The following is a 144,179-nucleotide window of genomic DNA, read 5'->3' as shown; positions in this document are numbered from 1 at the left end:
GCCGAATGTACTTTACTTCGACAGAATTCAGCTGAAAAAAACTCATTGAATTATAGGGGTAGGGTAAGGGGTTAAAATGGTTGGGGAGGGACCTGGCCTAGGGAAATGAGTGAAGGGAAAGGTGGAGGCTTGGGGCAAACCCCCAATTAAAAAAAAAATACTTTTTCCAGCAAAATTCAGGCGAAGTAAAGTACTTCAGCAGAATTCCTGTTGAAAAAAATAACATAGAAGCTCCTACCCCACAATCTGGGACAAAAAAAGGCTGTTTTAATCTTGATATTCAATTTGATTTAAAATAATAAATCAAGGAAATGCAGGTGGTCTCCAAACTTCCTATGCTGAGGAAGACACTGTTTAAACAAAAAAATATCTTCGACTACAGTGAAAATGAATACACTTCAGCCTGTCTACTTATGTCTCACTAACAGAAGTTAATAACTCTCATTTAACATAAAATATCCAGTCGACTTGGAATCTTTGAAACAAACATCCATACATAGATAACCAAATATGAGTGACTGTTCTAGACACTGTGCTCAGACATTTTACTATATGTAGGCACACCACTAGACATTGACGGTTTCACAAAAAATATATCAGAGAGTCTACAGTGGAGAATGATATCCATCTTAAACCTACCTTCCTCCTGAAATCAAAAGACGTAGCAGTTCTCAGAATAAAGTTTAAAACAAACAATTTACTTAGTTGACTCTGAAAACATGAACATGTATTGGTATCAGAGAACTATGCTTACTTGAAAATATGGGTCTCCAGTTCTCGGGATGTTTTAATCTAATATGTTGGACACTATCTATGACTATTGGTTACTCACTTGGGCATAGACACTGTTTGAAATCATCTTCTATGATGTTGTATTTGTTGCAACTAATGATGAAAGCTTGGGTTTCAGAGTATGTCTGTTGTTTTGGAATGCTGGGACAGCAGAAACATTCTCACTATTTTCAAGGAATCGGGTTCACCCTAAAAACACCCCAGTTCCACGTGTTCTTTCAGGAACAGATTTCAATTGTTATTGACTATGGCAGACACTGATCAAATTATTTGTTATTTCACATTTCAATGTGAGATTTCTAATGCTTAAAGATATCACAACGTGCAGCAGAGTATACACCTTGCACTATATTCCTTCCTTTTACAGTAGCATATTTTTAAACAGGGTTCCTACAATAGTTTTACATGTTATCTGCCCTGCCACACTGTTAGGAGTAAAACTTGATGATAAAGTAATATATTTCAAATAATTCTCTATCTAAACATGCCATATTGGTGAAAATAGCATATTCATAGTCATACAAATATTCTGAATCCGTAGATATCCTTCATGTTTCTACCAATCCATTCATGGAGTTATTAAAATATGCAAATTATGCATATGACTTTCATTTTCATTTATGCATGCACATGGTGTGTCTTTTTCTGATGAAACCATATCTGCATTTGTTTTTCAGTGAGGCAGTTTAAAAATGTCAACTGTTAAAGTATTTCCAATTATCATCGGTCGAGTTGTACAATTTAAAGCCGACTTTGTGCTGTACATTTAGCTAAGTTGTATCTTTGTGTAGTTAATCATTGTAGTAGAAATCATCTGTTGCTTTTGAACATGTAATTTAGCTTAACAAAAATATGTAATGGTAATCTATTCTTCAGTACCAAGGTGTAATGTATCCCAAGGTCAATGATTCATGGACCTCCTCACACCATCTGTTTCTTTGAAAATGCACTTCATGTTCCACTAGACACCCACTATTAAATTAAATGCCAGAATGGTCTTTCAGATTATTTTAGTAAAACAAGACCTTTGTTTTTTTACTTTCTGAGGCCTATTGTCTTATGTAAACACAGCTGCTCTATTTATTTTGATGTAGGTGATATGTCAATGGAGCCTGTAGATTCTTCTTTTACAATGAGCATGACTAATGGTGGTTTTGCATGAACACATAGTTTTGTTTAAATTAGAGATTACAGCTTAAAAGTTTACAGAATGTCAATGCAGCATGATAGGTATATTCTACCCCATGTAACAGAAAACTGTGCAATTTAAACTATTTTTACTTAATAGTAGTCTGAAAACATGAATGTTTGGATAATATCAGTACTTACATTACCCTGTGGTGCACACACTCCTGTTGCCTTTCAGCAAGGAATATAGTGCTATATGCTAACCTGAAGCCCATACTATAATGAATGTGTCTTTGGGCTATTGCTGGACCTTATGCAAACAAGAGCTACTTCCAGGGAGTGAACCCAAAAGAAGAAACTGTTAGGCTGCTCTGGCTGCACTGTGAAATGCACTTGCAAGAACAATGAGACATGTTAAAGTCAATGGAACTCCCACAGCTGGTCTGTGAAGGGGCATAGAAATGGTGAAGGTACTGTACTTATATCTAGAAGAAACATGGCCGCTGTGCCTGCCTTGTCAAAACCCTGGAATGACCCAGTATTTTTTTTTTAATGTATCTGTGGGATAGAATGATATTAGGAAATTATCACAGGCATGAAAAGGCTACCCTTATATCTCAAATTCCCTTTGGGAATTCTCCATGAAAGGTCTGTGACCACTAATTGGCAGAAGGCAGGGTCTTGGAAATAGTTTAGCTATGACACTCTAACCTAGGATACTGCCATATACTGTCTATAGCTGCATCCGCTTTACATGTCCCCGGGATACCAGTGTCATAACTAGCTTTGTTTTCTTCACAGTTACCTTAAAAGAAAAGCAACTTTTTAACAATGTTAAAGCAAACAGTCATAATCTACAACCTGCTCAAATTGAGGACAGTGCCCTCCCCAAACATCTCTATGTTTGGTTATGGTAGGTTATTTATAACGTGCTTAATAACCAGAGGTTTCTAAGTGCAGACCCAGGGATCGAACCTGTGCAGCTCCGTGTCGTCTTGCTTCCCAGGCGAGCATGTTGCCACTGAGCTATTTTACCGAGACAATTACTGGTTACAGCATTTAATCTGTTTAAGATTTATCTGGACCCATTATCAGCACACTAACCTATATAAAATATATGCATTACGTTCATGTGACACATTGTACATTCCTCACAATATCACTGTAGATGCAACCTCTTCCTCTTAGGCATACAACATAGCAACTCCACATGTTTAGTTTGCTTTAATGTCTGGTTTTGGTGGTTTAGATATAGCCTTACACACATATCCTTGTTTTACCTACAGGTATGGGTCACGGCAGACAAGGAGAGATGGCCTGAAGGGTGAGTTTGCCATATGTCTGCACTTATGTTGCAGAGGAAGGTCATTTTACATGTCTAAGGGAGGGATGACTATGCATTGCCATCTTCATTGTTTGGCTCTACTATGCCAAACTCATACTTCCCAGGTATCACTGTGCATAGTATTAATTATCTCCTGGGATATCACAAAGTATCCACCTTCCTGTTTTTGGCCAACTTCCACTGGGAGAAATTCCCCCAATACCCTATGGGAATGAAACCTGTCAGGCTGACACACTAGGACCCTTTTCTCAGGATTGTTGCAAGACAAACCCTTTAGTCTACCATCATGAGAGAACAATGGAGGGAACGCTGCCACCACCCTTAGGAATATTATTTGTACTTGGCGACCAAATGGTGGTTTAGAATGTAAATAGGCAGAAACCTGTGGGTTGTGTAATAGGCTGGGAGGGCAACGTATCTGTCATGGAAGCAAGACAACTTACAGCAACACAGGCTTGAATCCCGGTCTGGCACTTAGAGGCTGGTCTCTTTTATTAAGCATGTTATAAAAGTTGAATTAACTAATAGGTGACATGCCAAATGTGGAATAGGGGCTAGCATACATCAGTCTATTAACCTTCAAGGGCAATTGTCTACAGTTCAGAACTCTGCTGTAATTTACACAGAGAACACATGCACAATGAATAATTTGCAATTATATGAATAGTACATGCTCATTTGTCAAATATGTCAGGAATATTCAATGAATGTCCTCTTGTGAGGCTGTATTTGAGATTTACTTGACAGTCAAAGGCCAGATAACTGGTGTTAGCTATATCTGCATACAGTGAAATATATTTATTCATTATTGACCTTTCTTAATATGCTGATTCACTGCTGTAGTGGTCCTAAAGCACCTATCCTTGTAAGAGCTTTAGGGTGTATTGTGTCCCCTCCCCGGTTCACCCCACCTTAGTCTGAAGGAGAAAATAAAAATAAGAGAAGGAAGATAGGAGAGAAAGGATCGAAGACAAAAGCGGAAAAGCAGGGTCGGACAGGGACCAGAAATAGGCCCGGACACCCAAAAAAAAGTGGCCCACGCCTCGCCTCAAAAAAGTGGGCCTCAAACCATCATCTATGAATCGCGTCAATTCACGACTTTACAGAAAATGCTACTTATGGAGGGTTCAAGTTTATTGTATATTCATTCTATTGTGTCGCTCAGTGCCGCGTATGCAGTATTTGCACATTCCAAGCCCGTGCCAGTGGTGTTGCTGGTGGGGGCTGAGAGGGCTATAGCCCGTGCCAATGTTTGCAGTACAGCGCGTTGGGTGGGAGTGCTCAAGACAAACGCTGTGCTTTGCAAAAATTACACAAGTCAAAAAGGAGCAGAGCAAAGAGCGACAGGTCACACTGCAAAATGAAAAAGTGCCCACAAAGGCCTTTTCAAGTTCTCCCTTTGCAACGACCTCTTCAACCGCCGAGATGAACTCATTCTAATTTATTTTCTCTGTTAAGGACTGCATCTCACCCACTTTAAATAGACTTCATAAATCAATCCCAGAATATTCAAATTTGAAAAGATGTTTTTTTGGTGATGATAGGAAAAATAAATCAACAGAGAATGTCAGATTATCATTTTTTACAGTGTGTCTTCTATCAGATCTGAGGATTCATTGTGCTGTCCGTAAACGTGTGTTACTCATTCCTACTAGACCGCGGATGGCTCAAACATTCAACCAACTAGTGGGATTGGAACCAAGATTGCTGCAACAGGTGCTAAACCCACTGAAGTACCTCACTGGGGTTGGTCTTTGTGACTTCCCCGATGGACAGGTACCTGCAGCTATCGGAATAATATAACTGCTATGAAGAGAAACAGAAGTGTCTTCTGCTGGGTGCCAGGAGAGGAGGTGCATGCTTTAGTCTGCTTCTCTCATTTGCAAGTCTAAATGCTTCCAATGAATGCAGCCCATATTTGCTCAGTGGTGATGAAACTTGCAAGTCTTGATCACAAGCTAGGGCTCTCGTTGCGCGACATCCCTCGGCAGAGGCTGCAACTGAGAAGGCTGCATTCTGGTAGAATTAAGGGTGCACACCTTATTTTATGCGCACACATAATTATTGCACGATTTATGTAAGGGTATGTACGTATGGGAGAGCTTCGTCGACCACATAAAGAGGGGATAGATGGCAAGAAGGCAAGAAAAAAATGCACTTGTTGTATTCACCCTATGGTGAAGTTTCACTGCGCACTTCTTTCCACTGAATTTGCTTTTGATATGATATGATATGACATTTATAACGCGCCTATACACAAGTGTTTCAAGGTGCTTTTTCAAACTGTTATCCCATTTTTTGTTTCTTTTAAGGTATTGGAGACTGCAAATAGCAAATGAAAAGCCGCCATACCAGCTAAGGACTCACTAACTGCACACAAGCGACCATAGCCATGGGGGTAATTTTAGGGAGGGACGGGGGAGTTTGTCCCCCCCCAACTTTCATGGCAAACCATTTTGTCCCAATTCATGTGGCCGGGGCACCTTTTCTTCAGATGTCATGTTCCCCCCAACATTTTCAGCCAAGTTACTCCACTGACCATAGCCCTCTCAATAATGAAACCCCCCAAATAACTTTCATACCTCACCACCATCCACGTCCAGACCAAATCCAAAATGCAGAAGCGACCGACAACCAGGAATGCCACAGAGGACCACAACACGGGAAAACATACACACACAAAACATTTAAAAAAATTAACAATAGAAACGTGATTCGTATTTTGGGCAACTCCGAGAGACCACCAGCAAGCGCTTTGGATAAATAAATACTATGCATGCATTCTTATAAAAGCAGGCTGGTGGCGCTGAAGCCCTCAGCTAACCACAGGCCCCACGCTTGCACAAGTTGTGTGATCCTGGGCTATTCCCCCATAAAGCTTGCAAGTGCTTAATAAATAATGTGCATACAAGCTGCCATTTGAAAGAGACCAACCACGGCATTCTACATAGCTATGAAAGTAGCGGGCCTGATTTACACACACATTTTCCAACGGGAAAACCCACTTGAAACAAGCTTGGTAAATCATGTCTTCATGTGTAGTAGAGGTGTAGCCGGGGAGGCTTTGTAAAATCTATGTTTAATTATCATGCTTCTCTGAGAACAGTGCTGCCTGGTGGATCTGGTTTTAAATGACCCGCCCATGCAGATCCCCGTCAATCTGAATATGAAAACCGAGGGACATCCGCATGTCAATTATAAAAGACCCTGCCCGCGGGGTGATCTGCATGCCAATGGGGCCCTCCCATGCCCAGGGTGGCAGTGAAGCTGGCTGCTTTCTCAGAACTAGTGGCCAAGGGAACACTACAGGTGGAAGAAGGCAGGGCATGGAAACCAAGGGCCTGGGGTTACTGGAGTGAGTGGAGCTGCACTGTGCAGGCAGGGGCTGGGCACAACTCGTCACCCACATAGACAGTCAAACAGTCGGCCTCACCCCAGGACCACCGTGGGCAGCCGATGGCACTATATGGGCTACCCCGCTGACAGATGACTTTCCAAGTGCTCCCCACCCTTTGTAGGAAGATGAATCCTAAATGATGGTGCCACCGCGACGTGCCACAGTAGCGTGAAGGTTGTGTGCCCTGATAATGCCAGACATCACAGCAGGTGACTGGGCATGCCCCTTCCCCACCCTCCTAATATTTCACTCTGGCTTGACTGTACCAACTAGATAGGGCTTTGGGAGGCAGGGGGTGCAGAGGTTACTCATACAAAAAAGACACACTATAACACCCAGGGCCATATGACAACCTTTAGTGAACCAACAGAGTGCTTCCTATAGCTTGATCTTAGTGACTAGCTCACACAGTCCAGGTTTGCTCACTAACATATTGGTGATTTATATAGTGCTTAGTGATATATACCCTATCTTCAAAGCACTATAATAACTGGTCTCGCTGTTATTAACCAGTTGGTATCACCCAATTTGACCAGCAGTTAACCCAATAAGCTGTCTTTACGACTCATGTATTCTTTGCCATCATTCAAAATAAAAAAGAAGGCACAGCAGCAGAGCAAAGTTTGGAGGACAGTGGGGTAGAACGAAGTACTTAGCGACTGGTCAGCTTCTGCTGCTGGCTGGCGGTGTCTGCCACATATTCTGCCCATGCACCGCCTCCAGAATGGGGCATCGCTGGAAATGAGAGGCAAGGGGCAGTGCTAGCAGTGGGGTCGCGTGAGGTCTGTGGCAGGGGATGGGAGCTCTGCTGGCTGTGAGGTAAAGGTGTAGAGCTCGGCTCCTTCACGTGTTGTGGGACGCAGTGAGGAAGCCGCCTGGGGTTGATATTTGTATAACTTCTGATGATGATGAAGTCCTCCTCCTCCCTGGCTCCTTGTGCGTGTGTTTGTGTGCAGAGGGAGAGGGAGCGCACGCACTCGCAGACAGGCCCTCCCTCCTTAGGGCCTCATAGACAGGCAGTTTCTTGCCAACTTGTTGCCCAGGGCCATACACTAAAATGCCCTCTCCCCCTTACTGGCACACGCAGCAGCGGACTGAGCGGAGTCGAGGGGCAGGCACCATGGGCCATGGCACCAACCTTAACTTTGCAAGTGAAGTGGTACTTTTTTACAAAACACTGGGAGCGGGCTACTCGCAGTGTTTCATAAAAAAAAGTAACACTTCACTTCACTTGCAAAGTTCACTTGGTGACTGGCGGCTATGTGTCTTACGCCGGCTCTCTGCCTGCAGGCCCTGCAGCCAGCCCTCAGTCAGCGTGAGACAACATGGCGCACTAACAAACCGGCCCAGGTGTGGGCCTCAAACTGGCCCCTCGCCCGCCTCCATGTGATTCCGGATCGGCCACGGGCCGAAAGGCCGATGGGCCAATCCAACCCTACGGAAAAGTGAAATAGAACGATTCTTGATAGGTGTGAGCATGTGAATGTAACGGATGCAGATATTGACATATGGAAGTATTGCATGGATTTTGAGGGGCCCGAGAGGTGCTCGCGCTTTCCTAAGTAGAATGAAAGGCAGAATTGAGCACGTCACCACTCGCATAGTTCATGTCCTTTAAAGGTCTAGAGAAGCAGGCTGCCAAGGCCAAGGATAAAATAGGCCAAACTATATATGTTGCTTATTTATACAAGCTTTGGAGAAAGGACAAACCAGATGTACTGGAGGAAGCGGATTTCAGGAATGAAACTGTGCCTTGTAATTAATATTTTAAATTACTGGGTATGCAGCAAGAAAGCAGTCATGCATCATGAGCGTTAAAGACAATGTCCTGCTTTTCCAGTGTATGAGATCTGGAGTTAATTTAGTGCAGTGGGCCTCTGATTAATATGGTAAAGTAAAGAGAATGTAAGTCTATTGTAATGTCAAACAAAGTGCACCGAATTCCCACTCTATGCACACTCCACTACACCAAAGATTATACCATCTCAAACGTCTCCTGCAATGACGCGCCTTGAAATACTTTGTATAGGCGCGCTATAAATAAAATATCATATCATATCAATGTAACACCATATAAGGCAGGCATATCCTGCCCCGCGATATAAAACACAGATCTCATCAGCAACCTCCTTCACCCCCGCCATTGCTTAAAGAACAGCAGCCTTTGTGAAGGCAAGGCTTGATGCAAATATAAGCAAAGGTGCAGCTGGAGTCATATTGTCCCCTGCTTCAGACCATGGTCCCTTCTGCAAAGGACATTCTCATATGCAAAACAATGCAATAAAACCCTGCTTTAGTGAGGTGCTTCATACTTCAAGGTTTCTTGCTTCTAAGCGCTGTGAAGGTTGAGTGTTCAATGTACCAGTTTCGGAAGGAATCACAACTTGCAGTGAGAGTTGTACAAATGGAATTAGTTTAGTGATCATTGGAATGAATGGGCCTCATTCCGAGTTCGGAGGTAACCACGCTGCTATTTGCGGCATGGCTGCCTCCGAACTCGTCCAAACTCCAGCCTGGTGAATGGAGTAATTACCGGTCCATTCCGAGGTCGGAGGGACCGGTAATTCCCCATTCACCAGGGCCATTCCCCATTCCCATTTGAGCCCCCATAAGGCTCAATGGGAAGGCGGCAATAACGGTGCCGTAAATTACGGTACCGTTATTGACCCCGGAGTCCCTTTGCGGGCCCCATCCTTAACGCCTGCTACAAGCAGGCGTTAAGGACGGGACCCGCAAAGGGAACTCAAAGTAGGGCGATAAGGGTTTAACGGCACCGGTCTCGTTACCGGTGACCGTTAACCCTTAGCGCCCTACTCGGAATAGTTTCCAGTATTTTGACCAGAAGAAAATGTAATCAAAAGAAGGGACAAGAGCTTCCCTTATTGGAGGACAGAACATTTGCGATGTGTTAAAATAATTTTTTGAAGTAAAATCTTATACACAAACACCCCCTCTTTTTCACTCGTTTCACATTTTTTACATCAGCAACCTTGTGCATTATTAACACTTTTGTTAATCTAATGTGTAAAGAAAGGTGAATTTGATCAATTAGTAGGCACTGCAGAAGCAGAGGCCAGACCGATAACACCAAGGGCATATATTGTGTCCCTTATTGCAGGATGATTAAAGGAAGCCACAAGAAGAGATAACAGACACATCCACCTCTAACTGCAGATAAGCTCAAGAGAGGTCCAGCTGTGTGTCATAGTGTTTTATTTTTTTATTTTATGTTTGCATTCATTTCAGCACACAAAGCCCTGAGGCATCTAGGGGCTAGTTACATAAAGTACATGTCTCATAGTATAGTTTGCAAAGTGCAATTTTGCACGTATAGGTAACAGCGTGTATGCATACATAAAGCATGCACGCAGGTATAAGAGTCATAGTAGGTAAGCAAATACATACTGACACAGCCAGGTGCGGGGGACTGTTTCAAGCATGCACACAGGCATAAGAGTCATAATAGGCAAGTGAATAAATATTGGCAATGCCTCGCCTCAGGGTGAGGGGGGTTGTTTCAGGCATGCACACAAGCATTAGTGTCATAATAAGTAGCAAACACATACTGGCGCAGCCTCACCGCATGGTGCGGGGGACTGTTTCAAGCATGCACACAGGCATAAGAGTCATGCTAGGTAAGCAAGTACATTTTGTGATTTGTCATTTGGTTTATTTCCTAGGTTTACACTGTTACATATTACATTACACGAATACATATGTACATAGAGGCAATAGTTACAGATTGCATTTACAACAATGCACAATGCATCTTACATTACAATGTTATGAGTGTTCAAAGACATTAATAATTACATAAGAGACATGTTACAGTAGAGAGCAGGGGTGCCTGGAATGAGAAGGTTAGTGTTCTTGCGCAGAAGCCAGATTTGAACTTTGCTTCTGAATATGTGATACGAAGGTTCAGAGCTGAGTGAGATAGGAAGTGAGTTCCACAGTTTCACTGTGAGCACGGGAAAGCTGCTCCCCCACCTTTTGAAGCTTGAACCTTGGGATTTTGAGGGAATGAGCTTGGGCTGATCTCACGGGGCAGTCTGTTATGTTACGTGAGAATCGGTTGGACAAATAGCTGGGTGCGCGGTTTGTGAGGCAGTTGTGCATGAGCGATAGTGATTTAAAGGCAATTCTTCAATTGACCGAAGGCCAGTTGAGTCTACGTCTCAATACCAAGATGTGTTGGGCTCTTGGCATGTTCAGAGCAGCCCTGATAGCATTATTTTGTAGAACCTGTAACTTGCTGGTGTTTCGTAGGCTGGTCCCTAGTGCATTACAGTAGTGAAGTTTGGTAGGACCAATGTTCTAACTCTGGTGGTACAATTGTTAGAAAAGGTCTGCATGCAATGATTCATTTTCATGTGTGGGCTGTGGATGATGAAATTGTGTTTGTTTGTCTGTCTAGGGAAAGAGTAGAGTCTCGGTAGATGCCGAGGGTTTTAACGTTTTTGAGACCTTGATGGAGTTCCATCTATGATGAACGAGTTGAAACTAGCATCAAGCTTACTGAGTCTCTGTTGAGAATCGAGGAGTAGCGCTGTCTTATCGTCGTTAAGACAGAGGCCATGTTGCGCCATCCAAGCTTGAATGACAAGAGAAATGTCATTGAGTGCTTTGGAGTCCGCTTTGTGGTCGCCGGTGATATGAATGAGTATTTTGGTGTCATCTGTATAGTTAGTGTAGGTGACACCCAAATGGTCGAGGTCATCAAATAGGGGCTTAGTAAACACATTATAGAGAGTTGGGGACATGCAGGAGCCTTTGGGCACTCTGCATGTGACTGGTGCCGGGTCAGCGGCGGCTGACTGGGAGAAGACTCTCATCGATCTGTTACTTAGAAATGATTGGAGCCACATGGTGGCTTTGTGCAGTGGAGATGAGGTGGTTGCATAGGACTTGTTGATTGACCAAGTCGAAGGCAGCTGACAGGTCAAGCAGTAGGAGGAGGGCGAGCTTGCCATTGTCTTTTAAATCTTCAATTTGAGTTTTCAAGTCAATCAGTGCCGCCTCAGTCCCGTGCCTTGGTCTGAATCTGGATTGCCTGAGGCCCAGGAGGTTATTGGATTCTAGGTGCTCCTGAATCTGCAGGTATGCTGCTCTATCCAGGATTTTCAGGAGGAAGGGGACTGTTGTGATGGGCCTGTAATTGGTGGGGACACTAGGGTCTAGTGATGGCTTCTTCAGTAAAGGTAAAATACTGACGCAGCCTCACCTCACAGTGAGGGGGCCTGTTTCAAGCATGCACACAGGCATAAGAGTCATAATAAGTAAGCAAATTCATACTGGCGCTGCCTCTCGTCATGGTACGGGGAATGCTTCATGCATGTACACAGGCATAAGGGTCAGAGTAGGTAAGCAAATACATGCTGGCGCAGCCTCGCCTCATGGTGTGTGTGGCCGTTTCAAGCATACACACAGGTATAAGAGTCATATTAAGTAAGCAAACACATAGTGGCGCTGCCTCACCTCATGGTGCGGGGGACTGCTTCAAGCATGCACACAGGCATACGAGTCATGGTAGGTAAGCAAATACATACTGGTGCAGCCTCGCCTTAGGTGCGGGCAGATGTTTCAAACATACACACAGGGATAAGAGTCATAATAAGTAAGCAAATCCATACTGACGCAGCCTCGCCTCCTGGTGCGGGGGCTGTTTCAAGCATACACACAGGCATGAGTCATAAAAGGTAAGTGAATAAATATTGGCACAGCCTTGCCTCATGGTGAGCAGGGCTGTTTCAAGCATGCACACAGGGATAAGAGCCATATTAAGTAAGCAAATACAAAGTGGCGCTGCCTCACCTCATGGTGCGGGGGACTGCTTCAAGCATGCACACAGGCATACGAGTCATAATAGGTAAGCAAGGGAATCGTACAAAAATGTCGACCTGGGAATTGCGACGGCCGAAAATGCCGATTTTTTTTCTTTTTAACCTCTCCCTTACACCATATATATATGTGGGGGGGTTAAGTGTATAATATTAATAAGGGAGGGTTGCGGGGGGGGTCTCCCCCCGCATATATATGTGGTGTAAAGGGCTAAAAAAAAGTCACCTTTTTTTCGGCCGTCACAGTGATCACATAGATCCGTAAGCAAGTACCTACGTGCGCAGCCTCTCCTCATGGTGAGGGGGGCTGTTTCAAACATACACACAGATATAAGAGTCATAATATGCAAGCAAATACATACTGGCACAGCCTTGCCTCATGGTGCGGGGGGCTGTTTCAAGCATACACACAGGCATAAGAGTCATAATGGGTAAGCATGTACAGACTGGCGCTGCCTCTCGTCATGGTACGGGGACTGCTTCATGCATGCACACAGGCATAAGAGTCATAGTAGGTAAGCAAATACATACTGGCACAGCCTCGCCTCATGGTGTGAGTGGCTGGTTCAAGCATACACACAGGGATAAGAGTCATATTAAGTAAGCAAATACATAGTGGCGCTGCCTCACCTCATGGTGCCGGGGACTGCTTCAAGCATGCACACAGGCATACGAGTCATGGTAGGTAAGCAAGTACATACTGGCGCAGCCTCGTCCCATGGTGTGAGGGGCTGTTTCAAGAATGCACACAGGCATAAGAACCATAATATGCAAGCAAATACATACTGGCGCAGCCTTGCCTCATGGTGCGGGGGGCTGTTTCAAGCATACACAAAGGCATAAGAGCCATAATATGTAAGTAAATACATACTGGCACAGCCTCGCCTCATGGTGCGGGGTGCTGTTTCAAGCATACACACAGGCATAAGAGCCATAATATGTAAGTAAATACAGAAAAATCAAAAGAATCAGGATGAGAGATCCTACAAGCAAAGTGTGTGGTTCTGAAAATATACATCTATTTCAAGAACACATGTTTTAGTTGGTTTACATGACTTTTGATAAGCATGAAAGTGAAATGACAACGGACAGGTATAATTGAATACAGTGGGAATACCAGGTAAGTATCAACCTCTATAATGTTGAGGTAAAAATCCTCCTAAGAGCACAGACATAAATGACAGTCGGAGAGACATACATTTCAACAAAGTGCACCCCAGAAGGAAAATGGTCCAGGGTGTAGTAAACACAGGGTGTACACAACAATATCTAAAGGACATACACAAAAAAGGGTTTTTGCAGTTGTGTCACTGGGGATCTACACAAGTGTGTTTCGGCCATTGGCGGCTGGATTGTAGCCTGTCTTGGTGTGGCCTTCATCAGGATTGACACCAGTAGTGGTGCTTTCGTAATATCTGCTGCTGAGAAAGCAGGGGGGATGCTGTATGTAGATAATCCTTGGATTGTTGCTGGATTGATGGAGCAGAAATGCACTCTGGTTAAGCTGCGGGTTCCTGATGTCTAGATTGGTGTCAGGAATCAGGGGGCTTGATGAGGGCATAAAGAGGTCCCAGATCGAGATCCGAGGAGGTACGTTCGTCACCGGGGGATCCGCAGCATACACACAGGCATAATTCATAATAGGTAAGCAAGTACATACTGGCACAGCCTCTCCTCATGGTGAGGGGGCTGTTTCAAGCATACACACAGGTATTAGAGCCATAATATGTAAGAAATAACATACAGGTGCAGCCTTGCCTTATGGTGAGGGGGGCTGTTTCAAGCATATACACAGGCATAAGAGCCATAATTTGAAAGCAAATACATACTGGCGCAGCCTTGCCTCATGATGCTGGAGGCTGTTTCAAGCATACACACAGGGATAAGAGTCATAATAGATAAGCGAATATATACTGGTGCAGCCTCACCTAATGCCGTGGAGGACTGTTTCAAGCTTGCACACAGGCATAAGAGTTAGAGAGTATACAATACGCTGGAACTGCACCGAGTTACTTTAACCGCTGTCTAAGCCATAAATCAACCACAGAAACACTCAGGTCCAATGCCCACCTACACCTATTTACGCCATGCTTCAAGAACACCAGAACGGGCAAATCCAACTTCCCAACAGGTGCCCCAAGAATCTGGAATACACCCCCCCCCAACATCACGAATGAGCCTACGCCCAACACATTTAAGAAACTACTGAAAACATGGCTCTTTAACAAATTCTAACCTCACAACCGCCCTTTACTTCTCTCCCTCCCATCCCTGCTCTACTCTGTCCTACCTCTCCCCATCCCCATCCTCCCTCGACAACACTCTTGAGACCTTCCCCCGCCCACTAGTCCCACCTCTGCATCTAGATTACTACTACTTAAATGGCCAAAAACCTGTAAGTATTAAGATTATTACTGGTAGCTTGCTAAGAAATGTAACTCCAAAAATATCTGCAAATTGTACTTCACTAAGTATGTAAATACCAAGACTAAGGGCCTCATTACACGGACGGCGGTAAGGGTTAACGGTCACCGTTAAAGGCAACAGTGACCGTTAACCCTTACCGCCGTACTACGAGGTCCCTTTGCGGGTTGGTGCTCTAACGCCTGCTTTTTGCAGGCGTTAAAAACCAACCCGCTAAGGGACCTCGGAGCTAATTACGGCACCGCAAAATTGCGGTGCCGTAATTAGCGCCTTCCCCATTCCCATAGAGCCCTATGCGGCAGAAATGGGAATGGGGAAGGGCAATGGCGGAAGGGGGATTTACCGCCCCACCGACCTTGGAATGGGGCGGTAAATCCCCTTTCCGCCAAGGCGGTGCCGGTAATTCCTTCCGTGTAATGAGGCCCTAAGTTTACTGTAAACTACGCCGTGGTACCTCCGGGTTTTGGCGTAAAATAAATGCAATAAATAAATAAATAAATAAACACCTGGAACCCAATCAGCAGTAGTTGATTGAAGACATGTGGTCACTGTCTCATGCACTTCTGAAGTGGACTGCAAGCCCTAACTATTGAAGAGAAGCAGGGTGTTTGTATATCCCAACTTTTGAGCCTGAAACCATAAAGGCATTGATCCACTGCTGGAAGACCTCCCCTTCCTGTGCACCTTTGTCCTCTTCGCCGAGATTGCATATTGATTGCATCAGCATTGAGTAATGTACCAAATGTTACAAGTGCTGCAGTGCCCCCAAGCCAAGCAGTAAAGGTGACCAGCATGTTCACAACTACCCGGTCAGATAGCACAGCGAGTAAAGCGCTCGCGTCGACATCCGTGCAGAGCCTGCTGACGCAGGTTTGGATCCTAGCAGTGCCAAACTCAGCCTTTCATCCTTCCGATGCTGATAAATGAGCACCACACACCGTGGGTTATAATAAGCGGTACGACGTCCTTTCATCGCCTGCTTTTACATCCCCAGGCTCTTAAACGTGCACATTACATCGAATGTGCTCATTTAATTTTTTAGGGCAGGTGGGAAAGGGCAAATAAGGGTTTGGGCTGGTGGGCAATAGTAAAAAATAAGTGTGGGGGGGGAGGTTTGGGGGGGAACCCGCCCCCCCCCAAAAAAAACAAAAACAATGAGCACATTAGATGGAATGTGCACGTTTAAAAGCCTGGCGATGTAAAAGCAGGCGGTGAAATAACACGGAACCCAATAAGCAGCATTCAGATGCCTAAGGGTTTGTAGCGCTATATAAATGCAAATTATGATTACAAACAACCTCAAGTTGTGTCTTCATGGATTGTTTGGAAAAAGTGTCTTATTGTGACAACCAAGAGCTGTGCATGTGAAAGCATTGTGCCTATTTATCATCACCCATGAGAACAGCGTTTTATGTTTTCTCCCAGTAGGCGCTTATACGATGATGCCCTTTCAAATACAGCGGATATTACTGTGAACAGCTGTGTAATCCACTCTACTGAAAAACTGAAATGTTGCAAAAAGTTCTAGCCGGGATATGAATGCTTTCCAATGGGAATTAGGGTTTACATATAACACCACCCCTTCCCCAACTGGCTGCAGCAGACTGACCGCATTTTACTGCATTAACCACTGTAGGTTTGGGGTAGAGAATCTGGGGTGGCTTTAAATAGGGGTTTGAGGAGGGAGGAACGGATGGGAGAGAGAACCAAGGTATGGGCGGCTGCCCCCCTCCCAATAAAAATACACCATGGGAAAAGGCAGGCAAACATCACATGTGGCCCATGTGACAGATCTGTCCATTTGTGCTCTTAGGGTACTGAACGGCTTACACCAGGCAAGGAAACACTAAGGCCATGTATTTATTTATTTATTTGTTTGTTTATTTATTTATTTTGTCGTTTGTATCACACCAGAGGCATCTAGGCGCTCTTTACTTAAGAGTGTTGGTTGCAGAAGTTTCTTGCAAAGGCAATAGGTTACAGACATTGCATTATTTCCTTGCATGGGCAATAGGTTACAGGCGTTGCATTATTTGCTTGCATGGGTAATAGGTTGCTTGCATGGGTAATAGGTTACAGACATTGCATTATTTCCTTGCATGGGCAATAGGTTACAGGCGTTGCATTATTTGCTTGCATGGGTAATAGGTTGCTTGCATGGGTAATAGGTTACAGACATTGCATTATTTGCTAGCATGGGTAATAGGTTGCTTGCATGGGTAATAGGTTACAGACATTGCATTATTTCCTTGCATGGGCAATAGGTTACAGGCGTTGCATTATTTGCTAGCATGGGTAATAGGTTGCTTGCATGGGTAACAGGTTACAGACATTGCATTATTTCCTTGCATGGGCAATAGGTTACAGGCGTTGCATTATTTGCTTGCATGGGTAATAGGTTGCTTGCATGGGTAACAGGTTACAGACATTGCATTATTTCCTGGCATGGGCAATAGGTTACAGGCGTTGCATTATTTGCTTGCATGGGTAATAGGTTACAGACATTGTATTCTTTCCTTGCATGGGCAATAGGTTGCTTGCATGGGTAATAGGTTACAGACATTGCATTATTTCCTTGCATGGGTAATAGATTACAGACATAGCATTATTTCCTTGCATGGGCAATAGGTTGCTTGCATGGGTAATAGGTTACAGACATAGCATTATTTCCTTGCATGGGTAATAGATTACAGACATAGCATTATTTCCTTGCATGGGCAATAGGTTGCTTGCATGGGTAACAGGTTACAGACATAGCATTCTTTCCTTGCATGGGTAATAGGTTACAGACATTGCATTATTTCCTTGCATGGGCACTAGGTTACAGGCGTTGCATTATTTGCTTGCATGGGCAATAGGTTGCTTGCATGGGTAACAGGTTACAGACATAGCATTATTTCCTTGCATGGGTAATAGGTTACAGACATTGCATTCTTTCCTTGCATGGGCAATAGGTTGCTTGCATGGGTAATAGGTTACAGACATAGCATTCTTTCCTTGCATGGGTAATAGGTTACAGACATTGCATTCTTTCCTTGCATGGGTAATAGGTTACAGACATTGCATTATTTCCTTGCATGGGCAATAGGTTACAGGCGTTGCTTACATAGGTTACAGGCTTTTCTTACATACGCTACAGACGTTAGTTACATTAGCTACATCATACATCAGGCTGATGTCCATATGAAAGTGCACTGAATGTTTAGGGGGCCAAGCATTTGGTTGTCTTGTGAAGATTATAAGGAGCGGCTATGAGTGGGATGCAGACGGGATGGAGGCTGTATGGGTTGAGGATGATAGAGGAAGGTAGCGGCAGGTAGTGGAAGGAACCGCAGACTTACCATATATGTAGACATCACCATTAACCCCCCCCCCCCCCCCGATTGCATTAATATACAACTACTGCATCACAAAGTATATATTGGCAGGCATGAAGCCCGGCGCCATTAAATCGAAAGCGTGCCTCGCGTGCTTTATTAGAAATAAGTTGATTGACTCGCAGTGCGGAAAAGCACAGCTAACAAGGGCTCCAATTAAAGAATAACATTTTTCAAATGGTTTTGGTAATGTCAGCATGTTAAGTAATTTCGAATTAGCAGACATGACAGGCTCAGTGGGAATAAATGGAAATGCTGTGGTACGCAGCTGGGATCCGCGCGCCGCGCCATGCCGCAAGGTGTCTAACAAGGCACAGCGAGGAGGCTGCGGCGGAGCAGTCACTTACGCAGAAGCGTCGCGCGACTCCGGAGCATGGCGCAAAATGAACAGACTGTCTGCAAATATGACATTTCGCCGTCCAAGTATTGCAATTAATCTCACTCCAAGGCATGCTCCAGAGGAGGACAAGTAAACTCGGCTGGGTACAATTTATTGTAATTTAAACAGTTTCATGAAAGATGTTCTGTTTGACGGGTGCAGAGAGAACCTTAAAGTTAATTTTCAAAATGTTAGACTTTCTGCACATGAGCAGAAGGCAGCAGGGCATGCAGATCCTTAAAATATGAGTATTTATAAGAAACCAGTCTAGTTTTGCTAATATTCATGAGAAGAAATATGCATACATTTAAAATCATTGTATGCAAATTCGTCTCATGGCTATTAATGATGGGTATCCTGAAAATCCGACATAGTTCCAGCCCTCGGGCTCCGGAGTTGGACAACCTAGTGCCTAGAGGTTGGAGAGTCTTAAAATGCTTGATTCAAATCTTGGCTCGACTCATCTCAAAACGGTTTGTACACACCGAATCAGTCGAGACTCTATTGAACTGACTCCAAGCCTATATATAAAGAGGCACCAAATGGCCGATTCGACTCATGTGTGGCTCATATCGGCGACAGTGCTGAAAGTAAACACAGACAAGTTATGTTATGTGGTGATTCCGTCTCGAGACGCCTTGCGCCAATAGTTGGGTGGTAGCACAAATGAAGCACATTCTTCTTGGGACAGGACAATTCTGTGCCTCGTGGGTTTAATGCTCAGCCCTTCACCCTGTCGAATCCACAAGGTGTCTACATTGAGTGCCATATTCTGGTTATTAGCGATGGTAAGAAGTAACATTTGTTTCCCAACACCAGAATGTTTATGATCAACCGGCACCAGTTTGCCAGAATTCAGTAATGCCATAGAGCTTTTTAAAGCAATTTGAAACAAGAGCAAGTCGGGTGGAGGCAACAGGTACTCAAGCGATTTCGAGCTTCGGCTCCAAATGGATTAATTTTATTTTATTGGGCATTTGTAAGGCGCTTATACAGCAAGAAAAGTGTGTTTCAAAGTGCCCGCAGTGCAAAGGGAGCGAACAAGGGGGAAAAAAGAGTAAAACAATGGAATATACAAAATATAAAACAAAAGCGGAGTTACTAGGCCTTCTGAACATTGGGAATGTGCAAGTGCCGAGAGAAGAGATAGGACAGGGGAAGGGGGTGTGCTAGAGAATCAACATCAAGGTGAAGTGCCAGGGAGACCGTTGTACTGCAACAGGTATGTGCAATAGCCTGTTGTGGAGGCAACAGGTAAGTGCCGGGGAGTGACCACTAGATGGGGAGGGGTCATCATCCCATATTATAAGTGCAGGCCTGTGAGGCAGCACAGGCCAAGTGATGCCGGAAGGCAAGTGCAGGTGGAGGGCAGATGCAGCGGGCGATCGTCAGAAGGCCAGGACACAGAGGGGCACATAAGGCCCAGGCTACCAAATAGAGCTACTATGGGGTTTAGCACGGGAGGGAGAGAGGGAAGGAGGAGGAGAAGAGGAGGATCTTGAGGAGTTTGCAGAACTTGAAGAGATCCAGCTCAAGACAGAGAGAAAGGAGGAGGCTTTTCCAAAGGAGGGAGCCAGCTGGGGGAAAGACAACGGCTGCCCACTCTCTGCTTAGAGAAGTGCTTGACAAGCAGAGAGTTCGAGCCAAAGGATCAGACGGATCTGGAAGGAGAGTATTTGGTGAGAGCAAGTTGCAGATAGCGTGGTTCCCAGCCCCAGACAACCTCATGGATGGTGTAGAGTGATTTAAATTTGATCCTTGTAGCAACCGGGAGCCAGTGGAGAGATTCTAGGGCTGGAGAGATGCGGTCTCTGGGCTGAAGGCCAAGGATAAGTCTCACAGCCCTATTCTGAATTAGCTGGAGAGGGCGGCTAGAAGGAGGAGGTAGATTAAGGAAGAGGTTGTTGCAGTAGTCAAGCCTAGAGAGTACCAGAGATCTAGAGACATTGAGCTTCTGAGGGAAAGTGAGGAAAGTAAGGAAAGTGAGGATGCCTCTGAGGAGGTAGAGTTGGACATGGGCCTTCTTGGCAAGGTCCAAAATGTGAGGAGTGAAAGAGAGAGAGAAGTCACAGATAACGGCCAGGTTTCTGCACTCAGAGGAAGGAGAGGGGGGAGAGACCATCGAGGGTGGTCAGAGTGAAGGGAGAAAAGAGGAATAGGAGTCCCGATAGGAAGAATCTCAGTCTTGCTGGCATTGAGACAGAGGTTGTTGGAGGCAAACGAGGACTGGATAGCAGATAGGCCATCAGGAATGACAGAGGAGGTGAGAAGAGATGCAGAGGGCAGTCAGAAGAAGAGTTGGGTGTCATCTGCTTAGCACTGGAAGTGTGATGAGAAGGTGGAGATAAGTGAGCAAGAGGAGAGAGATAGATGTTAAAGAACCAGGGCAAAAGGATAGAACCCTGGTGAACACCACAGGTCGAGATAGAAGGGAGTTAGGAGAAAGAGCCCAGGATAACCTGGAAGGGACGGTCAGTGAGGAAGGAGGTCAGCCAGTCCTGTGACTGCTCTGAGATGCCAAGAGTATCATGGAGCCGTTTGATGAGGATGGAGTGGTTAACTGTGTCAAAAGCAGAGGAGTGATCGAGTAAGATGAGGAAAGCAGGTGAGTTGGAGTAAAGAGATTCGAGCAATTCTTCATGGGTGTTGAGGAGAGCTGCCTCTGTGACTCTGGAATCCAGATTGATGTCGTGCAGGCAACCAACAAGCTCATTATGTTGGGTCAGTTGGGGGAAGACCAACTTCTCCATAAGTTTCGCAAAGAAGGGAGTGAGGGAGATGGGGCGGTCGTTGATGGACATGAAGAGTCTGCAGTTGGATTTTTCAGGAGGGGGCACACAAAAGAGTGTTTGAGGGAAGAGGGGAAAGACCCAGTGGTAAGAGAGTGATTGCAGAACTCCACAAGTGTAGGGGCACGGGAGACAATATTGTCGTTAATAGTTCTGGAAGAACAGGGGCAGACCTGTTTGGAAGAGACCTTCATAGAGTGGACAACTCTAGTGACCATGTCTGGTGTGATAGGAGAAAAGGGTGAGGGGGTGGATGAGGGAAGATGAGAGGCCAAGGGTGGCAGGGGGATGGGCGAGAGGAGGAAGAGAGAAAACGCAGGATGTCTTGAGTTCTAGCAGTGAAGTGGGGGCTAGTGCGCTGCAGAGGGACTGTGAAGGACAAATCATCCCGTCCCTAGTGTTGATTTGGGGTTCAATTTAATTTTTGCCAGTTTGCACTTCGGCCACCCCAGTAGAACTGGGATCCTTCAAAGTGAAGAGTTGCAAAACATGAATGGTTTGCAAGCAAAGAACCATTGATAAAATAATGTTTTTAGTTGTTTTTCATACCGAATGTATTACAGCATTGAGCATGATGTTTGTTTGGAAATCAAGTTGCCCGGGCCATCGGGTGTGTTCTGTGGTGAGATGGGGAATGCCAATGAGTGGAGGTGTGAAGAGATGTGTAAGTCTTGGTATCTGTTAACATGCAACTGCAATGTGTCCATGTCTTGGCATCCAGAGAAGCACAGATGACAGGCATCCATGCATTCATGGACATGTAGACAGCACATGTCTGTGCACCCCCAATATACACTGACAGCTCACACCACAGCACTGATGCAATCTGCACATTCCCTGGACTGTACCCTTGCCTAACTTCCTGTGAAATTATTCACACCTGAACTTTAGATCTCATCATGCTGCAAACATGTCAACTATATTTTCTTCAATTCTACTGTTTGACCCTTAGAGATGTCCAGGTTTGAAGGGAGTAATGTCTTCCCATATCCACTATGAGCTCACACAAATGATCTTTTAGTGACAGTGAATAGTACCACACCATTTCTTATTCCTTGTAGGATCCACTTCATGGTGTGATTTCTCATCTGACAAGGGCTGAATCAATTTTAGTGTCTGCCTTATGAGTCCCACATGCAAGAGATTCAATCTGGATCACTTGTGATTGATGTGTTTTTGCGCGGGTAATGCCTTACGCGCACCTTCAGTTTCCACCCTTCTATGAAGAAGACATTTTCTTTGTGCATTTTTGAAAAAATTGAAGATATTGGAATACTGGGATCTAATTTTTAAAACACGGGGCCTCATTACAACATTGAAGGTAGCCATGCCGCTATTTGAGGCATGGCTACCCCCATTCCGGGTACCGGGTCCGGGTTCCCTGAATGGGGAAATACCGGGCCATTCTGACCTTGGAGGGCCTGGTATTGGCACATTCAGGGACCCAGACCCGGTACATCCCCATTCCCATTCGAGCCCCCATAGGGCTCAATGGGAATGCGGAGGATGCAAACAACGCGTTGTTTGCATCCTGGCAGCTCTACCGGCCCCGTTAACCTCCTACCACCTTCCTCGTAATGAGGACCATGGTTTTTCTGCACCTCTCCAATGTCGTGACATTTTAATTGTGTCATCATGTCCAAAACTCAACTCCATAATTTGAGAATGCCTACTGAGTTACGACTATGGGTTGACCACGCCGAATGTGATTTGCATTTTTCAACAATTTTTCTTAAAATTGCTGTCAACATTTTATTTGCAAAGTAGGTATCGAGTCATTTTATTGCAAACAAAATAGAGTGGTAAATGTCAGAGCGGACAATAACACTGAAAAACACTGCAAACATTAATTAAACAAATAAAGGGTAGTGGTGTAAGGGGTTAAAATGAATCGGGACGAGGTTGGGGTGGCATTAAAATGTTAACAAAATGGTGGAGGAAAAAATCAGTGTTTTTCAGTTTTTTGTCCGTGATGAAATTTACCACTCTGTAATAGTTTGCGATAGGACAACATATAACTTGTATTTTGTGTGTTTAAATAAACGTCAGAAAAATTGTTAGGAGGTAGATAGATTTATCAACAGTTCAACCAGACATTAGTTTAGTTAGGAAAATATATCAAATTGTATTCATACATCACAATTAAGAAACAAATAAACTCTACATATACAGTGCATACAGAATTAAAAACTATTCTAAAACAATAGTCTAATCACAGTTTATCCTAATCAATAGGGATCTGAATAACCAGTTGAATCAGTTAGTTGAAAAACAACAACAGAGTTTGGTGGTGACTATCTCAGTTAGATTAATCAAGATCTTATGTGAAGAATACCAAAAGATATGGCTCAACATGTTTCTGTTCTCTAATTGATCAAGGAACATTCTTCAGGAGAAATGAAATAGGTCACAATGACTATGCAGAAGGTAAATCTTTGTCTTTCCTTTTTGATAGCGAACCCCACCCCTCACATCTGAAAGTAGGGCACGAAACCATTAAGTCATTAATGAGCCATCATTAGCGATTTTGTGTGCTATATTCAGATTGGAGGGGCTGGTCTTGGCACCACAAGCAGTCAAGTGCTTTTTTGTTTACAAACAGCACGCCCCTTATGGAACTTAAGACCCTCCTATGCATGCCCTGGCCCCCGTCGCACTGAGCATGAGTGATGGAGGCCATATTTTATTTAATTATTTGTTTTTTCATTTATATAGCGCTCAAAGACCAAAGGCATCTAGGTGCTTTTAACTTAAGAGATTGGTTACATTTGTTTCTTACAGTGAAAAACAGGTTACAGTGCTAGCATCTATGGGGAGCTACATACAAATATGCAGTTTCAATCAGGTAAGATGCTACTTAGTTTCAAAAACACACTTTGGAAAAGCCTCACCTCATGGTACGGGGTGCTACATCAAAATATACATTTTCAATCAGGTAAAATGCAACTTAGTTTCAAAAACACACTTTGGAGAAACCTCACCTCAAGGTACAGGGTGCTACATTAGAATCATAGTGAGCAGTTGCAGGAAGGTGGAGATCCAGTAGGCCGTGAGCTATGGCAAGCTAGTCGACAATAGCATTACAGCATAATATTAATCAAAACATAACAGTAGGCTTGGTGACGACAGGGTTAAGTGGTTTAAAATGTAACTGGCAAGTAGTGCGTACAGAGGCATCTGAGGATGATGCTGAATGTCAGGGTCTATGGGTGTAGTAATTGAACATCAACATGATAAAGGTGAGACAGGGGTTCAGAACAATGTGCAAGAAAAATAATGTTCAGTTAGAAGGAATGCAGTGTTAACGTGCGTTATTCAGCAAACACTTGTGTACGAGTGCGATATAAATAAAATATCTTTTCATTTAATTTGAAGTACACGTGGTGATATGCCTGGGTTGCAGTGTAGCATTGCAGATCAGTGAATGACAGTCACAGTGGGTGAAGTTAATACCTTTTTCTTTCTAAATGACTAGTGAGTGTTAAAGGAGAGGACTGAGTCCAGATCTCAATTAAGTTACTTGAACGGTCGGCTCTTGAAGGTGTCGACTGTGCCAACGATGGGCATGGAATAGTGTGAAACACTGGAGTGAGGGTAGAAGAGGCTATCAGGAAGACACCGCACGGCGCACATACCGGTACAGACAGGGCCTTAGAAAGTGGGTCTCTGTCATGGTGCGTGCTCCAAAACCCCTGTAGCTGTTGGGCCCATCCCAGTCCCCACCAACCAGAAGGACTTGGCAGGCCCCAAGGAAGTGCCCCAGAGCCTCATGAACTCAGTCGTTGGCGCCAGGCTCATGAAATGGGCTGAACTCATGGAGCTACTTAAACTGTCTGTGAGGCTGAGTCTTCTGATTAATCCAGGGTGTGGCAGAGGGACTATGTTTACTAAGAGACAGGGTGTGGTAAAGGGACTACTTTACTTGGGACTACTTACAAGGCTATATAAGCCACACCCTGCAAGCAGAACACGCTTCGTGTTATTCCGCACTCCTGCAGCGTAACACTCACCGTGTCTGCTCTGCTCTCGAGCTTCTTCAGCCACGCCCGTTGGTGCTTTCCATCTTTCGGTGCCTGGAACAAGACAAGGAGAAGAACAGGAGTTACTACAGCGACAAGCCCTTACCTGCAATTCCGGCCATCGGTCTCATCTCCGGCTGGTTCTCTGAGCGCCGCCCCTGTTGGAAAAGGTCTCCCACGCAGATTCCGATACTCACCTGGGATTCTGCATCCTCTGGGTTTCTTTGGAGCGGTTCTTCCATTCTTCATCTTGGGGCCACCGCGCCTGCAAAAGGGGAACAGAAAAACAGCAGGTAAGTCACGCACCATACAAACGAACATTTACTCTGTTATCCGGCGCCACTCATTCGCAGCTATACTCACCTGGAGGCAACCAGCTCAGCATCTGAGGAGGGCCGAATCTTTTTTTGGACGATGCACAAAACTGCATCTGTAAGAAAGACAAACATGTTTAAAGCTTGGGACAATATGAGCATCTATACCAAGCTGTTATTGAGATAGAGACTCACCTGATTATCTAAGCATTCCGAAAAAAGCAGCAACAGCACTCTGGAACAGTGAAGTAACTACGCCCAGAGAAAGACTGAGTCTACCGCGCCCCTGCTGAAGGTCAAGCAGGACAGAGCGCCAACCTCACCAAACTCATAGGTGAGCAGGAGAGAAGTTTGGGCACCAGGAGGTGGCAGGTAGTGGGGCCAATCCAACCCACTCATAGCTAACTTCTTGTTTCAACATTACAGGCTAACGCCTTCTGGGGAGATAACAAGGGAGAGGACACCGCTATACCATCAAAACTACACCAGTGCAGTACCCGGTCATACGACTACGTGCTACGCCCCCGTGAAGACCAGGTGAGCATGACTGAATGCGAAGCCTTCTACAAATTCTCTACCTGGGCGTCATGGAAACCTCAGAGACTGACCAACTGGCCCAACTTTTGGGGGAACTCATGGCTGAGGTACATTCGGCCCGGCAGAAGACCAATGCTTTAAGGAGGGAATTGATTGTGGCTAAAGACCGAACCAATGAGCTTGCTAAACAATTGCTTCAATCCCAGGCGGGGCAAACACCTGGATTGGGGTCAACGGTTCCAACTACACCCAGCAATGCAGATCAAGTGGTCCTTCCAGGGGCCGTACCTTTGGCACCTCCAGAACGCTTTGCAGGAGACCCAAAAAGGTGTGCGGTTTTTATGAACCAGTGCCAACTTCATTTTCTATATAGGCTAGGGGCCTTTCCAAATGACCAATCAAGGGTAACCTCTGTATTGTCTTATCTCAGTGGCAGTGCTGTGGACTGGTCGGTTCCTCTAGTTATTTGGGACAATCCCATCTTGCAAGACTTCCAGGGGTTCCAAAGGAACATGGAGAAGTTGTTTGCCCGCCACTCTCAGGGTCAGGCATTGGATAATGAACTCTTGTCCCTCCGCCAAGGCAACCAGGATATGTTGTCGTACATTGCAACCTTTAATAGACTGATAGTGGAAACCGATTGGCCAGACGATAAGAGAACAACTCTGTTTCACCGGGGCTTAAGAGGGGAGCTGAAGGACGTTTTAGCCCAAGTGGTCAACCCCCCTAGTGATTGTGCAGAATACATAGATCTGGTGGTTCAGCTTGATCATAGACTACAGAACCGTAAGGCGGATCGAGATAGTATGGACACTCGGGTGTTTGTGCGCCCAAAGGAGAATGCATCCAAGACTTCCAACGTGGCCGAACCCATGCAAATTGGGGGGGTGCGAGGGCCATTAACCAAAGCAGAAAGAGACAGAAGAAGACAACAACAGCTATGTTTGTACTGCGGCTCTAATGGCCACTTTCTTCGAGACTGTTCTGTAAAGCCACCCAAGAAGGCAGTCGTAGTTGCCTGCAAAGTGCAAACGGAGCCGGAGTCGGAAAACCTCTTCGCCCGACAAGCATAGAGGTCCGCTTGTCGAGCGAAAAGAAGGACTCTCAGACCTCGCACCTCGTCTTGCCAATGATCTTCATAAATCACCAACAGCCTTCTCAAATGCATGTGGTCAGAGCATATATTGATAGCGGAACCATTGGAAATTATATGGATCATGATTTGGCTACAAGGATGAATCTTCTTCTGTGCGAAAGGCAACTACAGATTTAGTCATAACTATCGATGGAACTGAGATCGCGTCAGGGCCAGTAACGCACTCGACAACAGAAATTACACTTTTGTGCCAAGACAGACATCGGGAAGACATCGTATTCGATCTAATCAAAGCTCCACAATTTCAAATAATTCTGGGAATGCCATGGTTAGGATCTCACAATCCTTGCATCGACTGGCGTGCTAAGAGGCTGGCCTTCTCAGTCGAATGTGCACGTACCTGTTACCAAACAAAGGAACCTTTGGTTAAGAAAGTCGCAACTGTCTCGAATCAGCCTAATCCGCTACCTCCAGAATACCAAGACTATTAGGACGTTTTCCAGAAAGATCAAGCGAATACCCTTCCTCCCCATAGATCGTACGATTGTCAAATCGACCTTATACCTGATGCTCAGATTCCATGTGGCCGAATCTACGCACTTACAGAGCCTGAAAATCTGCATTAAAAAAAGTATTTGGACCAATACCTGGCTAACGGCTTTATCCGCCCATCCAAGTCCCCTGCAGCCTTGCCTTTGTTCTTCATGCCTAAAAAGGAAGGAGACCTTAGGACTTGCATTAATTACTGCGCATTAAACCAAGTCACAGTTAAAAACCGTTACCCCTTGCCGCTAATTCCTGAACTTTTGGACCAAGTTAAAGATGCCCTAATCTATACCAAGCTCGATCTCATAGGGGCATATCATCTGGTACGAATAAAAAAAGGGGACGAATGGAAGACTGCCTTCCGCACCAAATATGTATTGTTCGAATACCAGGTGATGCCCTTTGGTCTTTGGAACGCCCCAGCGGCGTCCCAGTACTTCATGAATGACGTCCTGCATGAATTGATTGATGTGTGTGTCGTAGTATACATAGACGACATCCTAGTATATTCATCGTCTGTACTGGAACTTGTGAAACACGTCCATGCAGTTTGGATAAACTTCGGCAACATAGACTGTTCGCAAAACTGGAAAAATGCTTCTTCCATGTTATGGAGGTCGAATTCCGTGGGTTTGCCCTAACCCCACATGGTGTACGCATGGATCCCCGGAAGGTCGACGCCATACTCAACTGGCCTTCCCCAACCTCGATTAAAGGAGTTCAAAGTATGCTCTGATTTGGGAACTTCTATCACCGCTTCATTCCGGGCTTCTCACAGCTAGTGCATCCCATTACCTCTCTACTACGAAAGAACAAACGTTTCCAATGGTCAGAAGAAGCCGAGAAGGCATTTCAGGACTTGAAGAAAAAATTCATCTCAGCCCCGATCTTGAAACACCCACGTCCAGACCTACTGTACGTGGTTGAGACAGATGCTTCCAGTTCAGCAATGGGAGTGGTCCTCTCACAAAAAGATCCGGAAACAGGCCAACTCCATCCAGTGGCCTTCTGGTCACGAAAATTCACGGCACCTGAATTGAATTACGCCATTACGGACAAGGAACTTCTATCCATTAAGGCGGCCTTCAAGGCTGGGCGGCATTACCTTCTGGGAGCAAGACATACAATTACAGTAATCACTGACCATCGCAATCTACAGTATTTGAAGGTGGCAAAGGCCCAATCATCCCGCCAACTCCGATGGTCAATATTTTTTGCCAAATTTGACTTTGTGATCACTTACCGGCCTGGTTGTAGAAATGGCAAGGCTGACGCCCTATCTCGCCTTGGGGTAGACGAGGAATCCACCAACCCAGGCCCAGTGCCCATCATTTCCGGAGAAAGAATATTAGGAGTGACAACTTCTCTAACCTTAGACGACATCCACAAAGAAATCACACATCTTATGGATACAGACACTCTGAGAGACTGGTCTACTAAAAGTGTTCATCATTCGGTCTCAAACCACTTACCATATTTTCAGGGACGTCTTTACCTACCCAGCAAAGAACTTCAGGAGAGGGTCATCTTGATTTACCACGAATCACTGGTTGAAGGCCATCCTGGGATAGCTAAAACCGAAGCCAAGATCAAGCGATACTATTGGTGGCAACATGGCGTAAAGACATCAAGGAATTTGTATTATCCTGTGGAATTTGCAGACAAAACAAGGCCTTGAAGAAAAGATCACCAGGTCAACTACAATCACTGGATATTCCGCCTACGCCTTGGCATACATTGTCTCTTGATTTTATAACTGACCTTCCCCCTTGTAACGGGTTCAACACAATTCTGGTGGTGGTGGACTTATTTTCGAAAATGGCTCATTTCATTCCACTGAAGGGCCTACCCTCAACCGCAACCTTGGCTAAAGAATTTTTAGTGCAGATAGTCCGAATACATGGATTTCCTTCCATCCTAATTTCGGATTGTGGCAGCCAATTTATCTCGCGCTTTTGGAAAAAGTGTTGCGATTTAGCGCAAATCGATGTAAGACTTTCCACCAGCCACCATCCCCAGACTGATGGTCAGACTGAGAGGACCAATCAGACTCTAGAAAAATACCTCAGATGTATGTTACACCAGTCTGAAAATGGTTGAAAAGACATTTTATGGATAACCGATTATGCCTACAACGACTCTCTGCACTCCAGCATCGGACAGACCTCCTTCTACACCATTTACGGTTTGCATCCACAAACTTACAATCTTGACTCACCTCAACCTTTGGAAATGCCAGCAGTAAAAAGTTTGCACTCTACCATCACCCAAGCTTTCAAACAAGCAACGGATCAGCTGAAACAATCCAAGGAAAAATACAAGAAGTCAGCAGACATCCATAGGAGTGAAGCTCCAAAGTATCAAGTTGGAGATGAAGTCTGGCTGGCATCTAAGCACATACCCATGAAGGGAACCCGAACCTTCAACCCCAGATACATAGGTCCATACACCATTAAGGCTATCATCAATCCGGTAGCAGTGAAGTTGAATTTACCCTCACACATGAAAATTCATCCTGTGTTTTATGTCTCACTTCTAAAACCAGTGCAACCAGGAACCCGAGTTCTGAAACCACCAAAACCGATCATGGTCGACGGAGAACCCGAATTTGAAATCAAGGATATTCTGGACTCGAAAATCATCAAATCAAAACTGTTTTATCTAAGAGATTGGAAAGGATATGGACCACACGAAAGATCATGGGAACCCAGTGAACACATTCATGCACCACGATTGTTGAAAAGGTTTCATCACAGTCACCCGAACAAACCAGGACCAAGGGGAGACCCCGCCTTTAGGGGGTCTTGGGGGGGAGTCCTGTCATGATGCGTGCTCCAAAACCCCTGGAGCTGTTGGGCCCATCCCAGTCCCCGCCAACCAGAATGACTTGGCAGGCCCCAAGGAAGTGCCCCAGAGCCTCATGGACTCAGTCCTGGCGCTGTTGACGCCAGGCTCATGAAATGGGCTGAACTCATGGAACTACTTAAACTGTCTGTGAGGCTGAGTCTTCTGTTTAATCAAGGGTGTGGCAGAGGGACAATTTTTCCTAAGAGACAGGGTGTGGTAAAGGGACTACTTTACTTGTGATTACTTACAAGGCTATATAAGCCACACCCTGCAAGCAGAACACGCTTCGCGTGATTCTGCACTCCTGCAGCGTAACGCTCACCGTGTCTGCTCTGCCCTCGAGCTTCTTCAGCCACGCCCATTGGTGCTTTTCTATCCTTCGGTGCCTGGAACAAGCCAGGAGTTACTACAGTGACAAGCCCTTACCTGCAATTCCGGCCATCGGTCTCATCTCCGGCTCGTTCTCTGAGCGCCGCCCCTGTTGGAAAAGGATTCCCACACAGATTCCGATACTCACCTGAGATTCTGCATCCTCCGGGTTTCTTTGGAGCGGTTCTTCCATTCTTCATCTTGGGGCCGCCGCGCCTGCAAAAGGGGAACAGAAAAAAAAGCAGGTTAGTCGCGCACCATACGAACAAACATTTACTCTGTTATCTGGCGCCACTCATTCGCACCTATACTCACCTGGAGGCAACCAGCTCAGCATCCGAGGAGGGCTGAATCTTCTTCTGGACGACGCACGAAACTGCATCTGTAAGAAAGACAAACATGTTTAAAACCTTGGGACAATATGAGCATCTATACCAAGCTGTTATTGAGATAGAGACTCACCTGATTATCCAAGCATTCCGAAAAAAGCAGCAACAGCACTCTGGAACAGTGAAGTAACTGCGCCCAGAGAAAGACTGAGCCTACCGCGCCCCTGCTGAAGGTCAAGAAGGATGGAGCGCCAACCTCACCAAACTCATAGGTGAGCAGGAGAGAAGTTCGGGCACCAGGAGGTGGCAGGTAGTGGGGGCAATCCAACCCACTCATAGCTAACTTCTTGTTTCAACATTACAGGCTTTCGCCTTCTGGGGAGATAACAAGGGAGAGGATATCACTATACCATCAAAACTACACCAGTGCAGTTCCCGGTCATACGACTACATGCTACGCCCCCGTGGAGACCAGGTGAGCGTGACAGTCTTTGAGGGGTAGGCCAGCTAGCGGCTGCCGGTCCACCATAGGCCCCCCTTTAATTAAATACTGGCCACTGGCAGGTTCAGATGCGTAGTTGCCGGGATGCCACTTGGAGGTAGGGAAAAGTGGCGGCCATGTTGAAGTCCCCTCAAGGCCAGGAGCAAGATGCCACCCACGAGGACTCCCTGGCCATGTGTAGAAATGGAATGTGCAATAAAAGGATAAATGATGTTGCTCCGCTTCTTTCTTTTTGTTTCGTTTTCAGTAAAAGAGTAAACACGGGGCAGCTTTTCAAATTACTGCATGTTTAAAGCAAGGATCATCCTACCTTGTGTGAAAATGTTGCTAGGTTGCCATACATCAGGTGCATGCGATGCACACCGGTCTGGACTGCAGGCAGAGGGGCCACCTCCACGGGCTTGATGCAGGAGGGAAGGGCCAACATAAGGTGCGGACCTAGAAAGTGGGCCTTTGAGGGGTGGGCCGGCTAATGCCTGACAGTCCACTATAGGCCACCTTTGATGAAATACTAGCCAATGGCAGGCTGAGATGCATCGTTGGTTTAGGATAATGCGGCTACTAGTTGCTGAAGCAACAGTCTGATGAATTTTTTATCCTTTTTTTGTCTTCTTTTTAACCATTAAGTCACTAATGATCCATCATTAGCGGTTTTGTGCGCTACATTCTGATTGGAGGGGCTGCTCTTGGCTGCAGGGTGACTTAATAGCTCTTCATTGATGTGCAGCAGCATTGATTGCAGCCCTGTGCGTGTTTGGTGCTGGCGGACACAACACTGCAGACAGTGCAGAGAAAGTAGCCCAGCTGAGGTAGGAGGAGCATAAGGGGTGGCCCAGGATTTCAGAGGGGGAGTCCGAGCCCCCCTATTCCCCCACTAGCGACGCCAATGTTGAATGTACAGATAATTTTGCTAGACCAACTACAAGCTCATCGGCAAGAAATGCACAGCCCGAAAAAAGGAAAGCTGGCCGAAAAATCAGCTCTTTCTTCTAGCCAGACCTTGCTGTTACAGGCAGGGAGGATGCTATTCCAGAAGGGAGCTGTGGCTCCATCACTCATTTAAAGGAGAGGAACTGTAATGATGAGCCTGGTGATACTTTCTTCACAACAACTTAGACAACAACTCCCTTTTAGAACTATGTTACTCTTTACAAAATAACATTGGAAGCAGAATTATTACAACCATACCGGGGGCCACTTGTACTTAGCCAACAAACATGTCTCAAGTTGTGGGGGGTGGGAGCTGTTAGGGGCCCACAAATTAATTCCCAGAGACTGTCATCATCACCTAATCTCTGTGTAGATACCAATGAAAGCAACAACTCCAGTAACAATGATATGTCTGGCACTTCCAACAATGAAATGTAGGCAAGGATGGTGTCTATGCAATTGGCCATGAAAGTCCTGCTTCAGCTATGCGGGAGAATTTTGGAAGCGGTTACGGACGTGACTTCCAATTATCAACAAAAAGGTGACGATGATAGAGAGCTTGACGAACTGATAGCAGTCACTCAACCCAATCTAGTGCCTGTGATAGGTGTACACATAGAGCCTGTTCTGCGATCTAATGAAAGCAGTTGATAATACAGTGGGCGCGGTGAGGATTTGCTTGGATCATCAGTTATCTATCGGTCAATACATGTCAATTGAACTCGAGGCCAGGAACAAGGACCATGCTCCATGCCAGTGGCCTGCCAATAAGCCTTTAAAAAAAAACAGGAAAAAGTGGAACTGCAAAAGAAGAGCAGTCCCTCAACCCCCTGTTGTCCTGGTGACCTGGCTTGTTAAAAATAACATAGCTGAATCGGCGTGTGACCAGCGAACTCTAACAAGTTTTTGAATGCAGACTTGGATAGCAGTGGAACATCTACAGCAAAATTACACTGCGTGATACAGTCAATAGAAAATCAGACATGGCGGTATCCCTACCAATTGGAGTAAAGACCAGTTTTTAGGCAGCCTCAAAAGATATTATATCTGCAATAAACTCACCTGTCGTTACCATAAAATGGATATCCCAATGTGATCCAAAAAAGGGCTAAGCGGCTCTGACTTATTAAATTTGCTATGCCTTGTTCCGCCTCTGCATGTTCTATATTCAGCGGACTTTGATTTCGTAGAGTCATTAGATTGGGCTAATCCAAATATACTGCAAATTCATAGTACAACCATTGCAACGGGTGCCATGATTCATGCTGACGGCGGCAGAATCCTGGGACTGGGATGTGAACCTGACACAGGGGAGGGTACTGGAATTTTAGACGATGATGGTCTAATGGAAAAAGTACAAACATTGAGTGGACCCTGCCGCCCTAAGGGTGCCAGCTATATAATTCAGAGTGACATTAGAGGTCTACTAAAGCTATTGTTGGATTTTGTAACAGTTAAAGGCACTGCTTGAGCTTGACCCTACACGATGGCTTCTTGGGACACTTGTGGTTTTGTGCCCATTCTTAGTGAATTAGACTCATTGTGCGTCCTGCAAAGTAATGATTTTTCTCAATCCAGGAAAGTTGGCTGACTACGCCTATATATGTTGACGGTTACTAAATACATCAAAGGTTTGCAAAAAAAGGGGTTAGGAGACATCCTTTTGGGGGGCTTATTATAGGGGTGAAGAATCACCTCAAGGCAGCCCTTATAGAAACACCTTCTGATGACCCAAAAGTGTTGGCTGTGGTGATCAGCTTCCCTAGAGGTAGAAGATGACTGTTGTTAACATATATAACCCGCTGGGAGGCAGCTTCACTGAACATATTTTTGATACTGTGGCCTGTTCACTTATTGAAGCAATCAAATTAGACGGCAATTAAATGATCGCAATCAGTGGGGATCTGAATACTGGGTGTACTAACTCAAAAAAGTGTTTGGAGACCAACACTGTCAAGTGTAAAAGTGTGATGAATCAGGGCATTGAAAATAGTCAAGGTAGACTGTGGTGTGATTATTTGCATGATTGGGGTCTTACTATGATGAATGGCCAAACACATGGGCATTGCCCTGGGCAGTACACTTTTTTACAGTGACAATAAGGCCGCAACACTTTGACTATGTGTTTGTTAATGAAAATCTATTGCCCCTTGTACAAGGTTTGAAGGTTGCCAAGAGTGAGCACAGTGACCACTCTATCCTTAATTTAATTGTTGAAGGCTAGAGTGAGTCTGGTATACAAGAGACGATTGGCGACCTTGATGTAAACTTCAGTGGAAATAGGATTAGTTGGATGCATAGAAGTCTGGAGAAACTGCCACATCTGGTCTGTAGTTTTTGCCTAGCGGCTCCGGACCAGTTTGGCAGCCTGAGAGTGGATGAGGTGGAAGGTTGGTTACAAGAAAGAGTGGCAGAGATAGCAGTGCAAAAAGGAAGCTATATAATGTCATCCAAAACCACTCCGCAGCATTACTTTGACAAGGAAGTAAGGGGCGCCGAGACGGAATTGCGAGAGACCATTCGGGCATTAAGCGCAACACTCCTATAATGTATTATAAGATCAAGGTCGATTAGATTGATTAAAAACAAGTATAGGAGATGGATAAAATGGTGGTGCACCTGCCATAAAAGCGTTCAAAGGCAATGTCTAATTGCGGTGGTTAACACCAGGGACCACGAGAACATATGGAGATTCTTGGCTAGTCCAAAATCTGCTAAAGAGAGTCTTGTAGTTAATTCTGTCAGCTCTTCACAGTGAACTGACCATATAACCCAGAATTTTGTGAGTCCGAAACTTGACATTACAGCCACAAACAAGGTGTCTGAAGGCTTTAATATTCCTGTAGAGACGGAATACTTAGCAAAACAGCTACGCTCAAATTATTGCATTCTCCTTGTACTAATGGACTGGCAAACGCAGTATTAAAAAAGGATCCTGAAGCTTGGGCTACAATACTGGAGATTATGTTCAGTAAGGTTTGCACTGAGGGTGTAATTCCAGGTCCCAGTTTTAAAAAAAGGCAAGTGCACAGAAATCCTTAAATTACAGGCTATTATCAATACTTGTCATTACAAGCAAAATGTTCTCATCATTTTTACTTGATGAAATACAGAATTGAACAGACTCTATACAGTTGTTGGACACATTTCAAATGGGGTTTAGACCTGGTTCTGGAAGGGTCCATAACTTGAGACTCGTTGACAAGATGACTGCACAAGCAAAAAAGAAAGACAGTCCTTGGCCCTCATTACAACACCGGCGGTAACCAATGGCGCTATTAGCACCATGGTTGCTGCTAGTATTGTAACGAGTCCGCCATGGTGCAATGGGGAATTACCACCCCATTCCAAGGTTGGCGGGGCGGTAATTCCCCATGCACCATTGGCCCTTCCCCATTCCCATTTTTGCCCCATAGGGCTCAATGGGAATGAGGAAGGCGGTAATTACGGTACTACAAATTGCGGTACCGTAATTACCTTCAAGGTCCTTTTGCGGGTCCCTACTTTAATGGCTTGTCCAGACCAGCCATTAAGGTCGGGAGCCACAAAGGGACCTCGTAATTAGGCGCTAAGGGGTTAACGGCGCCGCAGCCTTTCACGGCGCCGTTAACCCCTTAGCGCCAGGGTCGTAATGAGGCCCCTTGTCTTTATATAGTCCTGGTAGACCTTTGAGCTGCATTCGACTCAGTAGATGAAGAGAAACTGTGGAGCAAGGTGGAGTACCTAGGCTGCACCAGGAGTATGTTTTGTGCCATTTGGGGGTTGCAGGAGAAGACTATTGTCCAGGTGAGGTTGGACAGCAGGGGAGCCATCACTGCACCAATTGCCATCAACAAAGGTGTCAAACAGGGATGTGTGTTGGCGCCCCTGCTGTTTAACATATACCCGTAGGATCTGCCCACAGCCCTAACAAGGGCTGACAACTGTTCCCCCAGAATTAACTGCACGCAACTCAGTTGCCTGTCACACATTGGAAGGTATCAAGAGATCGCTGGTTGAGTTATACAAGTACCAGGGCGAGAATGGGCAGATCATCAATTTTGAAAGATGATGCAATTTATCAACAGAAAAGTATGAAAGCCCAAACTGGTCGTCAGCGGAAACCACATGGAATATATCAACAGCTATACATACCTGGAGACTGGAGGCGACTACCCAGAGATCATCTCAGTTAAGCGTGGAAGGCAGTCATGCTGACATCTCTTGTAGCAATATTTGCTGCTGAGACATCAGGATTTAGCCTGGCAGGGATCTTGATGTTGTCCAAACAGTGTTTCTGTGCTATGATGCTCTGTGGCATCAAGGCTTTGGCTATGAGAGACTTAACCTGGCTAACGATGATTGAGGGCACATTTTGGGGAAAGATCTGGGGAATTGCCCCTTGTGTCCCTATCGAATTATTGAGGTTGGAGCTGGAGCTGATATCTCTCCCAGCTATGGAGCTCAAGCGGAGGCGTCTCTTATTCATAAAATCCAGAACAAAGCCCAAATGTCCCTTGCTAGAACTATTGGGGGAGGCATCTGATGTTGGGCACGCCGACAAGCAAACATCATTGGTAAAATCCACTTTTGATCGGATTGCTCCAATTGGTAGAGTGAATATTATGTGCTAAAGAAAGCATTAACTAAAATGGGATTGGGCAGCAAATTATAAAATATGTCTAGCTTGAAGTACTACAATGACATTTCTGGGTTAAGCCATAAATCCAAGTTGCCCCAGAGGTATCTAATGTTGTGTCTGGCACCCACTTTGCACAGATTCCTGTTGCATTTGCGAAATAACAGGCTACCAGTGTTGACTGTAATAGGGTCCGAGCGAGGTATACCAAAATTAGAAAGAACCTGTTGATTATGTAAAATTCCAGCAAAGAAGGAAACTGTCTGACATGTATTGAAAGACTGTAGAGAAAAGGGATCATTGTACATGTGTGCCCTTGGAGGTTTCGTCAGTCATCATGACAGTATAAGCGAGGACGGATTCTAGCAGTATTGAATAAACACTGATAACAAGGAAATGCATATCGCCCCACACCGTATATGGCAACAGATAGAGGGTTTGTAAGCAAATAGAAATAAACTATTAACTCGTCCCGCATTAACTTAAAATAATTAAAGCCCGTTTAAGTCTATTTTGTCATTGTAGGTGTACATGTATGCGTTCTATGAATATTGGGAACAGTTACTTATTTTATTTTATTGCAATTGTTTAATTGTTTTCAGTAATTCATTGTAAACTGTATATATATTTTATGGATCTGTTTTGTGATGAATTGTTTCTATCTGTATTTTGTAATGTATATATATATTTTTAAAAGTCAATATGAACTAATCACATTTATAAATAATAATATACTAATCCTTCTCTTTCCCTTTTAGTCTCTTCTCATCAATACATTCTAACAGGACACCAATGCAAAGGTGAATGGCCTACAAAAAGAAAACAATGGCACTGCTGCACAATATCCAGAGACCACCCAAAAACCTACTGGCCATTTCCACCCTCCGTCACCACACACTTACCACACATGCCCAAATGGCTAGTGAACCACCCAAACCGCAGATCACTCTGAAGCCAACTCACAAACCCCAATTGCCTCTGACACCCAACAACACAAACACTGGAAGCTGCCAATCTCGAAACAATTAGCATCCGGTGTACACCCAGAAAGCACACACAGACAGACGCCAGTTACTGCTTCTACACGCATCAACAGCTGAGCACAACACCTACCTTCCTCCCTAACCACCGCACCCCACTGTACCTTACAAAGCCACAAGAGCATGTGGAGACCATGGAAACAGACGCGGAGCGTGGTATAAATCAATTTAACAGAAAGTAACCTAACATTGTCGGGGCCTTTAAGGACCTGTCTCAGAGTATTGTGTTCCCAGCAACCACATGGTTGATGGGAGCAAGTCATACCTTAGTGTCAGGATCACACTCCCGACACTAATGTATGCAAGGGGCTGGCCAGAGCATCTTTGCACTAATGTCCAGCCCCTCCTGAAATGTGCAGGCGGCCGTTGAGCACAAGGTCGCATGAGCAATTCAGCAATGATATGCTTTTTTCATTTGCTCTCATTTTTCCTAATCTGCCCCACAATGTTCCATTTGCACAGAGTTTGGGATGGGGGTATAATGAGGCTGCGGGTGGCTTTTCCATCTACTTTAACGAGATATGTTGTGGTATGATAAGATAGGTTATTTATAACGAGCTTAATACCCAGAGTTTTCTAAGCACGGACCCCGGAATCGAGCCTGTGTTGGTCCATGTCATCTTGCTTCCAAGGTAAGCGTGTTTCCCCTGAGCTATCCTCCTGGGATTTATCAATTTCAGGAAGATGTGGGATTAACATCCGGATCCAGCCGAATCCCTCCAGTTCAGAGAAACTGGGTGCTTGCAACAACTCTAAAAAATACCTTTGTGTGGGGTTCGAGTCACAATAGTGTCGTGTGTTGGCTCGCTGAGCGTACCTCTTGGAGCACAGGGAGACTCTGTGTATTCGTAATCCTTTTCAAGGTGTTTACGAGCAAATGCACTAATTGCAGGAAATGTTGGTTAGAAAATCAGACTCCTAAAATTCAGTGAGACTTTCTCAAATCTAGGGAGATAGGTACGTACTTTATTTTTTTTCAGTGAGGTTATCTCACACGTGTATTAATCATCCATAAACAGCTTTATTGGGCTCTCAAACCTTCAGTCATGTCCCTGAACAACCGCCGCGCGCCACCTGCTCACCTAACACTAGCACGATATGATCAGCCTTCAATCACCTCCTAGACCAGTAGTCTTCAAACTTTTTTGGCGTGGGCCCCCCCTGAGCAAAGTTTGGGCAGGCCGGGCCCCCCCAAAAGTGCCAGATGGACAATATGTAGAAATCGCTATGAACTTTTGTGTGCCGTCACCGCACCCTACTACCAGTACAGACCCTGGGCTCTCCCCACCCTACTCCTACCACTATCCCAGTGCTGTCGCCCATCCTGCTCCCACCACAGTTCCATAACACAAGCATACACACATCCATACACATTTAAATAAAAAATAAATCGCCATAAACGTACCTCGCGTGGTTGCTAAAATGCCCCGCTCCAGGTTGCTCTGCCCGTATGTGCGAGGAGGTGCAGGAACACCCCCTTGCACATACATACATGCAGTGCCCCAGCCAGCATTTCCAATGAGCTATGTAAGGCTGGCGAAGCAAAACACCCCCAGCGTTGCATGGCTCAGTGATCATGTGCGGCTGGGGAAATGAACTGTCAAAGGCAAACAGTGTTTCCCTTTGACAGTTCAGCCAGCCCAGGAGCACTCCCTCAGCTGGAAAAAGCAACTGAGGGAGTGCTCAGTGTTTCACTGGGCTGGCTCCTTGGCTCCTCCATAATGGGTGAGGTGGCCAGTGGGTGGACACCCCCTCACCCATTATGGTTGAGCCAGCAGGCTTGGACTGGCCTATAGGGCGATGACCGTACCAAAAATGTAAAATGCTAGTGTAGGCCAGAAAAAATGGGCCACTTTTTTGGCCAGTGTGGGCCAGTTTGAGGAGTTACTTCACTATGCAGCTAGTAGTTTTGACCATTGTTGCTGAATAAATATTCTTTATCACCAATTGTTTACATTGGAACAAAAAACAACCCCTTGGGTACTATTCAAACAGTCTGTGAGTAAACACTGAATATCCATTTGCAACTGCTGGCCATTTTTTCATTGGTGCCTAAGACCGTTTTATGGCCAAATTTGACCATGTGAGCTGCCCCTTCCCATTTCTTCCAATCTAAAAAAAAAAAAAAAAAATCTTTTTTTTTTACATTTCAGGCTGGGCTCTGGCGCCCCCCCTGGGATGCGGCCGTGCCCCACAGTTTGAAGACCTCTGTCCTAGACCCTCAACGGTCCCATATTTACAGCATCCAGTCCTATCACAAATGACCTATTAGTGGTCTCCATGAACTCCCATATTGTCCAAAATGAAACCTCTGCACGGTTCACCCCCTATGCCAGCCTCCTTCTCACCTTACCCCTAGTGCATACCACCAGACATTTGAATATCACATTTGAGGACATCATATGTCAGAAAAGTGCTGGTCGGTTACATGTCTTCATACCGAAATATTTTTATAAAGAATGAACATATATCTAATATTTTATAACGAAAAATGTTATAGAGAATGCACATTTTTCTTTTGTTTTTGGGGGGGACCCCACAAAACCTACTTTTCACACCCCTAAAAACCCACCCCAACCGTTTCTCAAAAATATTTAACCCTTTACCCCACCCCTAAATATATTCTCTATGAAAATAAAATGTTTGTTCTAAAATGTTCGATATATGTTCATTCTTTATAAAATATTCGATAAAAAGACTGCATACCGTGCTGGTCGTGAGAGGACCTGATGAAGACCTTCTAGCTGTGGATGATTGGGTTTTTAACGAGGTGGAAGCCTGCAAGTGCTGGTGATAGGACTCCCGGGGATGACAACATGGTCATGGATTACTCTATTCTGTACATGACATTGGGCAAGGCCATTGGGATGAGATATGGGGAGGGGGAGGGCATTGATTCGCTTGTTTTGTATTGTTTGTTGTGGAAACTAATAGAAAAGTGTTTAAAAAGAAAAAAGGAACAGATCTTAAGCCCTCACTGAAATGTTTTTAGAAGGATAGAGTTTTGCTTTGGGGCTTTATTGGAGTCCCCTAGATTGTTCAGAAATATGCTAAAGACAGGCGTAAATGTGTTATGCCAGTTTTAGCATCTAGTTTAGCACTTTAGGGAAGGGTCATTGTTTTTGCAGATGGAGTGGGGTGTTGGGGGTTGGTCCCTGGCCCCCCATGCGTGCCCGTGAGCCCCCAACCCGACAGAGCACACTCACACACGTCTGTCAGCTTCGGGCTCCCCGGTCGCTCTGCCGGCTTCCGGGAACTCCCCGTTTATTAAAGCTGCACGCGGTGACGTGCAACGTCACGCCGCCGCGTGCGCAGCCCTTGTGGGGCAACGCCACACTCCTCCTTTTCCAGGAGGAAACACAATTGCAACATTATTCAAACACGACACATCACACAACAAAACAAAACTGCCCGTCCTGAGCCCATGCCCCTTTAATGTCAGCCACCCGGGTCCCCTCACTCCGGATGACTCTCCAACTGTCCCAACACATACTCGCTGAGGTATGCGGGTTTCCCTCGCCCAGCCCTCTGGGGGTACCTCCCGCTCACCTCTGGCACCGGCAGTCCATCAGCAGCAGCTCCTCAAACCGGAGAGGCCAGGGCACCGAGAGGGGGCCCATCATCCTCCGGTATCTCAGCGACACCAGGGTCCAGAGGTGGTTCAGTTCTCGAGTCCCCCAACTTCTTGAAGAAGCTGACGTTTTCGGTGACAGCCGATCGCCCATCTGAGGCTGTCACCATCGACCCCTTCACGGCGCCCACATCCAGGGGCTCTGGTTCGTAAGGGAGGGACAGCTTCCCGTGAGGATGTCGGTTTCGGATGAGCACCTCATCCCCGGGTTCCAGCCGCTGGGGACGAAGACCCCGGCGCAAGTTCTCTTGGCTGATCCTGGCCAGCCGGTCGGCCTCAACCTGCTGGTCATTGATCACACCGGGTTCTTTCTCCTGTACCTCTGGCAGTAGCCCCCGGGGGCATCGCCGGAATAACGCCTCCGCCGGGGCGACCCCAATGGATGCGTGTGGAGTGGTGCGATACACTCTCAGGAATTGATACAAAGCCCGTTGGAGAGGCTGACCTTGTCCTTGCGCAATCCGAAATGTCTTGTTCAGGGTTCGCATCAGCCTTTCTGCGTCACCGTTGGCTCGAGGCCACAATGGGGATATCTTCCGATGTTTGACTCCACAGCTGGCTAGAAATTCTGAGAACCGCTCGCTTTGAAATGGTGACCCGTTGTCCGAGCATAGCGTCAGGGGAAATCCATGGGTTGCAAATATCTTTTCCACGGCGACTACCACATGCTCGAACGCCACCGACTCCACAAACTCCACCTCGGGGTACCGGGAGTACTCATCAACTATGGCCAGAAAGTGGGTGCCCACGGACGTGGACCCAAAGTCCGCATGAACGACCTCCCAGGGCCGGGTCCCCCGAGGCATGGCTTCGATGGCCGGTTCTCTCTGCACCGGGGAGGCTGCCTGGCACCATACGCAGGCTGCCACAAAGTCGTCAACCCTTTTCTCCAGCTCCGGGAACCAGACCTTCATCTGCAGCCTTGCCTTAGTCTTGGCGGCACCCTGATGCCCGTGATGGGCCAGCGTGATCACATCACCTACTTTGGAGTGGGGGACCACTATGCGATCCCCTCGGAGCAGGAGTCCCGACTCCGATAATGACAGCTCGTCCTTCACTTTCCACAGTTGTTCAAGGGCGGCCTTCGCCTCATGGATCCGCCCCGCGAGAGCTTCCAAGACGAACTTCCAGGATCCGCTCTGCATCGACTGCTTCAGTATTTGGAAGCACCCATCCTCGGCCGCTGCAGCCTCCAGCTCCGACAGGGGCATCGCATTTGGTGTTGCTCCTTCCACTACCATCAGGACATGGTCGTCCGCCTCTTCCGCGCAGGTGTCTCCCGCCACTCCCCCACGCACTCTGGGATGCCGGGAGAGGTAGTCCGCTGCATTGTTAGCTCCTGGCTGGTACACCAGCGTGACCCCGTACTCCAGCAATGCGAGCATCCATCTCTCAATTCTGGCCGGGGGCTTTGAGGACGAGCCCGCCAGGATCGGGAACAGGGGCTTGTGGTCAGTCACCACAGTCACCGGGCGCCCCAGCACATAGAGGCGAAAGTGTCTGCATCCCCACAGGACCGCCAGGGCCTCCCGCTCAATCTGGGAGTACCGCTGCTCCGTTTCCGAGAGCGCTTTGCTGGCATACGCTACGGGACGGAGGCTTCCATCCCGGTCCACCTGCGTCAAAACCGCCCCCAGGCCAAACGGACTGGCATCGACCACGATCTCCGAGGGTAGCGCTGGGTCGAAAAACGCCATGGTGTCCTCCGTTGTTAAGGCGCTCTTGATGTCCTCGAACGCCGACTGCTCCAGTGGACCCCAGTGCCAGGCCGTGTCTTTCTTAGTAAGAGCTCTGAGTGGCTCAGACCTTGAGGCCAGGTTTTGGATGAACCGACCGCAGTAGGTCGCCATGCCCAGAAAGCTTCTCACCTCCGACACCGATTCCAGGGGCTGTGCCCTCTTTATGTACTGGACCTTCCGCGGGTCGGGTGACACTCCTCCCTCCTTAAACACGAACCCAAAGAATTCTATGGAGGGGCGCAGGAATTCACACTTGTCCCTATGGAGGGTGAGGCCCAATGACTGCAGTCTCTCGAAAGTCTTGGCCAGGCGTTTCAGGTGGATCACCTCCGTGGTGGCAAACACCAAAATGTCGTCACTGATGTTGAGCACCCCTTCAAGATCAGCAAGGGCACCTCGGATAATGTTCTGAAACACTTCCGCAGCCGACGGCACCCCGAAACTTAACCTCTTGTATCTGTAGAGTCCCCGGTGGGTGGTGAATGTTGTTATATACCGGGACTCGGGATGGAGGACAACTTGATGATACCCTGCTCTGAGGTCGAGCTTGGAGAAGAATCTGGCCCCTTGCACCTCAGCGATTATGTCGTCAATGGTCGGAGTCAGGTGTCGCTCCCTTTTGATGGCCTTGTTGGGCAGCCTCATGTCCACACAGATGCGAACTGAGTCCGGCTGTTTTGGTTTTCTGGCCACGACAATGGGGGACACCCATGGTGTGGGGCCTTCCACTTTCTCGATGATGTCCAAGGCCACCAGGTTATCCAGCTCCTTGTCGACCTGCTCCCTCAGATGGAAGAGAACTCTCCGGTGTTTCAGGGCAACGGGTTGTACTGAATTATCAATGTGCAGCCTGACTGGATCACCGGTCATTCTCCCAATGCCGTTGAACAGGGCCGCGTACTTGCCAAGTAGATCGTTAATGTCCTCCAGGTATACCGAGCATGCAAAACTGACTATCCTGAGTGCCTCTGCAGCCGCACAGCTTAGCAGGGTGTTGTTGCTTATAGAGGTCACGTAGAATCGAGCCCTGATCATCGAGCCTTCATGTTCCACCTTCGCCACGAACGCCCCGTCCAGCGGTATGGGCTCAAGTCCACCAAAGGCGAATATGCGAGCCCTTGGCACAGCCAGATTGGGTGGCGGGTCAAGAGCTTCATAATGTCCCCTCGCCATTACATTGACAGATGCCCCTGTGTCCACCAACACGGGAACAGGCGAGCGGTTCACCTCCACCACGCACCTTGGCTGCCTCCTGCCTTTGCCTTTCAGGACCCCCATGCTTGAGACGAAAAAGATGTTCTCCTCCTCCTCTTCTTCAGCCCCCTCCATCTAGGTCTCCTCTTCCGCTTTATCTGCCTGGGCCACGTTGGATGGCCTGTTTTGGCGCGGAGTCCAGATCCGGGCAGGGCCTCTCGGTACCATAACAGGGAGAGCCGACTTACACACTCTTGAGAAGTGATCAGGCAGTCCACATCGGCCACATGTTCTTCCTGCGGCTGGGCACTCTGTTGTGTGGGATAGGTCATAGCCACACTTCTGACATGACTCCCCCGATCTTCCGGCTCTGTCGCGGGGGCTTCCACCAGGCCTTCTTATTCCTCGGCCGCCCCGCCAAACAGCGCACACCTCTCCGGCCTTGATCGAGCGTGATCCCGCCTCCATTTTGTTTGCCCGTGCCTCGGCCACTTCGTGACATCGACCCAGTTCTAGTATGCGGGGCAGAGTGATCCCCGGCTCTCTGAAGACCTGTCTCCTCAGTTTGCCGGAGGAGCATGCTTGGATCAGCATTGTTCGTATCATATCATCCGCGTCTCCCCACGAACACCCTTGGGAAAGGCGGCGCAGGCGGCCGTAAAAAGTGTCCAGGGTCTCATCCTCCTTTTGTTTGGCCGACAGCATGACAAACCTCTCGAGTCCACGTTGGCGAGGGGAAGGAAATATGCGAGGAGAGCCGCTTTGGCCTCACCATAGGTCTGGTCAACCGGTGTCAGTGACTCGAAGATCTCCTGAACCGCGGCTCCCGCTGAGTACAGCATTGTGGCCACCATGCTGTCGTCATCCGTCACCCGAGCAGCCCTAAAGTACATATCCAGGCGGGCCACCCACCTCTTCCATCGGGGCCCCAGGCTGGACGGGGGGCCCGTTGGATCAAATTCTGGTATCGGTTGTAGGGCGGCCTGGGCACCCGCTTGAGCCATGATGAGAGCCCCTTGTGGAGCGGCTGGCTGCGCTCCTAATAATGCCTGGGGTGCAGACGCCTGATTCCCCGGTGGCAACGGTTGCAGTGATGCAGGCTGTTGCACTGGACACTGTGGGCCCTGCTGAGGCTGGGCCGCCTGACCTTCGTCCTGAGAGTCTTCTACAAGATCCGCAGCGTCACCGTCCTGGTCGCTGTCGTACATGGGATTGAGCGCACATGCACCTCCAATTCAAGTCCTGGGGCCGCAACTCAGATCCCCAACATCACCATGCAGGTGGATTCACCCCCATGCCCGGCACAGCAATGGTCCACCTTGGAGAGCGGAGACGACGGTGAAGTATGTCCCCTTCCCTGAGCACCACCAAAGAGTCTTGCACACAAAGAAAAACACCAACTGCCACTACCTTGTGATGATGAAGAGGATCAAGAGAGAGTGTCCTGATGATGAAAGGGGCGAGGAAGTGCCTTGTCAACACCTTGCAGCAATGCACCACAATGTAGAGGTCCCAAAAATTAAGCTGTGTGGGTGGACTGGACTAAGCAGGCCCTGCCATAGTAGTCGTTGTCCTAGCTTGCACTCGACGTAACAGTCCCAAAATGTGAGTTAAACACACAAATTAGGCATGGGCGTGCAGGTTATGCAGTCTGCTACCATGAAATCAAAAAATTAGACCCGCATCACCTTCTTGTTCCAAATCGGAGCCCCGAGAAGTTCCGCGGCCTTGTGTCCAAAATGGCCGCCAGCCGCGTGTGCGGTCCGCAGCCACGGCGTGAAACGAAACGTCCGTGAATGTTCCGTTATGAAGAAAAATTCCGGAAGCCTTCCACCGCCGGGCCCGGGCATCCGTCACCACTCGTCGCCACTGTTGGGGGTTGGTCCTTGGCCCCCCATGCGTGCCCGTGAGCCCCCAACCCGACAGAGCACACTAACACACGTCTGTCGGCTTCGGGCTCCCCGGTCGCTCTGCCGGCTTCCGGGAACGCCCCGTTTATTAAAGCTGCACACGGCGACGTGCAACGTCACGCCGCCGCGTGCGCAGCCCTTGCGGGGCAACGCCACATGGGGGAACCGAACGGTCCATCAATTCCTGCCTTGCATTCCCGGCTCCATCTGCAAACATGTTAGCTTTTACCTGAGCATGACATTGTCACGTCGGTGTAAAACCAGTGGATTCCTAATGAATCCACCGGTTTTTAGCACCTGCTAAAAGAAGGCAGATTCCATAGGAAACCATTGTAAATGCTGTGTGCCAGGCGTAAGTGGCAGACAGGATTTATGCTATTTGCAATCCTAGGTGTAAAATAAAGTGCAAAATAAAGTGCTAAGGAGATTTCACCTTTTGTGACACCTTGTATCACACCTTGTAGTGCAAATGACGAAAATTGTCCAAGGCAATGTTTTGCAAGAGAGTGCAAGTGTAGACCATCCCACGTGCAATGTACACATTTCTTTTTGTAAAATGTGGCCCTTAGTGTTTCTGGCCAAAAGCTATTTTGTGATTTGTATAAAATGAAATGTTTGCTTACATTCTTTGCCATCAGAATATGCAATTGATGCGCTGCTTTTAAATAAGGCACTGCTGCGTTTGATAAAGAGGTGCACAGCACCCTGTACAAAGCCTTCTGATAAGGCTGAACTCTGAGTGACATGTGACTAGCACACATCAGGTAAATCTTCAGCAATCGCCGTTAATTGGATATGCTTTTAGAGAAGGGATCTGCAATATGGCTATCCATATATATTGGACTACAACTATATTCCTCGCTATCCAGTATAGTCAGTGGTGAGGGATCATGGGAGACGTAGTCCAACACATCTCGAGAGCCACATGTTGCAGACCCCTGTTTTAGAGGCAGAAAGCAGCACTAGCCAAACATTAGAGGAGGGCCCAGCCTGGAGGATCAGAGCATTGGCTGATGAGGGAACGTGTCACGATATTCTTTTCCTCCAAGTCACGGTTGGACTGCCGACGGCTATGCTTGTCACATTCACTTGTTGGCGTAACATGCATCTCTAGTCAGACTGAGAACAAGCTTCACATTCTGCTGACATGCTTGAAAACAGACTAGTAGCCATGCTGTGGTATGCGGTGGTGGGTATTGATAAGGGTTGCTCGATCCTCTGTGTGCATGCTGCAATGTCAACTATACTTCAATGCTTCGGATTATTCAACGTATGCATTTATTTATTCATTTACATCACCGAGCACACTGGGCCTCATTACGAGTTTGGTGGTATTTCAGGGGTAAATCCTCCACGATAACACCAAACGGATTTACAGTTACCACCACTTGGTCCCACGGAATTACCACAAGAATACAAATCCCCATTTTCTGCAGTCCATAGGAATCCATTGGGGATCTTTGGCAGAATTACCACTGGTGGAATTACCTAGTGGTAATTTTGCCAAATTTTGGAGGAAAGGTAGAGGATTCACCTCCAGCATCATGCTGGAGGTACATCCTCCATTTTTCCTCTGTAAATCAGTGGAATTACCACTTCACCACTGGTAATTTCGCCAAAACTTGTAATATGCCTTTACAGAAAAAATTGAGGTAACTGAATTACCTCCACTTTTTTTCCTCACCACCAAACGCATAATGAGGCCCACTGTGTTGGCAGGCAGTTATGGGCTGGACTGCCTACTATTTTTCTGCTTCCTGTCTGCGTGTTCCTGATCCTACCCCAATGGTCTACAATCTGCGGCTTTCCACATATCTTGGACTACGATGCCCATGATACCGCACCGTTGGCTATGCTAGCTAGGGCTTTTTTGTAGTCCAAAATATCTGGAGAGCGAAAGTTTGCAGACTATCCACTCATCTGGCCACAACTGACTGACAGCATTGGTCAGAAGGACAATTTCCTCCATTCTATTACATTAGTTTTAATTTTTTTTATTCATACTACGCAAAAACATCTTGCCACCTCATCAAGGAGTGGAGTAGAGTAGAGTATACAACTATATACTAAGCCGACCTAGAGCAATTATCTGGTCTAGTTTTCATAAATGTCAAGTGCTCCTCGAATAAACGATAAGGTGGAGGCTGATTATACCACAATTTAGCAGCTTGAACTGAAACAGCCTGTTCGCCCCACTTCAGAAGTTTAAATTTAGGAATTGCCAGAAGCCTGGCAGAGAATGACCTAAGCTGCCGGTTGGGGCAAAGTGACTTAAATACAGCAACAGAAAGTAGGGTCTTTTGTGATAACAGGCCTTGTGGACTGAACAAAGGGCCATGAATTTAATGCGCTTAAGTACCGTCTGCCGCTCTAGTTCACGCAATGCCTGAGAAATACGCTAAGACTGTTTTAGCTGAAAAACAATCCTAGCTGCTGCATTTTGGACAAGCTGCAATTTTGTTAAGAATTTTTTGGGGGTTTGCCAAATAGGCTGAGATTCAATAGAATAGCCGACTCGACACAAACACCGTTCATCAATTGCACCTTTGCAGGAAGGCAGTGTAGTCCAGAAATAATTTCAAGCTTTTCAACTGAAAAATACAGCGACTGCTGATCTGTGTAGACATGGACATGTCTGACTCCAACCAGGTGCCTAGTTTAGAGGCATTGGCGTGGAGGTCAGGCGTTAAAGTGGAGAAAGCTGACTGAGGTAGCGAGATTGAGTGACATGTTGGGTACAGGAGTACTCATTCTGTGCTTCTTCGCTGGAGAGTGTTGGTGGTTTACTCAAGATTACTGATTAAGATTAGCATGGACTACTCTCCTAAGAGCTTTACTTCAAGGAGAATCATCCTGCAGGTGTTCTACTTGCTTTTTTGAGTTAAGGGTAATACTGAAATAATACTCATGTCGCGCCTAGAAACTGTTGTGTAAATGCATATTATAAAAGACATGTCATATATATCATGCCCCACCACTGCCGTTGTTCTCTTGCACTCTCGGAGGACCTCTGCTTATAAAAAGTAATGAAGGAAAGTGTGTGAACAATCATACAGGGCGATCTTCTATTCCTCTGCTTGCTTCCACTATGCGCATACTTGACCCTAAACTGCCATTATACACCTGATTGGTCATGTTCTTTGCATTCATGTTCACAACAACAGCTTTCTATGTTTCTGTTCCTGTTTCTGTCCCTTTACAATCAACACAGTATGGCCCCTTTCATGGTCATGCCTGACTTTCTGCCATAATTTCCACATATTTAATCTTTCTGACCTCTTTCCAACCTGCAACAGAACCAATGTCAGCTTCTATAGACCATATTTTACAGTGGGCCTTAGTTTGTCCCCTTTCCATTCATTTGATTGAATTTATTTAATATACTCTTTCTCCAAAATAAATTAACTTCTTTTGCAAACCTTTCTGGAATTAACTTTTTGGATCTTGGGAAAACACAATAAGCATTCTTTAAATGTCTTTATATCCAAGGGCAATCCAGACATCTATGCACCTACATAATAATGGCATACTCTGCTTCTCCTCACACCCAAGATGTATAATGTATTTTGTAAAATATATTATAAATCATGATATGGTCTGCAGGAAACCACTCACTGATTACAGATCCTCGTGTTAAAATGCATCACTTAATAACCATATTTTTCAAAAACGACAAATCTCCAAAATCAAAGAAACTTGTCCGTCATACATCAATCATCCCCCAAAAACAACAGATTTAATCATTTTAACATTATATACAAAATTATCAAAACAAAAAAATGCGTATTTCATCCAGTTAAATACAGTTGGCAAACAAATGTTACCTCATTTCAAAAGATGAAGAGTTATGATAGGAGCCAGACGTTCATAGACAATGGGCCTCACTATAAGTGTGCCGGTCAGGAAACAAGGGTGCCGGTCAACTCACCAGGACCCTTGTTTCCGGACCAGCAAACGACGAGTCTGCCTGCCGAGGCCGCTGTACCTGACAGGTCCGAACCGGCCGGGCGCAGCAGCCTGAGTAGGCAGACTCTTCACGGAAGCAGCGGCACCGTTGCTAACAGTGCTCCCGTGTCCCTGCTACCTTAGAGTCCTATAGGACTCTGTGGGAATGGGTAATAACAATTATAGCAGCGCCTGACTTCCCGTGCCGCCGGACTCAGAATGAGCCGGTGGCACCTGGAGGTTAGGCACTGGTAAATTATTACAGTCAGGCGGCAACCCGCCGCTAGCACCGGTAGGGTTACCACCGGACCCGTAATGAGGCCCAATGTGTAGTTTTCAGGCTTGAACCTAGTATTTCATGTGTTACTTACAAATTAAATCTAAAGCACATACATTTTAGCCTCCTGTTTGTTGGAAATTTCTGAATATCATTTTATTTCATAGTTTTTTTATAATGCGCTTAATACCGGAGTTCGGTTTTTAAGCGCGGATCTGAGATTCAAACGTCTGTTTCTCTGCAAGGTCTTGCTTCCAAGACCAGTGAGTTGCCCCTGTGCTATCCTCCGTTGGCACCAATTCTTATTTCGGGAGAAGCTTATACATGGCACCAAGAGTTTAAGTTTACAGATATGTTAATAATTCTATCGCTATTCCCATAAGAACATTTTCTTCCCCATCTCCTTTTTAAATAAGGAAGAACAAGCTAAACTAGCCCAAAATTGCATCTCCTGCCCTTTTCAGTACCACATATGGAGTATTCTGCTGTGCATATTTAATTTGTTGCATACAATGTTAATGTTAATGCTAAAGGACATTTGTGCCGTGCACTATCACCACCGGAGTGGTCCCGTGGCGCTCTGGTTGTTCTGAAAGAGGGGTGGGGGTTGGGTTAGTGGGAAAAAGCAGGAAAAGTGCAAGAGAGCAGTGATGAGCTGTTGGCGGCCGCAGCCCGGTGAGTCCGTTGGCTGGCCCTGGGGTGTTTGCAGCCGGTAGACGTCTTGTACTGTTGTGCGAGTCTATGTGTCTTTTTTGTTTTGTTGTTGCAGTGTAGTGAAGTTTGTGCGGTTTGTTGTGCTGTAGGTTTTGGTTGTGTTGGTTTGGAATGTGAGAGGTGTATGGAGAGGGGAAATTGTTAGTGGATTTGGTTAATTGGCATCTTTATCCTCAATTGAGGCGCTGGGCTTGTGTAGTCTCCCCTGATGCGCCTGTCCTGATCTGGGTGCCTCTGACATTCAAGGTTCCTTACTCCTCTTGTTCCCGCCTCCATCAGGCTCTTTCATAGCCCCACCTGTCCTCCCTTCATACTCCTGTGGCCAGTGCACCTGCCAATGTCAACAAGTCAGGTTGTGTCCTAGTTGCCAATATCTCGGCAATTCCACAACACTGTGGTACCTGGTGGTAACTAAGGGGCGGGTGGGGTTATTGATTCGGTCTCCGTGCGTGCCGCCTGGGTTCCAGTCTATCTGGTGTCACCCGTCCAGGTGCCGAGGGAGCTTCCCTGTTATTTCTAGGGCTGTCCATCTAAAATCTAAAATGTGTCATTAAAGGACCGGCCCGGAGAGATTCTTCAAGGTCTGTCCTAATAATTTGCACAGGGAGACCTTAAAGAAGGAGAAAGAGATACCGTAGAGTTCGACTTCCAGTTTTGATAGCCACTCAGAGCATCCGATGACCTTAAATGCCATATAATGCAACTGACATTAATTTAATCGTATATGCCAGTAACAGTAGTTGCCACAAGAATACCCTGTATTCTCCATCCAATTTTTTAAGTCTAGTGATGGCAGGCCACAACTTACTAAATGCTCTATCTTCAAGTCATTTCAAAGGCACACATTACAGGTTTTAAAAACAAGATAAATCCATCAGTGTTCCGGGTATTAGTAAAAGCTAATTTTAACACCATCTAAAGTTAGTAGCTTGATATCCTTTACATCTCAAAACCTGTTTTTTTTCAGGTTACTAACAAGGTTATTTAATTCAGAATGTTCCCAAATGTTGTGTAGACTATGTTGTGGCCCAATTGGTGTCTTATCCAATCAAATAAGATAGTCTGCATTGGCAAGGCACGGGATCAGTGCCAGTACTAACCTAGGGGGGAAATTGCTAATGTTATTTACAGCAATAGTTACATTTGACATATAAAGATTAAAAGGACAGGGATCCATAATGCAACCCCGTGTAAGACCTTATCGTATATAGATTTAGTTCACTAGGGCTCCCTCTGATTTGAACTACCTTACTGATGTGCAATACTTAGGCAACAAGCCCTGAGCCGCTGGGGTATTACTGCGTAAGGTAATGCCCCTGTAGCCCATAGTTACAGGCCTGAGTGTAGGGGGCATTAACAAAGGCCCTGGGAGCATTACCTGATGCAGTAATGCCCCAGCGGCGAGGGACTTATTGCAATTAATACCCCGGCCCGTTAGACCAGGGTACTAATGGTGCTTTTTTCAGTTGCAAGACGCATCCTGTTTCGCAGCCGAAAAGAAAAAAATGCCTGCTGCAGACTGGAAAGCTTAGTCCATTCTCCCTTTCCGTGGTGGCCACAGTAAACAAAGAAAATGGCCTCCATGGAACGGGAGAAGAGACTACATGTAGTCCCTTCTCCTTTTCCATGGCGGCCTTTGCAAGTAGATGGAGAATAGGGTCTGTCCCCTCACCCTAGATAGGCAGCACATTAACGACATCTAGGGTCGGATTCTAGTTGGAGGGAACAGTTAGTCTGGTCAGAGGGCCAAATAGAATGTGTCTTGAAAAACATATGAAAGATAACAGTTGACCATATCTATACACACGTTGTGAGAATACCTGGGAAAGTGGACTGATGCCTTGCAGCAAATACAGAAGCCATCCACCTTGAAGAAATGTGAAGCATGCAGACAGGCTCTCCTTTCACTGGTCCAGTCGTCTGCCATTCACAACTGTACATAACTTCCCATTGGCCACATCCTCCTCCATTGTATTCTCTATCTGCCAAGCACCTGGCACTCACAGAAATACTTACTAAATTTCAGCTCTAAAATCTCCTGCCACACACAAAATCCAATTTACAATATATGGTATGCATATGGATACACCACAAAACAAACACAAATGTACAATCTATTACCGAACTATTAGGAATCCGTCAATCCGGTTTGAGACCCCAACATGGAACGGAAACGGCCCTTGTTGACCTTAAAAGTCAAATTGACGACGTAAAAGATGAAGGTAAAGTTGCCATCCTACTTCTTTTAGACTTATCAGCAGCCTTTGATCTGGTGGACCATAACATTCTTTGTGAACACCTGTCATCAGCAGCACACTTCTCCAACCCTGCTGTCACGTGTATTGAATCCTTCCTCGCAAATAGAACCATGCAAGTTTTCTCACCTAAAGCTGCAGCCGACCCAATCTCCATCACATGCGGAGTCCCTCAAGGCTCCTGTGCATCGCCTACTTTGTGCAATATTTTTACAAAGCCCCTTTTCGACAAACTGGACCATCTGGGTGTCACCTACACCCAGATACTCCTAACAATATCAGGCATCTACGACTCTGATGTTTGCCGGATTAACGAAGTCTACATCATCATTCAGGCATGGATGGCCACACATGACCTCTGCCTGAATGATGATAAGACTGAGCTACTCCTAGTTGGATCACCCAACAACCTGCTCAAACTTAGTCCCAATTACAGCAGCATCCTCATTGATGGCCACAACATCCTGATTGCCAATAACGTTAAAACCTTTGGCTTCTACCTTGATGCCAACACTAATCTCACCAAACAAGTAAATATGACTGCATCAGCCACTGCTTACGCAGGTAAGCTGATCAGAGCTACTGTCCTCTAACAGCTGCCTTATACTGGCGAGAGCACTTATACAGTCCAAACTGGACTATTGCAATTGCCTCTACTTAGGTGCCAACAAATCTATAATCAATAGACTGCAGGTCCTGCAAAATAACACACTTAGAGCGGCATTAAACATTCCTAGAAGAGAACATATTTCCACCACCAGAACGCTATGCAAATAGCTCTCCATGCAAAACAAAATTGATCTAAAAACCCTCTGCCTCACATACAAAGCTCTGAACCACCTAGCCCCGCCATATCTCACTGACAAATTTAGTATGAAATCATCTGCCAGAATCACTAGATCCACCAACACGTCCTGCCTGGTGGTGCCCAGGTACTGCCTAAAAAGAGCTGGCGGAACAAGCTTCCCAGTTCTAGCCTCCCAATTGTGGAACACACTTCCACAGGACATCAAAACTAGCCCAACGCTTCAATATTTCAGAAGCCATGTCATCACCTGGTTACAGAACAAAAACCCGACTACACCCCACAGTCACACTCATATATTTCTACTTGTATATATCCGTCTTCATCTTTCCATGCCCCCTACCTTCCTGACTTTCCCCGCCATTCTAATGTTTCATCTGTAATGCATATGTATACATTGTATAAACTATAAACTTCTTAAACTGTATAACTGACTTTCCCTGCCATTCTAATGCTTCATCTGTAATGTGTATGTATAAATTGTATAAATTGCATAAATTGTATAACTGCATCATGTAAGCATTACCTTAACCTATGCGCCCAGATACCCCTGGGTCAGGCGCGCTCTATAAATAAAATAAACAAACAAAACAAACAAACAAACATCATTCTTCACGATCACAGTCACTTTAGATTTATAGTTCCTATTTTTTGACAGTACAATCACGCCAAACACCACGGCCGAACAGCCCTTCTGAAGATTACCCAGATGAATATGCTACACATATTTTTCCCTCACGTCTTTTTTTTTTTTTTAAACTTTTATTTTTGGCGGCAAAGGTTACGTGGTACATACAACAAGGCAACAAGCACAAGTAAGAAACATTAGGTGGAACAGTGCATGAGCAGTTGTACAAAATCACAATAATGTCAGACAATAATCATACAAGATACATGTGAGTACGAGTTTATGTTGTAGCAGTGGACACTGAAGGGGTGGGGGACGATCCAGAGCTGGGTGTGTCTTCACTACGACTGTTAAGGTACGAATTGAATTCCACCCAGATATTCTTGGGTCGAGAAGTGACGGGGAGCATGGATATAAATTCCTCCTCACAGTTCTGTGTCCAAGTAAGCATATGGAGCCATTTCTGGTGGACCGGGGGGATGGGACTTTTCCAGTTCTGAAGTATGCATTTTTTGGCTATCATGCACCCAATATTAAGAAACTTGACAAATGTCTGGTGTCATCCGTTTTCCAGGCTCCAAAGAGGACGGCTAAAGGATCAGGGTCAATCACTGTGTCAGTGATAGCCGTGAGCGTTTCTAGGATGCTTTCCCAGAACCTCAGCAATTTATCACAAGACGAGAACATGTGTAAGTGGTCAACTGTCGTCGCTCCGCAGCGGGGGCAGGGGTGCGCCGTATCACGGGCGAACCTCGAAGTCCTGTGTGGAGTGTAGTAAAGTCTATTTAGAAGTTTGTACTGCATGGCGCGAAAACGGAAATTGAGGGAGACTTTCCGAGTGTGTAGGCACATATCCCCCCAAACCCTATCTGATATTTATAGATCTAGTTCGCCAGCCCATTCATCACGTGCCTTGAGAGTGGGAGTAGGGGTAGCCTCCTGTAGGATCTTGTATAGTGATGAGACTACTCCATGGGCACCTCCAGAATTGGCAATATATGCAATGGCTGAGTTGTCTGGGGGCTCATCAGGGAATGTGGGCCATTTGGTGCGAAACGCAGCTCGCAGTCTGTAGTATTGGAGGGTCTCCAAGGCGGACTCGGTGTGCCCCGGTTTCCAAGTTTGGGGGTCAATGAACCTGCCCTCGGGGTAGAAGTCCGTCAGTGCTTGGTATTCCAACATCCCCCAGTGTCGGGCCAGTGCCGCATCATGAGTGGGTTCCAAGCCGGGAAAGGTCCATACAGGAAGCCACTTGTAGTATGGAGAGGCTTCAGGTGTCTGAAATAGCAAGCGAGCCCAGGCTTGAAGGGTCCTGCTGATTGGGTCAATGGGAGAGTCTGGTGTGTAGTGCCGATGTAGTATGAGGGACATTAGATTGATACCAGCAGCTGCCATTCGTTCCAGTTTGATATGGGTAAGCACCGGGGTGCCAGGGTACCAGTGGGTGGCATGTTGGCCCTGGGCCACGGACCAATAAAGTGACAGATCTGGAGCCGTGAATCCCCCTTGTTTATATGAGAGTGCCATGTCCGTCCACTTGTTGCGTACTGCGCCAGAGTGCCAGAGAAACTGTGCACATAGTGTGTGTAGTCTAGTAAAATATCGCCTCCCGGGCCATACGGGTACGTTGCAAAACGTATATAACAGTTTGGGGAGTAGGATCATTTTTATAAGGGAGAGCCGTCCAGCAATGGATAGTGGGAGGGCACGCCACCGTAGGAGTTTAGTCTCAGCTATTTGTGATATCGCGGAATAGTTGTCGGCGATGAGGGTGGATTTGTCTAGCGATATTTGCACACCCAGATATCTTATACCATTCGGTGACCAGCAGAGGGGGTATTCGGTGGTGGGTTGTCGGGTGGACTTAGTGAGTGGGAAGATCTCTGATTTGGAGTAGTTAATAGTGAAACCGGAGTGGGTGCCAATGCGGGTGATGTCCCTTAGTATGGGGTCAAGGTGTGTTGCGGGATCTCTGATGTATAGTAAAACATCATCTGCATATAAACATATAATTTCAGGACTGTCTTTCAGTGATATTCCCTTGCGGGCGTGATGAGCACGGACAAAGTCTGCCATCGGTTCTATTGCTAGGGCAAACAGAATATGAGAGAAGGGGCATCCCTGTCGGGTGCCCCTGAAGAGTCTGAAAAGGTCAGATGTCAGTGTATTGGTCCTAACCCGCGCCACAGGAGAAGTGTACAGTAATTTGATGAACCTAATCATGTTTGGGCCTATGCCCATGGTCTCCAGCACTAGCCATGTGTATTTCCAGGAGACCGTATCAAAGGCCTTCTGGGCATTAAGCGTAACCGCCACAGCCTGTACATCTTGATCAATGCGGGACATCACGTTAAACAGTCTCCTGATATTGTGGGAGGTAGACCTACCGGGTACAAAGCCGGCCTGGTCTTCATGGACTAAATACGTCATAATGGGCAGGAATCGGCTGGCTATAATTTTTGCAAAAATCTTTGTGTCGAGATTCATAAGGGAGAGGGGTCTATAGGACCCACATTCATTGTCAGGTTTGCCAGGCTTGAGCAGCACTGTAATGGCTGCTTCGCGCATGGAGAGGGGGAGGATAGAGGCACGGAGCGATTCGTCCCAGACCTCAAGCACTGGGGCGATTATTGTGACGTGCTCCTGGTAGAAATCGGCGGTTAGGCCGTCAGGTCCCGGGGCCTTGCCTTTGGGCAGGTCAGAAATGGCTGTTACAATTTCATCTAGTGTGATTGGGGAGTCCAATTCGTCACGAGTAGCGGAGGAGATTCTGTGGTGGGGATCTGGTCGAGGAGTTCACGCATATGTTGTTCTGTGTGTTCAGCGGGTTGAGAGTAGAGGGACCTGTAGAACTCAGCAAACCTATCTAGGATTTGTTGGTCGGCCCATTGTGCGTTGCCATGTTTATCTTTAATAGAGGTGATCTGCGTCCGGCCAAATTCCCATTTTAATAGCGTCGCTAATGTTCTCCCAGGCCTGTCTTCCTCTCCATATTTCCTGGCTGCCTGCGGGCGGGTAAGGTATTGTGTTTCACTGACGGCGAGCTTGTTGTATGCCTGGAGTTCATCGGCGACCTGAGCAAGTATGGCAGGGTCAGCCCTAGTGGCACATTGTAGTTCCAATTGCTTCAGTTTAGTTTCAGATCGATCCAGTGCGGCTCTGATCGATTTCAACACCCCAGCCTCCCGGGAGATGGACATACCCCTAATATACACTTTGAAGGCGCCCCACCTGACTGCAGCCGAGGTGTCCGAAAGAGAGTTGTGTTCAAAGAAAGACAGAATGTCAGCAAGTATGTCAGCCCTAAATACAACATCCCTAAGGGCCTCGGATTTGAAACGCCAGGTGGTGAACGTCGGGACAGGTATCCCCAGCCTCGCCTAGAGAGTGTAATTGGGGCATGATCAGACAGTGTGCGAGGTAAAATCTGGGCTTCCACCACCCAACCCACGACTCCTTTTGATACAAGAAATAGGTCTATTCTAGAGGAGCTATCGTGCACTGATGAGTAGTAGGTGTAGTCTCTCCGTTGGGGGTGTAGCTTTCTCCAAGCGTCACAGATGTCAAGTGTCATAATGTGGGCTTGCAGTCTGCGTGCAGTACCGGACAAGGAGCGAGGAGCAATTCCAGTTCTCTCCAGGACCGTGTCGAGGATAAGATTGAAGTCCCCACACCACAGGATCGGTATGCCCACAAATCCCGGCAGTATGGTGGTGATATTGTCGAAAATTTGGGGGAATCCACATTAGGGCAGTAGGTATTAACAAGTAAATATTCTTTGTTAGCCAGAGTGCAGTGCAGTATTACATAACGACCTTCGGGGTCGGTGTAGTTTTTGTGCAGTGTAAACTTAATGGATTTGTGAATCATCGCTAGAACACCCCTGGATTGAGTGGAATAGGAGGTGAATCTCGCCGGTCCCCATGCAGGTGCCATGGTTCTTGGTATGAGGCCATTGGAGTGCGTCTCCTGTAGGAGCAGTAACTTGCAGTTGTGTCTGTTAGCATACGCTATGATTTTACAGGCCTTGGTGTGGTTGCTTAGCCCACGGACATTCCAGGACATTATGACGGTAGACATTGCAGTAGTAAATATCCTAACATATTGCACACATTTTTAGTGGACATCCCAGACCCGGCAGTGGTGTGTGCCCCAACGTTTGAAGTCGAACATGCATTCATGGGCCTTTAATGCTCGCACCATGCAACCTTGTGGGCCTTTTTTAGATAACACCCCATTCCCACCCACCTCCCTCACCACTAACCCAAATTTAGTAGTGTAAGTGCCAACCCACCCTCCCTGTGCACCGCCGGATCGACCCCAACCTGAGCCAGCTGGTGCAGGAGCCCAACAGGGGCTAACCCATAACAACAGTATAACAAACAGTGCAATCGCAATGGGGTGCGCTATTGCCGTGCGCTAGCACGCTTGGAGCCCAGTGGGATCCTTGAGAAAACAAGCAGTGTTTGCGGTATAAAAATGCATGTCGCTGCATCTATGCCAGGCCTGCGTCTGGAACAGAGGAACATTACACTAAACAACAATAGGAAGTCAACATGGACAAGATGAGAGGTTCAGTATTATGGTGCGTTTTCAAGAGATTAGGTGCAGTGAGTACAGCCAGGGCTACTTAGGAAATGTAAATAGAACAACCAGATACTTGTATAGCCATAAGGACGCTCGGCCATAGGGCGATCAGAGGGAGCAAGCCTCAGATGGAGTTCAGTCATTCTGCATCATATCCTCAGCGGGTGGATGAGGGGGAATGTGTGCCTCTGAATTTCACCGCCTCCGAAGGCACCGTAAAGAAGTAAAGTTTCTTGTTGAATGTGAATTCCAAACATGCAGGGAATAGTATGGCATAAGGAATGTTCCTTTCCCTGAGCAGTTTCTTAACTCCAAGGAATTGGCGACATTCCTGCTGGACTCCAGTCGAGAAGTCAGGGAAAATTCGGATCACCTGCGAGTCCATTCTGAGCTCACCCTTCTCACGTGCGAGGCGGAGGATCTGGTCGCGATCTTTAAAACTCAGGATCTTCGCAATGATGGGTCTTGGAAAGTCCACAGGCCTGGGACGTGGGGCCAGTGCCCTGTGGGCCCTCTCAATCGTGAAGAAAGGGGACAAAACCGGGTTGCTCAATAGATCCTTCAGGAGGTTCTCGACAGCCAGTTCGAGTCGCCCTTCAGTGCGTTTTCCGGGACCCCAATAATGCGTATATTTTTCCTCCTCGATCTGGATTCGAGGTCATCACACTTAGCCTTCACTGACTTCATGTCCGTGACAAGGGTGGCCACTGTACTCTGCAGTGTGGCTACAGTGTCTTCGCTGGCACCAATTCTATTTTCAGCCTCAGTGAGTCGCGTCCCCTGTTGATCCAACTTGGCCCTAAGAGACGCCACATTCGCATTGATGTCCTCAAGCTTTTCATGAAATGCAGCGAAGTTTCTGGCCATAGTTTCCATCATGACCGTCAGGTCCGCCTGAAGCCCCTCTGTCGGTCTGATCGCATGAAGAATGGGCTGATTCAGATCTTGAGGTGGCTTTTGCAAATTTATCCATAGCCCCAGTCTTGCTGGTATTCCTGGATCTGTTGGATATTATGTGATTTATGACCAGGGGCTATGTAGAGTGAAGGCCAAATGGAGGAACCCACTCTCTTCTAAATGGTGTCGCAGTAACTCACAGAGTCATCCGGAGCTATCAGGGGAGGCCGTGTCAGGGGAAATGCCTCAATAGGTCACAGGAGAGTGGGTTGGCGTCGCGAGGCCCCAGGGGTGTATAACACGGGTGAGGGCGCGAGGGCAGAAGCGGAGCGGAGGGATCATAGGGACGCCCGCGCACGGCAGCCACCCCGGCTCCTCACCTCAAGTCAGCGACCAATCCAGATGACAGGGTCCCCAGCGATTCCACTCTTCACCCACGGGTGTCACACGCATCTGGCGGCACAGCAGTGCACCGCAGAGTTCCCCGGCCGCAGGCCCAGCGGGGGAGATGTCCTCGGAGGTCCCGTGGGAAGGAGGGAGCCAGGCAGCGGTGCCACGAGAGCGCAGAGCGGCAGCGGGCCACGGGAGATCCCAGGCGGTGAAGTTCGACGCGGGATCCACCCACGCGTAGCAGGGTGGTGAAGGCAGCCCTCGCGCTCCAGATCAGCCCCAGCCCCCAGGCGACGGTAGGCCAGCATCCAAGCGAGGGAGGCGGGTAGTAGGATCACGTGAGCCGCAGGGCCGCAGGCAGCGGCGAGCCCGGCCCAGTCGGCCCACTACGGGGGCAGCGCCGACGGACCAACCCAGGCTCAGAAGGACCGGTTTGGGCCGAAATTTCACAGGTAGGTAGCTCCAAGTGTCTGGGAGGCAGGAGCCGGGTTTGAAGATGGGGCAAGATGTTAAACCGCAGATGGAAGCAGATATAAAGCGGCAGCACACGGAGCTGGAAAGCTAGGCAGCCATTTTGTCGGCTGCTCAACAGCGCCCCCCCTCACATCTTTTTTTGGGTGGAAAATCAACAAAAATGCAGAAGGATAAAAAACACTGCAACATGTATTTACATTATAAAAAACAGACTTCTGCCCATAGTAACAACTCTAACAAAGAGTCGCGTATCAATGCTTGGTCATTCCAGTCCTTATAAACATGTATATACAACATAAGGCTCTACAATACTCCTGTTTTACCTGCCACACCAGCTTCTTCTTGCCAAAACCATAACAATCTCTAGAGCTAGGGCCAAAGATCTGCCCGAACCAAACACAAGATGCTGTCTGCAATGCTGATAGCATTAGGACCCTGTTCCATAGGCTATAGCTCGGGCTGGCAGGTCTTTACCATCTTCAAGTCCTTGGAACAGGGTGCTAATGCAATATGTAGGTTTTGCTTGGCTGTCGAATTAGAAGTGGACAGGATAGGCTCACAAATTGCTGGATTTGGAGTGCTTTTGGTGGGTTTAGGGGACTTCTGAAGTGTTTTGGAGGACTTTGTTAGTTGCTTGTGATATTTCTGGTGTTCACTAATCCCTGTTTGAACCCCTTTGTATATGTGTGTGTGTTCTTCTAATCTTCCCTTTTTGCATTTCCTACCTTGTCCCCCTTTTTCTCACACAGTAATGATATTAACAGTTTCCTACCACCATTAATTTCCAGAGTTTGTAGAGAAACGTTCTGTGTGACCTCAAGATGTCTTCCAGTGCTGTGCTCAGTCACCTTCCCAAATGTATGAGTTTTGGAAACCCTTTTCTATCGTGTGAGTCTTGTGAGCATGTCTTTATTTGTCTTTGTCACTTATTTTGTGTTATGCGCAATGACAAATTAGGCACATCAGACACAGATTTGTTTTGGAAATTAATCGCTAAGTCAAGATGTCTTTATATTTAGAGGGAGTGGTCGGGGCGAAGATGAGGAGCTGGACTTCTCCTCCTCAATGTCAGAGGTTGGGGTGGGGGTATCAGCCAGCAGGGGCAGATAGATCCCAAGGTAGAGGGGGCAGACAGAGAATGAGATGGAATGTGAGGTGGGGAGACCGTGGTTGAAGGGGGAAGGAGGTTATGAAGAAAGAGAGATGGTAGTTGAGGAGGGAGAGCGACACCGTGGCTGAGGACAGGGAGATGTAGAATGAGGAGACAAATCATGAGGAGGGGGCCTCAGATCATGAGGAGGGGGCACTAGAGGATGAGGTGGGAGTGACAGAAAACGAGGAGGGGCGACAGAGCATGAAGAGGTAAGAGTGCATAGCTACCAATCTGGAAAATGTGGTAGAGCAGAGTCACTCAAGGAGTACACTCAGAAGGTGATCGAATAACATGAACTTGGACTTGGCGGGCAGAAGAGGTTGTCCAGGAGCAGCAGAGAGAAGTGACTACAGAGGTGCATTGTGAGGAGGGGCATGGGGAAAAGGAAGTGGCAATGTTGCAGCAGCCTGATGAGCACCAGGAAGAAGAGCCAGAGGTGATGGCCCAGCAGATGGCTCAGGAAGAAAAGACTAGGGAGCTGCAGCTTTGCCTGCCCATGTTTGGTGGGAAAGGCAGTGGCAAGCTTCCATGAAGGGAGTGAAGTCAGGACAGAAGAGATCTTCTCCCATGACATCATGTGGCATTCATGGTGGACCGAGGATGTGTAACATGCAACCTGTGCCAGAAGTCAGCTCATCAGGGTAAATCCAGTAAGAGTGACTTGAGCATCTCCTCAGTATGCAAGCACTATAAAATGCATGTCACAGATGCAGTTAGTGCAGCACCCTAGTGTAGGGGTCACAAATGCCGCAGGACATTGACACATGACACTCAAGCTCGCCACTTCCAAGCTTGATTAGCAAGCACCCCTCTCGCCCTGACACTGGACCAGCACTGACAACTCCCTGGCACCCTAATTCCTGGTCCAGCAATGCCTGGCTCAGCGGCATCATCAAAGAGTTATGCCAGATTACTAGCAGCACAACCTCTTGTTGGTGATGATAGAATTCAGGGTGTGGTTTCATTTGGGTAGAAAAGTGATGGCAGAGTGATGAGAAATGCCGGCGCATACTGCATGCATCGTGTGACCTCTGTCAGTCAGTGTAATCTTGATGATCAGGTAGTAGTGGATGCCACGGAAAAGCACATGCTACTGCACCACCCTGCCACACTTTTAAATGGCTGGGCAAGAGGCTATCTAGAGAATGGAGATGGTGCAATGGGAGAATGTTGAAAAAATACATTAGTGGCTATGCTGGCTGATAGAGCCAAATCATTTGATACAGAAACTGAAGTTTGTACCTGGATTCAGAGAGTGGCTCTACTGTTTTTTTAAAGATATATACATTGAGGCAGAACCTCTAGTTTGTGAGTGTGTGAATAGGACTCTATGCTGGTAGAGCCAAACAAATGTAGGATTATGGGAAAAATAACAATCGAATTTTGCACTAAAAACCTTTCCTGAGGCCCCTCCATCTGTGTAACTGTAGCTGTCTTGCACAAACATCATCATCTGAGGAATCTTTTGCGTGGTTTTCCAAGTGATGTGGCTGGTGTTTTCTTCCACCGTAGTCTTCTGAGATAAGATGCTAATTCATTTTTATTAAAGTAGGTCTCCCATGTGTGCGTCATTGAGGCGTATTCTATGGCTTGTCAGCTGATCATCTCTATCCAATTTACATGTGTTGAGAACATAGGCATCAACCAATCGGGTCTATCGAGGGCCTAGTGAAATCTTGTGGGGACCTCAATGTATAAAGCAAGCTTGACTGGGTGAGGAGTCCATCCTGCAGTCTCTTACAGTTTTCCGCTCTCTGAGACCTCACCTTGGTGTGTCCTAAACTATTGTCAGGAGTTGTGGAGAATGAGCGTGCACTGGAAGGTGACCACCTTTTCTGAGGTGGAGTAAAGCACTTCGTTGCTGATCTCTGATCTTTGGCTCTCTCATATTGTTCTGCTGGGGTTTTAAAGATCTCTTTAGTCCTTCCTTACCCAAAAGAAAGCCATCAATCTTCTGCTCACCCTCAAGCCCATGCTTTTTAAAAAATTGCCAACATGGCTTTAAGCCGAGGGTCAAGAAAAGATGCAAGGAGGCCCTCCATATTCCCCTTCAAACCCTCAATGCATGGATCCTGTTGGAAGGCTGGGAGCAGAATCATAGCTGTTACTGTGCTTCTGAGTTGCTAGACCCTTCACATAGTAGTGCATCATTTTAAACTCAACAGCTTCACCACTGGAAGAACCTCAGAGTGATGTAGCGCACAAGCTAATCTGCAGGATGGACTCTTCAAAGGTCTTCAGCAAAGTGCAAACATGGTCCATCATTTGCCATAGTGTTGGTGTTAGGCAGGCATCATCCAGACTTTCAGAAATCAGTCAGTGCCTTGCATTGTTCTCGCAAATGCTCCTGCATATCGAGTGTTGAATTCCACTGAGTTGGCATTGCAGTTTTTAGCTGGTTGCAAGGGGGCTCTTGGCATGACTTCAGCTTTTGTGACGTGTTTCAGACACCATAGGAGTGGCTACAGTGGCTGCTGATTGTGCTTGGAAGGATGTATATTATTATTAATCGTGTTATGTTGGGGGGGGTGAAAATTGGCTTCATTGTTATTAATTACTGGCTTTTAGTCTTTAACTATGTGCCGTGCCATTGACACCATCTTGGAAATCCCTACCTGTCTGCACCGGCCCATGTTCTAGGCAAAGAAGAGCGACCTTTCCACCTGACCATGTGGCCCGTGGCCAACTTGAAATCCTGCCTCCTCTTGCATACATGGGTAAGCTAACTAGTAAGTGTTTACAAATCTGGCTCGACTTCATTCGATGGATGAACTGTCCTGGTAAGGGACACACATTTCTGGGACTTTCTAATAACTTTGTGTTGTTGCAGATTCCAGAATTCCCCAAGGGGATAACGTAGTACCTCACCTCGAGGAGGTTTTGAGCCCAAGTAATCTGGCTCCAATCATCCTCTCTACTGCGTATTGGGTAACAGCAACTACTCTAGTCTTCTTCAGCTCAGCCCTTTCTGACAAAGTATGGGGAGTGCCTCTAACTCACCAGTGTGTGTGGGGGTCAGGGTGTCTGTTTCTGTGTGTGTGTGGGGGGTGTGTGTGTGTGTGTGCACGCACATGCGCGTTACAGCCTGTGGATGTTTTTGCAGTATATATGCCATTCAGTTTTGGCCTCAGCACCTACTGCACATGTATGGAAGTAGTGATATATTTTTGGGGATTTATACAGTGGCCCTCATTACGACCCTGGCGGAAAGTGACTGACCGGACCGCCACAGCGTAAATAGCGTTTCCGCCATTGCACGAAGGAGCAAAGTGCGGCCCATTCCGACCCATCGGGCACGAGCACCACGGCATGGCGGAAGTGCAAAGTCCGCGATGGCGGAAATGACCCCAAAACGGCCCACACCGCCGCCGTACGGCGCCCTAGGTGCAATACCGCCACCCATCACAGCGGACACCGCAGTGTGCGCCTACCGGAAAGTACGGTGACCGTAAATATACGGAAACGGAAGTAAAAACATGGGCCCGGAAGGGGAAACATCCCGCCGTACACCTATAAAACCACAAAAACCACACAACCACTAAAAACACCACCCTGAGACACACCCCAACCCGTCATCCACCCTAGCGAAACCAAGAAAAATGGGAAAAGTAGCGAAGAAAGCGTGCGACCGCAAGCGGCAGGTCCACTTCTCCCGTGAGGAACTCACCGTGCTAACAGAGACCCTCCAGGAGAATGCTGCCGTCGTCTTCTCCACGCAAATGACCAGGACGGCACTTGCGAACAAGAAGGCCATATGGGCTCTGGTGGCACAGCGGGTAAGTGCGGTGGGGACCGCACCCCGCAACCCACAGCAATGCAGAAAGCGATGGGACGACCTGCGGATACGCGTCCGCAGCATACTCTCTGCCAACCGCAACATTGCCACAGCCACCGGGGGAGGACCTGAATCACCCATCAAGTTGACCCCCTGGGAAGAAATCTGTGCCTCCACCATCGGAATGGAGAGCATAGAGGGAGTCGGAGGGGTGGAGAAAGGAGTGCAGACATCCGAAGATTCAGGTAGGTGGGCCAGATAAAACAATGCTAAATCCACAATGTCCAATCATGTGAAGTGCCATGTGTCCACATAGTGCAACAGAAACACATGTCCAGGAGAACGTCCACACACATCGGCCTGATAGCGCACTTTAAAATTCACAATAAATACATAAATAATTAAAAACCCCTAAAAGACCCACTACACGTGCAGCAGGCACACCCTAACTGCAGGCTGCCAAACAACTGCACCCTCACTCCACACACAAATGAAAGCACCTCCAAGGCCCCGACCCAAATCATCCTCAGGAACCACCCCAATGCATGTGATACAATGCCATTCCAATACCCACAGACCCATTAATAACCCTCGCCCTCCTTTACTCCACCACAGGGTCCGATCCAAACGACGAGCATCAGGACACCCCTACCAGCACACCTGCAAAGAGGGCCAAGACCAACGGCCAAAGACCTTCCACCTCAGCTGCACGCATCAAGACACGGCAGCAGCACAAATCAGGTGGCAGCACAGAGGAGGGAACATCAACAGGCACCCCAGCAGCCAGCATGCCCACAACACCACCACCACCGGTCCCCCCAACGGATGCCACAGAAGGCACTGCCTCTGGTGGCAGCAGCACCATAGGTGACACCCCATTGATGGCAGCATGCTCCGACACAGAAGACGGGGATGTCGAAGTCAGATCCATCCATGACCTGTCCCAATCCCCCTGTCTGTCCCATCCCGTACAACATGAGGATACCACGCAGGGGCACCCACAAGACGACGACTGGCCATCCCCCACAAGCCCTGTGGCAAGGCAACATGAGGTCAACAGCCCCTCTGTGACACCCCCGCAAATGGCCATGCCCCAGCAGAGGCAACAGTCCCTCGACCAGTTACTCGTGCAACAGCAGCAACTGGCCACGCTCCTCAAGGACCATGCCGATGAATGTGGGGGCACTAAGGCAGACATAGAAACATCAACTGAGACACTTAGGGCAGAAATGGAGAGAAGTACAGAGACACTAAGGGCACAAATGGAGAGTAGCACCGAGAGCCTGAGAGTACAAATGGAGAGAAGCACCGAGAGCCTGAGAGTCCAAATGGAGAGAAGCACCGAGAGCCTGAGGGGGGAACTGCATGCGACGTCCAAAGACGTATGTGCCGAACTTGCCGCAGTGCGCCGTGTGCTCACTGAGCTCTCACAAACCCTTAGGGACATGCATGGACGTGAGCAGGCAGAGACATCATCCGTTGCAAGTTCCGTCCAGGGCAGCCCCCAACGTAGATCTGGGAGGAACCTGCGCTCCACAGGCAGGGGTGCCCCTGATACCCGCAGAGGGGGCTTGCAATAGCGACAGCCCACTGACAATGAGCATCTTTGGACACTGGTGTTCGGGGGGGAGGTAGGAGGGTGGAGGGGGTGTGTTGGGCTCACTTGGGTGGCGGGTCGATAGGGTGTTCAACATGATATCACATATGCCATAAACAGTGCACGATCAACCAATGAGATGTATGGACAATGTTCTTTGTGTACTAGGCCATCATAGGCGTACAGTCCATATTGTGCATGTACCAGACACACACAGTGCCACGAGTCCCGTGTCCATGTATCAGCCACCAGGCGTGAGTGCTAGAAGCATGCATTAATGAGATGCTGACGAATGTCACGGCCCTCCGGTGCCTCGCAGACTCCTTGAGGTGCTGCCACATCCCCACCCTCATCATGACCATCATCAGGTGCTTGCAGTTCTGCGTCAGGGGGCATGGGCACATTTCTACGTACGCACATGTTGTGGAGCATGACAGATGCCATGACCATCTTTGCAACCTTCTCATGGCGGTACAGGAGTGCCCCGCCAGACCTGCTGAGGCAGCGGAAACGAGTCTTCAGTAGGCCGAATGCCTGTTCAATGACTACACGGGTACGTGAGTGGGCATGGTTGTAGTCCTCCTCATGCTGGTCCCGTGGGTTCCGGACTGGTGTGAGGAGCCATCTCTTCAGTGGATACCCAGCATCACCTGTATGTGGACGATAAACGTATGATGTGGAATGCCATTGCTACGTACGCACACACCCCCCCCCCTTCCTGCCAGGTCATTGCCGCATCACATACCCCACATCATCATGCATGAAATGAGACTCACCGAGTAGCCAGGATCTGTTCCCTGCGTGTCGCTCCATGTAGCGTGGTATAGTAGAGTTCCTCAAGAACATAGAATCATGGGTTGATCCAGGGAATCTGGCACAACAATGTGTAATGATCCTGTTGGAGTCACACACCATTTGTACATTCAGGGAATGGAATTGTTTTCGGTTGCGGTACTGGGCCTCCATGGCATGTGGGACGACCAATTCCACATGGGTGCAGTCGATGGCACCAATGCAACCTGGTATGCCGCCAAGTGCATGGAATCCCACTTTTGTGTTGGTAATTTCCTGCTCCGAGCGTGGTAGAGAGATGTAGTCGTCTGCGTGCTGCAGGAGGGCATCGAGCACTTGCAATAGTGTCCGTGAGAACAGTGGCTGGGAAATGCCATGCAACTGTCCGACTGTGTGCTGGTAGGTGCCTGTGGCCAGGAAGTGGAGTACAGACACCACCTTCAGTAGGGGTGGGATGGCGGTTGGGCTATCTATCATGCTGACAAGGTCAGCCTGTGTCATGTCCACAATGGCGGCTATGGTGTCCCGGTCCAAACGGTAGAGGGTGTGGATCTGCTCATCAGTGAGGTTGAACGGATGTGCTCGGAGGCGTGGGATTGCGGGCTGCCTGCGTGGTGGTAGTGGCTGTGCTGGCGGCCCTTGCTGGCCCTGCCTTGGCCTCCTCCTCCTCCTGCGTCTCCTCCGTGCGGCCGGTTGTAGTTGGTGTTCGTCTTCTTCTTGGAGTTGGAGTACTTGCAGTGCTATCAGGTCCCCCAGGGCCAACATCGCGAGTCCTGCCGCTAGCATTTCGGAGTGGGTGTGGTTGTGGGAGGAGACTGGGTGTGCAATTTATGTGTTTTCAGGCTGTATGGCCTCCACCTGTGGTGATTCATTCCACCTGTGCAAGCTGCCCTCCCCTTTGGCCGAGCACGTCCCGCACACGACGCTGCAATTCGAGGAATGGCATCTTGCTATTGCAATCATGTATACCCGATGGCCGTGTAACATTTGTTGATATGTACATTCGGCTATGGTCCCATTGTTTCACATACAATCTTTGCAGTCGCGAACAGACTTGTGATGGGTCAGTGGAACGTAGTACTCGAGTAACGGTGGGCCCTCATGCATCACTGTACCGAGTTGCAACGACGGGCGGGGCGTCCCATTTGTGGGTGAAGGCAGTTGCCATTTTCACACACAGCCGCACTAGTTGGAATAATTAGTGATTTCAAACGGCCACAGATGCCTTTTCGACGTGATGTTGCAAATGAGGAATTCGAAGGGCGGCGCTTTCGGTTTTCAGCTAGCGGCGAGGAGATGCCCACAGGTCTGACTGCAAATATAACGTTCTATTGTTCAATGTCCTTGAGACAGGGGCCATGGCGAGGAAGCAATGATTGATATGAATAGTTTGGGATGCGCAATAGCGACGTGGGCGATGAGGCCGGACGTTCCCAAATACATGTTACTTCACAACACTGGAATTACGGGCTGGGGCACTGTGGATTTTGCAGGCTGCATAACGCACAGACTCAATGGATATTTCTAATGTTATGTGAGTAAATATTCAGGCGTTTTCATACCGGGATGAGGGAATGATGAATGGATGCATGGGCAGGTGATTTGATACAGAGTTTGCCATGTACAGGGCTTCTTGGAATCTATCCGCCTCCCCTGCGCTATGTGATGCAGGGCTGCCATAGTGGGACCATCGTCTATCTGGCCTTGTTGAGCCCTCCCTGTCTCGACGCGCCTTCAGACACTTGTGTCCATGCACGTTAACATTCCCATCTGATGGATTCTGTTTTGACAGACGCATGCACAGGTACACTCGTTTGTGATGGTGTTTACACCTCGATATAGATGTTTATGAGTCGCAAGTGGTTTTGGGGTGGTGATGATCCTTTGGAGTGGGCTAGCATGCATATGGCTGTGGATTTAGTGTGATCATTGAAGTGAGTTGTTCGAATGTAGTTCTGATGGCCATTCTGTTCTTTTTCTTTTCTTTTGGTTGACAGGTATCTCATCCCCTTTTGCCACTGCCATCTGTATGCCACTCCTGCAGATGGCTTTTACTCCCGACACCTGCTGCTTCGTGTTAATCAGTGGAACAGCATTACGATCTTATGGGACGATCGCCAATGGCCCACATGCCCTTACGCAGTACTAGTGGCTCGGAGCAACATTTCGGCCTTTCAGCTGGACTAGTGCCTCCCCATTGGGACGGCCCTGCGGTTCTGTGCGCTTCCATGTTGCCTTTTCGTACGTGAATGTGGCTCTGTGTACCATGATGGAACAGGGCGTCACACAAGTAGTAGCTGGTCATTCCTTTCGGATGCAGCCCACAATGGTGATATGTGTTTTGGAGTTCCTGGCCTAATGGCTGTATGGGCTTGGTGATTTTGTTGTGCATTAAATTTCTATTCTGATATGGGCCGTGTAGCGTTCTTCTTTGCGAGTGATGTGGCATATTCCGATTTGGGGAGCGATGTATTGTGAGGAGATCTGCATTGGGTTCCAGCTTCGGAGTTTAGTTGCGTGGTACTGTGCTGGGCGCGTTTGCCTACGAAGCCCAGTGAGGTCAGGGATGGGGGCTGCCAATGTGACTGTTTGAATGTTGTCATGCTCAGGGGCGGGGGATTGGGTTTTGTGTAACAGATGCCGGTCAGCCAGGTGGACTGGTGGAATGATGTGATTTTCGGAATATTTCTGGTCCCAGGTGCCTGTGTTTGCGTGCGTTTCTGGGGGGGGGGGGACTGTGGTCATGTCCATTGGAATGGCTTCTGTATTCGTGCCGTCTGTGCCCTGCAGCTCCCATTGGCCCCTCTTGTGATTCTTTTGTTCGTTGGCATGCATGGGTGACTTGTACATTTCACTGGTTGCATTGTGACTTCATTGCACCTATGGGGAGTTGTACTTTGTGGGCAGGGAGCGGTGTACAGGCACTCAGTGGGGCCGTTTACGGTTGATTCGCGATGCCGTACTTCTCACCATGGCGGAATGGTGCTTTCCGCCATGCTTGATGGCGTTAGGTACATGTCCGCTAGGGTCGGAATTCGTGTACCCTTGCGCCATGGTGGTATTTACGGTTTGGCATGGCGCGCGCGCGCGTACTTGGTGCAGTTAGCGTTGGCGTTCACTACGGTGTCGCTAATGGCTTCGTACTTTGCGGTGACGGGTCGTAGTCGCACCGAGCGCTATTCGATGGCGGTATTGCATTTCCGCCATCGTTTTCCGATTTCCGCCAGGGTCGTAATGAGGCCCAGTGTGTGTGTAGTGATGCTTTTGTGTTTATTTTTGATTGTTTTTCGTTTTGCAGAATATTTGTATTTAATGTTTTTCCTGTGACTAATGCGCATGATTAAATAGTGGTGTGGTCTGCAGATGTGTATTTTTCGGTACGTTGTCATTTCAATTTGGCCGACTGTGCTTGTGTCTATTGGTGGGTTGTGAAGTTGTAAGTGTTTTTAGTGGAATCTTTTTCATTTCACTGCATATTTTTTATTTCTTTTTGTCTCTCCGACCCCACTGTACATGTACAGTGGCCGGATATGTGCTATAGTGGCAGATCAGTGTGTGTCTTTTGGAGAATATATTCCATGTTGTGGTATATTTTGCATTCCATTTTCCCCCTCCCATTCTGCTGTGAATGAACCGTCAGCGGTGGGTGATTGCGTGTATGTGTGTGTGTGTGTTGGAGTGAGGAGGTTTTTCTGTATTGTGTAGAACATCTTTTATTACGTTTAGCCTCCGCACCTGTTGCACATGTACGGAAATATCAATATTTGCTGGTCTGTGTATATTGGTGGCTGTGAATGATTTGTAAATATTGTCCATTTCGGGCAATGCTTGTCATTTTATTTGTGGATGTTTTTGTTTGTGCGTTTTGCAGAATATACATATTTTTTTGCTACCTTTTACATTTCTTTTTGTTTCTTCAATCTTACTGTGCCAGATCACCTTGGGTATTTTTTCCAATGTTTCATTTCACTGTGTTTTTCATTTTGTTTGTCCCTCTGCCCCTACCATGTATGACTGAATAGGGTTGTGTGTGTGTGTGTTTTGTTTGCTGGCTACAAATGTTCCTGTGCATTTTCCTGTATGTTTTATTCCATTTCCTTTCAGGCTCTACTGTGCATGTACGGACATCCCAATAGATTTTTTGGCCTCAAAAAGTGATTGTGCCTCATTACGATCCTGGCGGTAGGGGGTATATGGGCCGGTAGAGCTGCCGGCCCCATTAACCCCCTACGGCCTCATTACGAGGTCTGCTCGCGGGACCCGCTAAGGACGCCTGGTAAAACCAGGCATCCTTAGCGGGTCCCACGAGCAGACCAGGATGCTAACAACAGGCCCGTCACTAACAGGCCCTTTGTTAGCATCATCCCCATTCCCATTGACCCCTATGGGGGCTCGAATGGGAATGGGGATGGTCCAGGTCCGGGTTCCCTGAATGGGGAAATACCGGGCCCTCCAAGGTCCGAATGGCCCAGTATTTCCCCATTCAGGGCACCCAGACCCGGTACCCGGATTGGGGGTAGCCATGCTGCAAAAAGCAGCATGCTTACCTCCAGAGTCCTAATGAGGCCTATTGTCTCGAGCTTAGCTGATCTGATTTATGCACGAGTTATGGCATGCACTACTTCAGACTATGGTCAGATTGTTAGCCCATTTTTATTTTTTTATTTAAATTGAAGCAGACAATGTTGATATATTGTGGGCTTAAAACTAAATGATCCAGCCTGTATGGAAAGCCCCATACAAAAAAGCTGGGATTTTTTCATCAATCATTTTAGGCCTTATTTTATTAATTTATTGTGCATTTGTACGGCTCTTATACATCAAGAAATGGTCCTTTAAAGCGCCCACAGGGCAAAGGGGAGGGAACATGGGAACAACAACAAATACAATAAACAGATGAAGAGGAAAGGGGCGGGCCTACTAAGCCTTGTGAGCATTCAGAACGTGCAAGAGCTGGGAGAGAGGGAAGGGACAGGGAAGGGGGCAGAGGTCGTAGACAGGGTAGGGCCTGAGCGGCAAGGCCTACCCAAAATCTGTAAATGCCCACTCCGCAGCAGTGTGTGGGCCTTTACAGATGCCAATGTCAGTGTGGTGGACCCGACTACATAAGCCTCAGGCCCCACTTGCTAGACAATCCTGGCTACACCTCAGAAGGGGTAAGTGCTAGGAAGAAACAGATGAATTGGAAAGGGGCGGACCTACTAGGGAAAACGTTGATGAAACTGTGGCATGAGGGTTTGGATTTTGCCAGATCCACTGAGTGCCGAATTTGGGGAAACTTCAAGGATGGGAACAAAAGTTACAGAGGAACGCATTGTTTTGCATTTTGCTGAGGAAAACTCTTTTTAACCATAACCTTTTAACTGCCATGGGTTTTCTCCCCCAGTGCCAAGGCCTTTTTTGGTGATTTTGGTATGTCGCCATTCAATGCCTTCTAACGTTTTCTGTTTCATTAACCCCTTAAGTGCCTCGCCCATGGCACTTACAGTAATGCCACTCGCATAATACGCGTGCATATTTAAAATTAGCATTTAGCTTGCTTCAGTTAGGTTGTACATTTTATGTTCCTCACATTCCTTTTGGGCAGTTTTCCACGTTACGAAGTGACTGTTGTTAGCGGTAATTGCAGCAATTTTATGAGCATATTGTTACAGTATAATATTATGAGCCATTGTGTTCTATCTCACTAAACAGCGAGAACAGTGACACTTTAAAAATAATCCATAAGAGATGCTAATTACCACCTTTTTATAGCAATTTATTATTTAAAACAATGTAGCTCGTGTTTATAAATAGGAAGTAGACATTTTCCCATTGAGCAATTTAATTGGTAATAGAACTAATGACATGGAAACAGAACTACTGTTTTATTTTAGTCTTTCGAGTGAGTATTATTTTTATGGCCGCTCAGCATCCTCTGGGTATTAAATGTACAATTAGGTTTTTCAGCAAAATAAATCCAAATAAAAAGGTAGACGCAGTGCTTTTATAGAGCGGGTGGCGAAGGACCAAGTCCGCGAATAAGCCTTCTTTGCAATGTCTGTGGCAAAATCATTAGGAAGATGGCCTTGGGCTTTTCTGACAGTTTTCCGGCCTGTAGCAAAGTTGCCTAATGAATGCAGCGCCCCTAGAGCACTTATACATATTCAGATGCTCTGCACCTTTTTCTGACAACTGCAAATTTTTTGTACACCATTAGTGGTGACCTTCAGAGGAGAGGACGCCAAGGCATTGGAATTTAAACATCACTTTGCAATAGTTTTCCACTGACATTGCAGCAGTGAAATGTGGCAAGCAGGAATGGTAGTTCCGGGTGTGCGGCCAGTGTGGACATACACTGTGAAGCATGGCTGGGCTCATCCATCCATCAAATATTAACATTTTTGCATAGGGACAAGAGTTAACAGAACACCTTCAAAGGCCAGAGATCCAATTTTTCCAATAAATGTGTGCAAGTTCTGCTTGATTCTTGCATCGACACAGGGATGGTCGGTGGTGGTTATTGGTGGTAGATTTGCCCATGGTCTTGTTCAACGGGGTTGAAGATGATGGATACTCGGGGATATGATATGATTGGTTAGTTATCACACGCTTAATACCCAGAGGTTTCTAAGCGCGGACCCGGGAATCAAACCTGTGTTGCTCCTTGTCGTCTTGCTTCCAAGACGAGTACGTTGCCGCTGAGCTATCCTCCCGAGATGAAATCGTAGGCAGGCAAATGGTAGTTAAGTGGTACCAAAGTGGGCCTTTGGGGGGTATCCTTTTCATGCATGTCATGGGGAGAGGTGTGTTTGCACATGTCCAGGATTTTCTATACCGTACATCAGTACGCTCAACCGGTGGTGGTTATTGGTCGTAGAGTTGCCCATTGTCTTGTTCAACGTGGGTGAAGATGATGGATATTTTGTGAGGCAGGCAAATGGTAGTTAAGTGCTAACAGAGTGGGTCTTTAGGAGATTCATGTTTATACATGCCATGGGGGAGAGGTGTGTTTGCACCATGCCCAGAATTTGCTATGTGGGCCTCATTATGAGTTTGGAGGTAGCCATGCCCTTAATAAGTATTTCCCCATTCAGGGAACCCGAACCCGGTACATCCCCATTCCCATTCGAGCCCCCATAGGGGTCAATGGAAATGGGGAGTATGCTAACAACGGGCCCGTTAATGACGGGCCTGTTGTTAGCATGCTGGGCCGCTCACGGGACCCGCTAAGGCTGTCTGGTTAAACCAGGCATCCAGAGCGGGTCACGCGAACGGACCTCGTAATGCGGCGGTATGGGGTTAACGGCACCAGCAGCTCTACCGGCACCGTTAACCCCATACCGCCAGGGTCCTAATGAGGCCCTATGTGTCTGGCTGATCAGATTCATGTTGAAATACATCTGCCTTTTACCTGTTCCTTAGTTTTCTAAAATATTGTTGATGACCGCGCTGTCCCCTGAAAGATTTCTGTATATCAGAGGGTGTGAAACTGAACCATTCATTGGAGCAACCAATGAAGTAAACAGATGGTGTAACTTGAAATTGTTTGTTGGTACAATATAGGTATGCATATATGTTGTTTGGTATTCATCTAGCACAAACCTATTTAGGCTATAGCTGGTAGCCCGCTGTGTTCCGACAGAAACACGTGTCGACAATAACATTTGTTATATGACCATTTGAAACACGTACTGTTGAGTAGTACATTATATATATGTATGAATGTGTGTGTATGATGGAGTGAATTGAATGGAATGTGAACTAAAATGTGCGTATATATTCTGGGATCATTTTAAGCATATGTTGATAAAGTACCACCAAATGTTTTCTAATTTGTAAATAAAGTGATATATTTTGTATAAACAAGATCAAATAGTTTTTTGGCATCCTCAATCTCACAGGTCAATTTGTTATATTTACATTTAGTGCACCTGGAGGACCGTGAGAATACCAGGTACCTTTTATTTTGTGATTGATACATCCCGGTTTGACAGAATTAATGCTTGGATAGGTGGTGGTCCTGAAGTTTTTATTTTGCGCAGGATTGTTAGCTGAAACTAGGCTATTTGGGTCTTCTTCTTCTTGGCTATGTGAGGTTTGTAAGATATAATAATGTTGTTGATTATAAGACTCAGCAATCTTGATTTAGGGACTAATTACGGCGTGAGCGTGCCGAAGTTCATGATGGATAGCCAGAATTGGATGTGTATTTCCTTGGTTGGTTGGGTTTCCGAGAAGCACTTATCACTGACAATACAAGATACAAAACCCATAACTCACCAAACAACTTCCTTTCGTATACACATACAAAACACAGTCTTGTCTTCCTACAGAAGTGAAACCAAGTCAAGTAACTAACAACAGATAAAACACCAGGACCCCGGACCAAAATATCGCTAATGGGAAACCGGCATTTAACCGGGGAATTGTTCTATATCAAATACACTTGTGTTTTTAAATATCTAGTGTAAAAAGATTTTTTGAATTTTTGTGTGTGCTTTATTTACTTTATTTTTCTAAAACTTTTTTTATGGAAAACATGTATTAAATTAATAAAATACACATTTTATTCTCAAGGCTTCCTCCATACATTTAACTCTTGGAGTCCTGATACCGCCGGCAAGATAAAGTTTTCTCTTTGATCTTTTTCAGTTTCCAGGCGGTATCAGGACTCCAAGAGTTAAATGTATGGAGGAAGCCTTGAGAATACGGGACCCGATGCAACCGATTTAAGGTTTTGCAAGGAATGCACAATAACTTTGGATTCAGGACACTCTAAATAACTATATCTGGGTGAATCCAGGACCCTGACATATGGGAGTTTTTCATCTTTGATGGGGCGACCTCCTATGAATATCACAGATTCATCACCATAAGAAGAAGCAATTCGACGACACATTAATCAGTGCTGGCCTCTCTAGCCCTGAAGAAAGTGGTTCTAACAACTCTGACACCACTGAAACCGGTCGGCTTTTTTGTGTGACCTGACTAGACAGATATGGATCAGAGAGATCTTCGAGCCAGGCCACATTTTTGATCCCAACATTAGAAGGGATTGTGTATTAAAATCTGAGGAACGGAGTTTATAACAAGAAATACGCCTCTGAACCTAAAGAAATAGGAGTTGTCTCAGACTATCTTTGGTCCAATACTCCAAATACAATGCTTTGGTGTTAACACAAAAAATAACAAAAAATCCTTTGTGAAGTGCCTGTCGATTTATATATATGTTTTCTTTCCCAGCCGAGAGACATTAGGCTATCACCTCTCTTTTTAATTGGTTGCATTCCAGAAAACAAAATAAAATGTGATGTTTATTTGGGAAACAACACAAAAAAACATATTTTGTGGAATCTTGAAGGATGAAATTAACAGGATCCCAATACTATGGATCGATTCCAACACAAAAAGCAATCTCTGAATATAATTTACTCGAATCAAACTGTGTTACGACGATAGGGAAGATTTGAGCAACAGATCCCACAACCAGGTTCTAAATTTGTGAGTGGTTTGGTGGTCACATGAGATAGGGTGCCCCTAATCTCTAAATCCAGGCCTACGTAACACGAGGAACTGCATGACCGCATTGTCATCTCTGCCTAACATGTTAATGGTAGATCTGGAAATCCTTGAAGCATTAAATCAAAATGGCTGACAATATATACTTCACTAAGGAACTAGAAGTACTACCTGAAAAATAGAAATGTAGACATACTTGTACAAAAGGAAACATCAAACTGTTTTTTTTTAAAGTTTTTATTATTTGAAAACAAATAAACAATACAAACCAAACTTGCAGCATTATTTACAACAGACTCGTGAACATCAATTAATGCACATTACTGCTCCCCAAATCCCTCCCCCCTCCAGAGCTTGTTTGCGTTTCTCATTCTGTATCTGCTGGCCGGGTATCGCTTCCTTCCGAAGCTGCAGAATCCATTATTGTGCCAAACAGTCCTGTTATTAACACTCTCCATGCCATTAGGTTACCCACTTCTTCTTCCCCGCACTTGCTACATGCCTCCTGCCATACTACCGTTTCAGCCTCCGCCCATTTTTGCAAATCCCGCCACCATACCTCAACCCGTGGCTTGTGGCACTGCTTCCAGCCCATGGCAATCCTTCTTTTTGCAAGCACATATGCCAGGTCCCTCAGTTTCCCAACATGTTTAGTATTCCGTGGTCTGGGAAACCCTCCCAACAGGCAGGCCCAGGCCGTATCTATGTTGAGCGTGACCCCTTTATCTGCTAGTTTTTGTGCCACCTCCCCCCAAAAACTTTCAACCATGGGCAAGACCAGAACATGTGTGTCATATCAGCGTCTTCTTCATCGCATTTTGGGCATGCTTGTCTTCCTGCTTTTACAAACTTAGATATTCTCTTCGGGGTCATATAGGCTCTATGCATTATGTATAACTGTATCTGCTGCAATCTGGCGTTTCTGGACACCTTCTTGTGGTATCCCATAGCACGCTGCCACATCCCATCGGTCATCTGTGCCCCCACCTCCGCTTCCCAGTCCAGCCTCAAATGAGTCAAATCCTCCCCCACCCGGGTCATCACCATCTCATACAATCTAGAGATCTCGTGCCCTCCTTCAGATATGTCATATATTGTTCCCATTATGACGTCTGGCTCCTCTGCCAGTACAGTCTCTGGCCAGGTTCTACGAATAATCTGCACTAGCCTAAGATACGTGACATATTGGCCTCTGTGCAAGCCTGCCTCTTCTCCCAGTTCTTCGAAATCCTTAATGATCCCCTCTTGCCATACATCTCCCAATGTGACCAGCCCGACCGATTCCCAATAGGTCCTGATTATCATTCTTAGTTGGTTGTCTCCCCCAGCCAAGGCGACTAACGGCACCTGTGGGGAACACGGGTACGGGTTCTCCATCAGTCGGCATACTCTGCGCCACATCTTCCACCCAAGCAACATCATACCCGGGCGTTCTTTCATTTCAAGTCTAGGCACCCAGATAATCTCCTTTAGGTAAAACGGAGTGCAGTCCTGTCCAAACAGCCTAAATTCAGGAGTTACCTCATCAGAAAGCCATTTGGTTACATATTGCAACTGACCAGCTACATAATAGGCCTCAAAATTTGGCAGCTTAATGCCCCCTCTATCATGAAAGTTCTGCAGCTTCCATAGCGCCACTCTATTGCGAGTGCCATGCCATAGGAAGTCTTTGCACATGCTATTCAGTTTGACAAAAAACTTTTTGGTTATCAAGTATGGTATATTACTGAAGAAATGTAACAGCCTGGGCAGGACCACCATTTTGAGGATCGCCCCCCGTCCCATCATCGCCAGCGGCAACTTCTCCCAAAACTTCATACTTGTTCGGATTTTTCCCACAGCCACCTCGATATTATGCAAGTGTTCCTCCTCTACCGTGTGATACACATCTATTCTGAGGTAGCGTAAGGAATCAACCGCCCATGGTACGGACAACACTGGCAACCGCTCCAGAGGGGCTCCTCTGTAGCTCCCCAATGGGAACATGCTCGATTTTTGGGGGTTCACCGCTATGCCGGACAGTTCTGCATACCTTTTCATAACCTCTAGAATATATTGAAGATTTTCCTCCGGATATTTCAAGTATAGTAGTAAATCGTCAGCATACAAGGTTATTAGATGTTTCTCTCCTCTTACCTCAATACCAACCATTTCATATTGTTGTCTGAGGTACACTGCCAGGGGCTCCAGGGCTAGAATGTATAACATCGGGGACCAGGGGCACCCTTGTCTGGTGCCCCTACTGAGTTGCCATCTCTCAGATATCACCGATCCTGTGCGCACCCTGGCCATCACCGATCCTGTGCGCACCCTGGCCAGTGGTTCACTGTATAGTAATTTTGCCCACCTAACATAACCCGGCCCCATCCCGTATTCTTTCAGGGCCTCCAGCAGCCATGGCCACCTCACTGAGTCAAAAGCTTTGACTGCATCTAGGGACACCACCGCCATTTCCCCCTCGCTCCTGTTTCCCTCTTCAATCACCCGGTGGAGTCGCCTATGGTTGTGGGTTACATTTCGGCTGGGGACATAACCTGTCTGGTCCGGGTATATCAGTTTGCTAATAACTCTACGCAGCCTATTGGCCAGGACCGCCGTCAATATCTTGCTATCCTGGTTCAACATTGACAAAGGCCTATAGGAGCCGCAGCTATGCCCTGGCTTGTTGGGCGTAGGAAGCGGCACAATTAACGCTTCTCTAAGCGATTCCGAGGAAACATCAAACTGTTGTCGATGCAAGATATCCATGTCTAAAGAGATGTTACAATTTAAGTGGGAGGATATAAAATTAATAATGAAGTTATTGATATAAAAGGTAAGAAAAGAGGAAGTTATATTAAAGCTAGATGTCAAACACAAAAAAAATGAAAATAGAAACAATGCTCAATTTTCTAGATTTGATAAAAGGTGATCTAAACAAGTATCTTACAAAGTCACAAGAAACCATATTGAGCAAAACATCAATACAGTATGCTAGGGAACAGGGATTGATAGTGAATGAGGCATTGGAGAGCATGCGGAAGGCTGTGACATGCGTAATCAGCCACAACCAATTTATGGGCCTGTGGTCAATGATTACACCTGTTAATGCCCTGGTCTGTAATGTCATTATAATATGGCCAAAGTACAGAACAGGTTAAAGACATGGTTAGAAACAAACGAAAAGAGTTGGACAACGTACCCAGAACCTCGCATTGGTCATCGTCCTTCTGGAATATTGTCTAACGGAAATATTGAGCATTGAGGCGTAATGTTGGTTGATAAACATCAAACTTTGCAACAATGGTTAAGGCCCTCTGCTGGCCCAGCCTATACAATACCTCACCAACTGTCCAGTGTTATAATTAAGCAATTTGTAACAAGATGGGTGGGATTTGCAGAAGGTTGGCAAGGGGCCAAAAGATGTGGTTAACTAGTAGGAGGCATTGCAAGGAGGGTGGGTGCAGGGGTGTGGAGGAACAGGGTAGCAGGGACAAGGGGCTTAGTGGAGGCTTTGGGGGAAGTGAGTGACTGAGCATGAAAAATAAAGGCAGAGAGGTGTCACTGGCCAAGCTTGAAAGCCTCCGTTGCCCATCAGCTGATTGGCTGATGCCTCTCTGCCTAATGTGCAATATCCTTCTCTTTTATAATGATGATAATGATAATTATGTTTTATTTATATAGCGCCTTAATCCAAAGCGCTTTACAGAGCACATATTTACATACAATATCACCCAGCCGAAATTGGTAAAGGGTAAAGCTCTGTCCCTGTGTCTTGCGTGTGGTTTGATGTGTTCCAGTGACTGCACTTGTAGGTGACTTTGTGTCCTGCTAGTTATCAAACTTGAATTTCTATTGTCTGATTTGCATTCCATTAATCTTTACGTTTTCTAAATGTCGCTGCGACCGATTGTTCGATGAACGGGCTGTTCCGGCTGTAAACTACCTAGCGTGTCGTATTTAGAAGATTTTCTTTTTTCCAGTTGAGGGAACCATGATATGGTCACCTTTAGTGATGCTGCTGCAAAATGTCATGCTTGACATGCAATCGTGCCTTTCTTAGGAGCCTGTATAAAGCACTGCATGGTGTCGAGTGGATACAGTCGCCCTAGTGAGGATTTCAGACACCTTCTTAATGTAGGAGTAGTTTGTCTTTCAGTGAGAGTTCTACTCAGGTTCACTATGAAAGATACTCCAAGGCAAATTGTTTTTCATCTTGTGGTAAGTGGAATGTAAGCCTGCAGTACATTCTCAGAAATGCTCAATTCTTTTTAGTAGCCACAAACAAGTAAGTTCCCTGTGAATCCTGGAATTTTTTCATAACTGTCTGCAATTTCTTTCTGAATATCCTCTTTGTTGAAATGTAATCTTCTTGTTGCCAATTGCCCGGTGACGTGTTTTGCTGTAAGGAATATTGAGTAAGGTACACTCTTGATTGCGTTCTTCCGGTGGGTTGGTGTTGCATAAAACAAAGTGTTATGGTTAGAGGATTTTGTGAACCTGGTAATCGATGGTTGAAATGTGAGAATGTTTACATGGGCATCCAGAAGGTCGATTTTTTGGGGACTGCTGTAGAATGTAAATGTATAAGTGTCTTAAAGAGAATGGATCCTTGTCTTGAAATGTTCAAGCGAGGATATGCCATCTTGCTGAATAATAAGTATATATTGTCTTGGCACCATCTTTCATGCATTCTTTAGACTTTAATAGTAAATTCAAAATACACAACACCCCCACCTTACCCTGAAATCAGTATTCCCGTCCTCTTCTAAAATGTAAGTTTAATTGGGCTCTGGAACACTAATGAAGTGATAACTTTGACCGCCATTTTATCCTAACCGTCAAATCCTGAAATTAATATATATGCTCACTATATTCAAACTCATTAATGTTATGGTGGCTGTTGTGGAAAATGAAATGAGCACCAAAACAAGTGTACATGTTGTACCTATTGACTGAAGCATACACACATTTTATATCAGACAATAGTGTCAAATATAAAGATCTGTGGTCAGTCCTGTGCTCCCAACTCCCCTCTGATTTTAGGCAAAGAAGCCAGGGACACCCATTGGTGCTATTTGTACCCTTCCACTTTCTCAGAGGTGTATTTCAAAAGATTATAATATAATATAGTTTATATGGTTATTCTAGGTTTTGATAATATGCTTTGTTCTGAAAAACAAGTGTAATGTTCTTTTTATAACTACAATACCTTATCTTTTCAGAATGTATAGAGTGCAACGTACACCCAAGGGCATCTTGTTGCTAACATAAATACGAAATAGACAGGAGGAACTAATGCAGATACATTTTAAGAGAGCCTGGAGGAAAAATACTCATACAAAACCCAAAGAGGACGAGAGCGAGAGTTCCACAGTATCTGGATGCAGAACCGAACATGAAGGCCTATGTAGCCCATACTAGTTCTTCTTGTGGATATGTGGTCAGGCTACTGAGCTACATCAGACCATACCTAACCCTTGAAAACAGATCCATTCTTGCCTCTGCCTTGGTGAACTCAAGGCTCGATTATTGTAACAGCATGTCGTCAGGAACAACACAGGCTAACCTTCAGTCCCTGCAGACAGCCCAGAATGGTGCAGTGCGCGCAATTTTGGGATTGCACAGACAGGACCATGCCACAGACTCTAGAAGGGCCCTACATTGGCTAGCTGTTAAACACCAGATTTTTCATAAGGTCCTATCATTAACCTATAAGTGGTGGACATTGACTGCACCTGTGTACTTGACTGAACAAATGATCACTGATCTCCCTTCCCATTCTCTTCGGTCCAGTGATGGCCATAAATTCAAACAGCTTTGGTTCAAACTAGCAAAGTTTGGTGGTGATAGCTTCCCAGTGCAGGCTCCCAAAGAAAGGAACGCCCTCCCACTGGAAATAAAAGCGGCCAACTCCATTTCTGTCTTCAAGAGAGTGGTCAATACATATCTATTCATTCAGTAACTGGGTCTCTTACCGGTATCCCTTTTCCTTTGGTGTTAGTCTGCCTTTTTGTCTTGTTTTCTGTTATTTGTGTGCCCTGAGGGCCATGGGCATGAGGAGCATAATAAGAAATGAAATAAATAAATAACAGAAAAACCCACAGTTGCATGAAGACGAGGGGACAGAAAATTAAGAACCTTACGCAGAATTTAAAGTTTAAAGGTCTGGCAGACCGTACTAATCTGGGCTGCCATAGAGCAAGATGATATCATTTTAATCACCAAGTTTTTCAGAACAGGGACTGAGGTACGACAACGGCCCAGTGAGGAAGGCCTGAAAAGAGGTGATCAACGAGTAGCTGCAGCAGGAGAACCCACCACAAGCACATCCTTCTTACTGCTGTTCAGCAAAAGCCAGTTTTTACAAATCCATTCCCCCACGGCTTCAAGACAGACCCTAATTTTAGTCACAGTCTCAGGCAGGGATAGATGTAACTGGAACAAAACCTGGGTGTCGACTGCCTAAGCATAGCAACAAAAGCTGTGAGAGAAGATGAGCTTAGGAAGAGGCTAAACATACACATGAAACAATACTGGGGAGACGGCAGACCCTTGGGGGACAGCACAGGAAATAGCAGTCAGAGCAGAAAAGGCGGTAGAGAAAGAGACTGAGTTTGATCAGAAAGAAAGGAAGTGAACCAGGTCAAAACGACACTAGATAGGCCAGCTCCTGCAAGACGATTGAGCAGAACAGCGTGATCGATGGTATCGGAGGTGGTGGGCAAGTCAAGCAATATAAAGGCTCCCACGCTGCCCTGATCATGCAGCTGATATGAAGGACTGACTACAATATAAACTAGATGTGATCATTAGAAACAAACATTGCAAAAATGTCAGAAGGGAGTGTGTACTACGACCCCAACGGGCCCATAAAGATGGGGGTTGCCCAATAGCACTTTAAGATGAGTAGAAGCACCCGTGAGATGGATGGGGATGCATATTAATACTCTAGCATCAAATCAATAATGACAACTCAATGGTTTGGCAAAGGCAGTCCGTTTAATGACAAGTACAAAAATCTTGGAGTTCATGAACATCAGCTATTGCTTGATCTTCCTTCTCGCTTCAACAACTCCAACAAATTTCATAAAAAACACATCTCTTATACTAAAAACTCATCATCGTTGACATGTAACGCTTAAAATGCTGCATGCAATTCTATTGGTTATAGGAAGGTAACTTTAATATAGGTGCTATATCTGTATATGGTAACGGAGTGAGGGGATTGGATGAACAGTGTCAGGTGGGACATCTAAGCCCTTCTTCAGAATGGTTACTGAGGACATCACTAAAAGTACGACGTCTCATTGGTTCTACTAACTGTAGGACCCTAGATTACTTGGTCCATTATGATTGGGTTGGCACCAACCCCACTCATACTTTTCCACTAGCTTAGCAGCGTGCAGAATAGCCGGACAGGTGCAGGGTGCTCGCTTGCTCCACCAGCCTTCCTCCAATTATTGCTACAATCAATCATCACCTCAGTGGTCATGTGTCAATTATTTCTTTGTGGTTGGCCTCGAGACTGTATCTCTGTATGGAAAAGTCAGATATCTGGGCATGGCATAAGGCCACACGTAGGTGTGAAAGCTCCATCTCTTCTCGCTTGGCTGGTCACGTGATTCAGACACTGTGAAATCATCTCATTCTCCATGCAATTTGTGTATTTGATTTAGTTTTGCCCACCACCTGCCTTCTGCGCCTTATCTTGATCTCTCTGAACAGGGTACTCTGTTCTTTGCTTCATTAATTGTATCTACTGTTGGTCTATTTCAGCCGATACGACCTTGGCTTCTTGGCATGATTTGCATGCGTCTGAGTTTCTCTCTGTTTTTAGTTTTCGATTTGTGTGCTGAGGGGCTCCTCTCCTGAGACCTTTAGTAACCTCTAGTTGATTCTGCTCTTGTGCATAGTGGAATTATACTTATATAAAATGCTCCTTTGTGAGGTAGATATGGATAGGTGGCGCTTGCCGCAATCTATCTTACTACTAGGCATAAGCAAGCCACACGATTTTCTCAGCTTCCTTGTAGTTTCACACGTGTAAACTGGCTGCATTTCTTCATCACGCTTATGGCATAAGCTTTTTACATTTGACATCACTCATTTCACTTTAAACTCAGGATGTCACTTATCCATGGTGTTTCGTCTCTTTTCGTCATTCGCAGGTTGTCATATCTTCTATATGTGAGTCAGTCCGGGTTCTTGTGACGTCACCATTCGTCTTCCTTTAGGACTTTCGTGGCTTCTTCAGGCATTGTGTTTTGGCAATCGTCAGTTTGTCTCACTTGTCGATATGGTTTCCTCAATGGGTACCTTACTGACCAAGGTTTCTTATGTGCAGGTACTTCAATAGGTGCTGTCAGTCTGATAGGTACTGGGCAAAAGCCCCACTGTGGCTCTCTGCTGGTTTATTTGCTCATCATACGTCACATATTTTGGAGTGAAAGTTCCTAGTACTTCAAAATTAACGATTTGAGTGCGGGTCATGCGGGGGACCTCCTCTACAGGAGGGTTTGAAAAATGTATGCAAAAAAAATATTATTTATATTTTACTAGCTTCCTTTGCAGAAAATATACACTACTTTGTCTCTCGTAATGTTCTCCTGGCTTAAAAAGGTTTGTGTTCTGTTTAAAACTAATAATCTGTTTCTTCTGTGAGCACGGAGGCAATATTTAATTGTGGGACACACACGGGAAGATAGAGAATAGGGGCGGTCAAGGGGCTGAGAGAGAAAGCAGGGACAAAGAGAGTGTGAGAGACCCACAGATAGTAAGAGATGGAGAAAATCACATATAGAGCAAGAGATAGACATGGAGAGAGGGACAAAGTGTGTGTGGGTGTGAGAGAGAGAGAGAGAGAGAGAGAGAGAGAGAGAGAGGAAGAGAAAAACACACAGCGGTAAAGAGAAACGAGACTGAGAGGGTGAGAACGAAATAGAGGCAGAGAGAAAGAGAGACTGAGAGAGAGAGGTATTTAGGGAGAAATAATAACAGATCACACTGGCCAAAAGACATATAGCAAACACAAGTCCTCAAGACCACACAAACAAAAGAATTGAGGGAGAAAACGAAAGAGAGAGGGAGAGACATATTTACATTGGGAAAAAGACAGAAAGAGACTGTACCGAGAGAGATAGAGGTAGAGAGAGAGAGAGCGAGATTTACATTGGAAAAAGACAGAAAGGACTGTACCGAGAGAGAGAGAGAGAGAGACAGAGAGAGAGAGAGAGAGAGAGAGAGAGAGAGAGAGAGAGAGACAAAGAGAGACAAAGAGAGAGAAAGAGCATACCAGCCAGCTCTGAAAGACAGAATGAACAGAGCGGGGAACAGAATGTACCGACAGAGGGAGAGCACAACTGATAACATGTGCCTCACCCAGAGAGAGACAAAAACAAGGAAGGAGGCAGAGAGAAAAATAGAGAGAGAAAGGGAGGACAGAGAAAGTGAGAGGAAGAGAGCTGGAGCAGCATGTGATACGCTGGTTGCAGCTAGATACCTTCTATTTTATTATATATTTCTGCATTGCGATATTGAGGTAGTACCTCCAAAAAACCGAAGCCAATAACACTAGTGGTAAATCCTGCGTTCTCAAATGCAGTCTAATGGGAATTCAGACTAGAGACAGGCCGCAATTCAGCAGCTATCAAGGTGGTAAATACTAATGAATTTGGAGACATTAGCACTGTAATACGGCTGAAAGAGTGTTAAAATGACAAGTATTTCCCAACACATTTTGCATTGTCATGTGGGGGAGTCCCTGTAACCCCCACTTGACAATTACTTCTCAGAACTGCTCCCTATCTGCTTGATTTAATGGGCCACAATGAACAAGCTGATTGGCGCCCCAGTTTTCCTGTGCATAGTTTCGCCCCAGCTACGCACACATTGCCACTGCGAGGTTGTGGAAGGTTTCATACATTGACTGCTTCTGGACCAAAGATATACTCACACCATTGAAGCATTTCACACAAAAGGTTGCCAGGCTGTCAATGCATAGAGAATGAAAGCCACCTGTCCTTTCTCGCCCTACCTGCTCTGCTTGTGGTACAGCCATATCCCCCTTTCACACAAACTAATGAACACAGCCTGCACAGGCAGCTGGGGGTGTATGTTCTCACTGTAGATGGGTACGTATTACTGTATTTTTGGTAGCCTATTCCCAGGTAAGGTTCTACACTGTCTGACCATAAAATAAAATAAAGTTTAGAATAACATGACATGGAAGAAGCCTGGCTTTCTAGTTTATTATATTAGTTTGACCACTCCACTCCCTGACTTTCTTTTACCTGCAACATTCACCATTATACACTGTCTATTCTTGACTGGGCCACTCCTGGCTCAGATTGGGCAGTCCAAGAATGTACATTCTGGTGTTTAACATAGGGCACACCGCCTAGTGATGCCAGGGCAGAAAAGCCACCAAGCATAACCCCCTCTTAAATCCAACTTTGCGTTGTGCACTAACACAATTCTCCAGATCGTCCTTAGAAACACGCTTGGAATTTTTATATTACTTTTCAATGGCTGCCATGGAAAGGGCAAAGGGACTACATATAATACTGCAGCCCCATTTTATGACGGCAATCTTTTTTATTTACTTTTTTCTCCTTTTTTGAATGGCCACCATGGAAAGGGAGAAGGGACAACACAGCAGCCTTTTTTTTCTTTTTTTTCAGTTGCGAAACACTGACGGCATTTCACAACTTCTGAAAAGATTGTATTAGTGCCCCGATCCAGTAGGCAGGGGTACTAACAGCAGTATGCTGCTCTGTTGGAGGGGGCAATACCAATTCAGGTAATGCCCGTGGCCTGTCTTGTATTAAGACCCTCGCTTCGCCCACAGCAGGGGTAAACTGCATTTCTTCTGTCTACAGAGACCTCTGGTTGTGGGGAATGAACTGAGGCGGGAAGGGTGGCAGTCCCCAGTCATTCTCTTTTGCCTAGAATATGTTTGCGCCCCTTATGCCCCCCTCATAGCCCCCCATACTGCTGATCCATGGGGACAGACCATGGGGTGGAGAAAGGAATTCTGAGGTAGACAGACACAGCATCATAATACGTGTTTTCAAAGACTGCTGTTTAAACGTCAGCATATTTGGGCACTTTTGGTCAAAATATACCAATTAACTACACATATACATTTATAAGTGTATGTGAGAGTAGGAGGCCCGTGGTGGAGGTGCTTCTTGGGGACCATGGGGGAATCCCCCATTTAAATAAAAAATAAAAAACTGCACGTCGACCCAAAGTTGCACACATAAACTACTGGCCTTTAGAAAGCAGTCTATGAAAACACATCGAACAACACAATATAAAATAGTAGATGGTCACCTGCTTAATGGAGGTTTATGTGACACCATCGATAACTCTGGCTTTGCTCTCGTTGTCTATCTGATAAGTATGGAACCCCTTGCTTGGATATGCTGCCACTCTTGCTCGTTGCCTAGCTACCAGTCTGCATTGTTACAAATTGAAACTAGGCCATCTGTGGGGAAACAAATATATAATGGCGAAAGGCCTTTTTCAGCTGATGCTGATTTGAAAAGCCCAAGAGGTAGTAAGTAGACATTTTAGAGTGATAACCTGTTAATGCAGTGTGAACACAAAAGACACACTTTTGATAAAGAACATGGAGCAGGAACCAGACCAGACCCAGGTAAGTACACAAGAGAAGGTTGCTTTATTTCATCTTAGTTACAGCACTAGAGGTCAGCACTAGAGGTCAGCAGTGGGAGAGTGGGAACAATGCATCCACTCAGGTTCCTCTCTCAGCTCTAAGTGCCTGAACTGGCATCCATGGAACCTCACAGCCCCCTTCATTCCAGCCTACCTCATAACATTCCATGAGGCCTACTTCTGCATACTCACAACAACACACTCACAGATACCACCCTTTGGTTGCACAAAACGTCATTATCCTTTTGCCATTCTGAGGTGACTAAAGAAAAATATTCTGATACAGTTTATTATGTTCTAAAACTGGACGGCATTTATTTTATTCTTTCATTTTCGGATAATAAACATGTTTGGCCTCAGGACCTATGTTAGAAAAATACTTGTCAAGGTTGGAAAGCAAACGCGTGCAAGCAGCGGGAAAAAGGAGTTAGCACTGAGGTCAGAAGCTGTCCTTGAATGTTTAGACCCATAATATGTGTGTGGAGGTAACAGTAAAACCATGCAGTAATTTAAAAACCTCCTATTCTGAACCTAATTAAAACACATATTTACCCATGCCGTACCTTCTATGTACCCCATGCGGTAAATATCCCAGGTGAACCCAACCCATTATTAGCCAGTGTTTTAAAGACCTTACATTTTTTAAATTAGCACCAAATGATAACTGATATTCACCCCATGCCATATCTTCTATGTACCCACACGAACCCGTGTAATGCCAAACCATTATTAGGTGGTATTTTAAAAACTTGCGGTATTTCACAGACCTCACATTCTTTAAATTAGCACCTAAATTATAAATCATAAGTACCTATGCTGTACCTTCTATGCATCCCATGTGGTAAATATCCCATGTGGTCGCAATCCATTATTAGGTACTATTTTAAAAAAGTGGTATTTTTAAGACCTTGTATTCTTTAAATTACCACCTAATAATAACTCATTTACACCAAGATGTACTGTGTGCCACATGTAGTTAGAATCCCATGTGATCCCAACACACTATTAGATGGTATTTTAAAAACATGTGGTATTTTAAAGACCTTATATTCTTTAAATTACCAACTCATTATAACTCCTGTTTACCCCATGATGTACTTTATATGCACCCCTTGCGGTGACTAGTCCATGTGATCCTACCCATTACCAGGTCGTATTTTAAAAATGAGTAGTATTTTAATAATACGTGCTATTTGATATACCACATACTTTTAGTAGTAGCACCATTGTCGCAATGTTGCTCGTAAGATGTTAAAACAATGTGAAACTTGCACGAAGGCACGCATACATCGCAAGCATGAAAGGTGGGGTAGGAATTTGTAATCGCAGGAGGTATGATCGAAGCCAAACTCATTGGGCCTCATTACACGGTAGGCGGAGAACCATGGCGCTATTACCGCCATGGTTCATGCTGGTAAAATACCGACACCGCCTTGGTGGAAAGGGGAATTACCACCCCAATCCAAGGTTAGCGGGGCGGTAATTCCTCCTTCCACCATTGCCCTTCCCCATTCCCATTTTTGCCCCATAGGGCATAATGGGAATTGGGAAGGTGCTAATTACGGCACCGCAAATTGCGGTACCGTAATTAGCTCCCTGGTCCCTTTGCGGGTTGGTTTTTAACGCCTGCAAAAAGCAGGTGTTAAATTCCCCAACCCGCAAAGGGACCTCGTAGTAAGGCGGTAAGGGTTTACCGGTACCGGTAAAATACCGGTACCGGTAAACCCTTACCGCCTACCGTGTAATGAGGCTCATTGATTTTTTTCGGCCAAATTTGGCCGCAATATGTTGGGGGTGAGTAAGGATAATAATTAAGGTGGGAGAGAGTGTTTGTAGGGGGGTGGGGGGATGTCCCCCACATTTATTTGCGGCCAAATGGATTCAAATTTAAATAAAAAGTGATGATTTGACTTCAACCAAATCTCCTCGATGAAATCACAGAGAATTTGAGGAATGGCGATAACAGGTGCATAAGCCAATTGCTTATTAAGCTGGGCCAGGCCTTGCACTACTTCAGGAAGGCAGATGACTACCATGTTATGCATACACCTATTCTATCACTCGGGGGAGCAGAAGGGCAGTGGTTTGCAGTGATTATCTTAATTGTAGGAAATTGCTGCTAATATGGCTTTCCTGTGCCGCACAGGATTAACTTCAATGTCACCATAACCTGGGGTCTGCCCCGGGGGGGGAGAGGGGGGGTTCATATGCATTGCAACCCACTTCACCTGCAGCAGCCCTGCACAGCCATGGCTGACAACTCCAATGTTCATGGTGCTCGATGCCACAGCTGGGATAATGATCAGCACCAACCAGGAAGAGGGCAGACATGGCTACTCAGAAACATCTGCCCGGTGCACAGCAGCATTGCCGCAGCATGCACGTGCATTCTCTGGCACTGGTGATCAGCCCATGGTGCAGACCACTGGTCACAAATATGAGGGTCCTTTAAAAGTAAGTGCAAATTGCATGCATTGCAAAGAGTGACGTTTTCGCCTCCTACGGGGTATCACAGCGCTGTACAGGAAACACACTGTGAACAATGCCAACAGTTTGGGCTTTTGTGCAGGCAGGGGAAAGGTATTTGCCCGGCACTACAGTAGTGGTATTAGCTGGTCATTGATGGTAGTAGGTGCAAAATGGTGCTAGTACTTGGGCATCCAATAGCAGTGCCTGGCAAATGCCAAATATGTATCAAAAAGCAAAACTGGTGACTTTGCCAATTAATGTTTTTAACAGGACTTTAGTGAAGAACATGCATAGGCTTATAAATTGAGTGGTTGCAGGAGTACCTGGTTAAGATTTTTTTTTGTTTTACACCTGTAGCATGTTTACTCTCAGAAGGCTACTTTGAGATACTGCGATACTGTGAGTGCAAAGTTTGATGCTAAGGCTTAAAGGTAGCTCAAACAGTTCCCATGAGGAGGTGCTTTGGGCGTGGAACGGCAGGAAGTGGAGGGGAATGGCCTTAGGGTTTACCATGGAACTGGGCAGTCAATGGCTTGCCACTTAACCAAACAATACCTACAAGCTTTGTGTCCCTCCTCATATGCCACTTCTCCCTATCTGTACACTAATGCAATAGTTTCAGCTTATAGGTGGTGCTAAAGTGCCACCTAATGGCCCAAACTAAACACAAAAGTCTAATGCTTAGAAATCAATGTAGAAGACTGAGACAGAACTCCACAGTTGAACCTGCATGGGGGCAGGTATCAGCAGAACTGGGTGGGTGGCTGAACATGCAGCATCCCAGACCACAATTGAAGAAGACAGGGGATGGTCAGCACCCCTCTGCAGAAACTCCCGGATGGAGACAGAGGAGGTCACGAGGAAAGACCAGAAGAAAGGGAGGGCTGCTTTGGATGAACCAAGCTTTCAATGGGCCCAATGTATTCAATAGTTCAGAAGCAGACACAACAAAGAAATGTACACCCAAGCACAGTCAGAGGTTTATAGTCATAAAACCGAAAAAAAAATCCCGAAAAAAAAAATCTCGAAATGAAAAGGTCGAAAAAAAAAAAGTAGAATTTTTTTTTAATGACGTTTTTTGTTCGAAATGGGGGGGTTCCCCCCCCAACCCCCCTTTTTTTCATTTTTTTTTATTTTACCCCTTTTTTTTACTTACCTGACCCCAAAAAAGCATATAATTAAATAAATAAAAAATTCGACTTTTTTTTTCGATATTTTTTTTTCCAGATTATTGTATTTCGAGATTTTTTTTTCGGTCTTTTGACTGACCACCCAGTCAGAAGAAAATGTGGGTTATTCATTAGTTGGCTAATAAAACGAGGAAGTTTACAAATTCGAAGATTAGAAAGATACCCAAAGGGTTAACAACACTAGGAAGCTGAATTCACATGTTAAACTGATGCTTATGTAACCCTGTTCGATCAACACATTCCCCACACACTCAAACTGTTCACTCATATATATATAGGAATGTTGATTTCTGTCAGCTCTCTGCCATTCACTTCCTGTGGCCATCTTGAGTTGGCCTACTCTCCAGCTGAAGGCCACAAGAAGCTCCTCTGGAAGCACCACAATCAGAAAGTAATTGCCTCATCCTAGCAACACCAAGGACAACATCCTAGACCAACCACTGTTGGACTAGGCAATCAGGTGACAAGAGCTTGTGCAATCACTTCTTCAATTCCTAGGTGCGTCCAGCCAGTGGCGTTCCAGTTGAGGGTGGAACAGTGAATGGTGAAGACCAGCCATTGACCAGTTTCTTTGCGTCTTTGCCTATGAGCCTTTGCCCTCCTCCCTGCTGCAACTGTGTCACTTGCTTGCTAATTACAGTGCTGTCTCGCTGCACTGCAGTACTCACCTACAATGCATTCACTCCTGCTGCTCCTCCTACTCACCTCTTCCCATGCTTTCTCTGATCATGCTGCAACTTCCTCCTTTCCTATCCATATCATAAAACATACATCTCAAAAGTCCCACTACTCCATCCCTCTTTCACCTACTTCTAACACACAAAGCCGTCGATCTCACCATACCTCCCTAGAGGCGTAGCCAGGATTGTCTAACAAGTGGGGCCTGAAGCTAATGCAGTTGGCCCCACTGCAGTGACATTAACATCTGTGAATGCCCACACAGTTCTGCTCAGTGGGCCTTTACAGATTTTGAGTGGGTCTTGCCCACTCAGGCCCTACCCTGTCTACACCAACACCTAACCACCTTGCCTTTCTTCCTCTGAGACTCAACTTCTCTACTCTTCCTTACCACATGAGCTGAACATTGCACCCTGGAATGCTCAGTCTTTATGCAACAAAATATCCATTATCACTGACTTCTGCCATGCCAGCTCTCCCCCTGAGACCTTGCTATCGCTGAAACCTGATTTCTCCACCTGACACTGCCACCCGGGCGGCGCTACACAACTTCAAACTATCCTTTATTCACTCTCCTTCTCTGACTGGCAGAGGTGGAGGCATCGGACACCTACTCTCTTCCCGCCTCAATGCCTCTCAAATATCCAATGCCACGTCCTATCCTACGACTTTTGAAATCACCATCTCTACTATTGCTCCACCTCACTAATCATCTCCATCTATCGTCCTCTTGGTCCCACAATACCACTTGTTGATGAATTTAAGCAACTCTTTAATTCTCTTTCCACTGAAACTCACCTCATTCTCTTAGTTGACTTTAACCTTCCCTCTCCAACCACTTCATATCCCAAATGAATAACTTCTGAATTTGATGTTGAGAGTACACTCTTGCCCATCTCTTAATTTATTTAGATATAAATTGAGAGATGGGCAAGAGTTCACAGCCAGCATCAAATTCAGAAGTTCTTCATTTGATCTGCCCCATTGGACGTCCATGACCACAGTAAGCATGCAGATACAGTAGGACATCAAACGAAGATAGTTGGTGGGTCCCAGGCTGCATGTTCCCACACTGTTCCCTCAGTTGTGTTTTCTTCAACTGTTCGTGATTTGTCAATTGCGCCATTGATTGATGCAGCATCATCCCACGCATACCCCAGATCTCTCGGCAGTCAGCTGATTACTGATTTTTGGGCAACTGCCCCCCCTCTTTTCCTCGCCATCACCTTCGGCCATGCCCCAGGCCACTGAAAGGAGCCAACAGTTCTGGCCTGAAGCCAGCTCCACTGGTCACCTTATCCTGATAACAAGTTAATGGGCCACCATTGGTGTCTTAGCCATGTGAATACACTTGAGCCATTCCTGTGGCCAATTTGCCACCATTTCAGATCCTTTGTCTTTTTGTAGGGCATGCTATCATGGCTAGTGGCAGCTTTGCCAGGGCCACTTGCCACCTGAAGTGGCCATCGGGCCTGGTCTGTCACTGGGTTCAGTGGCCAATTTATGCTAATTGCAGGTCCATGGACAACTGGACACTAAGCCAGGGCATATCTTCAGGCAATGCCACAGGCCCAGCCAAGCCATCCACAGGGGCCACTGGGTCTCGCTTGGCTACATTGTAACCCCCTACTGGGTTGTGGTACACTGGGAATAAACCTGGTGGGTCTGCAGGCTACTAAAGCCGAAGAAACAATCCGCAGTTCTAAACCCAATCCACAGGTACAGGTCAGTGAGCCCTTTAGAAGAAACCTCCCTGTTGACTGTTTTTTGGGGCTACATTTACCTCTCTGGTGCCCCCTTGAGCCCCCTCAAGGATTGCGGGGCACAGCAAAAACCTAAGGCCCTGCCCGACCCTGCCTGTAATAGGTACACAAACTGGTCTGAGGACTGCCCAGAAGAGTATCTGCAAGCCTGAACCCCAAGTAGACAATGAGGAGGCTAATACGCTTCATGTTGGTCAAGGAGTGTTACAGGCGGGCCAAGTCACTAATCATGTTGTGCCTCCTTATGGGCACGTCTATTAAAAAAAAACACTGGCTGGATTTGCATTAAATTTGGATAAGTATGTTTTTGAGAACTGAGGGCCACCCCCTGTGAAGATTTGATGCCAATATTTTCAGCGGTTGGACTTCAGGCGCAACAAAGAATGTTCCTAAGGAGAATGTATGGCAAAATGCACATTTTGGAAGCCACCTACAACTTTTCCCTCCCTTGATGGATGTTTCTAGATTTTATTTTGAAATATTTCTTGTGCAATTTTGTCGAAGGGCACCATAGTTAAAAGCCACCCAAAAAGTACTCTTCCTAAGGGGTTTCCTTCTTAACCATAACTACAGCTTCCCAGCCCTGCAATGTACCGCTACTCCATGGATATGGTGAAGTTGGGGTTCCCATACGAAGAGCCATGTTTGAGATGCTTAGAACTTTAGCACCGTTCAACGGATCTGCACCGACGTTGGCAAAAAAGTATGCATGCCCCTCTGAATTGTTCCGGATAGTTTTGGGAAGTTATGTCCAGTATATGATAGTTCCCAAAAGATGCATTTCACAAATACAATTCCTTTCATCTACAATATAAAAATGCTGAACAAATTTGAACCAATCCTTTTTGAGGCGATGGGATATGTGCCATTTTTAATGGTTTGGTTGGTTTGGTGAAAATATGTGCAGGTTTAAAAAAAGAAAACATCTGGAGCATTTTGACACATGTCTATTTTGAATTCAACAAACGTAGCAGGCGCCCTTCTCTCGGAAGAACAAGGCATGATAACCTGTTCAGTGGTTGTTAACCACATTGAGAGTTCACAGCCATCTGCTTTTTGCTCACTGTACCTTTCACAGATGGGAAATATCCATTTGCATATCAGTCTTTGTCCCGCCCACATGGGCAGTCCAGCACCGGAATGCTATGGCAATTCCTCTCTGAACAAGAGTACCAACAGCAACCCCATACACGTGTTTCAGCCTTGTTGGGCATCATCAGTGAGGTGAAGCTGAGCCTTTCTAAGCACAGTGAGCAGGGAGTCCAAGTCTGGTTGCCCCCAGGTAACCTAGGGTGACCAACCCCAAGTTCCTTCAAAGAATTCAACAAAGGTAGCAGGCGCCCCTTTCTCGGAAGAACAAGGCATGATAACCTGTTCAGTGGTTGTTAACCACATTGAGAGTTCGAGCCATCTGCTTTTTGGTGGATAAATCCTTGGATCAGTAATTTTAAATTCTAAAGTTTGAACTTGATTGGCTATTAGGGATTATTCTCTGATTTGATTGGCTGGGTGTATATCCACCCCATCAGAATGGAGTGGCTTTTGATTAGTTGATGATCCCATGAATATTTTGAAATACTTCCCATGGAGGATTTGCGGATCAGCAAAGTGTGATGGGAAAAGGGAAATAGGGGCATATAGCAGTCATTTGCTCCTGTTTTCAAACTTGGACTGGTGAGGGCTGGAATATATGTTTTGATCTGTGATGTCATGTTTGTCGGAATGAGCAGTGAGTGAGCAGGCTATGGTTGCACGGCTGCCCATAATTGGTGAATTCCCATGGTTTTGAGATATTGCAATGCAAACATAATGTCCCTTCATCTTAAGTTTTTTCAATTCATTTGCAGGCTTTGTAAAGCATAAGCTTAACATTGTATTTATTTATTTATTTATTTATTTGACATTTGTTAGTGTAATGCCCCTACCACCAAAGTGTTTTCACTGAATAGAGATGTAGTTGCTTTCTAGAGTAGTGGTCCAGACTCAATAGTTAAGGGTACACTAAGTGACACCAATATGTGGCAATCCAACAAAAAAAAAACACAGCAACATCTCAAATGAATGGATGAATAAACCACAAGCACATGAAGGCATTTGGCAGATGAAACTAACCAGCGGAAATGATGGATTAAGAGACCACCCGTCTGGAGTGCCAACTATCATGGAACAAAGCACCCTAGAGAATGGAATTGTACGATCAGACAAAAAAAGGTCTGACTGTACAAAAAGTCAGAAAAATGTTACCACCAAAGGTTCGAACACCAAAGGTTTGAACCTTTGGTGGTAGTATTGTAGGGAAGTATAAATAAAAAGACTGCAGGGGCTGCGGGGGTGGTATAGTGAGCGGGGTGTTGTGGGTGACACCCCCGCCTCACAGCGGTAAAAAAAAAAATGGGGGCTTCGGGGGTGTCCCCCGCAACACCCGTTCACTATACGGGTTGCGGGGGAAACCCCTGCAGCTCTGGAAAAAAAAAAGAAAAAGAAAAGGCCACTGCAGCGCCCGTTCCCGATCACGGAAGTGAAAGGGAACTGGCGCTGCAGGGACCCACGCGACGCAATGACAGGTAAGTGGGGTGTGGGTGGGGGCGTATGGGGGGTGTGTCATGGGTGTGTTGTGGGTGTGGGTGGGGGTGTGGGTATGTAGCGGTTTTGAACGTGTGTTCACATGGGAAATGTACAAACCTCTTGTGGTTTGTACATTTCACATGCGAACATTTCGGCCGCGGCAAAATCAGCGGCGGTCGGATCACGTAGATCCTAGAGAATACACTTAAATAGCACGCATGTACTGCAATTCAGCTCCAGAGCCATCTAGAACAGCCACTGCATACAAGCCCACACTGCATGCACAACATGACCGACATCGACAGGGCCTGAATCATAGTGACATAATAGAATTCAGTACAACAGCCATAAACTATAGGACTGCATAGCAGCCCACACCATAATCCTACAATGACCAGCAACAATACCCTCTGACACGAGCATAATGCAATTCAACACAATAGCCTTACAAAAACAGTCACTGTATACAAGCCCACGCTGTGAGCACACCACACCCAACATCAATACGCTGGGGATGTTCTGCTTGGAATACACTCATGGGATACACTTTAGCATATTAGCCATGCACAACTGCCACTGCATAAGAGCCACAGCCATCCCCACCAACAATGGCATGAACACAATACTATCCACCACAATGGCCCTAGACAAACGTGACTGTACATATGAGCACAGCTTGACCGGCCATACTCTCAGAATAACATGCTCTGAATAACACAAGCATAATACAATTCAACACAATGCCTATCAAACAGGCACTGCACACAACCCCACACCACGACCAACAACAATATGTTTAAAATAAGTGCTATACTGAAATTAAAAAAAGGAACTCAGTGGAACAACACTTTTTTTTTTTAAAAAAGAGTTAAGTTGCTACTTATACAAAGGTGCCCTACACATGTCGGGAAGTCCAAGGATAAGGGACACACGCGCAGCCCAAACAAAATATTACCCTCATGCAAAGAAACCCCAAAACACACTACAAAATAAATCTTAACTCACAAAATACATCCACGTCACAGCATTCACTTTAATTATTAGCTAGCTCCCAAACATGTAGGAAGTAAAGGCAGTTTTATAAAGTATTGGTGAAGTTAGAGCTCGGGTAAAGGGGGATGCTATTGCCCAATAGAGAAGAGCCCTATGGTAGGACTTATCTGTCCCAGGCATGGGCGTGAGTAGCGCCCAGGACATTACAGAAGGAGTGTAAAGGGCTGCAGTCAAGGTCTTACCTACTATGCGTCAGGGGTGCGTCTTGTGTTCCTTTTTTTGCCTCACTTCCGGGTTTGTTCTCCTGTTGCTCTACGTAGAGGGAGCGACAGTGCCTTAAGTGGCCAAAGAAAACAAGACAAGGCTCATCAAGGGGAAGTGGCCTAGTGACGGGGTCACCTTCCCCATTAGATCACCCCCCCTTACCTGCATCGGCTTAATGGGTTACAAATATCCCCCCACCCACCAGACAACCCTTTGCAGAGATCAGAACACTCTGCCCCCAGGGGGAGAGGGTGCTGATCTCTGTATCTGTTAGCAAAAGGGATGCCTAGCGCGGAACAGCGCTTGACCTTTTCTGCCTTAATGGTGGTGCTGTCCCCCGTAAATGAGCGGGAGCTTCAGGCTTTAGAAAAAAAGGCTGCGATTTCAAGCAGCCTCACCTTTTTTTCATAACGGTGGCTCCAGAACACGTGCATCTCTGGTGCCGTTGTCCCCATTATGGAAAAAGGCATTTTTTTCTGAATCCTGAAGCACTTGCACATGAGTGAGAGCTTCAGGCTTGAGAAATAAAGCCGGGACTTCCAGGGGACAAGACAGAGCCCCGGCAGGGCCCCGTCTCAGAACCATATTTCTGAGCCTGCTGGTGCTCTGCCCCAGCTAGCCCCAACCCACTTAAAGCCCTGGGGAGGGAAAAATCGAAGAAGTCCCTCTGCACTCCTCTCAACAGGCATCCAATGGGGGGTCTGATGGGAGCTGGGGGAGCGGCAGCGGGTCAGTGTTTGCATCCCTGCCCTACACCTGTTCTCTCAGCAACCTGCCAGGTATGAGATACTAGGAGAAGAGGGGCTAGACGGAGAGTAGGAAGCACAGAAATGAAACCGGGCTCAGATCAAGTCCGGATTGCTTTCTGTTCCTGGCTGTGACCTCTGAACCAAGGCCGGCCGGGGCACTGGTGTCTCTGGCGACCCCTAAGGGATGCTCATGCTTGAAATCCTCAATAACTACTCAGGACTACCTTCCTAAATATAATGTTAGTGTGGAGCAAAAACAAAACTAGCTCTCCATGTATAATGTAATCCTAGAGTGAGATGAAAGTCAGGGTCAGAGACACTAGAGTAAGATGAAAGTCAGGGTCAGAGACATTAGAGTAAGATGAAAGTCAGGGTCAGAGAAACTACAGTAAAATGAAAGGCAGGGTCAGATACACTAGAGTAAGATGAAAGGCAGGGTTGGAGACACTGGAGTAAGATGAAAGGCAGGGTATGCTACACTAGAGTAAGATGAAAGGCAGGGTTGGAGACACTGGAGTAAGATGAAAGGCAGGGTCAGCTACACTAGAGTAAGATGAAAGGCAGGGTTGGAGACACTGGAGTAGAATGAAAGGCAGGGTTGGAAACACTGGAGTAAGATGAAAGGCGGGGTTAGAGACACTAGAGTAAGATGAAAGGCAGGGTTGGAGACACTGGAATAAGATGAAAGGTAGGGTCAGATACACTAGAGTAAGATGAAAGGCAGGGTTGGGGACACTGGAGTAAAATGAAAGGCAGAGTTGGCGACACTGGAGTAAAATGAAAGGCAGGGTCAGATACACTAGAGTAAGATGAAAAGCAGGGTTGGTGACACTGGGGTAAAATGAAAGGCAGGGTTGGAGACACTGGAGTAAGATGAAAGGCAGGGTTAGAGACACTAGAGTAAGATGAAAGGCAGGGTTGGAGACACTGGAGTAAGATGAAAGGCAGGGTTGGAGACACTGGAGTAAGATGAAAGGCAGGGTCAGATACACTATAGTAAGATGAAAGGCAGGGTTGGAGACACTGGAGTAAGAATGAAAGGCAGGGTCAGATACACTATAAAAAGATGAAAGGCAGGGTTGGAGACACTGGAGTAAGATAAAAGGCAGGGTTGGAGACACTGGAGTAAGATGAAAGGCAGGGTTAGAGACACTGGAGTAAGATGAAAGGCAGGGTTGGAGAAACTGGGGTAAAATGAAAGGCAGGGTTAGAGACACTAGAGTAAGATGAAAGGCAGGATTAGAGACACTAGAGTAAGATGAACGGCAGGGTCAGATACACTATAGTAAGATGAAAGGCAGGGTTGGAGACACTGGAGTAAGATGAAAGGCAGGGTTGGAGACACTGGAGTAAGATGAAAGGCAGGGTCAGATACACTATAGTAAGATGAAAGGCAGGGTTGGAGACACTGGAGTAAGAATGAAAGGCAGGGTCAGATACACTATAAAAAGATGAAAGGCAGGGTTGGAGACACTGGAGTAAGATAAAAGGCAGGGTTGGAGACACTGGAGTAAGATGAAAGGCAGGGTTAGAGACACTGGAGTAAGATGAAAGGCAGGGTTGGAGAAACTGGGGTAAAATGAAAGGCAGGGTTAGAGACACTAGAGTAAGATGAAAGGCAGGATTAGAGACACTAGAGTAAGATGAACGGCAGGGTCAGATACACTATAGTAAGATGAAAGGCAGGGTTGGAGACACTGGAGTAAGATGAAAGGCAGGGTTAGAGACACTGGAGTAAAATGAAAGGCAGGGTTAGAGACACTAGAGTAAAATGAAAGGCAGGGTTAGAGACACTAGAGTAAGATGAAAGGCAGGATTAGAGACACTGGAGTAAGATGAAAGGCAGGGTCAGATACACTATAGTAAGATGAAAGGCAGGGTTGGAGACACTAGAGTAAGATGAAAGGCAGGGTTGGAGACACTGGAGTAAGATGAACAGCAGGGTTAGAGACACTAGAGCAAGATGAAAGGCAGGGTTGGAGACACTGGAGTAAGATGAAAGGCAGGGTTAGAGACACTGGAGTAAGATGAAAGGCAGGGCTAGAGACACTAGAGTAAGATGAAATGCAGGGTTGGAGACACTGGAGTAAGATGAAAGGCAGGGTTAGAGACACTGGAGTAAGATGAAAGGCAGGTTTGGAGACACTAGAGTAAGATGAAAGGCAGGGTTGGAGACACTGGAGTAAGATGAAAGGCATGGTTGGAGACACTGGAATAAGATGAAAGGCAGGGTTAGAGACACTAGAGTAAGATGAAAGGCAGGGTCAGATACACTAGAGTAAGATGAAAGGCAGGGTTGGAGACACTGGAGTAAGTTGAAAGGCAGGGTTGGAGACACTGGAGTAAGATGAAAGACGGGGTTAGAGACACTGGAGTAAGATGAAAGGCAGGGTCAGAGACACTAGAGTAAGATGAAAGGTAGGGTTAGAGACGAAGATTATGCGGTAGCAAAGGAAGAAAGGGAATGGGGATAGAGCTGTAAAAGTTATCTTTGGAAATGTTACTATTGGCGTATCAACAAATCTAAACAGCACATTTATTTGGAAAACTATTGAAGCTGAAAGTATATATTTAATATTAATACCATTGTGATCAAAATGGATGTAGTTGCAGAAATAAGAAACAACATGGAAAACGTGTGCTTGGTATCGATTGGAAACCCCATCTTTGGGTTGCCAATTGCCTTGCTTCTGCTCACCACTCAAATGGAGAACTGACAAGAAAAAACACTTATGTGCAATTATGGAAATAGGTCCATGAAATGTGGCAGGTATAACGTTCAAAATGTTGCATAATGCACTCAATTGTTGTCATGTCTCTGGGGGCGTGAACATTGGTGACAATGTATTTCAGAGAAATCTGTCCTGAAATGGGTTTCGATGCACTCCATACACAGTAAAGCTTGTGTGTTAACAGCACTTCAGATTTACGAAATCCTGCAGCAGTGTTGACCACTCGTTACAAGCCATGCACGAATCGTTGTGACTCAAGTATGGTGAGCTTTGCTCCACGATTCCAAAAGTGACAAGGAAGCCAAATGAGTATCCAGGTGCAACACCACTCACCAAAACATTGGTGGTGGGAATGATGTTACTTTCCCTTGCTCCGTGGCCCACCATTCAGCATTCCCCCATAATTCCCAGCATTCAGCATTCCCCCAGGATTCCCACCATTCCCACAAAAACCGTTAAGTCGACCCCATCTGAGATAAAGTTGTGGTCATACCCCAGCCCACATGCAACGGGTAGTCTTGTTGTATAGGAGTCAGGACTACTTAATTCACCAAAGCCACAGAGTTACACCACGTCACGCCTTCCTAGGCATGCCAGCAGACCAGAATCCACTCCACAGCATTACCTTGAATTGGCCCAGGCGCTCCTAGACCACATCCACAAAGCACAGCCCCCCCCACCATGACTGCACCTCACCTCACCAATCTCTGCCATGCTGGGGATGGGGAAGGACTATGGGTACTCAACCCCTCTGCCATAAATAGTCACTCCACTCATCCTACAGACCTATATACACACCATGCCACTCACGCCACATATCAGTTCATCAGCGGCCACTTGACGTGGTCATTCGCGCCGCACAAGCATGTCAATAGGAGAGGCGTGCTTTAACAATACACCGTGCGAGCATCCTAGCCACCTAAACATGTGAAGTGCTCTGCTAAAGTGCCAACATTCCAATATTCATCGAAATACATCCGATGTGCACTCACTCCGAGGAAACCTGCAGGAAACAGGATGGGCTCAGAGTCCAGTTACGAGGCAACAGTCCTTGACAGCTATGTATGAGGCTCAGTGGACTAATGCATCCGCTACCACAGCCTGCATTTAACCTCAGGGACACAGGTTCGAATCCTGGCAGGTCCACTCTGCCCATCATCTTTCTGAGGTCGATGAAATGAGTCAAAATTAAATGTGAAAACAATAAATGTCTTTTATCTGTCAATAGCGCCAAGAAGCCCCTCTGGGGGTGAACGTGCGGTGTGCAAATTCACCTGTTATGTTCCACCCCAAGTGCCTTACGTATCAGGTATTGACTCCGCGCCTTTGCTCTTAGCGAGGCAATAGGGGTGAGCGGAACAGTTTGTGCAAAATTTGAACCACTCGAATTGTGCGTGGCTCATGTCCCAAAAACTCTCAGAATTACCTCAGAGGTTCATCCAGGGTGGTTGAAGCTCACCCTGGGTTTCAGGATTAGGAGCCTTAGAGAGGTCAGAGTGGCCAGCGTTCCCAACAGAACCCTGTACGATTCCCCGCTGCCCTGGGGAGATCCGTCAGGCCGCCAAAGGGGATTGTGGGGCATGTGAAACTGTTTTTGTACTTCCAGTACTCTTGCTCTGGAAACAGAAAAACGTATTTTAGGGGTCCTAGGGGTTGGTGATGCCCCAGTGTGTGGGAGGGAGGCCATCGAGTTTATTGTGTGGGGAAAAGGGGTGCCAGTTTATTCGCCCCCAAAGTGACCAGGGACGTCATTGTCATTTGGGGGTTGCCAGGGGTCGCAGCTGCAATCCCTGAGGTCTCCCTTGCTATGCCTGCGGACTCCCTTGCCACCCCTAATAAAAAATAGGATGTTGAATAACCAAATACAATAAAAAAAATTATAATAATCTTTTTTTGTAAGCAAGCTCCTGGGCTGTGTCCAGCGTCACGTGGCTCTTTGTTTCTGAAGTGGCTGGCTTTCTTGTCCGGCCTCTTAAAAAAACAAGGGTTCCTCAAGTGTAACACTTTCAGCAGTGACACTAAATAACAAAGAATAGAAAAAACAAATAATTTGTCTTTCTAGAATTCTGTACAATAATTGCTAGACTCATAAAAGGTTTATTTCAGGCACACTTCAGGGGTGAGTCACTGATTTAGTCTGTTCTTAAACACCTCAACTCAGCCTTTCATCCTTCTGAGGTTGATAAATGAGTACCAACAGAGGTTGGGTGATAATATATGTATATTTATTCAGTATAAAGCGCCTAAGCGTAAGCGCTATATAATAACACATCATTATCATTTGGCCTTGGACGTCTTCTTCTTTCACAGTAATTTGGTAATATGGGCCTTTACACACTGATATTAACGATACATATGGTGATTCATTCTTGCATGAAATGTTTATCACATTATAGTATTATCGTAACCATATTTTTCGCAGCGTACTTAGGAACAATGTTATGTGATGCCACTTCCTGTTTTGTCAATGGGGAAAGCGTGTGTTCCATCGCTTCTCGGGATGGGGTCAAATGACATCACTTCCTGTGATGTCATCAGAGGTCAAGGGCCGGGTCACTTTCGCTACCCCTGGCATTTTGGTGAAGTGACGTACCTGAAAGTGACCCGCAAAATGTCATGGGTCACTGAAGGTTATGCCAACAAAATTCCACGGGTCAATTTTGGGGGAGTCCTCCACCCTTAAAAATCACATAGAAAAATTGAACCTATGCACCATGAAAAAGGATGTGGCTTTCAAAAGCATTGTTTACTTGAAAAATAAGCTGCCACTTTACTACAGACCTCCCCAGGATCTCCATTAAAACCAAGACTGAATTTATGATCCGGATAAATTATATTTTTGCCTTTTGTTTACCTGCTGCTACTGCAGCAGCACACGGACGTTATCTTTCTTAAAACAGGCTCCTGACACAATCAATGACGTTACACATATTAGCACAGAAGGAGAGCGTTCTGTGATTGTCAAGAGTGGGAGGCGGGGCAAGGATAGTTATCTATACCTGCACTGAAAAATGAGTCCTGATAGAGAGGCTGGCAGGCAGAGAGCTTTACAGGTTTATTGCTTTTGTTTTTTGCAGTAACATTTTTTTAGAACTTGTTGGAGGTGTAGAATTAATCCTACAGCACTGCCCGGCAGCGGTGGTAGACACCCAGATGAATGCGCGCGTGCAATCGCGCAATGGTGTCGAAACTCGGTCATCAACAAATCGCTAGGCTTGATTTCCTTTCTGAAAGAGTTTGGCAATTAGGGTGCTTTATAAACCATTACAAACACCTGCTACACCTCCCTGGGGAAACAGAGAGGGAACATGCGATTTTGGGGGGATATTAGGGAAATGGTGTTTCTTCTCTCATTAAAAGTGCTAAGTGCGTGTAGGTTCGTCTTGAATTCCCACAAGGAATCACTGTAGGATCCGCCCACTCCCACAGTAAATTAATATGCAAACATGGAAAGAGCGTGGATTTATGCTAAGGCATGTGCATCTTGAATAGTGATTTACGTTCTGGGAATAGGCTGCGAACGCAAGCAAAGTTTGGTGCGTGAGGATGATTGAATCTGCTCAATTAGAATAAAATATCCATCGCATTTGGTAACACTAACATGGAAATGTGCCTCTAGAGCTAGAGAACTCAGCAAACACCTGCAGTCAAGTTCGAATTGTGAAAGGATGCTATGTTAAGGGTCATTTGCAGGCTGGTTGCTTCTAACTGGTGAGGCTCATAGCACTGTGGACGTGACTCTTGAATCCACTGAAACTTAACTCGCACGACTACTTACAGGGCCGCACAGCTCCTAATAGGTCGCCAGCAGAGGAGTTGCTGGGGTGGGGCTTAGGAGGCTATAGATCCTGGTCTTTTGGTTGTAGCCCCGGATAGAATCTCAGCCAAAAGGCTAGCTATCCCCAAGTCCCAACAAAACCGACATTAGCACAGCCCTTGATGTTTTCCAGACCTAGCAATACCCCTGGTTGCCAGCAATGCTTCTCATGCAGCGGTGACAACGCCCATCGCATGCCACACCGTGACCCTGTGCTTTGCATGCCGACGCAGTACTTTGCATTTGAGTTAGCATCCAGGCTACACTTCAATATTGATCCAGTTGAATGCCCATGGAAACTTTACACAGTCTGAAAAAGCCTGTCACTTATTCCACAATGGGATGTCATTTCACAAAAAGCAGTAATTGCATGGAGGGGACTTTCAACATCACCACTTACGTGCTGGCGGCTACCTTCCATGCAATTTTCCACATTTGCAAAGTGGAGTGCAATTGCAAAGCATGCAATCAGGTGCAATTGCCTTTACATCTTTCTTTTAAAGTTGCTTTCGTGAGTCAGTGCAGGTGCTACCTTAATGCATAGCAGGCCTCCTTCAATATGGATTCCTGAGGAATCTCCGTGCTTCTAGGAGCTGCTAACCAGAGCTGGATGCGGTGGAACCGTTCCTTTTGCACGTGCATGGAAACCCCAGAAAGGACGAAGAGCACGTATCTTCTGAAGACTGAGGGGGAATGCACGGACCTTGAAACACATGTGTATAGGCGTGTTATAAATGCCCTATCATATCATGTCAGGTCATGGTGGAAATGTTAATTCTGTTTGATGCCCCTTCTCTGCCTGCAAGCGCTAGCAAAACACCCTGGGGCCAAATTACAGAAACTTTGCACTGGTGCAAGTGCATAGTTTGCACGGTATTAGCACTAGGGCAAAGTTTGCACGGTATTAGCAATAGGACACATTTTTTTTAAACAATGGTACACATTAGAAAACGATAGCACCATGTCAAGTGTGTTTGGCATGTTATAAGCACCAAGCAAAAAATGCCCCACTGCAAAAAAGATTTGAAGTCCAAGGAAATTTGGAAACAATAAATGTCTTTTATCTGTCAATAGCGCCAAGATGCCCCTCTGGGGGTGAACGTGTGGAATGCAAATTAACCTGTTATGTTCCACCCCAAGTGCCTTACTTATCAGGTATTGACTCAGTGCATTTGCTCTTAGCGAGGCAATAGGGGTGAGTGGAACAGTTTGTGCAAAACTTGAACCACTCGAATTGTGCGCGTGGCTCATGTCCCAAAATCTCTCAGAATTACCTCAGAGGTTCATCCAAGGGGGTTTAAGCTCACCCTGGGTTTCAAGATTAGGGGCCTAGGAGAGGTCAGAGTGCCCAGCGTTCCCAAGAGAACCCAGCACGATTCCCCGCTGCCCTGTGGAGAACTGACAGGCACCTGCAGGGCAGTGGGGTATGTTAAACTGTTTTTGTACTTCCAGTACTCTTGCTCTGGAAACAGGAACAAGATTTTAGGGGTGCTGGGAGCGAGGGGTTGGTGATGCTTCGGTGTTCTGAGGTTTGTGGGAGGGAGGCCATGGAGTTTATTGTGGGTTAAGGGGGTGCCAGTTTATTCTCCCCCAAAGTGACCAGGCACCTCATTTGGGAGTTTCCAGGGGTCGCAGCTGCGACCCCTCTGCTCTCGCTTGCTACCCCTGTGGACTCCTTTGCCACCCCTAAACAAATGTTTGTATGTAAGCTCCTGGGCTGTGGCCAGCGTCTTTTGGGTCTTTGTTTCTGAAGTGGCTGGCTTTCTTGTTCAGGCCTCTTACCAAAAACAGGGGGTCCTCAAGTGTAGCACTTTCAGCAGTGACCCTAAATAAGAAAGAATAGAAATAACAAATAATGGGTCTTTCTAGAATTCTGTACACTAATTGCTAGACTCATGAAAGGTTTATTTCAGGCACACTTCAGGGGGTGAGTCACTGATTTAGTCTGTCCTTAAAGACCTCAACTCAGCCTTTCATCCTTCTGAGGTCAATAAATGAGTACCAACAGAGGTTGGGTGATAATGTATGTATATGTGTTGTATATAAAGCGCCTCCTAAGAGTATGTGCTATATAATAACACATCATTATCATTTGGCCTTGGACGTCTGATTCCTTCATAGTAATTTGGTAATATGGGCCTATACACACTGATATTAACCATACATATGGCAAATCATTCTTGTATGAAATGTATATCACATTATAGTAATTTCGTAACCATATTTTTCGTAGTGTACTTAGGAAGAATTCTATTTGATGCCACTTCATGTTTTGTCAATGGGTGAAGGCTTATGTTCCATCGCTTCCAGTGGTGTCACTCGGGCTGTGGTCAAATTACATCCCTTCCAGTGATGCCATCAGAGCTCAAGGGCCGGGTGATGTCATTTCCGCTACCCCAGGCATTTTGGTGAAATGAGTCCCTGAAAGTGACCCGCAAAATGTCAGGGGTCACTGAAGGTTTTGCAAACCAAATTCCAAAGGTCAATTAAGAACCACATAAAAAAAAAACTTTGACACGAAATTGCACCTGTGCACCATGAACAAGGATGTGACTCTCAAAAACCTTGCTTACTTGAAAAATAAGCTGCCACTTTACTACAGACCTCCCCCAGGATCTCCATTAAAACCAAGACTGAATTTATGATCCTGATGAATTATATGTTTGCCTTTTATTTACCTGCTGCTGCCCATGAACGTTATCTTTCTCAAAACAGGCTCCTCACACAATCGATGACATTACAAATATTAGCAAAGAAGCAGACAGTTCTGTGATTGTCCAGAGTGGGAGGCGTGGCAAGGATAGTTATCTATACCTGCCTTATGCACTGAAAAATGAGCCCTGATAGAGATGATGGCAGGCAGAGAGTTTTACAGGTTCATTGCTTTTATTTTTTGTGGTTTAATCTGTTTAGAACTTGTTGGAGGTGCGGTATTAATCCTGCAGCCCTGGGCGGCGGGGGGGTAGACACCCAGATGAATGCGCGGGTGCAATCGCGCGATGGTGTCGAAACTCGGTCATCAACAATTCTCTGGGCTTGATTTCCTTTCTGAAAGAGTTTGGCAATTAGGGTGCTTTATAAACCATTACAAACACCTGCTACACCTCCCTGGGGAAACAGAGAGGGAACATGCGATTTTGGGGGGATATTAGGGAAATGGTGTTTGTTCTCTCATTAAAAGTGATAAGTGCGTGTATGTTCGTCTTGAATTCCCACAAGGAATCATTGTAGGCTCCGCCCACTCCCACAGTTAATTAACATGCGAAAATGGAAAGAGCGTGGATTTATGCTAAGGCATGTGCATCTTGAATAGTGATATACGTCTGGGAATACGCAGCGAACGCAAGCAAAGGTTGGTGCGTGAGGATGATTGAATCTGCTCAATTAGAATAAAATATCCATCGCATTTGGTAACACTAACATGGAAATGTGCCTCTAGAGCTAGAGAACTCAGCAAACACCTGCAGTCAAGTTCGAATTGTGAAAGGATGCTATGTTAAGGGTCATTTGCAGGCTGGTTGCTTCTAACTGGTGAGGCTCATAGCACTGTGGACGTGACTCTTGAATCCACTGAACCGAACCCGCACGACTACTTACAGGGCCGCACAGCTCCTAATAGGTCGCCAGCAGAGGCGTTGCTAGGGGGTTGGGGGGGCTTAGGAGGCTATAGCCCCTGGTCTTTTGGCTGTAGCCCCGGATAGAATCTCAGCCAAAAGGCTAGCTAGCCCGAGTCCCGACAATACCAACATTAGCATAGCCCTGGATCTTTTCCAGACCTAGCAACACCCTTGGTAGCCAGCAATGCTTTGGTTCCCATGCCGCGGTGACACAGCACATCGCATGCCACACTGCGACCCTGCGCTTCGCATGCCGGCGCAGTACTTTGCATTTGAGTTACAGTATGGGCTGCACTTCAATATTGATCCAATTGAATGCCCATGGAAACTTTACACTGTCTGAAAAAGCCTGCCACTTATTTCACAATGGGATGTCATTTCACAAAAAGCAGTAATTGCATGGAGGGGACTTTCAACATCACCACTTACGCGCTGGCGGCTACCTTCCATGCAATTTTCCACATTTGCAAAGTGGAGTGCAATTGCAAGGCATGCAATCAGGTGCAATTGCCTTTACATTTTCTTTTAAAGTTTCTTTCGTGAGTCAGTCCAGGTGCTACCTTAATGTATAGCAGGCCTCCTTCAATATGGATTCCTAAGCAATCGCCCGGCCTCTAGGAGCTGCTAAATAGAGCTGGATGCGGTGGAACCGTTCCTTTTGTACGTGCATGGAAACCCCGGAAAGGACGAAGAGCACGTATCTTCTGGAGGCTGAGGAGGAATGCACGGGCCTTGAAACACATGTGTATAGGCCTGTTATAAATGCCCTATCATATCATGTCAGGTCATGGTGGAAATGTTATTTCCGTTTGATTCCCCTTCTCTGCCTCCAAGCGCTAGCAAAATGCCCTGGGACTAGATTACAGAAAATGTGCCCGGGTGCAAGTGCAAAGTTTGCACGGTATTAGCAATAGGGCAAAGTTTGCCCTATTTTTTTAAACGATGGGACACATTAGAAAACAATTGCACCATAAGTGCAGTTTGGCATGTTATAAGCACCAGAGAAAAAAATACCCCAGTGCAAAAAAGATTCATTTTCAATGTGTTTTTTTACCAGGGCAAAGTTTGCCCTAGTGCTTATGCCCTTTTGTATTAACACTAGGGCAAACTTTGCCCTGTTGCAATAATGCAGTGAAAATGTATCTGTTTTGCCTGTGGGTTATTTTGGCCCTGGTGCTTATGGCCTGCCAAACTGCACTTGTCACGGTGCAATCGTTTTCTAATATGTGCCATTGTTTTAAAAAATAGGGCAAACTTTGCCCTAGTGCTAATAATGTGCAAAATTTGCACTTGCACTGATGCAAGGTTTGTGTAATCTGGCCCCGGGAGAGTAAAATAAGGCATACACGGCAAACGCTTTGCTTTTATGCATTACCTTTGCTCTCCGGGGACCCAGAAAATGACCCACAATGTTACACTAAGTTCTTCCGGCAACCCATACTGAGGTCAGATTTGCTGAAGATGTTAGCGTGATAACAGGTGTGGATGAAACTGGCTGTATAAATGGTGCATAACAAGTGTTTGTGAGTTCATGCATGTGTGCGTGCTTGCCTTACTGTGTAATCAAGGGCATTCACTTTATCGCTGTCACGTGTGCCAAGAATAGGGGCAGGTGGCAGTGTGCATGACGTGCTTGTATAGATGCTCCTGTGAGGTGTGCCTGGAATAATATCCAGGATGCTGAGTGGAATGTTTTTCTTTTCGTTTTTTTTTTAGTATGTAACACTCTGTTTATTGAAGTTACAGCTTAAGCAGCTCCAGTCAACTTCCCTGCCTCCAGCCGCTCTCCCTTTCAAAGCCAAACATTCTAACCCTCTGGAGCCGGGGCCTAAACATTCCGCTGAGGGCAATTGCGAGAAAGGATTTGCGCGCTGTGCCGAGGGATCTCAGCACCACGCCCGGAGTGAGCCTCTGTAAGGATTGTCTCGGCTAGTAGCTTTGTCCTTTGCGTCTGCTTCTCAACTAAAAGTTACCTGAAGCCAGGGGTGTTGCTAGGTCTGGAAAAGATCCGGGGCTATGCTAATTTTGGGACTGTCAGGACTGGGGGCTAGCTAGCCTTTTTGGTTGTAACCCCTGAGCTTCTATCCGGGGCTACAAATGAAAGACCCGGGGCTATAGCCGCCTGACCCCCCTCCGCTAGCAACGCCTCTGCCTGAAGCTAAGCAATAAGACAGTTGTATATTTTGTACCTGGTCTCCTGAATCCTGCGTGGATACCTGAACGTTTCATGAGTTGACGGCTGGGGACGAGATACGAGATATCTACAAAGAGTGAAGTGTGACAATATACCGCCTTCAAAGATATGCCGACCTTGCCGACTTCACCGTTAGGGCCAATCGGAAGGCCTTTTGCTGTAATCCATTAGGAGCTGAAACGTGGCAACCTGTGGAGTTGAGTCGCAAGGCTGGAGTGGTCGCTGCCATACCAACATGTTGAGGAGGTGCTGGAAGGATGCCAGCAGGGCTGCCGTCCCTGCTCATCCTCCCTCCTTCTGTGCATCCAGTGACAGGTGGGTGGTGGATGTGTTTGCAAATGATTCCGGCTCGGTGGTTTGCTGCCAGCGGTTGGGCCCTTGAGCTTAGGGCCGTGATATGTGTTGCAGTGGACCGGGAGCTGTGCAAGGCTGCTGGAAGGCAGGCTGTGGAGAAAGGGCGGCCTGCATCAACAGTGAGGCAGGACTGTTTTGAGGCCTGCTAGTATTCACTCCTGGAGCAGAAGGTTACTGGTGATGGCAGTAGAGTGTTTGACTCCACCAGACTCGGGTACGCAAGAAGTGATGTTGTCACAATGGTGGGTCGCCCAAAAAACCTGGACCTCCCTGAAGAAGATCTATGGGGGTAGCTGAAGATTAACTCTTCACTGTCTGCCAAACTGATGCCACATTTTCCAATGTATAGCTGGAGAGAAGTTCAATTCTATGTTATAGCTACTGTTCTGCTACAAGGAGGCCATTTTTAGTTTGTGTCCCATTTGTCTCTGCCCAGAGACTCTGCTGGGCCAGTGATGGAATGGGCCCCTTCTTTGTGTTCCGGTGCCATGACAACGTGTTGAAGAGTTGCTGGAAGGGCAGTAGCAGAAATCAGTACAATCCCACGTAATCCCAAAACCCCATCCACCTCCAGGCCAGAAGAACCTTGGATAACAAACAACTTGAATGAGTGCTTTGGTCTGGCTTTTTCTAGTCTATGGCCAATGCACGCCACCTTGAGCATAGGGCAACAGGCCTCAAACGGGACTGGAACCCCAGGACTATGACGTGAAGCAGATATCCCACTCATCCCCCAATGCTACCATCAACCTCAGCCACCCCAAAACAAGAACCAATCAGCGTGAAAGATGGGGCCTGCCGAACCAGCTAGTGGGCCAACATGTCACACCACCATATGCCACAAGTATAATAGGCTACCGCTCAATAACCTCACCTATACCAAACTGATAGCTACTCATTCAGACCCATAAAAGGAAAGAGTCATGACCACCTGATCATGACCATCCAATGGGAGCACACAGGCACCGATGACACAACCTAACACAATTGGATCTAACTACTGACAGTCTGCACAAGGCAACCTGGAGGAACAGAGGACGAACTGAAACACAGATGGTCCTTTTTATCCTAGTATTACAAACGTGAATAGTAACCCCCCATCCATGAACTAACCCAGTATCCAGGCTTCCTCCCCCACCTTATCCTATGTCCATAATCCAACTCTGACACGGCCAGCAGTGGCTCGCCTCTGCTAAAGCACCGCCACAGCACCACGCTGCATGCATTCCCACACTTACTTATGCTAGTGGGATGATTCTAATATACACACACAAAGGGAAATAACACCTGCGGCCTAAAAAGCAACAGAAAATCCAAGTTTCCAACTTACTTAGACAAGGAGGGTACTTCCGGATCTACACTCATCAACTATTAGGATTGGCAGCTCACCACTTCCTGTGCTGCAATATTCCCTCCCCACTTCCCCTCTAATGAGACCTACAGCCAGACAAGAGGTCGCGGCAATTGGCAGAAGTCGTGCTAAACAAGACCAAGTTACATCGGTATTTCACATCAAGAAAGGACGGAATCCTTGTTGTGGGCGGTGGGTAGTCTGCACTGGTCCCCTCAGCACAAATAAGAGGTTGTTGAAAATATGTTTGCCATTGTTATATTCAGGAAAGCCGCTCTTTTGTTTTCGTTACAGGTAGGTGCCTATTCACACCATCACATCAAACCTCGGCCAGTCGCCCTTCGGGGCAGCCACTCTGAGAATACCCAGTCTTGTTTGCATGCAGCATTTTTTCAGCATCCACGACATTTGCATGCGGTGCATATTTCAACACAGCACTTACAAACAGGCCACGTGTTGGTGTGAAGATACTGAAAATATGTATTTGACAACAATTTGTAGTCTTTGCTTCCAGCGTTCGTGTCTACTCAAGTGCGCTAGATGTGCAACGCCAAGAATGGGTCAGGCCTTGACTAATGTGCACCTTGGTGTTGCACTATTGCAAGGGTCTGCAACCTACTGCCCTCCAGGTTATTGGACTATGATTACAGTGATCTTTCACCACTGATTAACCGGCTAGGGGTGATGGGAGTTGTAGTCCAAAACATCCAGAGAGCCTGCGTTTGCTGAGCCTTGCCTTAGTTGGATGTGTCGCTGCAGTTAGAAAAGCAGAGTTGACGTAATGAGTCTCTTTGGGCACTTTCCCATAAGAACTTCATTTGCCTGGAACTTGGGGCGGTGGAAGTCAACACCCGGCGCAGTTATGGAGCATAAGACGGCTGCTGAAGCTGCATAAAGTGTCTCTTGGCTCACAATTGATATTTTTAGTAGCTCAGTCGTTACCGAGAGGTGATATTGGTTCGTCATACTTCCCCGCAAAGAAATTAATTAGAACATCGCCAAAATGAGATAAGGTAAACTATAATGAACTGCCCTATGGAAATAAGGCATTTTGCGTCCTTTTTGCATAGACTTGCATAATAGCCTGGCGGTTAAGCGGCTAAAGCGTAAAAGCTTGGAAAAAAACATACGTGTATTTCTTAAGGTAAAGTTGCTTTAAAGGTGAGTGGCAAAGGTTGGGCCAGCAAGGACTGAGCTGCCACTAAAGAAAGTGGCCTTGAAAAAGCACTGGCCGAAACATGGAGCCTGGATTGTGATACTAAGGTGTCAGACCACAGAGATATTTTTGTTAGGGTATTTAACTTTTGGTGTTGAAGGAAATAACCCAAGTGCAGGCGGGTGCTGAAGAAGACTAATCAGTTCTACTAAATACGTGAATCGGACCGTCACCCGCTCCAAAGAAGTCGCGTATCTACGCTGTTATTGCCGTCCATGACGTATTACACCTGACTGCATGCATAAAAGATGATTATGCCAAAACCTTTCCGAATGCAGCGCACTAACACAAATATGTGTTGTGATCGATTTCATTGTATTCTCATGCTGGATTACAAAAGCTGATTGCATTTCTGAATCTCAGAAGCCGCAGGGGCTACTGTGCATCCATGTTAAGCATAAGGTCTATCCCTTTCTTCAAAGATTGCTGCCACCAATGCTCCAAAATGCAGCTCTGGTTAGGGGTGGGAGAGGGAGGGAAGTTGCGAGGTAAAGGGGGGAGAAGGGGGGATTTTTTGTTTGTACATTTTGAAAATGTCAATAAAAAATATATTTTTTTTAAAAAATAGGACGATATTTAGAAAATAAAACAAAAAATGAATATCGGGATCCCTACTTCATTTGTTATCGTGCTTTAAGCATGTTTCACACTCTTCTGACTCTGGTAAGTCTCCTACTGCTTGCCTCTTCACTCCTCTGTTATGCGCTTTGCTTGTGCGAACCCTGAGAGACGTCTGCCAATTCGTCTAACAATTTTTCACAAAATACCTTCTCTTCAAATATTTTTGTTTTACGCATTCCAAATTTTGATGCACTTTCACCGTGTTCAATTTAAAAAATAAATATATTTTAATACCAATAGGTACCATCACACATGTGTGCAAAAGTAAATCAAGCCTAACTTTCACCGCGTTCTTCCGCCCCCTTTTGTGAATAATATCTCGGTCTACAGCTTGTGCAGGACTGTGCCAAGGCATTCAAGGGCGCGCACATACGTATAGAAAATAAGCTTCCATAAATACTTGGGTACTTGCTGACCATGCTGTGTATTACTTGCGATCAGCCAGATCAGGAGCAGTCGGCCCGGATGCTGGTCCTTTGTAGTCCAAGTATTGAAGAGGAGACAGCCTGGCTGATCCGACTGTGCGGAGACCTGCATCGAGATAAAGGTACGTTTTGCTTTCATTTTACAAAATAAAAAAATAAAAAAACATTAGCACCTGTGTAGGGATCGACATGGGTTCTAATCAGAGCGGGGAGCTGCGAAGGGAAGCACCTGACACTAATGAAAGGGCTTGGAACGTGGGCGTTCTTTGTGAATACCGCCCGCGTTCCAAGCATTTTCATTGGCTACAGGCGCCTCCCACGGTGCAAAAGGAACATTTTTCTGGTACATCCTTCGATCCAGGACTGCTCAGACCCCAACCACTATTCAGGTAAAACAACTGCTCGCCAATTTAGGGGACCAGTTACTTTGATAAGACCACGAAGCCCACAACATCATGTCCACTAGGTGAACCAAATCGTAATGTGTTGTGGTCTATGCAAAGTCTGTATACTTGGATTCTGAGAATTATGGGACTTTGGAAAGATGCACAAGCAAAATATTGGAATAAGTGTAACCCAAGTATGTTAATCAATGTAATGTTTACTTTGAGTAACAAATTGACAAACACACAAAGTATGCAATAGTTAGGTGCTGCTACCTGCGGTGGACTCAAACCCTGGAGCTAACCAAGAGCAGACGGACAGGACTCAGGGCAAGCAAGAGCAGACGGACAGGACTCAGGGCAAGCAAGAGCAGGTGGACAGGACTCAGGGCAAGCAAGAGCAGATGGACTGGACTCAAGGCAAGAAAGAGCAGGTGGACAAGACTCAGCGCAAGTAAGAGCAGGTGGACAGGACTCGGGGAAAGCAAGAGCAGGTGGACAGGACTCAGCGCAAGCAAGAGCAGATGGACTGACTCAGCGCAAGCAAGATCAGGTGGACAGGACTCAGGGCAAGCAAGAGCAGGTGGACAGGACTCGGGGAAAGCAAGAGCAGGTGGACAGCACTCAGGGCAAGCAAGAGCAGGTGGACAGACTCAGGGCAAGCAAGAGCAGGTGGACAGGACTCGGGGAAAGCAAGAGCAGGTGGACAGGACTCAGGGCAAGCAAGAGCAGGTAGACTAGACTCAGGGCAAGCAAGACCGGGTGGACAGGACTCAGTGCAAGCAAGAGCAGGTGGACAGGACTCAGGGCAAGCAAAAGCGGGTGGACAGGAGCCGGGGCAGGACTCAGGGCAAGCAAGAGCAGGTGGATAGTACTCAGGGCAAGCAAGAGCAGATGGACAGGACTCAGGGCAAGCAAGAGCAGGTAGACGGGACTCAGGGCAAGCAAGACTGGGTGGACAGGACTCAGTGCAAGCAAGAGCAGGTGGACAGGACTCAGGGCAAGCAAAAGCGGGCGGACAGGACCCGGGGCAAGCAAGAGCAGCTGGACAGGACTCAGGGCAAGCAAGAGCAGGTGGATAGTACTCAGGGCAAGCAAGAGCATATGGACAGGACTCGGGGCAAGCAAGAGCGGGTGGACAGGACCCGGGGCAAGCAAGAGCAGGTGGACAGGACTCAGGGCAAGCAAGAACAGGTGGATAGTACTCAGGGCAAGCAAGAGCAGGTGCACAGGCCTCAGGGCAAGCAAGAGCAGGTGTACAGGACTCAGGCTGTGTAAGTCTCGCGTTTGACCTCAGCTGCAGGCATTACAGGGTATACAGTCTTTATATCGAATCCGTTATAGTGAATGCTCATATCTCAAGTATTTTATAACGAGTACAGGGCCACTGCGGTTGGGTACACGGCTGGGTAACTAGTTTCCTTGTTATGTCCAGTATACAGAAAGCGGTCACAAACGTACATGGAAAAAAGTCACAAAGCAGTTAAAAGCACCATTTCTAGCATGGCCTCCGTTTGAGGTGGGGGTGCAAGAAGCCCCCTTCTAATTGTCTTGCCTTGGAGGACATGCTGCAATGAGGCGCACACAGGAGAGACGCTGTGGGGGCCCAGGAGGATGCAGAGGAGAAGGCTGGATCGTCAGAAGATAGGGGGCGATAGTGTAAGGAACCAACCTGCTGGCAGGCTGAGTGGAGGAAGGGGAGAGGGGGGGGCAGGCACCCAGTTATGACTCAGGTGTCGGGGCAGCATCAAGAGCCGTGTTAACCTAAACCATGGTGCCGCTTATTTCCCAGAAGCCTCTGATCCTGATTGACTGCTAGAATCCCAGTGTTCGAGTCTGGGTGCAAATACTTATGTATCTTCCGTGCCTTTTGATGTACTCATATTGACGACATTGAAACTTGAAAGTAAACATTTTTTAGCATATTCATGCTTTATGCGCCAATAATCCACGTTACCGGGAAACAGGTAGCATGTGATACAATGGCTCCCAAAAAGCTTCATTTGGTACCCAGTCATTTTACCAAACACAAAACAGACGGGTACATTTAACCAAAGTACATAACACCGAAAAACCCTGAAAATATGAATGTATGGGGTGGTGGGGTAAGGGGTTAAAATGAGTCGGGATGGGGTTGAGGTGGCACTATAAGGGTAGAAAAATGGGGTGTTTGGGGGAACCCCCTGATCAAAAAAGAAATATCTGTGTTTTTCGGTGTTATGGCAGCGATTAAATGTAGCACTCTGAAATTGGGGTCGGTAAAATCACATATAACACTTGATTTATGCATGCGATTGACACACATGCCCAGCAATTTCCATAGGGAAAGACATCAAATATAGATGGAATCTGCCTCTTTCATGCAACTGCCCCATGCATTTCCCAGCAGGACTAACATCAATGAAGGGAGGGCTTTATTTCTACTAGACACACAAGAAAAAAGAATCTTAACTTAAACAATCAGCCAGATAGCCCTGCCAAACTGCACTTATCATGGAGCAATAGTTTTCTAATATGTCCCAGTGTTTTTAAAAATGGGGCAAACTTTGCCCTACTGCGAATACTGTGCAACTTTGCACTTGCACTGGTGATAAGTTTCTGTAATCTGGCCCCAGGTGTCAATGTAAATTGCTGCAAACAACTTCAGATTAAACTGGTGATGTGTGATATAGGTACAATGCTTGGGTAGTAACATGGCTATTGTTTTTGTTACAGGAATGAGGTAATATGTGTATTTATTCAATCACGTGCATCGGAATCCTGTGTTTCACATGCTATATTATTTACTGAACAATCTCACAGGGAAACTAGAAAAAACGAATCTTTACAAATGAGTAAAGTGAAAGGTCCATTCACACTAATGCCATTATTTTTTCTTCTGCACTTGAGTAAAAATGATGATGTTATAGGCTTCATTTGGCCTGAACCTCCATAATGAACTATATCCAGAATAATGAAACATAGCAAAATCGACACTCATCTTCTGCGGTATTTGCATAATGATAATTATTGTGTTCTTAATGGAAGCGCTTAATGACTGTGGAAGGCAGGAGAAAATAGACTCACTAAGAAAGTATGCAATCAAAGTAAAAAAAATTAAGAGATTTTCTTACTGATCTCTTAAACATTGTTAAAGCCCAACTGAGAGCCCGATTCATGGAAATGTGTGCAGAAATCCTGCAAGGGTTGTGTGCCGAGAGGGATACTGAGTGAACCTGCATGCAGAAAGAAAAATGCGTGCCCCGCGTATTCATGGAATTTAAGGCGCAAAGTAAGCGTATTCACATGTCGCGCCCGGGAACGCCACTGACACTCCCACACGCAAAGCATAAACAGCTAGAACAGCTACGTTTGCACACTCTCCCAGGCACGAATACATGCACCTTACAAACAAACTCGGGACCCTCTGCATGGTCCCCCATAACTGTATCCGGCACCCTGCATATAAAAAATCGTAACTCAGCAATAACTCAGGAATTCTGCATGTGAACCCCCGTAAAACGTTCCTGCACCCGACTACATTGTTTACGCGCACCCCGAAGTTACATCAGAACCCCGATTTAGTACATGCACCCTGAAATCCGACATGCAACCCCACCTGCATGCTACAAATCCTACGCGCAAGTGTACTTACATCTGCCTTTGGGTGATGTATTATACGAATGACTTGCGTGGCCATTTCCCATCCGAGACGTTGTGCGATTGAATCCATGACTACGTCTTGTGCCGTGCCATTATGGGCGTGCGAGGGATGGCTTGCAGGCGTCCCTCGGAATGCCCACTTTTTCGCAAGTTCTTCCCCATTTTTGGTGTCCTGCCCCCTTCTCAGCCCTCTGCGCAAACCACGCCCATGCTCTGCGTGGAGTATCGCGCAAGGCCCTCGACGTCTAGCACAGACGTGCCGAGCCAGCGCAAACTCCATGTAAGTCCAGGAAAAGTACCACACATTCAATTCCATAAATCAACGAAAGGCGGATTTGCGGGCAGCTGTGGGTGCAAATACCCTATTTTCCACGCAGATAATTCCATGAATTGGGCTCTAAATCTATGTGGCGGGAGGGGCAGTGAGTGGTCTGCCGTGGTCTATTACAGAGCTCTACAGTGCTGTGATGTGAAAGAAACGTTGGGCCCGTTTCATGGAACATTTAGCATTGTGCGAAGTGACTTTGCACTGGTGCAAAAGTGGTGCAAAGTCACTTTGAACTTCAAAATACACTTTGCACCACTTTGTGAATCAGGATGTTTATTGGCAGTGCTAAGTCACTTTTCACTGCGTTAAAAGTTCCATGAATCAGGCCCTGAGTGCTTTGCTCCTCTCTTTCACTTTGGCGGAACGAGGTGGAAGCTGCCCTCCAAAAACTGCTAAGCCGCGCGGAGCGTGGTGTGGGAGTGGCAGTGAGTGGTCTGGGGTGCAGCTCGGTGAGCCAGTTTACTGCCATTTAACCCTCTGGTTCGGTTCATCATTCATCAAACAACTTGGCTGAAGCGGTAAATTGATGTACATCTGTGACAGCACGGTATAATCGAGAAATACTCGAGGAGTGTATTTCTATACTACGCTACCAGTACCCCCTTTCCATGACGAATACAGATAAAATCATGGATAAAAAGACAAGCACCAAGCCTCCATTGCCTTGCTTCTATGCGCTTCGCGGTCGAGTGAAGCGCCACCTACTTCGCAGCCATATGCTGACAGAAAGCCCGGTCCCCATTGAACGTGGCGACTGTTCACAAAGTAACATTGACTGCGTGGAAACCTGCAATCACGACCTTCCCATACAAAATGGCCAAGGTGGCATACAAGATGGCTTGGTTACACATACCCTGCGGACCAAAAACAAAGAGCTGTTGGACATTACCAAAATAACCAGGCTTTTCTCTCCCGTGGCGGGCACACGTATGAATCCTGCCAACCATATCAATACTCCTGCCACGGCAAGCTCTACACTTCCCATGATCAACATTGACCGTAATAATTCTCTTTCGAATTTGTGCCTTAATTTTCAAAGAAAATCTTCGGTTGGCACTCTTCCTAATATTGGCTCGATCACTCAAAGTATAATACCTAACACAAGCTTGTCAGATGGCCTGGCTCGTTTTTCAGTGGCTGCTGCTGTTGAATCAGACTCGTTTTGTATGGATTTGAACGCCTCATTTGTGACCAACAGCCTGGCACCTACCAACTCTTCATTTGATCCAAGTATCAACACTGTGGTTGTGATGGTAGATGCAATCTTTGGATTATGCTCATCATTACATTTGTTCTTTTATAATAGACTTAATTCCAACCAGTGGTTTCCAAGCGCGGGATCGGGATTCGAACCTGTGTTCTGCTGCGTTGTCTTGCTTCCAAGACAAACGCTATACCCCTGACCTATCCTTCCTCCCCGAGCAGAGGGCTATCCAGCAAATCCTGGCCAGGGTGGTTGATGTGATATTAACCAGCAGTGCCGGAGCTGATCCTGCTGGAAATCTTATGCCTTCAGATGATAACATTTATATAACGTAAGCAGACCCGGCAAACAAGTCTAGCATGATGAACTCTCCCCCTTCTCTAAATACAGTGTCATAGATTCTTGCGGCAAATAAGGACAATCCGACAGTAGCTTCCCACTCTGCGAGAACCCTTCGTTGCACAACACTAGATGTAAGATTGTGACCATTTCGAACAGTAATAGACAACCGAAAGGAGGCAGAAAAAGGAAATCCAAGCGCAAGTTGGATCAGCCTGTCGAGTCGATTCCTGTGAGATCTTTAAAATCCCTGCCACCTACGGCACCACGATCTGAGATACGCCGTCCCACCAACTTGGACGCTGTGGACGGTAATCCGAGGTTGCTTGAGCAAAATAGGGATATCATTCAAAACCCTTTTCCTGGGGACAGACACGCCTAAACCTAGCACACTGGACAAGTGGCCGCAGTTTCCTGAAACCTGTGATCTGGCATAAACATCTGGTAAGGAGAGACCTCTGGAGCACAGCAGCACTGGTCTGCCGACTTGCCCTCTGTTGCCTGCCTCGCGCAACAGCATTGGTGTTCAATGTGTGCCACCTCTGGAACTTTCCCCGGTATGGTCCGGATCGAATATCACCAAGACTCACTTGAACTTGCCTTTGGGGCCCGGAGGGCCGTAACCCAGATGACTTACAATACACCATAGCCCAGCATGAGCCCAGCATGAGCAGTCGTAGTGTCCGCATTGTGGAAATGTCACCAACCAATGACAGCCCTTTTCTTAATCGAGTTAATTTGATGCGGCTGCTTCATCGGGTTCATGAATTGAGGATCATCACATCCAACAACATAGAAAGTGTCGAACTGCCTGCTCTTTACAGCTGTAGCAACTGGGCGATTGCTACATTTGTGTCATACATGATTGTTGATAGGCTGCTGTGTTTTGTAAAAATCCTCAGCACTGTGCGCTTTGATATGCAGATCCAGCAGGTGCATTGCGAGACCTGCGTGTCCCTTCACACCATTATACACAATGGAAGGAAACAAGGACTTCAATCTGCAAAGGGAGTTTCCTCCCTAAAGCAAACGAGCAGCCAACAAAACTAACCATCAAGCGAAGACCTATTCCTGAATGGGGACTGGTTGGCAATCAGTGTTGGATGAACTCCAACATGGACATCCCGAGCCAGTCCCCACTTGGCAAGATCTTTCTTGGAATACTTGCGGCTTCAAGTCCTTTTTAACATCACCCCGTCACCCCAAGACGGGCTTAAAACTATATCACCTTATCGGCTATATTGGCTGTTCTGCACTCGCCTCTCTCCATGGTGCCTGTGAGCTCCTGTTTGCAGGACCCCATCAGCTCTTTGCGATCTCTCTCCTGCAAAGCCCCCCCCGACCCACTTGAGGCAGCCTCATTCGCTCTCCGTCTGGCTTTCAGCCCCGGCATTGCCAGTTGGCTATCTGTTCTCCCTTCCTCAGGCTGCCCGAGTGCACGCAGCCCCTGCTGCCTACCTCCCTAGTTCGCCTCCTTTGTCTGTCCGTGTTACAGCACTCCGGCAGCTTTGTGACTTCATCTCAGCGCACCCTCTAAGATACGTGCACACTGCAACCTGTATCTGTCCTGTACTGCACCATCAACTTGCTAACATGCTCTTTGCTTCCTGTCTTCTTACCCTAAGCGTTTTCTTGACTGTGCTGCCCTCTCTACATTCCCTTACATACTGATCTCAGAAGTATCGTGCTATTGCTACGGAGGCCTGCAAAAAACGAACTCGGTGTGCTGCTTCTCAGGCCTGCAAAATCAAACTCTGCGTGTTACTTCGGAGGCCTGCAAAATCAAACTCTGTCGGCCACTTCTGAGGTCTGCAAAATCAAACTCTCTTGTATCACTTCTGAGGCCTGCAAAATCAAACTCTGTGGGCCACTTCTGAGGTCTGCAAAATCAAATTCTGTGTGCCATTTCTGAGGCCTGCAAAAACAAACCTCTGTGTGCCACTTTCTTCTTAGGCCTGCAAAATCAAACTCTCTTGTACCACTTCTGAGGTCTGCAAAATCAAACTCTCTTGTACCACTTCTTAGGCCTGCAAAATCAAACTCTGTTGTGCCACTTCTGAGGCCTGCAAAAACAAACTCTCTGTGCCACTTCTGAGTCCTGCAAAAACAAACCTCTGTGTGACACCTCTGAGTCCTGCAAAAACAAACCGGTGTGCCTCTTCTGAGGCCTTCAAAAACAAACCTGTGTGCCACTTATGAGGCCAGCAAAAACAAACCTGTGTGCCACTTCTGAGGCCTGCAAAAACAAACTCTGTGTGCCACTTATGAGGCCAGAAAAAACAAACCTGTTTGCCTCTTCTGAGGCCTGCAAAACCAAACCTGTGTGCCACTTATGAGGCCAGCAAAAACAAACCTGTGTGCCACTTCTGTGGCCTGCAAAAACAAACTCTGTGTGCCACTTATGAGGCCAGCAAAAACAAACCTGTGTGTCACTTCTTAGGCCTGCAAAAACAAACTCTCTGTGCCACTTCTGAGTCCTGCAAAAACAAACCTCTGTGTGACACCTCTGAGGCCTGCAAAAACAAACTCTCTGTGCCACTTCTGAGGTCAGCAAAAACAAACCTGTGTGTCACTTCTGAGGCCTGCAAAAACAAACCTCTGTGTGTTACTACTGAGAGCGCAACAAGTGATTCTGTGTGCTTGTGCTGCTTTTCAATTACCTGCCCTTTTTAATTATTAGGCTTTTTTCCTCTTTTTTGAAAAATCAAATTTACGTGTCCATATAATTACTGGTTGTATTGAAATGTTATGCCATGCACCTTTATTTCTGAAAGTCAAATCTTGGTGCTCTAAAACTACTGGATTGTTTAAATTGTAAGTCTTTTACCTTTACTTCCGAAAATCAAATCTCGGTGCACTCAATCTACTGATTGTTTCAATGTTATGCCTTTTACCTTTATTTGAAAGCCAAATATGTGTGCCTTTTGAAATGGCAGCTGTGCAAATAAGCTAGGCTTTGTACCTCTATCCTGAATGTCAAGTCTGGCTGTTTGAATGCACGGGATGTGCCTTCATATTTGATAGTTTTTTCCCTCTGTCTTCTTATCTCACCTCCTGATATCATGCTTTCTGCTGTTGTAACCTAGGCTCTACCCCTCCTAGACTTTGTTTTATTGTTCTTTTGATTTGTCTTTGCCTGTCTTGCTGCTAGGCCGCCTTGCGTGTTCCTTGTGCACTGTGCAGTCCCTCTGTCTGCTCTCTACCCCATCTGCCTCCATGGTGCTATCCATCACCCCTATATACTCCAACTGCTACTCTATCACCTACCCTACTGCTCTCTCCAAGCGTGGAAGGAACACCTTTCAGGAAGCACTCCTGGTCTCCAACCCAGGCCTGCCCATTGCTGACACCTTTGTCAATGCTTCGTCCAGGCAGACTATCACTGTCATCATCTTTGTCACCCCCTCTCTGGACCCCTGGGCTCCCCATATGGTGTATATCCACCGTCTTTCTCTTCTTTGCCCATTAATGGTGGCACTAGATGGGAAGTACTTTTAGCAGGTTTCTCATCCTCTAAATGCATCATTAATGTCTGTCTGAATGGCACTGTCATGGTCCAGGGTTCTCAACGCAACCTCCTCAGGGTCGGACTGGGACAAGAAATAGGCCCGGTCATCCAAAAAAAATTGCCCACCCCTCGCCTCAAAAAAGTGGCCCATCCCTCACCTCACGACATTTGACCTATGATGACATTTGACCGCACCCCAAAGTGACATCCCGGGAAGCAATGAAACACGACCTTTCACACCTTGACAAAACAGGAAGGGGCATCAAATAGCATTGTTCCTAAGTACACTAAATTAATGTGAATCCAAGCAGATGTCCAAGGCCAAATGATATGTTATTGTATAGCACTTACCCTTAAGCTCTTTTTTATAGAACAAATATGCATACAATATCACCCAACCTGTGTTGGTACTCATTTATCGACCTACCAAGGATGAAGGGCTTTTTGGAAGAAATAAAAAAATGTTTTAGAAAAAAACTTTTTTCTTCTTCAAAACCGGACCAGGCATGGCCAGAAACCGGCCCACACTCCCTAGGGATGTGGCCGGGCCGAAAGGCTGAGTTGCCAAACCGACACTGAACCACCGCCTTCTTGATAGGCATCTTCCGGCCCTCATCTCCTGCCTTTCCTCCTTCGGCCACCCCCCTTGCCTCTTCGCCATCAAAGACAGGTGTACCTTCTCCCTGTAAGCCTCCCCTGAAAAACTTCAAAGGGGCAACTAACTTCACTCCATCCTCAATGCTTGTTTTGCAATTAAACACTGCAGACATCCGTCTCCTTCTTGAAGACTTTGACCTTGACGTTCTCGCCATCAATGAGACGTGGTTCAATGCCAGTTCTGCCACTGCTCTCGACACTCTTCTCCCTGAGGGCTACAAGATCCTCTGCAAGCCCAGGCCCAACCGATCTGGAGGCGGAGTGGCCCTGATGTTCCCTGAATAGGTCCCTGATACCCAGGGGTGGCTTGTCCATAATGGGTGGATGGGCGGCGACCTACCATCCATCCTCCCATTATGGAAGAGCAGTCAAAAGAAGAATTAAAGCGGTGCAGAAGAGTGCTCTCTCTTCCATGACAAACCCCGACAATAAACGGATGCCTAATAGGCCATGCCTGGCTGGGGCGTGGGGCGTGTATCCCTCCCAGCCAGGTATGGCCTTTTTGGAATGCGGGCTGGGGCATTGCAGGGAGAGGGGGTGCTCCTGCACAGCCGCCTCACATTGCACTCTCAGTGAAGCGTCGGGGCGCTGAAGTTTCAGAGCCCCTGACATGATCAAACTGCATGTCTAGGGCTCTGAAACGTCATTTTGAGGTTCCTGGTTCTTGCTTGCCTGGATCCTGGAGGAAGACCAGAAGAGGGACCGGGGCCGAACTTCAGGTAAGGTATTAAAATGGGTATCCAGTCATATTTTCAAAACCCCATTATGTCGAAAACATTTTGGCGAATTTCATTTTTTTACGAATATATATTTTTTAATTTTAGTTTATTTTTTGTGTTTGGAAAATTAAAAAAAATGTTAAAAAACAGGGTTTGGGGGGAAGCCCCCATTTTAAACCTAAAATGTTAAAAAAAATTGCGTTGACATAATGGCATTCGAAAATATGCCATTTGAAAATATCACTCTAAACCATTAAAATGTTGTGTGTATTTGAGTGTAGGCTTTGGGAGAGTCGAGAGTGGGCATGTGTCTGTCTGTGAGAAATGCATGTTTGTGATATGTGTGTGTGTGCACGTGTTTCTGTGGGCCTGATTTAGGCTGTCAGCAAGAGACATGGCTCCTGGATATTTTAATCTCTGCTGCCTGCCTTCTTCCAGCCAGTGTTTTTTGGGGACATGTCTTTAATTGTTTAATATTTTTTTATGTAACTTGCATATTTCTTTGCAGGCCAGTCTTCCCTAGTGTCTTTCTCATATTCACACAAGAATGCACATACCTGTACATTCCTCAACATGATGTACTGGGAGCAGCATATGCTGGAGCCTGTGGAATGAGGTCAGTCTGGGTCATCTGAGATAGTGGGGCTCAGAAAGCTAAAAGCCTTCAACACCTGCCAGATTCACAGAGGAATACCATTAATGATGTATTTATGCCGAAGTTGTTTTTCTTTTTTTTAATTCTAAATGGATAGTGTGCTTTCTTGAAATTCAAAGGCACACAACCGCAGCACTCTCAAGTTTCCCCTGGCAAGCGTGAGAAGGCCATCCAATCCAATGTTTTATCTTTTACCTACGTTCTGGCACTTGTCTTTTTTTTTTCATTCCCATTAGCAGAACTACAAGTTCCAGAATTCCAAGCAAAAACAGGACGTGATGGTCTTCTCACTCATGGCCATTGGAAGCCTGAGAGCTCTGACAACTGTTTAACGTTATGGACTTTTATTCAATACTTAAAAACATTCTGCAAGCTGTAGTTCTAACTCTGATGCATGTAAAAATCTGGTACGATTTGTAAAAGTAAAATCACACCATGAGGCCCACCTATATCCCGTCATGGATTTTAAACAAATAGCGCTTTGCATGATGGGACTTGCAGAGCACACACATATTGGCGACAATGTGATGCTCTTGGGATTGCAATTTGTGTACAGTCACTGTGCTTTAAACCAATCACCTCAAACACACTATCCAATTAGTACCTTGACTCAAACTCAGTAATGGCTCCCACTTGCCACTTACACAATAACGTATTTTACCTCTCCTTTACAGCATACCTGGGAATAAAAGGTGAACATGTTCTCCAGTTTGTGGTGACGGGTTTTGTCACAGAATTCTCCCATGCATTTGAAAGGTTTTCCTTGGTACAATCTGCTCTCGTTTCAGCTGGTCATAGAGCTCCATCACTGCTTTGTACGTTTTGTAGATGCAGCATGAACTCCCATACCAGATGCTCAAAATAAATGTGCAGGCCCTTGCATAATCTCGACTGCCTGCATGACAATGTTGTGGCTACAAATATGTCATGGTTGAGCATTGAATGGGTCTTCTTCATAATGACTCAGTGTCAGCTCATTTGCAATGTGTGCTACAGCCCTTTGAGGAAGATACACTGTGGGCTTCACTATAAGTATGGCGGTAAGTTAACAAAAGTGGCTTTAGCGATACCGGCACCGTTGCTACCGTACCTCCATACTACAAGTTGTGCTCGGCGGTCTCGCTTTGCCTGCCAGGTCGGACCTGGCGGGCAGTGTGGCACCCACGAGCACAACTCCTGGATGCACCGGCACCGTTATGAACAGTGCCGGTGCATACAAGCTCCCCATTCCCATTCAGCCCTATAGGGCCAAATGGGGATGGGGAGTCCCTTATTACTGGCTAGATCTATCAGCTGCATTTGATCTGGTCAGCCACAAAGTCCTTTGCAACCAACTCTACTCTTCAGCCCATTTCTCTGAAGAAGCCACAGTGTGGATTCAATCCTTCTTAGAAAACTGAACAATGACAGTGTTCTCGCCCTTCTCATCTGCTGACCCTGCCCCGGTGACATGCGGAGTGCCACAAGGCTCCTGCGTGTCACCAATTCTATATAACATATTCACAAAGCCATTATTCGATGATCTGGACCACCTGGGTGTCACCTACACTAACTATGCAGACGACACCAAGGTCCTCATCCTGATCTCTGGCAATTATGACCCTGACTCTAAATTACTAAATAAAATCTATCTCATCATTTAGGCATGGATGGCCACACATGGCCTCTGTCTCAATAATGAGAAGACCAACAGTTATTAACCGGCTCACAAGCCAAATGAAATAAACTTGACACTACCTTCAACTCCTTTTGCATTGACGGCATTAACATCCCGGTCTCCAAATTTGTCAAGACCTTAATCCTCTATCTTGACTCCCCCTTAACCCTGACGAAACAAGTGAACACTGTAGCCTCCAACACAGCCTACACTTGCAAATTGATAAACACCTGCAGACCTTTTCTCTCCGTGGCCAGCTGCTCCACCTGAGCTAGAGTGCTGATCTTATCCAAATTGGATTAATGCAACTCACTCTACCTAGGAACCAGCAAAAGAAATCTAAACAAATGTTCAGGTCCTTCAAAACAACGCTATCAGAGCTGCTTTTAACATACCCCTATCGCACCACATTTTGGAAACGAGACCTTATGCCGGCTGGCTGTCCATCAATAACAGAATTTCCTTGAAAACACTTACCCGGACCCATAAGTGCCTTACAAATTCAGCACCAAACTATTTAATCTGCAGATTTACCAAAAACCAGTCGACCAGACCTACCAGATCAGCCCAACTACTTTGCCTCAAAGTCCCTAGGAACAACCACCAGAAATCTGGAGGCACCAGCTTCCCTGTATTAGCCTCCGAACTCTGAAACGCTGTACCTACTGCCTTAAGAACTGTGCCCACTCTTCCCCAATTCAGAACTAGTGCAAAAAATGTCTTGCCACCTGCAAAACCAATTAACTACAAGGGCTCCACCTGCCGTCTCCTTTCCTGCTGGTACATAATGTCATGTATTACTTCTTGTCCCTGTAAAATGCCAATGTTGTAAATATTGTCTCGATGTTTTTCTAATTATAATGTAACCTGTATCTATATCTTGTACAAATGTAACTGGAATAATGCGCCCAGATACCTGAGGGTTTTGCGCCCTATACAAATAAACATACAATACAATACAAAGAGGTTTTAGGATGTGAAAAATATCTGGACTATATTCATCCCCATAATGCCAAATCACTGTATACTAGATTTCCCCTTGGAACTTTACTGCTAGCATCAATCACAAGTGTGTGGGCTAGAGGAAATGATAAAAACTGACCGTGTTGTATGTCCAAAAAATGTGATCACTTTCTGTTAATCTGTTGACTAGGAAGTGATTTTAGGATTACTTATCTATGATATGATATGATAGGGATAGGTTATTTATAACATGCTTAATACCCAGAGGTTTCGAACTTGTATTGCTCTGCGTCATCTTGCTTCCAAGGGGAGCACATTGCCCCTAAGTTATCCTCCTGAGCTATTACCCATGCTAAGGGAATCTGCTACCAGAACTGTTAGTGACACCATGGTCTATTGCAGGCTTTTCAGGCTCTGTAGGAAGAACATTTTATCTCGCAAGCCCAATTTGCAGACTATGGGCCGCATCACGAGTTTGGCGGTAACCCTTAAATGCGGCGGTAGCGCTATTACCGCCACATTTAAGGGTCCGCCAAATCACGGGTTTGGCAGATTTACGCCCAGCTCTGAGCTGGGGGGGAAATCCACCGAAATTTTGCACTCTTACTGCCGGTGGGAAATCCACCGGCGGTAAGAGCGCGAAAATTCCCCATTGAGCCCAATGGGAAATGGGGAATTCCCGAATGGGCTCAGTGGGGAATGGGCAATACCCGTTCCGCCGAGCCCGTGATCCGGCGCTATTAGTGCCGGGGGGTTTGGCGGTAGGGGTATTAACGCCGGCGCTAATAGCGCCGGCGTTACCGCCCAATTTGTGATGAGGCCCTGTGTGATATTAGTAACTAATCTTGTTTCTATGGGAGTCGACTGCATTTTAACAATATGTCTATATAATCAATAAGCATGTTTTACTTTTCATAGACGATTATTGAGTTTTATCTATGATGAATTATATGAGTATTGTTGATGGTTTTGTACCATGGATTCATTTAGCATTCTTCTTTGTTGCAAACTGGATAACTTTTATGACTCAATGGCCCTCATTACAACCCCGGCGCTAAACCATGGCGCTATTAGCACCATGGTTGGTGCTGGTGTTGTAACGAGTCCGCCATGGTGGAATGGGGAAATACCGCCCCATTCCAAGGTTGGCGGGGCGGTATTTCCCCATTTCACCATGGCCCTTCCCCATTCCCATTTTCGCCCCATAGGGCTCAATGGGACTGGGGAAGGCGGTAAGTACGGTACCGCAAATTGCGGTGCCGTAATTAGCACCGAGGTCCCTTTGCGGCACCCTACTTTAACGGCGGCGACACCTTTTACGGCGCCGTTAAACCCTTAACGCCAGGGTCATAATGACCCCTGTCAAAAAAAGTTTAGGAATGAAATTAACCTGCCCAAAAAGACAAGAGAACATGAAAGCATGGGAGGGTGAAACATTGCACAGCTGGTGTGGCAGCCGATGTCCATCGTTTGGGTTGATCCACACATAAAACCCATGAAGGAAAACATTGCATGTCCTTTGGCATGTTTCTTTGTGCCCCCCTTTGAGATGAAATGGGCTGCACTCCAGACTGTAGAGTAGGAAGACACATTGAGAAACATCTGGATGAAATGCGCACAACAGCGCATGGGGGGGGCATTTGCAAGAACATTTTATTGAAGAGCAGAGGCCTGAAGGACAGACACAACCTGGGCATCACCAAAAGCCAATTTGAAGTCTGGCATCTGGGAGCCCCTCTTACCAAGTGCAACTGTGTCAAGTACATACAACGCCCATGTTGGGTGCACAGCTCTCACAGGTACACCCTTGCGGGACACACCCCTTGATACTGCAGTGGTCCCACTGATGCAGATATGGCGGATGCATATTCAAGCAATATTTGAGCATCACGTGTCAGTTCAGAAAGGAGGATGATCCCAAGTAGTATTGGTGTTCAAAGCAGTCTCTGTAGACAGAAGCACTTGTCAGTATTGCCAATCTAAGTGGTCCCCAGCTAGTGTGCACCAAGAGCATGATTTCAGTGCTGCTGGTGCAATTGTTTCTGACAAAAGGACATGTCTCTCTGTACCTCATGCTGAACAACTGGTGTTTTTTAAAGTGTGATAGCATCATATAGCAACAGAGCGGTGTGCAGCATGAGTCCTCTTGTAAAAACACAGTGCTGACATTGACTGCATTCATTGCATTGGAGTGGAGCAGTCTTTTTCATATCCCTGTTGCTGAAAGGAGGTGCTTTACCTTTAAAAACTCATTTCAGCAGTGGGTGGGGCGTGGCAGAGTGGGGCGTGAGTGTTCTTGTGTAAACACAGTGCTCACATTGACTGCATTGATTGCATTGCATTGGAGTGGAGCAGTTTTTTTTCTATTCCCGTTGCTGAAAGGAGGTGCCTTACATTTAAAAACTCATTCCACCAGCGGAGCGTGTTGAAGTGCGGCTTGAGTGTTCTTGTGCTCCTGTGGCTCCTGGGATTAAGGGTGCAGAGGGGCAAGTCATGCCAGGTTTTCTAAAAATAAATCAAGCTATTGCTGGTTGTGGTCGTGGGCGATGTAAGGTCTCGGGTGGATCTGCTGGTAGCCTCACAGGCCTCAAGCATACATATGGAACATGCATATGGATAACACACGAGGCGGGAGGCAGAGAGAGGTCTCAAACACACCTTTATTCTTCGGTGTCCAACAACCAAACTGACTTCCCTTCCACCCACCCGCTTCTCCCCTTCCTGTGTCCCCATGTCCCCCGTCACATGACTAGGGTGTCTGACGACACGACACCACACCCCCAATACTAAACATGAACATAACTCTACTTCATTTCCTCAATGAGTCTTTGAGGTTTCTTCTGCACTCTTTGGGGTCTTAGGTCCCTTGTTTCTTCACCGGTTCCTTGGGGCCATGATGCGGTCTCTGCGCTGGATTCTTCTCCATCCCCTTCATAGGGTGAGTCCCATTCCTCAGTCCGGCCGGGTGAGTATTGGTCCATTGCTGGCACTGTTCCAGACAGCCATCGAAAGTGAGAAGAGTTTCTGGATGTGGTCTTCCGGTCACCTTCTGCAGTGATGAGGGACGCTTTTACCCGGACAACGGTCAGGGGTTCTTTCCCAAATGCAGCCATGCTTTTGCAGGTTTAGGCTTGCCTGGCTATAACCACGTCTCCAGACTCAAACTCATTTTCTTGTGCCCTCCTTTTCTCATCGGCCCCTTTCTTCATTTCCTCCTTTTTCTGGGTGTCATGCTCTCGCATCTCCCGGTCTCCGCTGTATCTTTCCCATTCCCTGATTAGGTGGGGAATTCGAGTCTGTGTGCTCCTTCCAAACATCACCTCGGTGGGAGCCTTTCCTGTGGTGCTGTGCGGGGTTTCTCTGTAGTCTCTCATGAGCTGGCACAACATCTTCTCTACTGGCTCGCCTGTCAGTCGCACAAATTGCACTATGCTCTTGATGTTGCTCATAAAACGCTCTACGGTGCCATTTGCCTGCGGCCACAGTGGCGTTATTTTTCTGTGGTGGAATCCCATGTATTCTGAGAATATCGTAAAGTCTTGCCCAGTGAATGGGTGCCCATTGTCCGACTTTATCACCTTTGGGATGCCATAGGTAGCAAACATTCTGTCTAGAGCAGGAATGGTGTGGAATACTGAGGTGGATGGCATGATTTATATGTCTCGGAAGTGACAGTATTCATCTACTGCCACTAGTATGTGTTCCCCCATCCAGTGGTCCGAAGAAGTCCACTGCGACTTCTTCCCATGTTCCTTCAGGCAAAGCTGTCATGCACAGTGGCTCAGGTCTGGTGTGCAGGTTTATGACAGCAGAGGTGGGGCAGTGCTTTAATAGGTCCTATACTTGTGCGTCGAGAGGGGGAAACCAATGTTTTTGTTTCAGCATCCTTTTGGTTGTCACAAAGCCCCTGTGTCCTTCATGTGCTAATTCTAGCACTTTCCTTCTTAAGCTATGTGGAATTACTGGTTTGGTGCCCTTGAGCAACAGTCCTTCCCCTGACTTGGCCAGTTCATAATTTACGGCAGGAAAACAGGTGATGTCCTGCTTGATATCCTCCCTCGTGCTTTCTTTCAGCTGCCAGGCTTTTTTCCAGTGTCCAGTCTCCAGGCACCTCAAGATGATCTGTATTCCCTGATCGTTGCTCGTTTCTTGGGCTATCAGATGGGCCTCTAGTCCTTTGGGAGAAAGTCGGCATGGTTGTGTTCTTTATCTGGCCTGTGGATTATGTTGAATTGATAGTCCTGCAGTCAGAGTGCCCATCTTGCTATGCGCGGCGGCATCTTGGCTTGCGGATTCCCATAGATGCACAACAGCGCCTGATGGTGTGTGAATACCTTGAACGGTTTTCCATACAAGAATAAATGGAAGTGCTCACACACCCACACAACCGCTAGTCCTTCCTTTTCAGCCGGTGAGTAGGCTTGCTCGGTCTAGGATAAGCTTTGGCTGGCGTAGGACACAATTGTCTTAACTGGCTGTCTCTCTCATCTAGTTGGGTCAGAATGGCCCCAAGACCCACAGGGCTTGCATCCACCACCAGTTCAGTGGTCTTTCTTTGGCTGAAGTACGCCATGTTTTGGACATCAGATGTGCGCTGCTTTATTAGTGGAAATGCCTGCTGGCATTCTTCCGTCCACTTGAATTCCGCATTTTGCTTCGTGAGTGCCCTGCGTGGTCCTCTGACCGATGCAAAATTCTTGATATAGCGTGTGCAATAGCTTGCCAGACCAAGGAATGATCGTAGGTCTGTCGTGGAGTTGGGTGGCTTCGCGTCAGTGAGGGCACTAACCTTGACTGGGTCTGGTGTCATTCCGTTTGAGGAAAATATGTGTCCAAAGAAGCGCAATGTCTGTTTCCTGAACTCACATTTGTCCTGGTTCAGGGTGAGGTGAGCCTCCTCTAAGGCCATGCACACGCTCATGAGTGTGTTGTCATGTTGTTCTTGGGTCTGCCCAAACACTAGAATATCATCACTGTAGTTCAGGCAGTTGGGTATATGTTTGTTGACCTTGTGTATCTCAGCTTGAAATATTTCTACTGTCGATGAGACACCAAAACTGAGGCGCTTGTACCTGTATAGTCCCAGGTGGGTGGCGAATGTGATGACATACCGGGATGTTCTTTTGAGCTCCAGTTGATGGTATCCCCTGTTGAGGTCTAATTTTGAGAATGTATTTGCCCCATTTAGGAGGTGCACCCTGTCTGTGATGCGTGGGGCTTGATGGCGTTCATGGAGTATGGCCTCATTTGGCCGTCGTATGTTCACGCAGATGTCTTTTGAGTCCCTCTTGGGCACGGGCACTATGAGGGACACCCACGGTGTGGGACCTTCAGTCGGTTCGATAATATCTGCTTCCAGTAGCTTTGTTAGCTTTGTTAGTTCTTCTTCCACCTGTTTTTCTATGTTTATGGGGATTCCTCTATAAAGCTGTGCTACAGGGGCTACCTTTGTGTCAATGTGCAGTTCTATCTGGCAGCCTTTTCATTTTCCCAGTCCTTTGAAGAGTGCGGGGAAACACCTGTTCAATGTTTGCAGTGGGGTCCAGGTATTTGTGCACCAAAAGTCAATAAAGGACGTGGATGAGGCCCATGTCGATTACGGCCTTGTAGCTTAGAATGCAACGACTCTCAGTGGTGGCTTCCAGAACGTGCATGAGGATTTCTTTGGACTGCCCTTTGTAGCTACATGCTGAGGTGAAGTAACCCTTGCAAGGTAGAGGTGTTTTTGAACCGTATGGGTAGATTAATGCGTGGGGCGTGTGGTATGCTGTGATAGACTTCTTCACTTATTACGTTCACAGCGGCCCCGTGTCCACGAAGAATTCAGCGCTGTCTTGTTGATTTGTATTATTAGGGTCAGACTGTGTTCTTTTGCGGTTAAGTTACCTAGCGAATATAGGTAACCTTTCTTCCGTGGCTCTTCCCATGGTTTTTCATGTCTTTGTGATGTTTCTTCCGAAGACGCGCTCGTCACACTGTCGGACTGAGATTGTTTGACCAGGTACTTGACATATCTTCTGGGCCTTCTTCTTGATCGGGAGCTAGGTGGTCGGCTTTCTCTCCAGTCGCCTGTCTTCTTTCCAGTCTCTCTTCTTTGTGCCAACGTTGAGGGGCTTCTTGCACTTGTCTGGACGCTCGGGTTGAGCATTGTGGCCTTTGTTCCTTGCCTTGAAACGGTTTTCCGCTTCCTCCTTCACCTTGTATTTTGCTGCGGAATATGTTGCACATCGCTTTGTAGTGGTTGTCACCTCCACAGTCTGCACACTGTTGGTCCATTGCGGGGTATTGTCCTTCGTGCGGGTACTCATGACCGCACCGATAGCAGAATGGCTCATCGTTCCCCTTGGAGGCACCTTGCAGTTTGTTGATTCTTTCCTGCTTCCTGTGGGTGATCTTGATGTCGTCTAACCCTTCTACCTCTGCAGTCAGTGCAGCATCCGAGCGAGCTAGGAACAGGATTTCTTCCAGGTTGCGTGGTTTTTGTAGAAGCCTCTTCCTGAAATCTGCGCTTTCACATCCTACTATGATTTGTGAGCGTAGTGCTTCTTCGTTGGAGTAATTGTTGAAATCAACCTTCGATTCATTCTTAGCCGTAAGCGCATTACGAATGTACCCATAGTCTCACCTTTGTTTTGCTTGGTGGTATAGAAGATGTGTCTCTCGTAATCTATGTTTGTGTGTGGCATAAAATAGTCAGTGAGTGTTGATTTTAAACCTGTGTATGTGTCGGTTGCTCCCGCAGGGAGTTCATCAACAATTTCTCTGATGTTTGAGACAATTGAGAATGTTAGTAGGCTGCGCTTCTTCTCTTCATCGACGGGGCCAATGGCCTTTAAGCACTGGTGGGTTGTTGGGTCATGAGGCTATCATGCATCCTTGCAGGGAGTGCTTGGGCTGGTGTCAGCGGGATGGTTAGTGATTTGTCCAGTAACATTTGATTGATCAGCTATGTTCCTGTCAGGTGGTCCCTTAATGACTGCCCCCTCCTGGCTGACCTTGCTTGTGGTTGTGGGGCCACGTGTTCCTATGTGCTGGTGGTCCCTGCGTGCTGTTAGTGCTTGAGCTGCTGTTAGCACGTGCGTTAGGGCTTCTTCCCGTGGTGCGGTGTGCGTTACTTGTTATTTGCTGGGCGTGGCACTTGGGGTGTGCAGACGCCATCGCTGCTGTGATTTTGGCTGGCTCCAGGCTGCTGTGCTCTGTATTGCGTGGGCCCCGGCTTGCAGAGTTTGCATATGATGGACTCCAGGCCCTTTGTATTGTATTTGCGTGGGCTCCTGCCTGCCATGTGCTTTTAGCGGGCTCAGCCTGCTTTTCCTTGGCGGGCTGCTTTTCCTTGGTGGGCTGCTGCCTGCTTTACCAATTTTGCACGGGAGGCGTGCTCGACCACTTCTGCTGCTGTAGTTGGCGGGGAGCGCTGGTGCTCCGACCCGCGTGGAGGGCGTTGCTGTCGGCGGGACCCTTGCTCAACTGCCCAGGGTTGATGTTGCGCGGGGAGGCAAACTCCGGCCCGCTGTGCAACACAGTGCTGAAGGCGGGAGCCTCGCTCAACCGCCCGGAGATGTAGGTTGAAACAAAAGGGGTGGGGGGGCGGTCTGCCCACCCGCGGGGAGCCGCTATGCTCGGGACCCGCTTCTTACCTTCAGCAGGAACTTTCCTCCACCTTGCTGGTGGCGCTGCCGCTCGAGTGGCTCTTTCAATTACAGCCACGAGCGCGGGTGACACAAACGTTTCAGGTCCGTCAGCGCCTCGTTGCCAGTGTAAGATCTCAGGTGGACCTGCTGGTAGCCTCACAGGCCTCGAGCATGCATATGGATAACACACTAGGCGGGAGGCAGAGAGAGGTCTCAAACACACCTTTATTCTTCGGCGTCCAACGTCCAAACTGACTTCCCTTCCCGCCACCCGCTCCTCCCCTTCCTGTGTCCACACGTCCCCAGTCACATGATTAGGGTGTCTGACGACACCACACGCAAGATGTCGAGAAGTGAGGCGGTCCTGTTGGATTCATGAGGCAGACTTGCCTGATCACATTCAACGTTCAGGAAATCCCGGACGGTTGTTGGAGAAGCCTGACGGGTTTCTGCTGCTTTGACAAGGGTGCTTAACCTAAGTCTGCAGGAGGAGCACATATTTACATTTAGACTTTCACTCCACTGCCTAATTGATTCAACGTGTAGGAGTGCTTTGTAAGCTATGTGTAAAAACAGATATTAGATGATTAAACTTAGAAACGTACACGCAGTGGATTGGTGTTTCGGCGCGCTAGCCTGCCTGGACACACTTCTCCCTTACAATGCCTTTCCGCTTGTAGTATATAGGGTTTTCTTTGTGCACTGTCATCATCTCTAAAAGAGGGATCATCTGTTTGGAAACACACTCTGTTCGAGCAACTTGGAGGAAGCAATAGACCCTTGCTGAGACTTTTCAATTGATTGTTGCAACTGTTATAACTGGGGACAACTGTGTGCTAACCCACCTATTGTAATAATTTAGCTGAGCGTAGCAGGTGGACCATGGTGGATTAAAGCATTCTTGCTTGGTCTGTAGCTCGTGTTAAGGGGTTGCACTAAGCACCTGGAGTTACTGTGTCATTTAAATTATGTTTGTGGATCAAGTGTTTGGATTGTGTATTTATTTTGGGCTGTGAAGTTTTTTGATTTATTTTGTGAGAACCCAATTTGATTTATTTGTATTTCATGTTTGATCTGTTGCCCTAATACACTTAGGAGCTAATACATTGTATATGGTCCTAGGAGTGGTATATGGTCTCGGGGATAGCTCAGTGGCAACATGCTCGCCTTGGAAACAACACAACACGGAGCAACACAGGTTCGATCCCCGGGTCCGTGCTTAGAAACCTCTGGCTATTATGCGCGTTATAAATAACCTATCATATCATATCGTTATAGTAGGGCAGTTTCAAAGATTGTGGAGTTGTAGGTTCGGGATTGATGGTCGCACCTGCGTTTATGGTCAGACTTTTGCCTGCTGCCTAGTACATGGTTTGTCCGGGAACCAACTCCAAGGTTCCTGAGTAATTGATGCTTGATGGGGTGACAAACCTTAGTTGAATGTGGGCGCTGGCTGGATCTGTGTGTTAGATATTGGCAGTTAAGCTACCTTTTTGTCGTCTAGTAATAGTCCAGTCTCTAGGTTTGTAGACATGGGGCCTCATTACGACCCAGGCGGTAAGTTACCGCCTGGGCCGTGACTTTACCACCATGGCGTAAACTACGTTTACGCCATGGTGGTTGGCGGACTTACCGGTAAGTAAGTCCCCAATCCCCATTTACCCTTCCCCATTCCCATTTTTGCCCCATAGGGCATAATGGGAGTGGGGAGGGCGTTAATTACGCCACCGTAAATTACGGTGGCGTAATTAACTCCATGGTCCCTTAGCGCCATGTATTTTAACACCTGCTAAAAGCAGGTGGTAAGTCCGCCATGGCGCTAAGGGACCTCGTACTCAGGCGGTAAGGGTTGGCGCTGTTTACGGCGCCGTAAACCCCTTACCGCCTGAGTTGTAATGAGGGCCATGGTGTTTTATTGGTGTACGTTACCAAAACCAGTCAGTATGGCATTGTGAGCCAAAAAGTGAAACAAAACAGCCGACGCGCATTTCAACCGAAGTCTTTCTCAAGGCAGGGGTGTTATATTGGATGGCTCGAGTTGGAGCTGTTGATATTGGGTGACTCCCGTGACTCACTATCCAGCAGGACTGCGGCTGGAGCACTTCGCCGATCCCGGCAACAGATCAGGCTACTCAGCCACTTTTCTGACATCTTAACGCGGGTGAAAAATCAACAGCTCCAACTCGAGCCATCCAATATAACAACCCTGCCTTGAGAAAGACTTCGGTTGAAACGCGCGTCGGCTGTTTTGTTTCACTTTTTGACTCACAATGCCATACTGACTGTTTTGGTAACGTATACCAATAAAATACCATGGGCCTCATTACGACCCAGGCGGTAAGTTACCGCCTGGGCCGTGACTTTACCACCATGGCGTAAACTACATTTACGCCATGGTGGTTGGCGGACTTACCGCCCCATTCCGACCTTGGCGGGGCGGTAAGTCCCCAATCCCCATTTACCCTTCCCCATTCCCATTTTTGCCCCATAGGGCATAATGGGAGTGGGGAAGGCGTTAATTACGCCACCGTAAATTACGGTGGCGTAATTAACTCCATGGTCCCTTAGCGCCATGGATTTTAACACCTGCTAAAAGCAGGTGTTAAAAGCGCCATGGCGCTAAGGGACCTCGTAATTGGCGGTAAGGGGTCGGCGCAGCTAACGCTGGCGTAAACCCCTTACCGCCAGGGTCGTAATGAGGCCCCATGTCTACAAACCTAAAGACTGGACTATTACTAGACAACAAAAAGGTAGCTTAACTACCAACATTGGACACACGGATCCAGCCAGCGCCCACATTCAACTAAGGTTTGTCACCCCATCAATCATTATAGTAGTGGGCCCATAATGCCGCCGGCAAGTCGAAAGGCTTTAAAAAAAAAGCACAGACAAATTGCTCTCTGTCAACTGGTTCTGTGCAAATGTCACTAAGTGTGCAAGAACATGCAGACTAAAAGCTTTATTATACAGAAAGATACAGGAAGGGTAACAAAAGCCATCATTCGTCAAAGTATGAGATCCTGAGCTTGCATTGTGGAAGACACTTTGGCAATAACACCTGTAGGCGCTGTCGCTGTTTTGGCAACCAGCAGGGGGTGGAGGGGTGTAGTATAGAGTGACTGCCAATCAGAGATTGAGGCCTCATGGGTTTCCTGTTCTTTGGAACATACTGATGATGAGGATCTTGTGGACTGCCAAACATAGATTTAATTTCGGATGGATCTACACTCGCTCCTGCTATTTATCAAGAACTAGCGGAACGTGTACGTTTGTAGTAGTCCCATATGGAACAGAAGAGAAGAGGGTGCTTTATTTAAAGCCTCCCCTAAATCAGTGGCTCTGTCTTCTCCAATTGCACTCGATAATTCATCGAAATCTATAGCACCTCTTGCTGCAGAGGAGTCATCTCTTACTCATGTGCAAATAGAGGGCTGTGATGGTGTTGTACCAGGCTTGCGGGACTCAGTACAGGGGGAACAGATCATTGATGAATTCTCTATCCCGATTTTATCTAGGATTTTGAATACAATGTCCAAAGGTCACGACATAGTGCATTATGAATTAAGGGGGATAAAAGAGCAGCACTACGGGACCCGTGTGCAAAAACGAATTTAATAGAAGGGTATGTTATGCTGGTGGTTCCTTAATGACTAAGGTAACTACGGAACAACAAGCTGTTTCTACAGGGTTGCAAGTTAGTGATCCACTAACAGTAAAGACAATGGGGGTTGACAAGAGAACTCAATCTGTTTTCAATTCTGATCCCATGTCTACCCCATTGGAAGTAGCAAACACAATTCCTCCTATCATGGATCTCCATTCAATTCAGAAATAATGGGGGAGCAATGCAATGAGGGGCCCACATTGAAGGCTAACAGGGACATAGATTCCATAAGAGGTGTGCCCTCAAATTAGGAAGACTCCCCTCTGATCTCATCTTATCTACCAAAAAAAAGATGAAGAAATCAAAGAATATTAAAAAGATGCCACAACAAGGGAGAAAGGTTGTGGAGGTTTTTAAGCTCCCCGCCATTGTTTCTGGACTCTCCTCTGGACAAAGAGGAGGTGGTTCCTCCAGGGATGAGTCTGCCAAAATTACCAGTATCAAAGGCCCCCTTAGTAAAGACTCATTTGGCCTCATTGCGAAGCTGGTGGTAGCTGTGCCTGTAATACAGGCACGGCTCCCGCCGGTATTCATTTTTTTCCGGCGCCCAGAAATGGGCAATTACCGGGTCATTACAGCCTTGCCGTATTTGGCCATTCCTGGGCGCCGGAAAAAAATGGTTCCCCATTCCCATTTGAGCCCCATAGGGCTCATTGGGAATGGGAAGGTCGGATGCACCGGCACTGTTCATAACAGTGCCGGTGCATCCGACATGCTGTGCTCGTGGGTACCGGTCCTCCCGCCAGGTGAGACCTGGTGGAATGAAAGGCACCCACAGGCACAGCTCAGAGTTTACTGGTCCGGACACAACGGTACAGGCATGCTTAACGGTAGTATTGTATCCGGACCGGCAAGCTCGTAATGACGCCAATTCTGTAGTACCATTACAGCCACTGGGTCCTGAGCAAAAGTCACAATTAATTTATCCAAACAAAAATAAAAATCACAAAAAGGTGGTCAGCTGTTTGATTACACTTTTTTTTATTATTATTAATTTTATTGAAATTTATAGAAAACATACAAACAACAAACTTATCAGCATTGTAATCGTAGAATTCATTGCATAGAATCCACACCCCATAACCACCCCCAACCTTCATAGAATTTAAAAAGCAAAACAGACCAACTTATTATCACATGCCATCCAAAAACCCACCCCACATATCATCAACCAATTTCAACTTTTAAAACACATTTTGTAAAACCTGTTAAAGATGTAGAGCCAGAAGCTATAGCTAATCCATGCCTAATATCTCCCGGTTCGAATATAGACGAAGAGGAGATAGAT

Source organism: Ambystoma mexicanum, chromosome 14 (genome assembly GCF_040938575.1).
Source record: "Ambystoma mexicanum isolate Mex_15411 chromosome 14, UKY_AmexF1_1, whole genome shotgun sequence".
NCBI classification, from domain to species: Eukaryota; Metazoa; Chordata; class Amphibia; order Caudata; family Ambystomatidae; genus Ambystoma; species Ambystoma mexicanum.
The sequence above is the reverse complement of the archived record's forward strand: the minus strand, read 5'-3'. Positions refer to the sequence as shown.